The 139,900-nt window shown below is 50.2% G+C and overlaps 6 protein-coding genes and 1 long non-coding RNA gene across 12 annotated transcripts in view; all 7 read right to left on the bottom strand.

The window, feature by feature from the left end:
• MAP3K3 (mitogen-activated protein kinase kinase kinase 3) overlaps window positions 1-28,297 on the bottom strand; it is a 63,199-nt gene extending 34,902 nt beyond the window's left edge. Inside the window, exons 1-5 of one of the 2 annotated variants that reach the window (XM_082603258.1) lie at window positions 27,935-28,297; window positions 19,658-19,779; window positions 17,929-18,021; window positions 8,632-8,672; window positions 350-449 (exon numbers count right to left, since the gene is read on the bottom strand). In XM_082603258.1, the coding sequence (XP_082459384.1) occupies window positions 350-449; window positions 8,632-8,672; window positions 17,929-18,021; window positions 19,658-19,779; window positions 27,935-27,938 (360 nt within the window). In that variant the 5' untranslated portion in view covers window positions 27,939-28,297. The remainder of the gene's footprint in view (window positions 1-349; window positions 450-8,631; window positions 8,673-17,928; window positions 18,022-19,657; window positions 19,780-27,934) is intronic. The other variant, XM_082603259.1, reaches the window with a different exon arrangement.
• Window positions 28,298-36,328: 8,031 nt separating this feature from the next.
• TACO1 (translational activator of cytochrome c oxidase I) lies at window positions 36,329-40,359 on the bottom strand. Of its 2 annotated transcripts, XM_082602991.1 has the most exons (6): window positions 40,303-40,359; window positions 39,806-40,251; window positions 39,395-39,501; window positions 37,907-38,034; window positions 37,206-37,383; window positions 36,329-36,874 (listed from the first exon to the last, which is right to left on the bottom strand). In XM_082602991.1, the coding sequence occupies exons 2-6, from the start codon at window positions 40,083-40,085 to the stop codon at window positions 36,674-36,676; spliced, it is 894 nt and encodes a 297-aa protein (XP_082459117.1). In that variant the 5' UTR covers window positions 40,086-40,251; window positions 40,303-40,359; the 3' UTR covers window positions 36,329-36,673. The 2 variants fall into 2 exon arrangements, with proteins under 2 accessions (XP_082459117.1, XP_082459116.1); XM_082602990.1 differs by having other exon boundaries at window positions 39,806-40,311.
• A 7,475-nt stretch (window positions 40,360-47,834) lies between these two features.
• Window positions 47,835-74,750, bottom strand: DCAF7 (DDB1 and CUL4 associated factor 7). The gene is made up of 7 exons (XM_082604287.1): window positions 74,395-74,750; window positions 60,841-60,999; window positions 60,030-60,141; window positions 59,518-59,636; window positions 56,615-56,824; window positions 55,320-55,437; window positions 47,835-52,691 (listed from the first exon to the last, which is right to left on the bottom strand). Exons 1-7 carry the CDS (start codon window positions 74,530-74,532, stop codon window positions 52,519-52,521), a joined length of 1,029 nt encoding a protein of 342 aa, XP_082460413.1. The 5' UTR covers window positions 74,533-74,750; the 3' UTR covers window positions 47,835-52,518.
• A 3,081-nt stretch (window positions 74,751-77,831) lies between these two features.
• On the bottom strand, window positions 77,832-98,498 carry KCNH6 (potassium voltage-gated channel subfamily H member 6; the record flags this gene model as incomplete). Of its 3 annotated transcripts, none has more annotated exons than XM_082604582.1 (14): window positions 77,832-78,256; window positions 78,577-78,763; window positions 79,686-79,854; window positions 79,986-80,080; window positions 80,408-80,517; window positions 82,063-82,256; window positions 85,183-85,435; window positions 85,623-85,822; window positions 86,563-86,962; window positions 88,282-88,707; window positions 91,869-92,074; window positions 92,173-92,334; window positions 97,403-97,633; window positions 98,423-98,498. In XM_082604582.1, the coding sequence occupies 14 exons, from the start codon at window positions 98,496-98,498 to the stop codon at window positions 78,020-78,022; spliced, it is 2,946 nt and encodes a 981-aa protein (XP_082460708.1). In that variant the 3' UTR covers window positions 77,832-78,019. The 3 variants fall into 3 exon arrangements, with proteins under 3 accessions (XP_082460708.1, XP_082460710.1, XP_082460709.1); XM_082604584.1 differs by lacking the exon at window positions 79,986-80,080 and having other exon boundaries at window positions 80,433-80,517; window positions 86,563-86,648; window positions 86,808-86,962; XM_082604583.1 differs by lacking the exon at window positions 79,986-80,080 and having other exon boundaries at window positions 80,433-80,517.
• A 3,040-nt stretch (window positions 98,499-101,538) lies between these two features.
• On the bottom strand, window positions 101,539-110,298 carry LOC309793355 (angiotensin-converting enzyme-like protein Ace3; the record flags this gene model as incomplete). Its single annotated transcript, XM_082603832.1, is given in 9 exon segments — window positions 101,539-102,084; window positions 102,460-102,524; window positions 106,437-106,544; window positions 106,941-106,988; window positions 106,990-107,037; window positions 109,445-109,589; window positions 109,714-109,844; window positions 109,846-109,935; window positions 110,222-110,298. Coding segments are annotated over 9 exon segments (1,257 nt in total). The 3' UTR covers window position 101,539.
• Window positions 110,299-116,459: 6,161 nt separating this feature from the next.
• Window positions 116,460-136,153, bottom strand: ACE (angiotensin I converting enzyme). Of its 2 annotated transcripts, XM_082604877.1 has the most exons (25): window positions 135,798-136,153; window positions 135,008-135,175; window positions 134,298-134,391; window positions 133,446-133,589; window positions 132,839-133,030; window positions 132,163-132,260; window positions 131,612-131,784; window positions 131,068-131,291; window positions 130,575-130,719; window positions 130,192-130,290; window positions 129,814-129,936; window positions 129,267-129,478; window positions 128,501-128,637; window positions 127,476-127,634; window positions 127,138-127,225; window positions 125,073-125,216; window positions 124,725-124,916; window positions 123,300-123,397; window positions 122,937-123,109; window positions 120,643-120,866; window positions 120,199-120,343; window positions 119,841-119,939; window positions 117,502-117,624; window positions 117,079-117,266; window positions 116,460-116,930 (listed from the first exon to the last, which is right to left on the bottom strand). In XM_082604877.1, the coding sequence occupies exons 1-25, from the start codon at window positions 136,053-136,055 to the stop codon at window positions 116,707-116,709; spliced, it is 3,924 nt and encodes a 1,307-aa protein (XP_082461003.1). In that variant the 5' UTR covers window positions 136,056-136,153; the 3' UTR covers window positions 116,460-116,706. The 2 variants fall into 2 exon arrangements, with proteins under 2 accessions (XP_082461003.1, XP_082461004.1); XM_082604878.1 differs by lacking the exons at window positions 129,267-129,478; window positions 129,814-129,936; window positions 130,192-130,290; ... (7 more) ...; window positions 135,008-135,175; window positions 135,798-136,153 and adding an exon at window positions 128,731-129,225.
• Window positions 136,154-136,199: 46 nt separating this feature from the next.
• On the bottom strand, window positions 136,200-137,394 carry LOC309793965. Its single transcript, XR_014291962.1, has 3 exons — window positions 137,282-137,394; window positions 137,014-137,197; window positions 136,200-136,919 (listed from the first exon to the last, which is right to left on the bottom strand). It is a non-coding gene; the product is annotated as an uncharacterized lncRNA (long non-coding RNA).
• Between the last annotated feature and the right edge of the window lie 2,506 nt (window positions 137,395-139,900).

Raw genomic sequence — 139,900 nt, 5'->3', positions numbered from 1 at the left:
CCCAGCCCTACTGAACCCTCTGCTACTAAGGCTGTGCTGGAAGGAAGAAGATAACCTACACAATGTAAAGGAGACAGTATAAGCCCTGACCCTAATCCCGTACCTGATGCCACCATGGAGTATTAGAGTTACCAGCACTGAAGGAGCAGAGGGAGTGGACACAGCCAGGGAACCTCCCACGTAATACAAAAGGGAAATCGCAGAATTACTGGAATGAAGAAAAGAGGCTCCAGAAAATGAAAACCTCAAGATGACATTAAAGGAACAAACGAGGAAATCCTCAGTTAAACAGAGAGAAAAGGGTAGGCAGCTGTGCCTCCCTTGCCCGCACACCATCCATCTTTCGTACCTCATTGTTCATGTAATGTAGATCAAGAGGCTGCCCAAACACTGTCGTCACCTTGTGCTCCACATCTTCATATCTTACAGGCCGGCTGAATGCTATAATTCTGAAAAGGAACAGAAATCATGGTTAGCTGTATATTTTAAATGCAGGGTTTAGAAGCTACGGCTCCTGAGTGTTATCTGCCTTTTCTTTTCAACATAGAATTCTCTTTTTATTTTTCATGCAGCTTGCCTTTCTCTGTATTTTTTTCTTCTCTTACATCTAGCTTTATCTTTTCACCCTTCTTCTGAGCATCTCTCAGGTTTGTCAATAGTACCTATGAGCAGTACTTAACCTCAGCCATTGTTCTTCCACTTCATCTCAGCTCTTTCGGTCAATGACAGTGCAGTATCATAGGAGGATACCTGGATTTAAAAACTATGCTTCAAATATTCCTGTTAGGAAGAAAACCTGGGGATTGGAGCAGCAGTCCTGAAAACATGGTCTTAACCCCTAAACGACTCAACTCCAGGACTTGAAAGGTCTCTTCCATTGTTCATTTTTGAGATGCCACAGTAATCTCAATGCTGATTATCCTCAGAACTGACATTTCCGGCCATAGTCACAGGAATTCCCCTTGAGTTGGTTATATGCCTGATCAGTTTTCTTAACCAGTGACACATGTGTGCATGTAAGTAGTGTTGATATTGATGCTCTTCTAGAGAGACTCTCTAGGTCAGTTCAAAGAACAATTTCTATAAATAGATGGTAGAGTAAGAACATGTTCAAAGAGGTCTTAAAATGATTTGTCATTGAATGTCACAGCAAAATTTACAAGTGGGGATAGATGAAACAAGGTTGGCAAAATGTTGATAATGTTGAAGCTGGGTGACAGGTCCTTGGGGGTTGAGTATCATATTCTATGTTTGTGTGTGCTTGAAATTTTTTTAATAAAAAGCTTTAATTAATGCATTAGGTTTAACTATATGATACTGGAGGTAGTCAACAATTTTTGCATATAAAGTGGCAATTTTATATGGGACCAACCCAACACTGTAAAACTTAAATAATTAAAACAAAAATAAGCAAAGAGGGACTTCCCTGGTGGCGCAGTGGATAAGACTCCACACTCCCAATGCAGGGGGCCCGGGCTCGATCCCTGGTCAGGAAACTAGTTCTCACATGCCTTTCGCAACTAAGAGTTCGCATGCCACAACTAAGGAGTCCACGTGCTGCAACTAAGGAGCCCATGAGCCACAACTAAGGAGCCCGCCTGCCGCAACTAAGACCCCACGCAACCAAATAAATATTTTTTAAAAAAAGCAAAGATAAACAGAAGACAGTATCAGAAACCCATATATATTATATACATACATACACACATATATATATATATAAAGAAAATACAGGATTGAAAAAAATATTAGAGTAGGGAAGGTCTTCCTAAGCATTACATAAAATAGAGAAGACAAAAAGGAAGAAGACAAGTTTGACAACAAAAATTTAAACTTTTGATGGGAAAATAAACCATCAACAAAGTTAAAAAGAGGGCTTCCCTGATGGTGCAGTGGTTGAGAATCTGCCTGCTAATGCAGGGGACGTGGGTTCGAGCCCTGGTCTGGGAGGATCCCACCTGCCACGGAGCAACTAGGCCCGTGAGCCACAACTACTGAGCCTGCGCATCTGGAGCCTGTGCTCCGCAGCAAGAGAGGCCGCGATAGTGAGAGGCCCGCGCAACGCGATGAAGAGTGGCCCCCGCTTGCCACAACTAGAGAAAGCCCTTACACAGAAATGAAGACCCAACACAGCAAAAATAAATAAATTAATAAACTCCTACCCCCAACATCTTCTTTAAAAAAAAAAAAGTTAAAAAGAAATACCAAACTTGGAGAAAATACTTGCAAAAATCAATAAGAAAAAGACAATCCAATAGAAACACAAGCAAAGGATATGATGAATGGCTAATAAACACATGAAAAGATGCTTAATGTGATAGGGGAAAATGTATATTAAAACCACCTTAATCTGTTAGCATGTCTAGACTTAGATGAAATCTGACTAGTGTGTGGTGGACTAGCAGAACTCAGCCATCAGCCTCTATAGTTCTTGCCCTCCTCCATACTGACAGGAAGAAGTGTGTGGTTCTTTCATATACTCCCTGCTCCCCCAGAGTGGGAAGTGGTATAACCAGAGGAAGAAGCAATAAGCCACAGGAAAGAGGGATCTAAGCCATTTTTTAAAAAATTTATTTTATTGAAGTATAGTTGATTTTACAATGTTATATTAATTTCTCCTGTATAGCAAAGTGATTCAGTTATACATATACATGCATTCTTTTTCATATTCTTTTCCATTATGGTTTATCATAGGATACTGGATATAATTCCCTGTGCTATACAGTAGGATCTTGTTTATCCATTCTATATATAATAGTTTGCATCTGCTAATCCCAAACTCCCAATCCATCCCTCCCCCACCCCCTTCCCCGCTGGCAACCACAAGTCTGTTCTCTACGTCTGCGAGTCTGTTTCTGTTTCATAGACAAGTTCATTTGTGTCATATTTTAGATTCCACATATACGTGATATCATAAGGTATTTGTCTTTCTCTTTTTTAAAATAAATAAATTTATTTATTTACTTATTTTTGGTTGTGTTGGTTCTTCGTTGCCGCATGCGGGCTTCCTCTAGTTGCGGTGATCAGGGGCTACTCCTCCTTGCAGTGCACGGGCTTCTCATTACAGTGGCTTCTCTTGTTGCAGAGCATGGGCTCCAGGAGCGCAGGCTTCAGTAGTTGTGGCTTGCAGGCTCTAGAGCACAGGCTCAGTAGTTGTGGCGCATGGGCTTAGTTGCTCCACAGCATGTGGGATCTTCCCAGACCAGGGCTCAAACCCATGTCCCCTGCATTGGCAGGCGGATTCTTAACCACTGTGCCACCAGGGAAGTCCTATCTTTCTCTTTCTGACTTACTTCACTTAGTATGATAATCTTTAGTTCCATCCATGTTGCTGCAAATGGCATTATTTCGTTCTTTTTTATGGCTGAGTAGTATTCCATTGTATATATGTATCACATCCTCTTTATCCATTCATCTGTCAATGGACATTTAGGTTGTTTCCATGTCTTGGCTATTGTAAATAGTGCTGCTATGAACATAGGGGTGCATGTATCTTGTGAATTATAGTTTTGTCTGGATATATGCCCAGGAGTGGGACTGCTGGATCATATGGCAACTTTACTTTTAGTTTTTTGAGGAATCTCCATACTGTTTTCCATAGTGGCTGCACCAATTTCCATTCCCATCGACAGCGTAGGAGGGTTGCCTTTTCTCCACACCCTTTCCAGCATTAGTTATTTATAGACTTTGTAATGATGGCCATTCTGACCAGTGTGAGGTGATACCTCATTGTAGTTTTGATTTGCACTTCTCTAACAGTTAGCGATGCTGAGCATCTTTTCATGTGCCTGTTGGCAACCTGTATGTCTTCTATGGAGAAATGTCTATCTAGGTCTTCTGCCCATTTTTCGATTGGGCTGTTTGTTTCTTTGTTATTGAGTTGTATGAGCTGTTTGTATATTTTGGAAATTAAGCCCTTGTCAGTTGCATCAATTTGCAAATATTTTCTCCCAGTCCATAGGATGTCTTTTCGTTTTGTTTATGGTTTCTTTTGCTGTGCAAAAGCCTGTTAAGTTTGATTAGGTCTCATTTGTTTATTTTTGCTTTTATTTCTCTTGCCTTGGCAGACTGCCCTAAGAAAACAGTATGATTTATGTCAGAGAATGTTTTGCCTATGTTCTCTTCTAGGAGTTTTATGGTGTCATGTCTTATATTTAAGTCTTCAAGCCATTTTGAGTTTATTTTTGTGTATGGTGTAAGGATGTGTTCTAACTTCATTGATTTACACGTGGCTGTCCAGCTTTCCCAACATCACTTGCTGAAGAGACTGTCTTTTCTCCATTGTATATTCTTGCCTCCTTTGTCAAAGATTAATTGATGGCAGGTAATGTGGGTTTATTGCTGGGCTCTCTATTGTGTGTTCCATTGATCCAAATGTCTGGTTTTGTGCCAATACCACACTGTTTTGATTACTGTAGCTTTGTAGTATTGCCTGAAGTCTGGGAGGGGTATGCCTCTTGCTTTGTTCTTTTTCCTCAGGATTGCTTTGGCAATTCTTAGTCTTTTATGATTCCACATAAATTTTAGGATTATTTGTTCTAGTTCTGTGAAAAATGTCACGGGTAATTTGATAGGTAAGCCATTGGATTTTAATGAAATCTGGCTGGCTGAAATCAGTGGGCACCGTAAAAGCTGTTATCATCTAGAACTGCGCTGTTCAATATGGTAGCCACTAGCCACATGTGGCTATTTAAATTCAAATTAAATTTTAGAATTGGCTCTTTCAGTCCCACTAGCCACATTGCAAGTGCTCACTAGATACATGTGGCAAGTGCCTAGTATACTGGAGAACACCGCTATAAATCGGCCCTCCATATCCACAGGTCCATATCTGCAGATCAAAAATATCTGAAAAAAATTCCAGAAAGTTCCAAAAAGCAAAACTTGAATTTGCCACATGCTGGCAACTATTTACATGGCATTTACATTGTATTAGGTATTATAAGTAATCTAGAGATGATTTAAAGTATACACGAAGATGTACATAGGTTATATGCAAAGACTGCACCATTTTACATGAGACTTGACCATCCAAGGAGCAAACTCCACAGGGGGTCCTGGAACCAATTCCCTCGGCTACCAAGGGATTACTGTAGAACCTTTCCATTACAGCAGAAAGTTCTACTGAACAACATTGATAGGATATTACTGTAAACCATAATCTATCCTTCACACAAAGCATAACATCTCAGGAAGATAATTTCTCTATAACTTTTCCTTCATCCATCACTACCTTTCATTTTTGGAAATTATACTGCTGAATGTGTTAATTTATATCCACCAGGAAATCCATCCATATTGTAATCCTTATTTTTCCCTCAAATCAACTGTCCCAAGCAATAATTAGGTGCGATCTAGATATGGGTTATCTAGATACGAGTGTTTTCTGTTTTTTTTTTTTTTTTTTTTTTTTTGCGATACGCGGGCCTCTCACTGTTGTGGCCTCTCCCGTTGCGGAGCACAGGCTCCGGACGTGCAGGCTCAGCGGCCATGGCTCACGGGCCCAGCCGCTCCGCAGCATGTGGGATCTTCCCGGACCGGGGCACGAACCGTGTCCCCTGCATCGGCAGGCGGACTCTCAACCACTGCGCCACCAGGGAAGCCCCTGGATTCTTTTGAGAGAATACCTTTCTATTAATTCAAAAGGGGCCAGCCTTTTTTTTTTTTTAATCAATTTTTTAAATTAATTTTTTTGGCTGCGTTGGGTCTTCGCTGCTGCATGTGGGCTTTCTCTAGCTGTGGCAAGCAGGGGCTACTCTTCCTTGCAGTGCACAGGCTTCTCATTGTGGTGGCTTCTCTTACTGTGGAGCACAGCTCCAGACCTACGGGCTTCAGTAGTTGCAGCATGCGGGCTCAGCAGTTGTGGCTCGCAGGCTCAGCCGTTGTGGCTCACAGGCTCTAGAGCGCAGGCTCAGTAGTTGTGGCACACAGCCTTAGTTGCTCTGCAGCATGTGGGATCTTCCTGGACCAGGGATCGAACCCATGTCCCGTGCCTTGGCAGGCAGATTCTTAACCACTGCGCCACCAGGGAAGTTCCCGGGGCCAGCCTTTCTGAATAAAATACCAGGATGTCTCTAGCACAGTTAGAAAAACATCAGGCTCAGAGATAAATCTTCCTGCATTTGGCCTGGTGATGAGCCATTCAAAACCCCCCGAAGCAGCCCAGAAGTCTGGTCAGGACCAGAAACCAGCACTCCCAGGTTTGGTAAGATCTAAGCTGCTGCTGCCACCTTGAATAACAGACATGTTTAGGCCAGTACTTCAAAGAGGGGTCTAACACCCAGGACAACCATCCCCACCAGTGTTCAGACACGAAGGAAAGGAGATCCTCATCAACAGTCCTCTTCTGCCCTCCTGAGGCTAAGAGAGAGGACGGGTAGAAGTCTGATGCCCACCCTTCCAAAGCAAAGGGAAAGTCAGCCCACCAGAATGGATACCTGGCAATGACGAATGGGAAAAGTCACTACTTTCCTCTTTTCTGTAAATTCTTATTCTATAAGGGCCTACAACATTTAGGTAGATACTGTCCATATTCCCTGTAAAAAGTAAAGAAAGCCCACAATAACAGTTTCTACAAAATCCTAAGACATGAAATACACGAAACCAGAGCTGTCTGGCACAGAGCAGCTTGAACTTGGCTTCCCCGCACCAAAATTGAGGACTTTATAAAGTCCTCAATTCCACACACAGTACACAAACAGTGAAATGCCATGGCTCCCAAAAACAGCTCCATAAAAAGAGAATGCAGTTTTCAAAACCTTGATACCAACACTGCCGCTCAGGGCTTCAAAAGCCTGACCACCTTAAATATTTGTGGTTTCGATCTGGCAGCATCTCTGAAACTAAACACATACACTTTCTCAGTGTAAGTCTGCTCACTGTAACTGCATACCACTTAGGGAACAGAAATTCAGGAGAGCGTACTGTGTAATTAGGCTCCAACACAACTGAGCTTTTGATTTCCTATCTTCATACTTCTGAAAACCCTCTGCTGCTCCAAGTTTGGCAATCCATCCAAAACCCAGTCAGATCAGAAGTGTGAAAAGGAGCAACAATGAAGTGACAATTTAAGTTCCATGCTACTGGCAGGTCATAGGACAAACAGCTGGGGACAGAGCTCAGAAGACCTTCTTCCCTCCGGCCCTGGAACAGCCCTAGAATTCGCATGGCGGCAGCAGAACCCTGGCTCTGCAGACCACTCTTTGTACAATGTTTCCATCCGGCAACCTCTGACAAACTTGCAGGCTTCCGAATGTATTTTTTTAAGGGAAAACAGCAGCCAAAGATCTCCTCCAGAGCTAGTTTCAAAGTGGGCTGAAAGATGCCAGCAGTAGAGAACTACCAGTACAAGAGCATTTGAAGGCACTAAGGTCCTGGTGGGACTCCTAAAGTAGGTGGATCTTATCCTGATGGGTATGCTCTTTGCCCCTCCAAATGCTCAAAGCAAAGGAAAAAGGGCGGGGCAGTTATCAATGGGAGAGAAAGGCAAAGAGGGGGAAAACAGATATTGAAAAGCATGCTTGTGCCACATACATGCACACACAGGATCTCAAATATCCCCTGACCAGAGTACTGTATGCTTTCTTAAAGGTTTTCCTTAAAATAACTTGAGAAATTCGGTGGAGTCATTTTTCCCCACTGAGAACTTCTACCTTGACTTCCTACAAAAAACTAAATACTGACAATGGAGAAAAGGATACAAGGGTTTTGTAACATTACTTTCACTTCCCTAACAAGGTAAAATACAGAATGCAGACTGAAAACTCCCTTTCTATGTCCTCAAATGAACTGAAATCTTTCACAACTGAGGGACTTGATGCAGCTTCCCATGACCTAGAGACATTTTAAACTTTTTTTTTCTTTTTCCGCTGAGTTGGGTCTTCATTGCTGCGCACGGGCCTCCTCTCGTTGTAGCGAGCAGGGCTACTCTTCGTTGTGGTGTGCAGGCTTCTCATTGTGGTGGCTTCTCTTGTTGCAGAGCACGGGCTCTAGGTGCGCAGGCTTCAGTAGTTGCAGCTCGCAGGCTCTAGAGCACAGGCTCAGCAGTTGTGGCGCACGGGCTTAGTTGCTCCGCAGCATGTGGGATCTTCCCAGACCAGGGCTCAAACCCGTGTCCCCTGCACTGGCAGGTGGCTTCTTAACCACTGTGCCACCAGGGAAGTCCCAAGACATTTTAAAGAAAAACTTCCAATTCACCAACCTGACCCCTGATGTGGACAAAACCAGGAACACTCTACCAGGGATAGGAATGGCACCATGTTAACAGGAGAATCCTCATCTCCCTCTGATGCCCATGGCTGGCACAGTGTCAGTGTGTCTGGAAGCCATGACTCAGTAGAGCTGGGGTCCTGACTTCCTCCCCTAGCACAATGGTGGATCTCACAGTAGCAAAATAAGAGCAGAAGAGTAAAACATTAGCAGTTGAAATGGCTTCCAATTTTAAGACCAGAAACAAGGTTCAATCAGTAGGCCAAACCAAGGGTGAAACTTTCCCCTTTATGCCCTATCAACCCCATTCCCCAGCCAGTGACCCCACAGGAATCACTCCAGGGCAACGGCTTCCACAAGCTGAACGCTTTCTAAGAAATGCAGCAAACATGAACACAACCACTCATCAGAAGGCAGACTTACCGCCTCTCCCCGTTGTGCTCGAACTTGATTCTGACGTCACTCTGCCAAAGAAATGATAGACAGGTTAGCGGGTTCTCTGGCGTGTGTCACTCCTGCCCTTCCCAGGTAAGCCTCAGGCAGTCCTTTAGCAACCTTAGGCAGACATCCCTGATGGCTCCTGTTAGAGCTTCTCTACCCCGACAGGCATTCCTTTCAATGAGTTCTAACCTCAGCGGCAACAAAGCTCTTGGGACAAGATCCTTTGGTGGCTGCCCCAGCTCAGGTGCTCTGCTCTGACATAGCATTTCTAAGTTCACACACTCTCTATTTCCACAACAGGCTCTGGAGTTTCTCCCACTATATCACCACCTCCTGCCAGGACACCGTTCCTTCTGGGCTGATGTAACTAGACAGAAAAATAAATCTTAATACTGATACTTCCTAGCTCTACGACCACAACCAAGTTACTTATCCTCTATAAGTCTTAGTTTTTCCATCTGCAGAGTAGGGCTAAACATACCTAATTCACAGAGTTGCTATGAGAACTAAATGAGAAAATGTAAGTAAAATACCTAATACATAGTAGACATGCAATAAATGGTTGCTGCTGCTACTAATGATTTCCACGATCCTTCCAAGGCTGCCCTCAGTGGGCGTAAAGTGGCTCTCTGGACAAATACCTTATAATTGTCCCCAGCTCTAGCCTAAATGACCATCATGTGTACCCTATAAGCTCCAGGAAAACAGGGATCATGTCTCTTGTTTCTGTAGCTCCAGTGGCAAGCAAAGGTAATAGTATATATCTGTGCTTACAATATTTATTAAACGGATTAATTGACTGAAGAATAGAGTTGGGTGTAAGTATCAGAAATTAAGACGAGGTAGGAGTGTTAGAATGTTCAGAAACAAATCAAGGAGGACGAGAGATACTGTAAAGGGCAAACAAACAACTTGAGGGAGTTAAAAATGACAGGAAAAGGGAGAAGATATTATAGAAGAAAAGAACAGGTACAGGGCAAAAAGAAAACTAAGATAGTCAGGAAACCAACAACTAATAGAGGGGGAGGTAAGAAAGTTCATGGTCAGTGAATGAAAATTATACTGAGATTCACAAATTAAAAAACTGTGGCTTGGAAGAAAGAAGAGGGTTTCAGAGTATCTGAAGATGAAGAACACAGAGCAGACAGAAAAGATGACAGAAGAGGGAGAAAGCTGAAAGGTAGGGTGGGTGCACACAGGACTTCCTTTTCCCAAGAGACTGGGGGGCTAGAATTCCCTTCCAGTCAAATGAACTAGACTGGCGTTTCTAATTTACACTCTAAAAATTATTGAGGACCCCAAAAAGCTTTTGTTTATGTAGATTATATCTACTGATATTTGCCATGTTAGAAATTAAAACTGAGAACATTTAAATTTTATTCATTTAAAAATAATTAAAAACCGTTATGTGTTAACATAAATATATTTTAATTAAAAAAACTTTTAAAAAGTGAAGTGAGAGAATGCCAGTCTCTTTAATGCATGGCTTAATAGGAGACAGCTGGATTCTCATATCAGTTTTTGCTTTCAAACTGTTGTGATAATATGTATTGTGTAGCCTCTGGAAAACTCTACTGTACATTCTTTAGAGTATGAGGGTATAAAGGGCAAGGAACATCTTCGTACTATTATGAAAATAGTTTTGACCTGATGGACCCTCGAAAGGTTCTTGAGAACTTCCTAGGGGTCCTAGAACACACCTTGAGAGTCAATGAATTAAAATATAAGAATACAGCCTCTAACTCACTATTTTAAAGACAGGGAAATGGAGGCTCAAAAAGCTTCATGACCCTGAAAAGCTCACATACTAAACAGTGGACAGCAAAGCTCCCCTGAGGAGCAGGCCTGCAATGTGACAACTTTTCAAAATACAGCCCTGATAACAGCCCTTTCATCCTTTGATGTATGGGCCACTTGATCCCATTACTAATAATATGACAATAGTTAACATTTACTGAGGATTTACTATACACTAAGCCTTGTCCTAAGCATGTTACATATATCAATTAAACTAACCCTCACAACAGGTACTATTATTGTGTCTATTTTACAGGAGAACCTAATTTACAATGAAGTTAAACAAGTTCTCTCAAGATTATAATGCTTTAAAAGAAGCCCAGATATGCTACAACTTAAGTGTCACATAGGCAAGGGAGGTTTATTTTACTCACAGATGCAGGGCTTCAATGGGAGCACTGAAAGAAGGAAACTATCAAAGGATCTTTTGAGACCTTACTTTTCAGAACTCATGGAGGAAATGCAGTAATAATGGAGCCAGCATCAGGAGACCAGGGTAGTGATCATGCAGGAAGCTATGGGGCCTGGGGAACCAGTAGGGGAGGCTGGGGCTGAGGCTGTGCGTAGGTGGAGATGGAGGAGGCGGCATGGGAAGGCAGTGTGCCCCCTCTGGTGTGCATCCCAGGTGAGAGAGACTCTGTGTGTATGCGTGCACATGCGTGTGTGAACACGAGCGCACAAGCAGAAAGGTGAGGCACTGCTGCAGAGGAAGTTATCGTGGGGCTTCAAGGTTTGCACGAGTGACAGCAGTGTTCTCACTATCTTCTTTTTCTCCTTCCCCTGAACTACTAAGCAGCTCCCGTGGCAAGGCCTTCCGAAGCACGGTGCCTGCAACACGCTGCCGCATCTGATATGCTGTCTCCAGCTTCCCGTGTTGTCTGGTTCCACAACTAGCTCTGGAGTATCCCAGGTGCTCACCGCAGTTTGCAGCCCTGTCTGTCCCAGCAGCTGGGTTACCACCCCTTTCACCTCCTCCTGCTCACAGCCCAGCAAACCTTGGTGTAGCACTCATTATTATTATATTTTATTAATCGATTCTATTTTTAGAACAGCTTTAGAATTACAGAAAAATTGAGCAGACAGAGCAGAGAGTGTCCATATACCCTTCTCCCCACCCACCCCCAGTTTCCCCTATCAGTAACATTAGTATGGTACATTTCTTTTTGTTACAACTAATCAAACAATATTGATGTGTTAAATAAAGCCCATAGTTTATTCAGATTTCCCTTTTTTCCTGTTGATTAAAAAAAATTTATTCCTCTGTTGATTTTTATCTAATTTTTTATAGTAATAAAAAACACATAACATAAAAACACATAACAATAGCTCTCATTCTAAACTGGGACATTATACTTAGATGCACCTATGAAGAAATCCCCTCTGTCCCTTTGTGGTACTGAAGGAACTAAATTTATTTCATGATGGGCCACAATCCAAATACTATTCTACTTGAATTTAGTGAGAAAGGGAATTAAACTTTTGCCTCAAACTACAAATCACTCCTACTCAAGACTAACCTAGCCTGTGATTAGTAAGCAGTGTAAACAAAGACGCCTAGTCTTCTGAATCCCTTGTCTGATGTGGCTACAGCCTTTCCAGAGCAGGATGCAGGCCCATGACTGGCTTCCATGTACCACATGGTGTGCCCAAATCTGCCAAGTTCCTAAATCTGAGTGACCCCTGTCAGGCTGACTAGAATAAGCCATGGATAAGAAAGTTCAGGTGAAGCTAACCAGGTTCAATTCCTTCCTGCCCACCACCCTCCTTGCCCCTCCGAGGCATTTCGCACTGGTAGCGGCGTCCACTGGCATGAGGTTCTCTCCTCTTGCCTCTGTGACTCTATCCCAAGCCAGGGAACCTGCCACCACTCTAACCACTTCTGCTTCTTTGCTGGTTCCTCTTCCTCATGCCTTCTCACACCCCTCCCCCAACATGTAACCGTGCCTCAATGTTTGGACTTTTGGCCTCTGGATTTCTATCCCTCTTCTCACATCTTCTCCTCGGCAGGAATTAAAAAATCAGGCAACCTCTAAATAGAAGATTCCCAAATCTCTATGTCCAGCCCCAATTTCTCAAGCGAAACCTCATCTGTCTGCCACAGATATAAGGCAGATAAGTCATTGTTAGGAATGCGGCACTAGAGTCAAACTGTCTGGCTTCAAATTCTGGCTCTATAACCTCCTTGTTGTAACCTTGAACTAATCTCTCTGTGACTCAGTTTCCTCATCTGAAAAGCGAAAATAGTGACAGTATCTATCTCATGGAGTTATCAAAATAATTAAATGAAATAACTGGATAAAGATATGAGAAAAGTTCCTGACACATAATAAGTGCTCAAAAAATGGTAATACAGGTCCTTTATCCTTTAGCCAAAACCCTTGGGGCCGAAAGTGTCTCAGAAAGCACTTTTGGATTTAGAGAGGTAGTGGTACGTGTTCTGTATGTTAAGCGATGCCCTTCCAGGGGGCAGGTGTCTGGGCAGCACTCCATGGCAGAGCAGAACGCTCACAGGCATTCCGTGCACCCCTCTGCGCTGCTTAGCCTCTCCTGAAGTTAGTCTGGGATTTTGTAACTACTTCTGACCAGCAGCTGGGAACAAAGTTGAGTTCTACACTCTCTTCCCTGGCAGCCACGTGTGCCAGGTCAATGGAGCCACCTTCAATCAGGGTCCTTAAGTGACTGTGGGGAACACTGTCCCCCCTTCCCTGTGCTGGCCATATCTGTACAGTCACTAAGATTTAGGGTTTACCTGTTAAGAGCAAAAGCTAGTTTTTGTATTGAAAAGTATGAATATTCACAATTAGTCAAATAAATAAAGACTGTAAATAGCCCTGTGTCCATTCAGGCCAAGTTTTGTTGCCAAATGAATTTGCTGTAAATTTAAAAATAAATAAATAAAAATTTAAAAACGCCTTTTAGTTTGCAGTACTCTTTGGATTTTAGAGTTGCAGATAAGGGATTATGTACCTGCAAAAGCAACATACACACATACCTGCACACACTCTGAGTATTTCGCTGTAGTCCCAAACTCAACCTAGCCATGTGTGTCTGCATCAACTACCCTCCCGAACTAGTCCCCCTTCTCAGTGTTGCCATTTCTAATACTGGCTACAGGCTCAAACCTCTGAGTTCTGCTTGATTCTTTTCCCTTTCTCACAGCCAGACAGCAAGTTCCAATTCTCCCCTCCAGGGACTCCAGTATGAGACTCTGCTTCCCATCCTCTCAGTTGTCATTCTCGGAGCCCCTTTCCCCTCCTGAATTCCTGAAGCAGTCTCTGTACTTCTCAGCTCCCCCTTTCCAGCACATTCTACATTCCTCCAGTTTCAGTCATCTTAACCACCACTTTCACCACATCCCTTCTTTGTTCAAAAAGTAATCAGTTGGGCTTCCCTGGTGGCGCAGTGGTTGAGAGTCCGCCTGCTAATGCAGGGGACACGGGTTCGTGCCCTGGTCCGGGAAGATCCCACATGCCGCGGAGCGGCTGGGCCCGTGAGCCATGGCCGCTAAGCCTGTGCGTCCGGAGCCTGTGCTCCGCAATGGGAGAGGCCACAACAGTGAGAGGCCCGTGTACCATGAAAAAAAAAAAAAAACAGTAATCAGTGATACCCATGACCTACGGAATAAAGTCTAAGTTCTTTACTGTCATTCAAAGCCCTCTGGAATTTAAGCTCACTCAGTTTACCTAATCATCTCACACTGTTCTCAAAGGGAACCCTCTCTCCAGCCAGATCAATGCCCACCCTATTTCCTGAAATATGCCATATTCATTCCTTCCCCTAGGCCTTGAATAATTCAGCTTCCCAACCTGGAGTGCCATACTCCCTCCTTTCCACCTAACTAAACTCTTTTACATACTTCACTGCCTGGTTCCAGTGCCACCTCCTCCAGAAATGACTCCGTATCTCCTTCGGCCCAAGTTCACCTTTCACTTTCCTAGCCTCCTGTGGCTCTCAGTATCTGTACCATATATTTAGGCATAGTCACATAGTACCTTACTTTTTTTTTTTTTACATATTTCTCATTTCTCATAAGACTGCATGATTCCCAGGGTACAGGGAATATGACTTATATTTCTTTGTCTAAGAAGGTTGAGTATAGGCCCATGTTGAACTGAATGGAGAGGTGCCAAACCTGCTGAGAAAGAAGTGCCAGTACAAAAATTCAGATCTAGGCAGGTTCAAGTCCCCTGCCCACCAGAGCTAATTTGGTGAAAGGAAGAGTGAGAGCCATGCCCAGGAGAAGGACAGTGCAGGCCTCCAGGCTGAGCTACAGATTTGGGAACTCAGGGGGCAATAGGAGTAACCAACGATACCAAACTTAAGCAGACATGACCTTCTCAGAGTTTGAACTCAACAACTGGACATGTAACCCAAGAAGACTCCCAAGAATTCAAAAAAACCTTTATTAAACAAAGGTTTGTGAACCTCTGACCTGGCAAAGGCCCCAGCCAGCCCGTGTCTCCAGTGCCCTGTCTTGGACTCTGCAGTGCTCCCCCTCCCTGTAGTTGCCATATACCTTTGGCTCCCACATCTCTGGCACTGGAGTCCTTACTTTGCCAAAGAAAGTGAATAAATCAGAAGAAAAGAGCAACGAAAATAATTTTATTTGTGTGACTCAGGAAAGTCCTAAGAGATCAGTGGAAGAGGTGATTATAAAGCAACCTTCTTCCCTACGCTAATTCTTTCTGTATCCCCAGTCCCAGCATTGTGCCTGGCATGCAGCAGGGGCTCAGTGAGTATCTGAATAAATCAATGATGAAATAGTGTATTAGTTATTTATTGCTAGTTAATAAACTACCACACACAAAAAAGGAAGCTTCTTACAAAATAGAATATGAGGCTTGTATACTATATTATGTTTTATTTTCAAACTAGCCAGCCTATCTTATCAACAACCCATGAAAGAGAAAGGAAGTCCTGAAGAGTCAGGTCTATCACAGTAAAAGCAAAAGACAGTCTGCTCACTCACTGACCCTGTGGAGGAACAGCTCCTAGAATTCTCCTCCTCTGTAACTGACAGCCAAGGGCCTGCCCTTCTAGCGCCTGCTATGAAGAAAGCAACTTTTCCATTCTTAAGCACCCACTAGTGAACACTGGAGGGTCAGACCCAGACCCTGGGCTCTGTTCAAGCCTCTACCTACCACCGTGATAAGATTCAAGGGAAACAGAAATCCATGGTAATAAGGATTCTATTTTTTCTTCTACTGGGACTTTCATATATCAGGTTAGCTTCATAAGTCTGCAAAGGACCATCTGAAATATAGTAATGTCAATCCAATAAAGGTAGAAAACCTTAACCCTTTCAGTTCCATGACAATCTGCATACTTCTGGTTAGACGCTTTCACTAGCGCTCATACCCACAATGCCCGAACATAACAGAAGTGATGTAGTCACTACCACTTTACACCCGTACCTTGTTTTACAATGTATAAAATCTTTTATATTCTGTCTATGATCTTACAACAACTTTCAGAGGTAGACACTATGCCTGTATCTTCAGACGGAAAAACTGAGGTTTAAAAAGGTTATCAGACTTACACATGGTAAAATTACTGTGACCGGGAGTCGGAAGATCTGGGTTTGCTTCCTGGCTGTACTTAGTATCTTTGCACAAGCACTTTGTAAACTTTAAAGTATTATACACATGCTTATAGTTTAGCTTATAGTTGTTGTTATTGCTGTTAACCGTTGCTGCTGGAAGCACTCTCTAAACTGTAAAATCCCATGTTAATGGATTATTGACAACTCAGTGACTTCTGGGCCAGTGCTCCTCTCACTACACTAAGCTGTCGCCCTCACAGAGAAATAGCACCTGTTGATAAAGCACTGTTAGTTGATGACTGCTAAAGGGTCTGCCCTTCATGGCCTATAAAACCATCCACAGGCCCCAGCTGAGGATGTGCCACACATATCTAAGAACAGGCAGCCAGCTCTAACGGGCTGTAGGCTTCCAGGGACCTAATGTCCAGGTGGGAGAATACAGAGAACACAGATCCTAACTCTTAGCAAATAGTTGAATAACCAAGTACTTCATACCCCTGTACTTCCGTAGCTGCTCAGAATGCTTAGTTTTCCTCAAATGTATTCTCTTTTTCAATTAATTGCCTAGCTTGTTTACTCAGGGAAGAGGATATCTGAAGTCTTGCCAAGCAGAGGTATTAAATTACGATTTCCCGTTCTTCCAGGCCTCAGCCCCCAAACGATTCTGTCAGTGAACCCCCAGCTCCTGTGGCATTCCTTGCTGTGCCAAGCTTGAGCCCCATGAGGCTATGCCAATCTCAGCACTGCCATTCTCACTCTGAAGCGCTGCTTGCCTCTGTCAACATCATTCCATCCCTGAACAAACCACCTTTCCTGGTGGCCAAAACACTTGGGTACTTTCAACTGGGACTCTGCAATTTGAATCTTCAGCCCAATTTGACATTTCTTAGACCAATTTGGCATCTCTTAGCCATTTAAATTAGGTTTTGATCTTTCAGTCCTCTCTCCTCCTAAGCATGGACCTTCTGACAGAAGAATTGCTACTGGAGAAAACCATTTAATCCTATACTAGGCCCAAGCAAACAAAACCAAGAATTTTAAAAAAGGGAATTCACTGTGTAAACTGTAAAGTCCTACGTTAACAGATTATTAGCATCTCAAGACTCAGGCTGGGCTCTTTTCATTACATTGAGCTGTAAACACTTCTCCCCCTAAATGTTCCCACCATCCCCATCTCACCCCATCCTTCCTTGGAAATGCAATCACTGAGACTCTCTCTCCTTCTGCTTTCACGATTTTGCTGAAGACTATTTCTCCTGGTCAGAAGCTGAACATCTGCTATACTTCCCAGGAGAGACCATTCTCCAACCTTGACTTTATTAAGGGGAGAAGCTATTTTGACGTTTTCATTGCCCTTTTACCCAATATTAGCATAAAACTTTGAGCTTCAATTTCTAAACAGCCATGCTAGTTCCAAGCTTCATATTCCCCCCAGATCCCCATGCCCCCTGGAATAGACTCTTAGCTGGGATTCCCACTGATGAGCTTATCACAATGCATAGGAACTCATGACCTGTGTGGTGGAACGAACGTACCAAGGAGATGTGCACATCTCCAAGCATGTACTTAATTTCTTGCCCAACAAATCAATAGTCCCTTATAGAGTATATAAAGTTGTGCTATCCAAGACAATAGCCATTAGCCATATGTAGCTATTTAAATTTAAATTAATTTAAATTTTAAATTCAGTTCCTCCACTACACTGGGCAGTACAAATGTAGAACACTTCTATCATCACAGAAGTTTACTGGACAGCATTGATGGAGGTTGCTTATGAGTAACACTGTTGTGAGAAATGGTGACAGCACACAGGTAATGAGTAACCAGTGCTCCCTGCAAATCCACTAGAACAATTTGTCCAGGAAATGAATTCCACACTCTTCCAGCACTAGTAGATTTAAAAGCACAGTTTAGCTTTAACGGGTAATTTTGTTCCTTACCAAAAATTTCTTTTTCTCACTGGCCCCTGCACATGAGCTTGTTGTTACTGTGGGGCTGTTCAGAAGGGCTGAGCTGCTGCTGTTGTGTTTTTTCTTTAAAAGCAAAAAAACTGAGGTTAATAATTTGTATCCTTCATGCAACAGAAAAAGTTTGACGATATTCAAGTAAACTGTGGGTCCAAAGAGCTAGCACCGCTTGCTAAGATTATTTCCTCTATACTAGTCAATCCTTTTCACAGGCTTCTACCTTCATAACCACTGCCTTCACCCCAATAACACAGCAGCAGGCATGGTAAAAGATCAGGATTTTTCTTATAATAGCTTTTAGGCCTAAACAGGATTCCTAAAAGGTAATTAAACAGGGTTCCTAAAAGGTAATCTCCCTTCAAGGAATGATCAGAGACCACTCCACCCCTCCTCTTCTCGGCAGAGTCCCCTTAGGCCTTCCAACTCAAGAAAGCTTCCCCTTTTCACCTACTAACTGACATCCACGCTAATAGTCCCATTTGGAGAAAGATCAGCTGACTGGAGCAGCCTTAACAAGCACACTCTACATAGGAAGACAGGAAGGAAAGTGAGGTCATTAGGCTCAAGCCTGGGGGAGGGGATTCACTTCTGGTAAAATGCTCCTTCCAAAAGCAGCTTTGAATAAAAGTGTTACAGCAAGTGAGAACCCACACAATTAGAATAATGTATGAAAACAGTACAAGAATGGGCCCTATTCTGTTGTTCCCCTAGTTCTGTAAGGTAAACACAAAAAAATAAAAGCAGCTTTCTAAACTATTCCTTATGTTATAACTGAAACAAAAGGACTTGGGGTCCCTAGTTTTCCTAAAGGCAGGAAATACTCTGAGAGGCTGTATCTAGCCAACCTCAGACAGAAAAAGTTCTAGCCCCTTATACTTTCTCCAGGAACCAAGAGTACTTCTGAAGAATTGGTAGACAAGGTGCAGATGAGGAGAGAGAAGACTAGTTGATAACGAAGAGAACCACAAGGAAGGATATCATCAAACACACCAAACTCAGCCATCTGATACCCACTAGGAAGGAAAGCTCCCCGTCACTCACTCCTCTCTGTGGGCCAAAGGGCCTAGGCAACAGGGAGGTCAGTGACACTGGAGGCGAGAAGAAGGTTCTCAACAGCGCACAACTTTAAATGTTAACAAAATAGAAGCTGTTTTCCTAAAGAAGCACACACCTCTCAATAAAACAGGCACTCTCAACTACCTGAGTTAATGGGGGGAAACAACTGTAAACAACAATAACAAAATCACTCGTTACTTTCAGAATATATATGATGTTTTATTAAATAAATATCCCTTCCTAATTACATTTTAAATAAACCAATACTAAAATTAATTATTTTTTTCTGAGTATATACTGTAAGATAGCTAAAAAGTTTCTGAGTTAGGGATCGTGAATCTGGATAAAATATTTGCCAAATGATCAGTAAAGGAAAAAGTATATGAATACTGTCCCCATAATTAGTGAAGAAATTATTCTTACTCTCCACAGATGAAACACTATTTACAAGGTGAGATGCACAAGGCATTGGGACTCCAGATCACAACCCACACCTGGTTAGTACATATCACTTACCATTTAACAGACTTAAGGGAAGGGAGCAATAGCATTCAAGCCTGTATCAGAGTATCACTGGCTTCTCACATATTTCCCACCTGAAAACCCCTCCCCAACAAATTTAGTTAACAGCCATGGCCGCACACACCTGCCTATTTGGGTGACCCGTTTCTTTGTTCTTCATGGTCTCATATCCAGGCACCCGGGGACGTCGGCTCATCTGGAGGGCCACCAGATCCTTCATGATTGAGTTCAATGCCTCCTGTTCGTCTGCAAAGAAAGAGAGCACATGGGCTAAGGTACTTTAATACAGACCACAGAAGTACTTTCACAAATTATATGACTAATACTCAGGGAGTTCTGCCCAGGTGAAATGAGAGACCTTATAACTATAATCACATGAATTTGCTATCTGTGAAAAGTAGATAACTGAGGTCAGACTATGGCAATTTGAATTTTAATGGATCCTTAACAGCTCTCCAATCAGATTTCTGGCAGCAATATCTACCAATTCACTGGGGGCAAGGGAGGTGTTCAAACAGACCAATTCTTCCAGTGCCAGAGAAACTCAACCAGGAAAAATAGATGAAAAGTTGGAGTGAAGAACACCACAGCACAGTGTGGTAGGGTACTGAGTGAAAAGATGAATTCATGGAGAGCTGATTATGGGACAGAGTCAGTCAGACTTATTCCTAAACTATCGTACACAGGAGAGCATATTTAAAAGGTACCAAACAAGGACCTCAGGTCGCTGCTTTGAACAAAAGTTGTTTTATAAGCCTAGCCTCTGAATGCCCCCTCCCAACTCTTTACAATTTTATAGGCCTTCTGCTTCCCACAGGGAAGTCAAAAGGCAGTTCTATTGTTTTTCTTCCCTAACTGACCAAGCAATGCATTGTCTCTGCCTTACTGGTATTACTTTTAATCCCCCTTTCTTGACATAGCATAGAGCACTAGCGTTCTCATGCAATGAAGACAACTGGCCAAAACCCAGAACCTAAACAAGCCCAATTCCATGTTTTGCAAAATCCTCCTAGGTCCTTCAAGAGATCCTTGTCTACTCAAATAGCACTGGGGAGTTGAAAATAAATCTGCTGATCTGCAAAGAAACATGAGGAATGAGCTGTTACACTTGCTTTAGTGACAAATGAGTCACTTAGGGACTTGGGGCGCACCTTAAAAGAAGTACAAGACTGCACCCACAGAGTGTGCCTACCTCTGCGCTTTATCACCGTCCCTTGAAAATACTCTAATACCCTGTGGAAAGGAAAGAGCAGCATGGAGTATAGGAAGTAAAGCGGCGTTATTTGCTTCTCCCCTCTTCCTAAACCAAATCTGCTCGGGTGCCCTACACGCCCTCTGAGGAGATGCAGGAAAGGAAGGAGAAGGGTGCCCCTGAAGAGATTTTTGTCTGCTCAGAAAAGTAAAACTAGATTTAAGACTTGCAGGAAAAACACCAGTAGAGTAGCTTCCCAACTAATTCCACTTCAAAATATATACAAAAGTATGAGAGTGATATAGTTGTAGTATGAAAAGAATGAGGTAAATGAGATAACGAATGAGGAAGTGGGTGTATACAGAAAGACATCTGTCAAAACACATACATCCCATCAATTATTTTATACTTTCTCACAATTTACCTATAGGCTCTTTAAAAGGAACTTGCTTGGTTTTTGTTTTGTTTTTTAACCTCCCAACCAAGATTTTAAAACTAGAGCATAACATCTAAGCTAGGATGACTAGCTTATATACATGTATAACATATATATATAGGCTTATATATTAAATTGGCTTATATATCATTAAATATTATAGATGCATAAATTTATTGGGCCAACGGTAACAGTAAATTGGGGTCATTATGATTATGACTAGGTGGGTGTTTTCTGAGGAGCATCCAGTGATAGTCCTAACAGCAGAATGCATGTAGTTTTCAGTATCAAGGTAACCAGCCTTAGAATTGAGAATTTTAGTCATCTCAACTCAGACACTGAAACAAGATGGATGTGAATATACACACACAGACACACGCACATGCTTTTCAAGTCAGTCCATGACAAGTCTGACTAAAGAGATTGTTTCTAATTCTGTATATGATGATGCTATTATAAGAGCTGGTTTATCAGGTTGACAAATTCTGTTTCCAGGAAGCTAACCAATTCCTGGCATTACTTAATGGATAAGAACTTGTTTGGTAGTTCCAGTGGTGAGAACACACTAGAGGAATGGTTTGGTTCTATCTCTTGAAATCTGGGACAACTGACCCAAGTGAAACAAAGTAATAGAATCTGATTTTGTGTCAGAGTTGCATATATTTCTAGAGGCAAACGGGTTCTTTTTTTTTAAAATAAATTTATTTTATTTATTTATTTTTGGCTGTGTTGGCTCTTCGTTGTTGTGCGTGAGCTTTCTCTAGTTGCGGCAAGCGGGGGCTACTCTTCGTTGTGGTGCGCAGGCTTCTCACTGCGGTGGCTTCTCTTGTTGTGCAGCATGGGCTCTAGGTGCACAGGCTCAGGAGTTGTGGCGCACGGGCTTAGCATGTGGGATCTTCCCAGAACAGGGCTCGAACCCGTGTCCCCTGCGTTGGCAGGCGGATTCCTAACCACTGCACCACCAGGGAAGCCCTGGTTCTTAAACTGATACTTCAAACTGAGGACATGGATAAAGACAGGAAGCAAATCGAGTGGTTCTTTTAGGCATTTCTTCCTGGATTGGGATTTTAACTGAATTATGTGTGCTACCATACTCATTCCTTAAGAAATAAAAACAAACAAACACACCTTTTAAAAACAAATAGCAGCTTTCTTAGAGTGCAGTAGTCAGTTATATGGACTTTGGAGTCAGAAAGACCCGGCTTTAAGAGGCCTTAAACAAACTACTTATTCTCCCTAAACCTCAATTTCCTCATCTGTAAAATGGAGATAATAAAAGTATCATTAAACAGAGTTGCTGTGAAACTTAAGGGAAAAAACAAACCAACAAAAAACCTTACAAATTATTCCTCATGGTACCTAACACTTAGTAATGCTGAAAAAAATGCTGGCTATTATTTTTAGTAATGGAGAAAAGGTTAATGTTGAAAAAAATGCTGGCTATTATTATTAGCAATGGAGAAAAGGTTAATGGGAAAAGACTGAAGGCCACAATCTATCCTAATATTTAATTGTATTTCTGAATTTTTATTATTAATCATTAACAATAACCATTTACTGAATACCTATCATGTATTATACATTAGACAGTTTTGAAAGATACTTTAAGGTATTCAAACTCTAGGGGTAAAAAGACAAAACACACAAATACAAGGTTACACAAATAAAGAGACTGAATTAGACAAGAAACAAACCAGAATACATAAACACACATGTGTAAAAAAATTTTTTTTTTACAGTGTGAGTAGCAAGAGATTATATAGATGATTTTACAGAATAAAGAGTTTTCCAGAAAAGCAAGCTGTTGCAGCTATGCAAGAGAACTTTACAAATAAACTGAGGAGAAGGACCTGAAAGCAAGTGAGCGGTGAAGGAAAAGAAAAGGTCAGGGACTGATCCTCAGTGAATAGTAATGCTATCGAGTAGAGTAGGAAGAAGGTATGCTGGCACAGAAGCCTTTAAGAGGATTGGGAAAAAACAAGGGGGACACCACAGAAGCTCACACCAAAGAATAGCAGCGGCAGGCAGAGGCCAGGCAGGTCCAATAGGGTTGTAGAGGCAGAAACAATTTTACAGGGAATAGAGAAGCTGGAGATTAAACGAAAATTGGAAGGAATGGAAATCAACGATTCATTTATGAACTTTACACGTGAACAAGTTGAGGCAGAGGTAACAGTATGCTATGACCTTGAAAAGATTTCCGAAGGATGGAGGTGGGGGGGAGTCTGACACACTTAAAAGCTACCAGAAAGAAGCACAGAGGAAGAAGTTAACTCTAGAGATTAGGAGGTTAAGGATCTAGAGGTGAGGAATATTCATAGAAAAAGAAAAGAAGGGATCCATGAAACAAGGTTTACAGTTCAGTCTTAAAAAGCGGAAGCTCTTCAGCAGTCTCAAGCAGACAGCTATCCATAATTATGCAGCGGCCTGTACTGTTCCTTCTCCCCATACCCTGACCTAAGGCTTGGGGGCTGCCAGGCAACACACTCCTCTCTCATTAGTCCCAGCAGGAAGTCACTCTTCCAGACTGAGCTATTACTTCTATCTAAAAGCAGCGTCTTAAGGCACTCCCATTTACAAATTCCCTTGGCTAAAAACCCAGAAAAGTTTCCAGAAGCAACATGTCTGTCCTTCGATAAACGTTGTTGTTCTGCATGATGCCAGACACTCACTCTTTTCCATATATACAACTCCCAAATTTAATCTTTGTTTTCATTTAACAAACTGCTTCTTCACCTTGCTCTACCCAACTCTGCCAGATCATCTGATCACACTGCTCACTCAGGAGATCCTGTGCTTCAGAGTGTCTGTGAGTCAGATTTTACTGTCTTACTGTTCATGACATGTTACATACTCGCACTGCCTCCACCCTCTCCATACCTGGGCAAACATCATTTCATAGTAAGTATAAGCAAAAAGGTCTGATCCTCAATTCACAAGAAACATTTTTCCTTTTTCTTTCAAGGCCCTGGCTGAATCTTTGCTAGATCTCAAAGTCAAATTCTGCTGTTTATTTTTCTGTTTCTGGGACATACCTGCCCTTCAATATTAACTGATGACTTAAAGTTTAAACATACATATTACAAAGTAAGCTATTGCTTCCTCATAAAAATCAATACATCACCATCATATTTTATTTTAATGGTTAATGAAATTAACCTTAGAGGTCTGAGGACTATAGGATAATGTGTGTCAATCCCAAAACTACAGAATTGATCTCTCCCTCCTATGCACCTTTACAGTTTTGATGAAGTACCTATAACACCTCATTGCACTGATTTGTTTACATGTTTTTGGTTCACCTCACCTAACTGTAACTTCTTAAACACAGGATAAATGTATGTACAGGGCCTAACACTATATCTGACACATAAGAGATGCTCAATAAATGGGCAAAGAAAAAATGGATAGCTTACATAGTCAGAACCAAGAAAACTGCTTCTTCCTCTATGTATTCCCCTAAGTAATGCTAAGTTGGACTGATACTTACTTTTTACAAATGCCTAAAATTCAGTTTTAAAAACCAATCTTCATTTTGTAAAGTATCAGAAATCTAGTCGTGACATAGCCATGTTGATTCATTAAACTGTGATCCCAATTTCAATCAAAACAGTTACTATTTAGAGTATACACAGGTGGTCAGATTCCAGCCAAACTGAATTGAGATTGGTCTAATTGGGAGCTCCCAACAGCCTTGAAACCCTAGAGACACACAAGGCATCTGTGAATCACAATGATTCTGACTTCAAACCAAGTTATCAAACCAGAACCACAACATCCTAAATTCTATACTCAGTTCACGATCGTTTCCAGTAACATTTCCAAGTTGTTGCATATTTTTCAGTAATACTTCCCACTAAATTTTAGATTGCATTTACAGAGTCCAAATAAACACTAGTAAATTAATCTTAGGTGTTATTAACAGCATTTGCCATTATAATTACTAAAACTAGGAGAGAATTTTGGTGTGACCAAGAAAAAATGACCAGTCAAGCCCCAATTTTTTTTATAACCACATAGTATCAAAGCCAAAAAAAAAGACTATTTCCTATTATTTACAAGGATAAGTGTAATTTCCACTAGAAATTTACTGGGGCTAACAGCCAATACAAAATCTGACCTGTTTTCATTACCAACCCAAGTTGTCAAACAAGCTTGAGTCTGGGACTTAGAACAGCTCAGGAAAATATGACTATTAACCAAGGAACCTGCAGGGCAGGGACTCAAATTAGTTTTAGTCCTTTCCTCACTGGGCTGGAGTTTAACAAGTATAATAAAAATATTAATAAGTCTATGCTTCTCTCTTATTACCCCTTGAATTTATTTAGGACTGCATGCAGCAACTAAAGCATACTAACCTGGGAATTTGATTTTTCATCATTTATATCACCAAAATGGAAACTAGTATTTAAGAGAGACTCTGTGTGTGTGTTTGTACATATATGCTTGCTGAGCCCTATACAAAGCAAACTAAAGGCCAGGTTCTAAGAGAATTCAGTATCAGCTCTAATTGCATGTCAAGGTCATCTACTAAAAGGAAACTGAGAATGGTATGAGGGGAGAGTTCTGAAGAAAGCCAGGCTGTGGTTCTTAAATCAGCTTGCCTAATATACTGCAACCACCAGGCAAGTTAATTCTCCCCTCACTGTCTCACTTTCTTCATATAAAAACTGACATGGGGACAAATGAGAAGATACTCAGTTTTTGGTCCTTTTTCCTTTGGGGCTCTGGACCCTACCTATATAGTTCCTTTCCTCCTCATCATTGTCTCTCCATATACTCACACACTTAAACTTTTTGAAAATATCTTTTTTTTTTTTTTTTTTTTTTTTTTGCGGTACGCGGGCCTCTCACTGTTGTGGCCTCTCCCGTTGCGGAGCACAGGCTCCGGACGCACAGGCTCACGGGCCCAGCCGCTCCACGGCATGTGGGATCCTCCCGGGCCGGGGCACAAACCCGCATCCCCTGCATCAGCAGGCGGACTCTCAACCACTGCGCCACCAGGGAAGCCCCTGAAAATATCTTGAAATGTGAACACAGGCTGACATCTATTTTATTGTTAGGCATGCAATGTAGTCAACGCATCTGGACACTCTGATTTAGCAGTTGAGAAAGTGGGGAGCAGGAGGTCTGCATACCCTCAAGTATTTCACACTCCCCTTTGGGACTTAAGACTGTCCCCGCAGGACAAAAAGGAAAGACTTAGAAAGATTATCGCAAGTGTAGGCTCACAAATCAATTCAAAGATTTAGTTCAATCATCAAATTCCAGAACACAAAATAAATGTGTGAAACCTGGGGAGGACAAGAAGAATTATGTGCCCCATTTATGGTAAATGTTCAGTGAGTATTTGGTGAATTATGTATTTAAATATCAGGCCTCACTGGGTTCCTTTTCTGCTTACTGTCACAGACTTTTCCCAGAAAAGCAAGCACTTCTGAAGTAAAGCATGGGAAGGAAACAGTAAGCCCAACAAATGAACAAACCCATCTCTTACTGTATGAGGGGCAGTATGGAACAGAACAAGGTAATTCATTCAAAGCCAGAGTGTAAAGATGGGCTGCAAAAGAATATCTGCCCCATGTGACACAGCAAACCTCCTACAGAAACGACTTGACCTTGCTATAGGGCAAAGCAAACATTAATGTTCCCTCTTCACAGATGCAATCAATGGCTGTGCAAATGATCTTTTTACTGACATTTACCCCTTGATTATTTATGACAATACCAAATACCTTGCAAAACTTGCCATTGCAAACAACAGTATCAAAATAACTGATCCAACAAGAGAAGCAAAGTACATCTAAAATGTTATTTGCTACTTAATCTAGTCCAACAGTCATTTGGTAAATTACCAAAAAGGACATGAAATATAATTCAGTTCAAATGCTGCGTGTGGAAGACATTAAAAGCTTTCCTTAGATTACATCTTCACAACAGAAATTGCAAATATCGATTAAAAAGGAAATGATTTCATAGAGATTCTTTTGTGTAGTGAATGTTTCTCTCTTTCAAAAGTTACATAATTTCAGGGATACAGCTAGATTAAAATAATGGATGTAAAACACTGCAACAAGATTTTTCGAAAGGTAGGATGTGTATTATAACTGGCAGCCCGCGACCAGTTCCTAACCTCCAGCAATCTGCGTGCAGCTCGCATTTCTCAACCGCGCGGTTGATAACAGTGATTGCCGTTTTAATCACCTCCCAACCTATCTCCCTGCACGCCCTCCCCCCTGCGCTGGGGCGCGCACAGGGCTCGAGAGCAAGCCCCGGGAACTCTCACAGGCCAGCCTGTGTGAGCAAAGGGAAGGAAATGACACAGGCAGGAAAAAAAAGCAAATCAAGGAAAAGACACAACAGCAGCTGGGCCTGCACCAGCCTCCAGCCCGGGCCCCACACTGCGCTCGCGCTCCCCCGCCCTCCGGCTCGCGGTCCGGCTCGCTCGGCCCGGAGCGGGCTGCCCCGCCAAGCATGGGCCCTCGACCCGCCGCCGCTTCCTTGGGATGCGCCGGCCGCGCGGCCCGGAAGGAGGCTGCCGAGTGGGCTCCGTCGGCCAGGACCGCCCCGGCGGGCCGAGAAGTCAGAACCCCCGCCCGGGCCGCGGAGCCGCTAAGCCGCGAGCAGGGCGGGCGGGCGCCGGCGGTCCGCAGCCCCGGCCCGGCTGGCTGTCCATGCCTGTCAGGCGGCGGCCCAGGGTCCTCCTCCCCTCAGTCCGGGGCGGGGCAACGCGAAGCAGCGCGGGCACAGGCCGGGGCGGTGGCGACACTCACCCATGGTGGCGATGGCGGCGGCGGCGTCTTGGGCCCGAGTGTCACCTCCGCAGCCGGGGCTGCATGCCGGGGGCCCGGGCGGCGGGGACGGCAGCGGGCCTGGCTCCGCGCAGGGGGCGCGGGCTGCGCTCAGGGCCCCCGCCGCCTCCCCAGGCTCCGGCTCCGGCTCCGCCCGCAGCCGGGCGCTGTGGCATGGGCAGGGTGGCCCGCTACATCCCCGGCGCTCCTCGGCTCGGCCCAGCCCGGCCTCGGCGGCGCCGCTCGGCCCGCCCGACCGCCAGTCCCTCAGCCCCGCAGTCGCTCGGTCCGGCCGCCGTTCTCCACCTCAGGAACGCTCCGAAAAACAAACCGCTGGTCGCGCAGCTCGCCCCCTTGTCTGTCACTCACCCCAGCGCCCGCCAATCCTAGGCAGCCGCTGGACCTTGGTACCACCCCCCACTCACTTCACCAGCCAATACCAAGGAGGAAGTCGCTGCCCCCACCACCCCTCCGCCCCCCCCCGGCTCTCCCTCCAACATCCTAACTCTCAGCCGCCAGCTAATCATCAGCACCACTTGATGAACCAATCCCGCCTACTCTCTCAGAATGCCAATAGGCGAAGCCAAGGCAGTTTCCGAGGGCTGTCTACCGCCTGCCAATCACTGAAACAGCGCCCGGTTCACTCCACTGCTAGCCAATCACATAGAGGGCTCTGAGCACCCTCCTCTGCGCATCCCTCGCAGGCTTGCCCTCCCTCTCTCCCTGGGAGGTGTGGGTCGCTCCAATCACAGCTCGCGCTTGAGGCTCCGCCCACATTCCCACCTCCCGTCAGTCACCCAAGGCTCGGCGGGCGCGCGGGCTGGCGCGGTTCCCCGCCGGCTACTTTGGGGCTGGAGTTTGGGAAGGCGGCTGGAGGGGCCCCTTGGCCTCCCGCCCTCCCGGCTCTCGGCGGTCTCTGAGGCTGAGGTCCTGCCCCTCCCTGTGCCCACACCGGGCGCGTAATAAGCGGGGAGGGTTCTGGCTCTGAGCGCTTCCCGGCGTGTGGCCACCTCTGCCGCCGGATCCCCAGGCAAGTCCTCCGGTCCAGACGCTGCGCTTGCCGGGAGGCAGAAGCGGCTTACCACTGCCCGCCTTTTCCTGGGTCTCACACCTCCAGGGCCACACTCTCCAAGTCGCTGGGGTAGTGCCGGAAAGTGGGTCCTAGGAATCTGCTGGCCAGGGCCGAAACCGTTAAGTGCAAAGCCAGAGAGGTTCTTTCGGGAAGAAAACTTTTTTTTTTCCCCCCTGGTCATAAAAGCAATACAAGCTCTTTGTATTAAAATTGAAAAAAATAAAAATAAAACTTCCACCCCAGAGATAATTTTATCTTTCCTACCTAAATATACAACGTTTGATAAAAACGGCTTCACATTGTTTTGTAGTGTGCTTACATTTTATCCTAAGTGTTTTCCGGGGCCACTGAATATTGTTCCAAAACAATTGTCCTGGCAGCATGATATTTCAAAATAGAGATGACCATAATTAATTTTCCCAACCCCCATTGTTCAACATGTTATACACCCAGATCTTCAGATTCCAAGTCCTCCACAATCCGGGTTCCCTTCCTCTGGCCTCTGTTCTCCTGTAATATAAATCAGACGCCAGAATCATCTTCCTCTTGTTTTCAACTGTCAACTAAGAACCTTTAGTGGTGGCTTTGCCTTGGTATCAAATCTCTTAAGAATTACCTTAGATTTCTCTCTTCTCTCTTTCTTTACACGCCCCCCACCATTCAATCAGGCCCCTTGTCTGTTATTTTTTTCCTCCAACAAGCTTTTAAGTCTGTCATTTTCCCACTTGAGTAGATCCCTACCCAGTTTATTGTAGTTCCTTAACTATAATAACTTCTCTTTTCTGGGAAGGGGAGGTAAAGCAGAGAGAACTAATATTTATCAGTCATTTTCTATGTGCCAGGCACATCCTCAATCTTTTCAGTAACTTTGAGGTAAGTAGTAGTACTGGTGTTTGAATGATGAAGGTGAAGCTCAGAGAAGGTTAAGTATCATGTCCAAGTGGTAAAGCCAGGATCCACATCAGGGCTTTCTGACACCCAAAGGCCATGCTCTTGCACATTTCTCAACTGTTTTTTTCATTATCACCCCCCAAGGAGAAAATTTTTAATTACTTAAATTTAAATTCTCCCTAATGTGAGAAATTAAATATTAAGGGATAAGATTTTGTCAGGTAGGGCTGAGCTTTGAAGCCCATATACCATCATATTATCGAAGATTTTTTTCACCTCTTAAGAATCATTTTTCGTCCTGTTGGGGATATCACCCTGTTAAGAATGTGTGTAATAGGCCAGTGCGGGAGGTCACAATCTGCCAATCTGAGGCTCAGATCTGACCCTTAATTTTATTGAGCTGTGAAATAAGTATTAAAAATAAAAGACATTTATGACAATGGAAATGTAGGACCCACTCCTAGATTTAGGAATACTTGCCTGTATTCAAAGGTCCACTCAGCAGCTTCTCTTGGAATGTCTAAAACACCACTCCAATTTAATGTGTTTTACACTGAACTCTTGATTCTTTCCCCCCTCCCCCCACAAACCTTGCTCCTCTGTTTTCCCAACTGTTAAAATACAAACCTAGGAGGCGTCTTCCTTGATTTCACTCTTTCCCTAACATCCCTATATCCAGTCATCCAGCAAGTCTTTTCAGCTGTCCTTTCAAAATGTATCTGAATCCAACTACTACTCACCACTTCCACCCTAGTGCAAGCCACCACCCTCTCTACTGTAGAACTGCCCTAGCCTCCTAACTGGTTTCCCTGTTTCCTCTGTGGCCACCCAGCAAATGATTCTCCACACAGAAGCCAGAGTGATCCTTGTAAAATGTAATTCAGATCATGTCACTCCCCTGCGCTCAACCCTCTAATGGCTTCCCACCACACTTAGAATAGAATCTTCCAGGCCCAACAGGAGCTGGCTCCAGCCATCCTCTCCTACCTCAACTCTCCTGCTCCCTCAATCGCTCCAGCCACACTGGCATTCTCACCATACTTTGAACCTACCAAGCTCAGGACATTTGCACTTGCCATTTGTTCTGCCTAGAATGCTCTTCCCTAAGATGTTCCCACAGCTAATTCTTGCATTTCATTCAGGTCTCTGCTTAGATATCAACTATTAAGAGTGCCTAAACACACCATCCAAAATAGCCCCTCTCCCCTCCACCATTCTGTATTTCCATATTCTGCCTTATTTTTCTTCATAGTGCCTGGAATTATATACTTATTATCTTTCTTCCAACTATAATGAACATAAGCCGGGTAGGAAGAGGGATTTTGTCCTGTTCACTGCGCTATCACCAACACTTTGAACAGTGCCTCGTACACAGTAGCACATGCAATACAACTACATTAAGTCTTTAGCTGAAAAGAGCCTTCTGATTTTTCTTCTACTTTCCTACCAACTGCTTTCTTTGAGGGCTTCATTTCTGTTGCCAGCTGCTTAACCAGCCATCTCAGACATTCCCATGCTGCATTTACCATACTGGGCTTTCTTCTGAACTTCAGAGGCATCACCCATTGAGTATCCCACAGGCACCTCAAATTCTACAGGTCCAAATTGAACTGATCATTTTCCTCCATAGTTCTCTATATCCTCTCTCCATCTTCAGTTCCCCAAGTTGGATGCTTTTGAGTTATCTAACTTGGAGAGCTCTTCCTCTCCATTTCCCTTCCCCCACAGCTAATCTTGACCATGTCTCCAATCTGTCCGCTCCTCTCCCAGCCCCAGCTCCACCATACTAGTTCAAACCCCCAAAATCTCTCACTTGGATTACTTAGTTTAACAGCCTCTCAAGATCACTCCCATCACAGGGTGATCCTTTAAAACGGATACCTGATCCTGTCATGCTCTGCTTAAGAACTTTAGGGCTTCCCTCGTGGCGCAGTGGTTGAGAGTCCGCCTGCCGATGCAGGGGACGCAGGTTCGTGCCCCGGTCCGGGAAGATCCCACATGCCGTGGAGCGGCTGGGCCCGTGAGCCATGGCCACTGAGCCTGCGCGTCCGGAGCCTGTGCTCCGCAACGGGAGAGGCCACAACAGTGAGAGGCCCGCGTACAGCAAAAAAAAAAAAACAAAAAAACAATTATTTGTTGAATAAATAAGTGAACTTCAAATGGGTATGTTAGTAATTGAATGTAATTTCCACAAGTGTGCCCTTTTAGCTATGTATTTTATCTACTCTATGCTGTCTCTCTCCTCACTCTTCATTTTCCCCATGTGAAGCCTCCCAACTGGGCCAGGCCTTCTCAAGTCTATTCCCCTAGTTTTACACTGAGTAGATGCTCCTGGTTAAGCACGTGAGCCACTCCTGACCCCAAGACTCATTAGGCAGCCAATCACACACCAGCTGCACATTTTCCTTTTTTCTTCCAAGAGCATAGGACACGTGACAGGGAACAATAAATACAAATGAATAAATTTCCTTAAGGGATAGCTCAATGAATTTGGTGTAAAAAAGAAAACAAACCAAAAAACCTATCACCTAATTTGATGAAAATTCTTTTAATTCAGAGGTAAAGTGGAATATATTCAGATTACCAGTTCAACCAGTTAGTTTACCTGCATTGTTAAGGAGTGATGTACACAGAAGATTTTTACATCTTCTTTACATTTTTATATATTGACATTTACTTCTAAAGAAAAATTGCTTTTCGTTTTGAAATTCCACTTCTATAAATTTATCCTAAAGAATACTTTGCAAGAGAGCAAAGGTAAAGAATGTTCATCGTAGCATCTTCTGTAAGATAGACAACCCAAATGTCCATTGATAGAGACTAGTTAAATAAACTATGGCACATTAATTAATACAATAAAATACTATGTAGCTACTAAAAAGAATGAAGCAGACATCTCCATTCTAATACCAAAAGGAATCCAGGATATATCTGGGGGGAGGGGGCGCAGGAGACAGGTTATAAAGCAGATATATGTAGGGTGATCACATTTCAGTTTTTAAAAAAGTTCTTTCACACTTAGTGGGAAAAAAGGCCAACATACACTAACACTTCCTATTGCCAGGCACTGTTTTAAGTGCTTAGCATATATTAACTTATTTAATTCTCAAAACAACCTTATGATATAGATGCTATTATCCCCATTTTATAGATGAAGAAATAAGTACAAAGAGGTTAAGTTCTTCCCCAAGGTTGCTAGCAACTGACAAGAGTCAGAATTTGTTCCCCAGCAGATTGATACCAATGAGTAGAGCAGACTGTTAACGGTGGTGGTTATTTTAGGAGGTTAGGATTAGATGGGACTTTTATGTTTTTGCTGTATATTTCTATAAGGTTTGACTTTTTAAAAAACAATAAAGGTTACCTTTTTGGCACAAACCAAAGAAAGATAAAAAGAGGAAAAAGTAAGAACTTCCATCCCACTCACTGTCTGGGGATAGAATGATGAGAGAAAGTGATTTCAGTCAAGACGAGTGTAGTATCTATCAGGACACTCTCTTTTGTGAGATCTACTGGCTCATTTATTTTCTCTTCATAGAATGTCTTCAGAGGAGTCCTCAGGGATTCAAAAGTTGAGGACTCTTAGAGTGTGAAGCTTTATTGACAGCTGTGCTATATATTTCCGAGAGAGAAAAGTAGTAACTCAACCACACGACTGCATTTCCGTAGTTGGCTAGAGGCAGAGTCTTCATTGTTCCTGTCTGATTCAGCGGGGGCCCCTGGCAGAGGTGGGGCAGCCACATACCACACGAGCGCTTCTTGTAAGAGTCAAGGCTATGGACAGAGCCTGTCACTGATACTTCCATCCCACTGAAAGGAAACTTGAAAATGAGCCCGAGCCAGCTCAAGGCTCTAAGTGATTTTGTGTTGCTAATACAATGACCAAAGATAAGGCAAAGGCAAGCCAGGACCAGACCCTATTCTTTTTTTTTTTTTTTTTTTGTGGTACGCGGGCCTCTCACTGTCGTGGCCTCTCCCGTTGCGGAGCACAGGCTCCGGACGCGCAGGCTCAGCGGCCATGGCTCACGGGCCCAGCCGCTCCGTGGCACGTGGGATCTTCCCGGACCGGGGCACGAACCCGTGTCCCCTGCATCGGCAGGCGGACTCTCAACCACTGCGCCACCAGGGAAGCCCCAGACCCTATTCTTTTGACTTTAAGGTACACCTGAATCCCACCCTCTCACATGCTGTCTCCCTAACAGGACAATAATGTGACTAGTTTTCTTTTTAAAAAAATGCTTCCCTGATAAAAGTAAGACACGATTATTGAAAATAAAACTCAATTATAACATCACCACCCAGAGATAACCAGATTTGATATTTTGGTATACTTCCTTCTAGTCTTTTTGTAAAAGTTCATATATAAAGTATGATATATATTTTAAAATTTGGACCATACTATACATATAGTTTTGCATCTTTGTTTTTCACTTAACATTATATTGTAAACATTTTCTGACATAAAATATTCTTTGAAAAAGAATTTCTAGTGGCAGAATAACTCATACCCTCTTTACTTAACTATTCAGTTAAATAGTTAACTATTTAACCTATATAGCTAAGGGTCTCTTTACCAGATCTAGAGGCAGGGCTGGTCCAAGTAAGCTTTCATTTCTGCCTTTCCCATACTAACTGCAGGAAAGACTGCAGGGCACCACCAGGGGTCAGTGCAGAGCTGTTTAGTATGTCTTGATGCAAGAAAACTGGTTATACAAGAATTAACATTAACAAATCCTATCTATTAGATTAGAGGACTATTCACATCAGTAATCAAGTTCCCTTCTAGAGCAGGCTTCCTTAGTACAGATTTCTCAGATCAGAATGACCACATTCCTTAAATTAATTTATATTCAACATTTATAATAGACTTTGGTTTATTTTATACAGATGTAGTTCTCACCTGCTCGGTATGAGATCATCTGTGCATAAAATACTTGGCCTAACTATTTTATAGGTTTGTTTTGAAAATCAAATAAATAAAATATGAAAGTATCTTATAAGTTAGGAAGTGGCATTTAAACTTTACATTGCCCTATTTTAATGATGTGCTATTCAGATATTTAGATGAGTTATCTCCTATAAAAACTAAAGAATGCCAGGTAGTACCAAAATTATGAAATGAGGTATAACAGCATATGCTTTGGCACGGTAACAGATTATTTCATTGGTTTTCCTCCCTCTAGCCTTCACTCTCCAGCTGTTGAAGTCATCATGGAATTAATAATCTGTTTTTCCTAGAAGGTGAAGTTATCATTTATAGCCAATTTGGTTTTAGTTCTTTTCCATCCTCATTTACCTAAGAGTCCTTCAGGAAAATTACTCTGAGCTCAGAACTGGCTTAAACAACTTACAAGAAGGTGAATAATGGGATCAAAAAGCTGCTCCAGGGCTTCCCTGGTGGCACAGTGGTTGAGAGTCCACCTGCCGATGCAGGGGACACAGGTTCGTGTCCCAGTCCGGGAAGATCCCACATGCCGCGGAGCGGCTGGGCCTGTGAGCCATGGCCGCTGAGCCTGCGCGTCCGGAGCCTGTGCTCCGCAACGGGAGAGGCCACAACAGTGAGAGGGCCGTGTACCACAAAAAAAAAAAAAAAAAAAAAGCCACTCCAGGCCCGACACGCTTGACGGGCTCCAGCACAGGTGGTTGGCACTCCTTGTCTCTCTAAACCCAGAGGTGACTCAGGAACAAAAGGCACCAAGGCCCCTATTTTCCACCTGGCCAGGCTTCTGACTCAGCCTTCTTTCTGCTCTTATTTCCTTCCCAGTTCCCAGTGCCCCATCATCAGCATCAGGGATGAAGAGGAGCCAGGGTTGGGCATTCTGGGGATCAAGGAGCTTTCAAAACCAGCTTGGTATAGCCCTTCCTGAGTGCAGCCCACTGACAGGTCCACTCTGAGCAATCTCAGAACACAGAGGGACCCAGGCAAAGCAGGGCCTGGAGTCCCTTATCATTGGCACTTGATCTCCTTCGGGGCTACAGCCTTAAGCTCTCTGACAGAAGAAGGGTACAGAGGCCACACAAAGAGAACAAGGATGCAGGCACAGCACCTCACATTGCCCTGGGACAGCTCTGGTAGAGAGCAATCCTGTGTCTTCCCCCTGAGGTCCTATGTCTTAGAGTGGATCTAACGCAGGGCATCCATTGAACAGCTTGTAAGTGCAGTTCCTGGTACACAGTAGGTGTTTGATCGATATTAGTTATGTGAAAGAATGACAGGTTTAAGCCATTAGATGAGCACTAGAGCACAAAGTACCTGGAGGGACCTACATTTCTATGGTCAATCAAAAAAATTAAGTCTTGGGATTGGAGTAGTGGAACTAAGCCTATAGACTCGAAAGGAAGTCAAGAGGGTCCCAGCAACTGGACACAAACCCAGGAAAACTCAAGAGTCAAACAACAGCAGTGCAGCAAACCCAGATCAACCACTGTTATTGTTTAAGAGCAGTTTCTAGTACATGGGCCCTCAGCACCTACCATCCCCACAAGGGCCAACTTCCTGAGATCAGAATCTGACCAGCTGACTGGCCTCACTCTGCATCCAGAAGGATGTGGAGGGACCCACCTGGGAGGGCGCTGAGACACCAGCAGAGCTGACAAAGAGGCTCCGCAAAAGGGCAGGGATTCCGCTGACCACGAACTACAGGTCTTCTGCTTCCTAACCCGCTAGACCACCCGCCGCCCTGACCTGCTTGAGTCTCAGAGGACGCTGCAGAAGCTCGTGCTCCAGAGTAGGCTGCCGGGGGGCACGTGCAGCCTGGCTACTCAATGTTGTCATAGACGTGGATCACGTCATCGTGGTTGCCGAGGGCCTGGATGAGATGGGCAGCCTGCTCCAGGTCAGGGTCAGCCAGCCGCACCTTTGTGTTGGGGATGAACTCTAGCATACAGGACACAGAACACAGGCCCAGGGAGTCCAGCTTCTTCCTCACCTGATGCAGTGAAGAGGCATCACAAATAAACTAGGAACAAAGGAAAGTCAGGAGGTAAGTAGCCAGGAGATAACAGGACAAAGCTGGACAGAAGTTTGCAAAACCTGAATGGAATTATTGTATCACTGGGTTTAAGTCTTCACGGGCAGAAACAGAGTTTTCAATGTTCTGAATCCTTCTCATTGTCCTCAAGAGAGTAAGCCCTACCTGGTATTCTCTTAGTAAATGTCTGTGCAATATGTGAGCTCTTTATCTCACCTGTACCCCGGGCACAGGAAAGACGAGACTGACAGAAGCATGCCTTAACGTGTCAATCGGGGGCCTCTCAGAAGTCCACCAAACACTAAGGCTTTATACTCACTTTAAAAATGTTCGTTTCCTCTTCATCTTCAGTTTCCTTGACATCCTCAGCTCCTGCTTCTATTGCCAGCTCCAGGGCACGCTCCAGGTTCACAGCTTTCTTCTCTTTGTCCTCCACTCCAACCACGATCACCCCCTTTTTGTCAAAGGAGTGGCGAGCTCCTTCAGCCATCATTCCCCTAGTAGGAAAGGAAATGGGCCAGAATGAACGCCTTTGGACACTCAGTCTCCACACAGCACTGCCAAGCACTCACTCCCACCCTGCCCCTGGAGTATAAACAGACACGGAGCAGCTCTCTTCCTGAGGCAAATGCAGCTACCACTGGGCAAGGGAATAACCCAAACATAACCCCAACCCTCTATTTTCTGCCCTGTCTGGAGTTTGGAGGATGCAAAGACTTTGCTCATCAATTCCTGGGCAATTAAGATTCCATTCCTGGTTGTACATTTTAAGACCTGGACCATTATACAGACAGATGGGATAATGGGACAGAGAGTTCGTTCTACACCTGATGAACAAGTCTTTTGGATCCTGCCCAGTACAGAACACATTAAGGGAGAATAAATGACCCCATTTGGATTCTGCTAAGGATGAAGTGTGTGTAAAACCTGAAACGCCACCGGGAACAACAGTACTTTCCCTGCACAGAATCGGAACCTAAAGACTCTGTACCCTTCTACTCTCCCCAGACACACACCTACCCATTCTTGTTCAGGATACGTTTGATGTCCGAGTGGCACTTGGAGCTACTGTTAGATAACGCCTCAATGAGAAGAGAAGAGCCACCAGGGCCTCGGCCCTCATACAACAAATAAATGTCCTTGGTTTTCTGCAATAAACAACATAATCACATTTTCCGGTTTCCTAGTTCCCTCCTACATGCCAGCCCAGGCACCACAGGCACCACAAAGCTGACTCCATGGGATGGGCTCCCTGGGCTGGAGCCTAGGCTGTTAAGCTTCAATTTTGTCCTCACCTCTGAGAGGAGGCCCTTGGGACCAACTTTTGAGATAACTGGAAGTACTATCCCTTACTTGGAAGGCAGTCTGTTTCTCTTTTCCCTGAACAATCAATCTGCCATCTCCCAGCTTTGTTTTCGCCCCTCGCCAGCTGAATCCCACATCCACCCTGCCATAGCGCCTACTAAAACTCATTCTCGTACACCTTATCCCGCGTGAAACCCACCTGTGCTCCTACCCCAGGGCTGCTGAGTACTGCCACGTGAAATGGCACATCTGGGCCTTATCAAATAGCATAGCCTCAAAATTCAAACAATCAATCAAAAACTCTAATGACCAATCTCATCTGGATCTCCCACACTGCCTCTGCTCATTCTTTGCCCACGCATCCGACCTTCACCACTCTCTCCATCACCCTGCCCTGCCAGGAACTCTCAACTGAGGACTTCTCCCTTCCTCTTTCACAAAGGAAATTAAGGACACCAGGTGGGGGGAAATCATCTGCCTCCACCGCCTTATCTGCACCACACCTGACAGGAGGGCAGTATGTATGATGGTTAGGCATAGGCTCTGGAGTCTGTCTGGTTCCCAGTCTGTCATTTCCTGTGTGACGTGGTCAAGTCGCCTAATCTTTCAGTGCCTCAGTTTCCATTTAAGGTTGTTCTGAGGATTCAGTGAGGTAATGCATACAAAGTTCTTATCAAAGAACTTGGCCTGGAATAAGCACTCAATAACTGTTAGCAATTAAGATGACTACTGCTTCCTCAGATCCTTCCCCCTTGTCCTAGAGAAGAGGTGTCCCCTCAGCTGGGCTTGAAGACGATTCCCACACCTAAGGCTCTACATCCCAGCCCCTCCCGCTATCACTATCAACTGCACCCTCTCTCTTTCTACTGGCTTTTCTCCTTTAAGGCATAAATATCAGAAAAACAAACCCTTCCTCAAACTAACACTAGGGCTTTCCCCATACTGTGCCCCTTCTTTTTACCCCATCTCCTCAAAACAGCTCAGCAGTCCTAGGCTATATAGTTCTGTACACTGTCTAGGCATCCTATTCCTGACTGTGCTCCCATAACCAATGGCCGAGAGAAAAGTCACCGGAAGGCTCTGGGTTGAGGGTGTCAACATCACTACCCTTCTCTGATCATCTAAAGAGTGTGTGGTGGCCTTCCAGACACGTGCCCTGTAGGGGCTGTGATCAAAAACAAGGAAGTTAAACTGAGGACACACCTCCATTTTCAGTGCTGCCTCAATTGTTGCCTTGGGCATGTGCTTGCTGCGACACATCTCTAAGATGCTGGCCAGGTTGCTATTCAACTCGGGGTTGGGGCCTCCTTCTGAGATAGAAAAGAGTAAGCAGAGACATCTCATTATGACATGAGAGAAAAAAGGGATTTCCGCCTCCTACCCCCATCAGCCAAAAGAGCGACAAGTCAGCACTTAGATCTCAGTCTGTTGAGGACACTTTATCCAGTGTTTGAATGAGATCTGGGTAAGTATTTTGGAAAAGAAGTTTTCAATTCGTTCTGAATGAAAGGCCGAGGATCGGGGTGGGCCTGGCCCAACTCTAGGAGGCAAGCAAAGCCGTGGGCGTAGTGAGGGCAAGTGGCTACCACCGGTGGGTGACCGTCAAGTTCTCACCTTTAACCGCTAGGCGAATGCTCAAACTGAGCTTGGAGAAGATGCGACTCCTTTCGGTGTCCTTGGGACCCTTGATGTGCCGGACTTTGGACCACTTGTTGTGCCCGGCGAGGACTTCTGCCGTGAGGTGCAGCGTCCGGCCCCCACAGGGGCTACAGCCTCGGGGCTCAGGCTGGAAGGCCGGGGGGAAGCACGGAAGAGCCATCCGGACCCCGGAGCCTCGCGCCCACAAGCACTGGGCAGCGGCCCTGCTCGAGGTGACAGCGGCCCAAGCCGCCATCGGCTCCGACCCTGGGCCAAGGTCAGCAAGAGCAGCGGCCGAGGTCAGTCCGCCGAGTCCGCCACCGAAACAAGCAGGTCCAGAGCCTGCGGCCTCCTCCACCCGTCACTGGAGAGCCAAAGGCTCAGGCCCACCCCGGGCAGCCGGAACACGAAGTACGCCGCACCTTCCCCGCGGCAGCCCACCCCGGGCACCCGGAACACGAAGTACGCCGCACCTTCCCCGCGGCAGCCGAGAGTGGGTACATTCAGGGGTGTAGCACACTTCCTTTTCCTGGTCCGTTCCAAAAACGCGTCCCCACCGCCCACAAAAGCCGTTCCGTAGCGTGGTACTTGCTTTTCTGTTGCTTGCAGCTGCGCAGAGCCTGGGCGGAGGTGGGGCAACCCTGTGCTCAATCCGTCTTGGTTGCCTGGTGAGCGCCGGACTTTACTTCCCACAATGATCTAGTAGAGGTACATCTGAGTTATGAAACTGATTTTGCTTCAGAATGACTTCCCAACTCTAAGCAGGCCTAGAATGATAAATGTTTTGTTGTTGCAAAGAAATAGGTAGTTCAGTCACTTCACTTTAAGGTAGGGAAATCGTCTCCCAGAGATGTGATTTATCCAATCATTTAGTCTCTCTGAACTTCCTCTTCGATATCTGTAAATAAGGATGCTCCTACCTGCTTTACCAACGTACGAGGGTTGAAAAAAGCTCTTGGAGCTTTAAAGTAATAAAATCTTATGTAAATAGCAGCAGCAATCATAGTGATGAAGTCCCTAAATGTAAGAGATGCTTGCCATCCTGGAGAGGGAGGATGATCAGAATTTCCTGGAGCCTAATTCCCCTCTGCATTTTCCCTCTGCTCTCCCAGAAGAGAAAACCGATGCCATTAGGAGAAGGTATAGAAGAAACAAAGCAGCAACTGTGAACAACTTTCCAGTGGCTCCCCAGGCTGGTGAGATTAAATCCAAAAATTTGGTGTGTTAGATAGAGAGGTTAAGTTTGTGGCCTCTGGTCTGAACTGGTGGGTTCAAACCCCGGTTGTTACACTTCCTAGTGTAACCTTGGGCAAGTTCCTTTACTTTCCTATATTTCAGTTTTCTTACCTGTAGAATGGCCTTGCTATGATTAAATGGGATAACGGATAAAATACACAGGCGTAGGTTTTATGTTATTTTTTAGTTATTATTATGTAAGAAACTTCATAATCTCAGATCTACTCATTTTTCTGGTCTCATGTCCTGACACTACAGTCCAGTTGGAGGGAATTATACTCACTGTACTCTGAATACAAGTTCTTTATCACCTCTCTGCCCCTAACTGCTTGGAGTGAACTTCACTGTCTCGGTGATAAAATCTTCATCATGCTTCAAGACCCAGTTCAGCTGTCCCCTCCTTGGTTAAAGCCTTCCTAAGAGTCCTTCTTTGAGTTTTTAGCTGTAACTAATAGTGCACTTATGAATTGTTAATTTAGTATTTTTCTATTATCGAAGCTACTTGGGCTGGGCACTCTCCTCCTTGTACTTTGCACATTATGTAGAAACACCAGATTGTACCTACTGCTTCTCCCAATTCTTGTATTAAGCACAAACCTGTGTCTTTGCTGTTCTACCTCACTTCTGGCTAATTTTTGTTCTTCCTTCAAGATTCAGCTCAGGCATCATTTCCCACCAGAGGAAAACATCTCCAAATTCTCCGTTTGGGTTCAGATGCCCTACTCTGTGTGTTCATATAACCCCTCATACATGTCTGTACCATAACACTTACTTTTTTTTTTTTTTTTTTTTGCGGTACGTGGTCCTCTCACTGTTGTGGTCTCTCCCGTTGCGGAGCACAGGTTCCGGATGCGCAGGCTCAGCGGCCATGGCTCACGGGCCCAGCCGCTCCGCGGCATGTGGGATCTTCCCGGACCGGGGCACAAACCCGTGTCCCCTGCATCGGCAGGCAGACTCTCAACCACTGCGCCACCAGGGAAGCCCAACACTTACTTTTTAAATATAAAAATGTTTGTCTCTGCCATGATATTAAATACTTTGAGAGCAGGACTGTACCCCTGTGCCCAGTACAGCTTTTTTTTTTAACAAAAACTTTACTCACATGTAATTTAAATATCATACAAATCACCAATTTAAAGTGTACAATGTTTTTTAGTATATTGAGATTTGTGCAGCCATCACCAAAATTTTACATTTTCATCACTCCCTAAAAAAGTACCCATTAGCAGTTACTCCCCATTTTCCCCAGTTCCCCCAGTCCTAGGCAACCACCAATTTACTTCTGTCTCTATGGGTTTGCCTATTCTGGACATTTCATATGAATGGAATCATATAATATGTGGTTCTTTTGACTGGCTTCTTTCATTTAGCATAATGTTTTCAGGGTTCATCCATGTTGTTAACTAATGTTCCATTGCATGAATATACCACTTTTTATTTATCCATTCATCAGTTGATGGACATTTGGGTTTTTTCTACCTTTTGACCATTCTGAATAATGCTGTTATGAACGTTCACATACAGGTTTTTGCGTAGACATATTTTCATTTCTCTTGGATATATGCCTAGGAGTGGAATTGGTGAGTCATACAGTAACTGTTTGGTCTTTTGAGGAACTGCCAGAGTGTTTTCCAAAGTGGTTGCATTGTTTACATCCCTACCAGTAATGTATGAGGGTTCCAATTTCTCCACATCCTTGCCAAAACTTGTTATCATCTCTTTTTGACTCTAGCTGTTGTCATCCTAGTGGGTATGCAGTGGTATTTCATTGTGGTTTTGTTTGTTTGTTTTTTCTCATTGTGGTTTTGATTTCTATTTCCCAAATGACTAATGATGTTGATCATCTTTTCATGTGCTTGCTAGCTATTCATATAGAGTATTACTTTTTGTAATTTAAAAATATAGCTTAAAAATATAGCTTAGGGGCTTCCCTGGTGGCGCAGTGGTTAAGAATCCGCCTTCCAATGCAGGGGAGAGGGGCTCGAGCCCTGGTCAGGGAAGATCCCACATGTCGCGGAGCAACTAAGCCCGCAAGCCACAACTACTGAGCCCGCGTGCCACAACTACTGAAGCCCACGTGCCTAGAGCCCGTGCTCCATAACAAGAGAAGCCACCACAATGAGAAGCCCGCGCACCGCAATGAAGAGTAGCCCCTACTCGTGCAACTAGAGAAAGCCCGCACGCAGAAACAGACCCAACACAGCAAAAAAAAAAAAAAGTATTAAAAGTAATAATAAAAAATAAGAATATAGCTTAATATAAATGTTACTTCAAGTAGCAAAAAGCAAATGAAGGAAATCTATAATCACAAATAAGAGTAGAGGCCAAGGGCTTCCCTGGTGGTGCAGTGGTTGAGAATCTGCCTGCCAATGCAGGGGACATGGGTTCGAGCCCTGGTCTGAGGGATCCCACATGCCGCGGAGCAACTGGGCCCGTGAGCCACAACTACTGAGCCAGTGCGTCTGGAGCCTATGCTCCGCAACAAAAGAGGCTGTGACAGTGAGAGGCACGTGCACCGCGATGAGTGGCCTCCGCTCGCCACAACTAGAGAAAGCCCTCACACAGAAACGAAGACCCAACACAGCCAAAAATAAATAAATTAATTAAAAATTTAAAAAGAGTAGAGGCCAAAACAAAGTTTGAGATAGTCCTGGTCCAATCAGCCTAAACCCACCAGGGCAAAGCTGTAGTCCAACAATGTCAGGCTATCAACTCACTGCAACAAGGCAAACTGCACACCAGAGGGATGGTGGAGTGTCTCACTAAAGGAAAAGATCGCTATTATATAATTATGGAAATGAGTGGAGGTTAGGTGAAATTTCAATGAAACAGAGCTTGATATACTCAAAGGAATACAGAGGTATATGAAAAGAGAGTCAACATCAGCTCTGGACTGCAAAGTGGACCCAAGGTTCAGTTTCCTTGAAAACTACAATGTTAAATGTGGAAAGTTGTGTTCAGAAAGCCCTGAAGTTCTACACCTGGGTTGGAAATCAAGGCTGCTTTTCTGTCAAAGCAACTTAGATTCTCCAGGCAAGACTGTAAGGCTTCATTCTCACTGGACATAATTTCAAACAGCAAACTTCCCGACAGTCTATGATTTTATTTAATTTATTTATTTATTTTTGGCCACACCACGTGGCACGTGGGATCTTAGTTCCTCGACCAGGGATTGAACCCTGCAGTGGAAGCACGGACTCATCGCTGGACCACCAGGGAATTCCCAGTCTGATTTTAGAGAACAGTTTCTTAGTGAATTTTTAAAAGTCACCCAGAGAAGGGAATTATTATAAGTTGCAGTGTGTGCTTGGGAGAAATATTGTTTCCTGTTAATTTTGCACCTGGTTTTATCTGTGTCTGTTTATCTGTGATTAATGGCAGGGCAGATTTTTACTTTCTCAGTCTGAGCTAATATTCATGTCCCAAAATGAATTCACAGGTGACTGAACCATCCCTAGAGACCTGGCTGTCAAGATCATTGAAAAAAAAAATTTTTTGTTTTTGGCTGCTTTGGGTCTTTGTTGCTGCGTGCAGGTTTTCTCTAGTTGCTGTGAGCAGAGGCTACTCTTCGTTGCAGTGTGTGGGCTTCTCATTGCAGTGGCTTCTCTTGTTGCAGAGCACGGGTTCTAGACCACAGGCTCAGTAGTTGTGGCACAGGGGCTTAGTTGCTTCACGGCATGTGGGATCTTCCGGGACCAGGGCTCGAACTCGTGTCCCCTGAATTGGCAGGCGGATTCTCAACCACTGTACCACCAGGGAAGTCCCTGAAATTTTTAACTTACAATGAACCTTGGATTCTAAAGACTGGCTGAAGGCATCGTTCTACTAGGTTTGAACAGGTGTCATCTAGTACTAATGGCTCTCAATGAATAGAACCACACTCGTTACTATCCCAGATACTCTTGCTAATTTGATGGCGTGGTGGAGACATTACTTTATTTCCTCTTCCTAGGCACACAGGAAAAATACATTCCTTGCAGTTAGGTTGAATGACGTGACTAAAGTGGAAGGCACTTAGTAAATACTGGCTCACTGAACCAATCAAAATTTCGTTCTTCTTTTCCTTTGAAATGGCTCAACAAGAGCACAGAATGAAAATAAAAATAAACAGAGGGAGTATTCATCTAGGACTAACAGCATTTGAATAGCAGTGGGATAAAACTCCTCCATCCTATCACATTGGGGCACAGGCTCGGTAAAACAGCTTGGACTTGGAAATTCTAGTCAGCCATCAGAGCCTGATGTCCTCACCCAGGGGCCATGGGAGTTATCATTTCTTGGTTAGCCTTCACAGCCAACAGATTACTGAATCCTGATTAGCCTGTCCCTTAAATCTCTTCAGTTGTGCCCTGCCCTCTCCTTCCCTGCTGCTCCTGCCTTAGTTGAGGCTTTTGCTTTTTCTTATGTTGACTATTTTAATACGTGAGGTGACTCATCTCACCCCCACTCAGAGGCATGTTCTTCACTGCCTCCTAAAATGCAGGACGGAGCATGACTTCCCTCTGTGTAAATTTTCCAAAGTCTCGTACAGGAGTAAGGTCTAAACTTTCTACAAAGCACAAGACCACCCGCTCCTGCTCTCCTCTCTAGACCCACTTCCCACCACTCCCAATACAAAACCCCACATCACCTTATCATTCTCTGAATAGAACCATATTCTTCTTGCCTCTATAGATTTATACATGGATGTTCTCTCTGCCTTAAATATCTTTCTTTACTCCCAGAAAACTCCAACTAAGCCTTCAAAACCCAGTTCATACACTACAAAGCTACAGTAATCAAGACAGTATGGTACTGGCACAAAAACAGAAATATAGATCAATGGAACAGGATAGAAAGCCCAGAGATAAACCCACGCACATATGGTCACCTTATTTTTGATACAGGAGGCAAGAATATACAATGGAGAAAAGACAGCCTCTTCAATCAGTGGTGCTGGGAAAACTGGACAGCTCCATGTAAAAGAATGAAATTAGAAACTCCCTAACACCATACACAAAAATAAACTCAAAATGGATTAAAGACCTAAATGTAAGGCCAGACCCTATAAAACTCTTTAGAGGAAAACGTAGGCAGAACACTCTATGACATAAATCACAGCAAGATCCTTTTTGACCCACCTCCTAGAGCAAGTGAATTAAAAACAAAAATAAACAAAAGGGACCTAATGAAACTTAAAAGCTGTTGCACAGCAAAGGAAACCATAAACAAGACGAAAAGATAACCCTCAGAATGGGAGAAAATATTTGCAAAGGAAGCAGCTGACAAAGGATTAATCTCCAAAATATACAGGCAGCTCATACAGCTCAATATCAAAAAAACAAACAACCCAATCCAAAAATGGGCAGAAGACCTAAATAGACATTTCTCCAAAGAAGAGATACAGATTGCCAACAAACACATGAAAGGATGCTCAACATCACTAATCATTAAGAGAAATGCAAATCAAAACTACAATGAGGTATCACCTCACACCAGTCAGAATGGCCATTATCAAAAAATCTAGAAACAATAAATGCTGGAGAGGGTGTGGAGAAAAGGGAACCCTCTTGCACTGTTGGTGGGAATGTAAATTGATACAGTCACTATGGAGAACAGTATGGAGGTTCCTTAAAAAACTAAAAATAGAACTACCATATGACCCAGCAATCCCACTACTGGGCATATACCCTGAGAAAACCATAATTCAAAAAGAGTAATGTACCAAAATGTTCATAGCAGCCCTATTTACAATAGCCAGGACGTGGAAGCAACCTAAGTGTCCATCGACAGGTGAATGGATAAAGAAGATGTGGCACATGTATACAATGGAATATTACTCAGCCATAAAAAGAAACGAAATTGAGTTATTTGTAGTGAGGTGGATGGACCTAGAGTCTGTCATATAGAGTGAAGTAAGTCAGAAAGAGAAAAACAAATACCGTATGCTAACACATATATATGGAACCTAAAAAAGAAAAAAAAATGGTTCTGAAGAACCTAGGGGCAGGACAGGAATAAAGACGCAGATGTAGAGAATGGACTTGAGGACACAGGGAGGGGGAAGGGTAAGCTGGGACGAAGTGAGAGAGTGGCATGGACATATATACACTACCAAATGTAAAATAGATAGCTAGTGGGAAACAGCCTCATAGCACAGGGAGATCAGCTCAGTGCTTTGTGACGACCTAGAGGGGTGGGATAGGGAGGGAGGGAGGGAGATGCAAGAGGGAGGGGATATGGGGATATATGTATATGTATAGCTGATTCACTTTGTTATACAGCAGCAACTAACACACCATTGTAAGGCAATTATACTCCAATAAAAATGTTAAAAAACAACAAAAAAACACCCGTTCAAGCATCCTTCGTCTTGTGAAGTTTTCCCTGACCCTCTGTGGCTCCCATCCAGACACAGGTGATCACCTCCTCCTCAGGGCCACCAGAGAACCTGAACACACCCATCACTGCACAACACTGCCAGTGTTTCTTTGTGTAGATGTCTCTTCTGGTTAACTGTGAGCGACCTGAGGGTCATGGCCCCCAGCAGACAGTAGGTGGTCTGTATTTTGTTAAAGGTGATGAATTAGGCCATCAGATAGTGTGATGGGCTGGGCTGGAGGTCTAATTCCCCCAGCCAGTGTCTCTGGAACATGACCACAGTGGCAGAATGGGAAGAACTGAATTCATCACAGGAAGAAATTCAGTCAATCTATACATGTTCAAGTTTTATTACAAAGTATGATGGGCAGAAAATACGGTACTTCTTATACAGGAGGCTGAAACAGAATGAAAGGGTGAAAAATTAGGTTTAATATACTCAGAAAGCAAGAAATAAAATCATAGATATAACACTCCACTTTCAGGTGCCTTTGAAGTAGCCTTCAATGGAGATTTACCATCATGGTTTCACAGCACAGTGTTAAAAATTTTTTTACAAGCCCTGTGTATAATCAATCCTGTGAAAATAATGTTTTTTTAAAAAAATGGTTACAGTACAGTTCTGCAAGGGGCAGCTTCCTCTCCACCTGACCATGGGATGTCACAAAACCTATAATGTAGAGGAAAAGTTTAAATATATAACAGGAAATTAAGTTCAGGCACACTAGGCTAAAGGGGACAGAAATGGATTGGCTAGCGCTTAACACTTCAGAGAACAAGGAATCTCCATTTTCTCTACATAGAGATTTGTACAATCATGCTACAAATTCACGCTCGGGGGAGGAAGGATGGAAAGTCACTGAAAGGGGGGTCATCAAATACACAGGAACCATATCAAATGATCCATATTCGACTCAAGCAAGTCAAAGCTTTAGCTCCACAAGTTTCATAACACACTGTATTACCACAATCAACCCAAGGTGAGAACATTCTTTTAAATATCAGGTATCACAAGTTCTTATTCACTGGGTTTTCCCAAAGGCCAGTACTTGTAAGTTTTCCAGCTCTGACACAGACTGCCAGCATCCTCCTTCGTCTTGAGTTTATACTTTGATTAGCTTATCTGTTTCTGGCTTGATACACCAGTCCAAGCCTCTTGGGAAGGCACCTGCATGTTTCTATACTTAAAAAATCACACCCAGGAAGTAGCCTGAGAGGAGCTGGCCCATCCCATGTGGCCACACATTTGACTTTGACCACTAGCAGCAATGACAATGGTGGGAAAAGAGGGCGAGGCTCTGCAACACTGAGTAGCTGGCCCAGCCAGTGCAGGGATGGCAATTCTTGGAGAGCCTGGCCCAGGGTTCACAGTGACTGCTCAGCTCAGCTTTCCTCCCACGGAAAACCTAACTTCAGTGCCAAGCATGACCCTCCCTCCTCATCCTGGAGCACAGACAGGAAAGGGAAGAGGCTGCTTTGGGGCTTCTGCTTTAATGGTCTCCCTTCTCCCAAGTCAGGCAGTCAAAGGAGCTGGGGACGGTGGAGGGAAGTTACTAGGCTGGCCTCCCGTGGTTGGTAGACCCTGCAGCTCCTACATACCTTACAGCCTAGGAATTCAAGGCCCAGGTTGCAGCAGGGAGAAAGTTCTACAGTGGAAAGGCAGTGGGAAGGTAAAGAGGAAGAGAAAAGACAAAAGGGAGGGGGGAAAGTCAGCATGACTGTTTACAACCTCTGCTTCTGCTCTCTACAAACCTACAACCAAGAAGGGTCATGGTCTGGAATGATCAAGGGACTCCCACTCCTGCAAGTTTCTACCACCAAACGACACCAGGGCTGAACTGCAGCAGGAAAGGTTCCCCCTGTCACCCTGTCCCCAGTTACCCTGCATCACAGGCACCTGATGAACAGTCCAGGAAGGTTGACACAGGCCGAGAGCACAGTCTCACTCCACGGCCACATGACAGTCTGAATGCTTCCCCAGCTCAGACCTTTACTGCCCTCTAATATTTTCTCCTTTGCGACCACTGCTTTTCTCCCACATCCTAAATCTCCTTCTAAAATTTCAGCCACACCTGTCATCAAAAACTCATCGGAGTCTTAATGTTTTCTGTTTCTTACCCAGTTCTCTGAGAGCCGATCCTGGTTCTGATAAGAAATTCTCACCTGGTTATCAAGTATCTTCCCTCTTCAAGTCCTCATCTTTCAGCCTGGTTCCTCCCTGGAAAGAGAGGCTTCTGACTCCCCTGGCTGTAAACATCTCAAACTCTTGAAGGACTTGGATCCATTCACCAGCTCTCTGATGGGGAACCTGAGGCCTCATTTATTCAGCACCCCCTCCCCTCAGAGCAGACAAGGAAAACAAAGGCGGCTGCAGCTCAGGGGGCCAGAAGCATGTCAAAGGGCCACCGCCCAGAGAGCCAGAGCCCAGAGGTGCCGCTGCAGCCTTTCCAGTGCAGTCCCGGCAGTGGCTCTTCTCATGTTCAAGGACGGCAGAGACAGAGAGCCTCCCAACCTATTCTCGCTGGCTGGCAATCTGAGAACCTAAACAAATTAAACAAACACTTGCTTTTGAAACTACAACAGATCTCTGCTTCCTGTGGCGTGGCTGACTAAGAGGCTTTCTAAATCCTGAGACTACAGAAATCCCCTCCTCAGCCGTGAGGCCATCTGGCCCATGGCATAAAGGGAGGGTGAGGGAGCCGGGACTTCAAAATCCCAGCATGCCAACTACTGTGTGTCTGTGTCTGCTTGGGGGGACTGGGGAGTCTCACCTGGGCCCAGGTGGGATGTTGAAAGGAAGAGGACCAGACCACACTGCAGGGCCTAAGGAGGGTGACAGGGCTGGGAGTCTGCAGGGCAAGGAAAAAAAAACATTCAAAGTTGTTGGTTTCCACAGTAAATAGCAACTTTATCCAAATATATCCCTATTCTTATTAACAAATTTTTTTTCTCCAGATTATTTTCAAGTTAGAGTGGAAAAATCTTCTCACCACTCAGACCACGAAAGTGCAGATCAGGAAAGGAATCTTAACCCAGAACTCAGTGTGGTTAAGCCCTGCCCCAGCAGGACCAGCCCCCTCTACCACTAGACCTCCATTTCAGACCCTTTTCCACAGGAAGGAACTGACAGCCTCCTAGAGCAAGTGACATTCAATTTATACTTGCTCCCCTTGAGGGAAGGACCCTGGAACCATCAAACACAATAACAAGCAGAGGAGGGTTCTGACCAAGAACTGTTCGCTTTACATCTCCAAATGATGCAGTGCAAATCTGGTGGTAAGTGCAGGAGAGATGACCTCAAGCAGACGGCCAGCCAAAGAGCCTCCAAATCAGAACAAAGTATAACGGGAGAAGGGGAAATACCCTGACTAAAAAAAAGAGCCTTTTTCTTTGGGACAAGCCCCCGTGTATTAAAGCAAAGAGCTATGACTTTGGGGATACAAATACATCTGCTTCTGAAAAGGAAGACTCAACCAAGAGAGTTTAAGTGCCCAGAAGAACAAAGCTAACTGCTTTGTTTCTCAAAAGATGAGAACTGGACAAAACCATTGGCCTCAAGGTCTGCTTCTCTCCTACGCTTGGACGCTCAACTCAGAGGGTCTCAGAAACCTTCCAGCACGTGGCAGAGCGTGGCAAACTCCCCCCGCCACCCCCCGCCCTGACTCTGAGCATGTCCCCAACCCTGCCTGCCCAAGGATTCACCTACCACCGGAATCACACACAGGCCCCTCCATGGAACTCGCTCATATAACAGACACCCACAGCCTGCAATCCAGTACTGCTCAGAACGTAAGCTGGGGTCAGGGTGGCTGACAGGGGTTCGTGGAGTTCTGAACTGGCTGACCCTGGGTCTCTGAAGCTTTTCTTGCTCTCTATATAACTGATGGCCTGGGATCACCACAACCTATTGGTCCATCCTTTGCAAGAGCTGACCGTCTCCCACACTCTAAAGGAGATCCTGTTCAGGCTAGATGCTCAGATTGTGCACCTGTCAAGCCGGGCTCTCTCGCCTCAGAGCACCCTATCCAAAGAGTGGCCAATATCCTGCCAGTCACAGTACACTAAACAAACAGAGATACTGAAGTTCAGCTTACACTTCATTCTTGCCTATCATTCAGACATGAAAGAGATTGGCCGGGGGCTTATATCCGGAGGGAAAAAGAGACTCTTAAACTAGGTACAGGAAACATGCTCTAAGCTCAGCTTTCCTGCCACTGTTCCCCTCAGTCAGGCGCTCCAATCAGCCTGGCTAGCTTAGCGCTAACACGTGCCCGGGAGGTCCTGGGGGGCTGGACAGGGGTACTTCAGGGTCTAACAGAAGGAGTCACATGTCTGTTTCGGAGCCCAGAATGCCCTTGAGAAGAGCCAGGCTGAGCAGAGGTGTGAGAGCTGGCTGACTTCAGAGCACCGAGGCGGTTTGGGACTCCAGGTCAGGTATGTTCCGCTCAGGCAGTGATTCAAGAAGGCAAACTGCTCATGGGGTCAAGGGCCTGGGGCCAGATCCAGGCAGGGAGGGAAGAGAGGAAGGTGCTAACAGGGAGGGCTATGAAACAAAGGAAGAGACCAGGGAATAAAATTCTTTTCGTAAAAAAATTAGCCTGATAGATAAAAAATATACAAAGTTGAAGTTTGTTAAAGACATTGATAACAGGAAGAAAGACAACTTTGAACTGGCGTTTGTTCCCACCTAAGTGCTCACATGGACACGGACACAGATTGCTGCCCGGGGCAGCAGCAGACAGACGTCTGGGACAGATGAAGACAAACAGAGCCGGTGCCCACAATGCTCATTAACACAACGGCTGACAAACAAATATACAGAAATTTTTAATTGGGGAACCAAAGGAGATGAGGAAAAGAGAGAAAATCTTAAAACTCAGCCCTGGGCTGAGGAGGTGCCACACAGCACTGAGTCCGGCCCAGAGAGCAGTGGGGTGACTGGCCGGGAACTCATAGAGCAGCTTCTGGGAACAGTGGGTGCAAAGCAATGAAAGACGTACTGGCCACCGGAAACATGTTTCTTCTTACTTTGGGGGTGGGACAGAGGCGGGACACACACAAGCTCCTGCCTCGTGGGCACGCCGCCACCGACACTACACTCTGAGTATCTCCAGGCAGTTGTTGTAGCAGATGGCAATCCAGTCGGGCTGAGTCGACGCCCACTGCACGTTGTTGATCTCTCCCTCGGCTGTGTAGGCCAGGATAGGGTCCTCGATGGCCCGGGGCATTTGCTGGATGTCCCAGATGAGAGCCTGATGGTCATCCGCTAGGGATACAGAGAGCCAGCAAGCAAGGTTACAACTCAGGCAGTGAGGATCATGAGCCCTGCATCTGAGCGGGGATCGCAGTTTACAAAGCATTCACTCACCAAAACCCCAGTGAGGGAGGTTGTACTGCAAGCCCCCATTTTATAAATGAGGAAATGTTAAGGCACAAGCCCCAAACCACAGAGCTGTGCAGCAGTGAGAGGCAGAGCCCGGACGCAAAGCACGGCCGCTGCCTCTGACCCACTCACCACAGCAGAGCTAGGATGGCGGAAGGGACTTGGATGGGCACCTCATCGCATCTGGGGCAGGCATCAGGAAAGGAAGAGGGGATGGGATAAAAACGATCCCCAAACATGTCATTTTCAGCCACTTAAAGTACTTGAGTGATTAAAGATCCCTCTCTGACGATTCAATTATTTAATGGGATTCTTTTCCCTCCATCTTATGGACATTTATACATCAATGAGGTGTTACACAGATAATGAGATAAAGTGCTGTGGGGACATGTGCCCAAGAAAAGGACCCTGGGAAATACCAGAAAGAAGGAAAGCACCTTAAAAAGACAGATAAGCACATGAAAAGTGACTGGAAAGGAACATATCAAAATGAGACCAGTGGGGCTTCCCTGGTGGCGCAGTGGTTGAGAGTCCGCCTGCTGATGCAGGGGGACACGGGTTCGTGCCCCAGTCCGGGAAGATCCCACATGTCGCGGAGCGGCTGGGCCCGTGAGCCATGGCCGCTGCGCCTGCGCGTCCGGAGCCTGTGCTCCGCAACGGGAGAGGCCACAACAGTGAGAGGCCCACGTACCACACACACAAAAAAACAACATGAAAAAAAAAAAACAAAAAAACAAAAAACAGCAACAACATGAGACCAGTGGTACCATCAGGACTGCAAGGCTATGAGTTATACTTACTTTTCTCTAGTTCCTAAGTGACGTGTAATGTGGTGGTCATGTTACTTTTACGATCAAAATAGTAAGTTCTTAATTTAGGAGAGGAAAAGAAGGGCAATGACCTTCCCCACCACAGTGTCCCCTGGTCCCATCACCCATCCCGACGTGAAAGCCTGTCTCTCTCCTGAATAAACCAAACCCTCAGAGGCCGCATAACCTGGGCACGGGTGAGAGATGCCCTTCCCAGGATTATCTGCATCAAGAGATCTGGGAAGTTGTTTTAAACACTCGGCACCTCTAAAGCACTAAGTGCCTTTTCCTCAATGCTCAACTGAGTGCGCTCTTCAGCACCACCTCCCGCCATTGGAAGGACACAGGGTGGGTGCGGCACCCAGGGCAGCAGCAGGTCTGCAAAGGCAGCCATTGGGAGCCGAAGGTGGGCTTCTGCTGCGTGGGCTGACACTGTGCTCCTTTCTTTCTTTTTTCTCCTCCTGCCCTTCCATAGCCACACTCCTGGGGAAAAGTGGGCAAGAGTGAAGAAGTCAGGCCACAACATGAGGCACGCAGGACGGCGTCGGGCCTCAACTGCTTCACAAGGAGACGGACAGGCATGAGCAGAGGGCCCCAAACAGGAAGAGCTTCATGCCTTTCGAATTCATGCTAAAATGGCAGAAAACCACCGAACTACATCACTCCTCTGGCTCCATAATGAACAAGGAAATGAGGACGCTACTGATTTGTGAGGAGGGGAAAAGTATGTTAGGAGGAAACCCAAGGCTCTTCATATGGGAGGGACGTGTACACATGAATCCACCTAAAAAGGTCTGGAAGGAGACACACCGACCGTTGTGAGAGGTGCCACCTATACAAAGTGGGGCTGAAGTGGAAATGGGAAAGGAAGGCGAGAAGAGGATGTTCACCTTCCTTTTATTTTACATCTCTGTATTGCTGAATTTTTAATAGCAGGTATTGTTTCTAGAATACAAGCACACTGACGGCCAGCGTATTTTTTTTTTTTTTTTTTTTTTTTTTTTTTTGCTGTACTCGGGCCTCTCACTGCTGTGGCCTCTCCCGTTGCGGAGCACAGGCTCCAGACGCACAGGCTCAGTGGCCATGGCTCATGGACCCAGCCGCTCTGCGGCATGCGGGATCCTCCCGGACAGGGGCACGAACCTGTGTCCCCTGCATCGGCAGGCGGACTCTCAACCACTGTGCCACCAGTAAAGCCCCGGCCAGCGCATTTTTAAGGGGTACTCTTTTGGGTCTGGCAAATGGAGAAACGGGAACTACACGTCATACACCACTGACCCGGGCAGGCTGTGCAGGCCCTCCCATGCACCCAGAGCTCAGTGCAGGGGGCACGTGCTTTTGGCATCTCCCAGGTGACAGGCCCAAAGAGTCAGTTACATCCAAGAGAGACTGCCCCCTCCTTCATGCTCCTGGATGAGTCCTCTGTGCCGACCTAGATTTCAGAGGCGCACAGTAGTTGGCACAAGCCTATAACGGGTACACGATGTAAGCAGTATACAGATGCTCTGACATCACTGAGGGTACAAAATCATCTGGGAATCTGGACTGCTTCAACTTTACAAGCATAGGGAGGCTCTCAATGGAGTTACTCTGTGTAAACCTCTCAAACTATCCTTGGCATACAGGAAGGATTACAATTCTAAGGAGACAAAAGGAAGATCTCCTTACCACTCCCTCCCCATCGCCCCCTGCCAGTACTTACCTGCAGTACAGATGTGGCAGGATGAATGTGGGGCCCAAGCAATGCCATTGACACATGCTCGGTGGTTGTTTAACCTGGCGACAGGCGTGCAGGGAACTCGAACGTCCAGAATCACTACCTGCAGAAATAACAAGGAAGAGGCCCAGAAACTTCAGGGTGTGACAGAAAAAACAAGACACTACACAAGAGAGAAAAAAAAATTGTTGAACTTGTTCATTTGTAGATTTAATGACTCTTAGAGACAGAGGGCCTCGGTCCCCAAAGTAGCTACAGGATTGAGGAAAAAGAAAAAAAAGGCACAGCTAGTTTCTAGTCTGTGTCATAAGCAGCTCAGGGCCTTTAGGCTGCAGGGGAGAAGGCGGAGTAAGTAACATGAATCTGAATAATCCACCAAGTCCTATTAGGTGCGTGGGCTAAGGATTCCGTGCGTGCTCAGCTGGGCAGCACGGAAGCCCTCTCCCCCAACCCCTGAAGCAAAAGTTGAAAGGTAAGCAGCCCAGGGTACTGGTTTCATCAAAATAAAATTAATCACTGCATCATCTCCACCCACAATTTACTGCTTTTATCAAATAACAGGCTACAGAGTTGCCACTTCCACGTCTGTTCACTAAGGCTGGCAGAATCTGTCCAGACTACAGAGGGGAGAACGGCCTGTTCCTTTACTCGGCACCATACGCACGTATGATTTGGTTTACTCTTTATTTTATTTTATTTTTTATTTTTTTTGCGTTACACGGGCCTCTCACTGATGTGGCCTCTCCCGTTGTGGAGCACAGGCTCCGGACGCGCAGGCTCAGCGGCCATGGCTCACGGCGCCCAGCCGCTCCGCGGCATGTGGGATCCTCCCAGACCGGGGCACGAACCCGTGTCCCCTGCATCGGCAGGCGGACTCTCAACCACTGCGCCACCAGGGAGGCCCCGGTTTACTCTTTAGGTACTGCTTTTCTTGGCTCCGACTCCAACTCTCCAAGTAGTAAAAGTTCTTAACACACAGTCCTTGCTCTAGATCAGGTTTTCTCAGTTTCAGCACCCCTGACATTTCGGGTCGGATAATTCTGTGCTGTGAGGAGTGGTCCTGTGCACCACAGGACGTGCAGCAGCATCCCTGGCCTCCACCCGCTAGACACCAGTAGCACCGCCCCTCCCCCTCCCACCCCCGAAGGTCTCCAGATATTTCCAAAAATCCTCCGAGGAGACAATGGCGACCAGTTGAGAACCACTCTTCTAGATACAGTAAGTAAGCAGAGCCGGAGCTGAGTGGCAGGGCCTATGTTAGCCTCAAGCGGGGCTCTCACCTCCATTCCGTCCATGGCCATGGTGGCTAGGTAGTTGGGGTCCTGCTTGTTCCAGCAGAGGCGAAGCAGTGGGTGATGCTGTGGGTCTTCGTAAATGATGGTGCTGTGTTCTAGATGACGGAGGTCAAACATCCGCACCGAGCCATCAGCACCCACAGAGGCAAACATGTCCCTGCCACCCCCGGCCCGGCTAAATGCAATATCATAGACCTGTTGGTGAATAAGAAGCGTCAGTCAGATTCAGGTCCGTTACCACCCTTTCCTGTAACAGGGAAATCTGCTATCCCTAGTTCATCTAAACCCTTGCTCATGACCCAGAAGGACGTAGACAAAGCCAAACAGCGCCTGTGAGGACTGGGACCTGAGAGTGCTAACATGAGTGACTTTCCAAAGAGTGAAGGTCATTCTGCTCTGGAAACTGGCTGGCTTCTTCTCACTTCCTGCTTTCCAAGGATTCTTCCTCCACCTCCTGTGATAAAACAAAGAGCACATACCCTGCTGACCGGCAGAGCACATGTAGCTCTGAGCAAGTATTCTGTAGGCTTGGACAGGCTCAGTAAAGCCAGAGCCAGTGGCTGTCTCCTGCCACCGTTACAAGATGGAGACATTTATTTCCTGGGCCTTCGTGGCTTTCATTTGTGTGTGACCAGAGGTAAATCCATGAGCACATTAAGGCCAAGATCATCAATTTGCTAGGTGGAAGCAGCCACGGTTCTGCTGAGAAACCTGGACCTGAGACTAATTTGCGAGAAAGAGGTAAGAGCAGTTTTGAATCTCGGGAGGCTCAGGTGTTCCTATACTTACAAAGAGGCTTAATACCGCTCTCTTGTCCTAGGACACGCTATCTCTTCTCCTAGTTGGTTTGTGTTCATAAGTGAATCAATTTAGGTTTTGAATCATTGTTTTCTGCACTTATTACTTGCTGCAAACATTGCACTCTGCTAATGTCTATGAGAAAACAGAGGCAGAGAGCAACAGAGAAAGAAAGGGACAAAGAGAGACAGAAAAAGCCAGAGCCAGACAAGCGGAGAGAGAGAATCTGAAAAAGGAAAACAAAATGCCAAACGAAACCCATCTGCTGGGGCCAAGGACAATAACAGCTGACTTCTGGGGAGACATGACTGGAACCTCTCACTCAGTACCGTGACTCCAGCCTTCTGGAGGTTCTACCTACTAAGGGACACTGACAAACAAGCATCTGTTTCTATTCAACCTCATAACTTCCTTTTCCTCTGACTGACTATGAAGAAATTACACTTCTCTTTCTGTAGTAGGAATTAGGAGTGGTTCAGCGGGGAACTGGGCTGGTCGTCACAAGAAGGCCTGACAGATCAAGGCTCTGTCCAACACCGATCAGCTACCTTAGGGCTGGGGTGTGTTTATACATATGTGCACCCAGGGTTGGCTCCCAGTAACTCACAGGGACAGGGACACCACGGCGGCACCACTAAGCAGTAAGGTTCTCACAGGCAAGATGGCCGAGTGTGTAAAGCTCAGCTCTGTCTGCTTCTTCTTCTGTGCTCCACCAGCGTATTCTATCATAAGCCAAGGGGGGGAAACGACTCCCAGCTATATGCTACCCTCCTCTGCACCAACCCGCCAGTAGCAACGAGAACCTCCTGGCAAGTCTTTACTTCAACAGAGAGAGGTGGGCTGAGAAAAATCTAAGGTGCCAGGAGGCGTCATGTTCCTCTCAGAACAACCACCCTGGGATTCACTTCTTCGAGGCCGGGGTGCTGGTCCAGGGCCCGTTTGCTGTTGAGATCGCTGCTCCCACTGTCTACATTATCTCACTGCAGCTCTGGTGTGGCTTCTCAGCTTTACCATTGTCTGTGTAAGCAATCTCCTCATTAAATCCCCTCAGTTTAAATATTTAAAGTAGCTCTAGGTTTCTGAGTCGGACCCTGACAGAGCACAGCAGGCTAAGCTGTCACAGAACCAAAATGCAGCAACCTGTTCCACTTGATGCCAAGAGGGCTCCCAGAACCTCCTTATACCGATCTTCTCAGCAGGACAAACCCTTCCTTCGCCCCTTGGCTTACGGCAGCCAAGTCCAGCAGATCTGTAACAGATCTTACTGCTGGGAGCACAGAAAGCCAAAGAACAACCTCTCACTAAGAATGATAATCTGGTCACCAACTTTCCATTCTGGGGACAACCTCAAGTTTCTCACCTAATGTCAAGGCACCCTTTTTATCAGTACAGATATTAATAATCCTCACTGTGCAGGGTACGATAGAAAAGGAAACACTACCCACAGGAAACGTCCTGTAATTTTTCTGGTAGAGGAGCAGCATGCAGCGGCTCTGGCAGTTAAAGATTTATGACCATTTTACAAAATCACTCAGAAGAACGCTTTGTTAACACAATTACAGATAGCTTCCTTTGGCTCTTCCAATAAACACAGGAGAAACATCACCATCAAAATAAACCATATTCAATTCCAAATAGTATTAAAAGTATAAGCATTAAGTGAACATACTAGAATTTCATAAAACAAGTTTAGAGAAAAATTAACGATTTAGCCTTGTCTTCTAGGAAATTTTCCCTCTTCTTGCCTCCCTGCTCCCAAAAAAGTAAATATATTTCAAGATAAGTGTTACTCTAAGATTATTTTTTAATCACATCAAGTCCAAGTTTGTCTATAACAGATTTCATTATTAAAACCCAGCAATCTCTGGCACAAAAAGAAAAACAACAGACTACAGAATGTTTACACCAGCCAAAAAAAAATACACTCATTTATAACAGTGCTGTTTTCCACTGTTCTGACACACTACTATTTTCAATTTAGACAAGACGACGTCAGCATTATGATTTTCCATGTCATTTGCAAAATAGGGAGAGAACAGCCTGACTTCACATTGAAGGCACAGAAAGCAGCTGCGCACCAGCATCAGTACCTCTTTGTCGTGGGCAATCAGCTGGGTCTTCACATGGCCGGACACAAGATTCACTCGCCCCAACACCTGCCCGGTCTCCAGCCCCCATATGGTACACGTCGTGTCAATGCTGGAGGTACCTGGAAACAACCAGTGCAAGTCAGCGGCTGACGGGGGTGAAGTTCCCACGCCAGCTTCTCTCCTTGTGCCTATTCATCTGTTCAGCCCAGGGGACAATGCACTGCAAATACTTCTTGAGTACAGGGAGGGAGAGCCCAAAAGAATCACGTACTCCATCCTCACCCCAGGGCCTTGGACTCTGCCTGGAGAGACAAGACATGCACACATGGGAAGCTCAACTCCATGGGAGGAATTAATAACCACATTCCATATTTAGCCTCTTCCCCACTCGGCCCCCTTTTAGGATGTTGCACGGACCTCAGGGCCCTGGTTAAAAACTGGCCCAGTGTTATATCTGAGAAAATGTATCTTTGCTTCTTCACACTGGAATACACCCTCCCTCACTCCCTTACCTAAAAGATAAGGATCCACCTCATTCCAGTCAAAGGAGGTCAGAGGAGCACAGAAATCCGAGTTCTTGTTATTGTTTAGCAAACATTCCAGCCTGGTCTCTGTTTCACCAACCTGAAGGAACAATAATCTTTAAAAACTCAGCCAGTCTTATCTTCACAAAAAATCTTTAAAGCCTCTTTCAGTCGGTATTTTAGTAAATTTAAGACGTGGGGGACATTTTTATCATAGAGTAATAAAAACCAGAGGAACTACTTGAATGCTACTTCTTTCCAAGCTTTCTCCTCTGCCCAGCTTTGTTTCCCAAATTTTCACCCCCAGATCCTTCTAGACGAGAGGTCTTCTCACTCTGCCCAAACCGGAGCATCTGTACCCTGCCTGGCTGGACGCCACACCTCCAGCTACGGGAGAGGCCATGGTGACGGCTCGGCAGAGGGGAGGGGAGGCTCCAGGATCCACTCCCACGCTGCACTAGAAGCAGCGGCCTGGATTTTGTTTAATTTACTCAAAAATATCCTGACTGTAAATACAATAAGAGGCCGCCGGTGTCCCCACCCCTGCAGAGGGCCCTCGTGCTTACACCACGGTCACTGAGCCTTGAGCTTCCAGGCCGACTGCAGCCGGCAGCAGGACTTGAAGGAATCTTGGCTGGACTCACTAGGAAATCTGCTGAGCCAAACAAGCTCAGTCCAGATCCGCTCCCACCTGTTCTCCCGGCTGCAGGGATCTGGCCTCCAGCCCCGGCCTGTTCTCCGTGAGTCCACGCTGCTACAAGCAGCTGACTCTGCGGAGGCCCGTCAAGCACCTGCTTACCCTCCACACGCGGAGATAGTCGCCGCTCGTTGCCAGCAGGTCTGGATAGACGCCTTTTGTGTCAGGGATCCACATGAGCTTTGTGGTGGGGTACGGATGGTCGAAGGTGTTCCGGCAAATAAACTCCGAACTCTCTTCGTCTAAACCAACAAGCTGGACCTGTAACACAGCAGAATCCAGCCACATAAACATCTGCTTCTCAGGAGCAGCACCAAATACACCAGACCTCTGTCAGTGACAGCCGTCCTGACGCTGTACTACCCTTCACTGCAGAGGCAAGAACTAAGAGAGGGAGGGCGTCTAGTCCAACGGGCCTGCTGCTCAGACGAGGAAACCCAGCCTCGGAGGGGCTGAGTTACACTGAAGACTGCAGAGCTAGTCAGAGGAAGAGACAAAATCTGAATACAGGTTTTCTGACTCCAACTCCTGCCCTCTTGATCCAACACCCTAGAGCTGCGTTATCTGCCCAGCTGGTTACCTTCCCCCACAAGCCGAGGCACTTGACAACGTGCAGCAGTGGTTTTAGTGACCCCATGACTAGAAGTGCTGTGGACATTTAGTGACATCCAACAAAGGAACGTCTCACCTAAAAAGGCAATCGTAGGGGCTTCCCTGGTGGCGCAGTGGTTGGGAATCCACCTGCCAATGCAGGGGACACGGGTTCGAGCCCTGGTCCGGGAAGATCCCACATGCCATGGAACTAAGTCCGTGCACCACAACTACTGAGCCTGCGCTCTAGAGCCTGCGAGCCACAACTACTGAAGCCCACGCGTCTAGAGCCCATGCTCCGCAACGAGAAGCCACCGCAATGAGAAGCCCGCTCCCCTCAACCAGAGAAAGCCCACGTGCATCAACGAAGACCCAACACAGCCAAAAATAAAAATAAATAAATAAAATTTATTTTAATAAAAAAGGCAATCATACACAAACTGCCTCCTCCTCTAACCCCCCAACCTCGCCCCCACTGGCTAGTAATATGCTGACACAGAAGGGTGTGCCAAACAAGCATTCGAGAACCCAAACCACTGTAACTGGCAAAAAAGTGGGTACTGTTGATGAGAAAGTCCCAGGTGGTCTGGCCACCTTTTCTTTGAGTCAGTTTTGGACCAGTATTGACTTCCACCCTTTGCTATCTAACTCAATCTGGCTCAGTAGGAAATGCCACCTGCTATACATTTGCTCATGAACTTCCACCAGCTGGAAGATGGAATGGTAGGGAGGATAAATGAGAGGATAGGCACTAACCACACAGCAGAAAGAATTCCTTCCACTCCTGTCTTGCTGACTCCAGTCTCAGATACCAGTATCTTCCTATCTTTTCTTTGTTTAAACAATTTTATTGAGGTACAATTGCATACAATAAAATTCACTCACTTTAGGTGTACAGTTCCATGATTTGGAATGTATACACTTGCAAATGTATACAGCTGTTTAACTTCCCACAGCAATTAAGATATAGAATATTTCCATCACCCCCAAAAGTTCTCTTGTGCTCCTCTGCAGTCAGTCCTCACCCCCTAAGCAACCACTGGCTACGGTTTTGCCTCTTCTGTAACATCCCATATGGATGTGATGGAATCGTAGTGTTGAGTCTTTTGTGACTGGCTACTTTCAGCAAGATGCTCTTGAGATTCATCCATGTTAATGTATTGGTAGTGTCTTCTTTTTTTATCACTGAATAATATTACATTATGTGGATTTATTTATCCATTTACCAGTTGATGAACTTTTGGGTTACTTCTAGTTTAGGGCCATTATAAATATTGCTGCTGTGAACATTTATGTGTAAGGTTTTGTTCTGACAAGCTTCCATTTTTCTTGAGTAAACAACTAAGAGTAAAATTTCGGGATCATATTGTAGGCATATGTTTAACTTTATTTTAAAAAAAATAATAAACTGCCAACCTGTTTTCTAAAGTGGCTGCATCATTTTGCATTCCCACTAGCAATATACGAGTTTCATATATATTTCTTTGTCAGCACTTGGTATCACCAGCATTTTTTAAAAAGTCATTCTAGGGCTTCCCTGGTGACGCAGTGGTTGAGGGTCCGCCTGCCGATGCGCGGGACGCCGGTTCGTGCCCCAGTCTGGGAGGATCCCACATGCCACAGAGCGGCTGGGCCCGTGAGCCATGGCCGCTGAGCCTGTGCGTCCGGAGCCTGTGCTCCACAACGGGAGAGGCCACAACAGTGAGAGGCCCGCGTACCGAAAAAAAAAAAAAAAAAAGTCATTCTAATAGGTGTGTAGTAGTATTTTAATTTGCATTTCCCTAATAACTAATGATACTGAGCATCTTTTCATGTGCTTATTTGCCATGTGTATTTATTCTCTCGTAAAGTCTGTTCAAATATTTTGTCCTTTTAAAAAAAAAAACTTTGTTAGGGCTTTCCTAGTGGCGCAGTGGTTGAGAATCCGCCTGCCAATGCAGAGCACACGGGTTCGATCCCTGGTCCCGGAAGATTCCACATGCTGCGAAGCAACTAAGACGGTGCGCCACAACTATTAAGCCTGCGCTCTAGAGCCCACGTGCTGCAACTACCGAAGTCCACGCGCCTAGAGCCTGTGCTCCACAACGAGAAGCCACCGCAATGAGAAGCCCGCACACGACAACGAAGAGTAGCCCCTGCTCGCCGCAACTAGAGAAAGCTCGCACACAACAACGAAGACCAAACAGCCAAAAATAAATAAATAATATTAATTAATTAAAAAAAAAAACTTTGGGCTTCCCTGGTGGCGCAGTGGTTGAGAGCCCGCCTGCTGATGCGGGGACGCGGGTTCGTGCCCCGATCCGGGAGGATCCCGCATGCCGCAGAGCGGCTGGGCCCGTGAGCCATGGCCGCTGAGCATGCGCATCCGGAGCCTGTGCCCCGCAACGGGAAAGGCCGCAGCGGTGAGAGGTCCGCGTACCGCAAAAAAAAAAAAGTTGACATTCTGACCTTTGCAGAAAACAAAATGTAAAGGAAGATTCTAGATGGAACAGGGAAAATTGGCATCAGGCTTGGTGGGGGAGGGAGGAGAAAATAGATGAGAAGGTAAATTTTGTGGCTCACTGGTCAGAATAAAGCGTTAAGCCTCTCATATAGATTCTGAGCCAGATATTGCATTCATCTATTTATTCAAATATTTACCGAGTGGCCATTAGGTGCCAAGCCCTGTTCTAAGCGCTGGGGATGTGGCAGCAAGCACACAATCCCTCTTTCTAACCATGCAGGTAAGGCTAAACTAGAAGGGGAAAATGCTGCTCCTGCTAAAAGTTGCTTTCCAGCCATTGGAGGCTTCTCTGCAAACCTCCAAATATCAGCTCCCGTGAGCACGTGCCCCTTAGGATCCACTTAAGCAGGCATTCAAAGCTTTCCCTAGCCTACCTTATCTTCCACTCTCATTTATCTGGTCAGGGCTTTCCATCCCTCTCCTTACACTGCCCTCACTTGTAAAATCCTCATACCTCCTTCCGTCGATCCAAATCCTGCCCAGTATTAATAAAGAACAGTGGCCTCAGCCTTCCAGGCCTCCTTACTCACCACCACTTGCTAGTTGTATGACCTTGGACATGTTACTTAACTTTGCTAAACTTGCTTCCAATCTGTAAAGTGAGGATATTCACAGTACCTATACCTCACAGAAGTTGTATGTAACACCTTTTGTTTGTAAACTGTTCAGTATGATGCCTTCCTCAGTGTATGAGCTTTTAATATTCTTACACCTCACCTCCTTCATAAACCATCTGCGGTCTTCCTAGCACAGTGGTCTCTCAGTACTTATCTATTCCATCCGTTTGGTGACTAATCCCACACTGCCTCATGAAAGCACTGGCATGACTGTCTTATGCTATTTCTCTTAGTAAATGCCTTAAAAACAGGCCCTGTAGGGACTTCCCTGGTGGTCCAGTGGTTAAGAGTCCGCCTTCCAATGCGGGGGACGCAGGTTCGACCCCTGGTCAGGAATCTAAGATCCCACATGCCGCGGGGCAACTGAGCCCGTGTGCCGTGACCACTGAGCCTGCACGTTCTGGAGCCCACATACCACAACTAGAGGAGCCCATGACGAAGAGCCCGTGTGCCACAACCGGGACCCGACACAGCCAAATAAATAAACAAACATTAAAAAAATTAAAAATAAAAAAAAACAGGGCGTCTTACTCCTGCTTGTACTGCCAACAGCAATGGTTTTCAAACCTGGCTACCAGATTTACCTGGAGTGCTTTCCACATTCCTGGGCTCCCCACCGTTAGCCCAAGATTCTGATTCAACAAGTGTCAAGTGGGGCCCAGGAGTCTATATTCTTAAGACCCTCCCTGGTGATCTGATTCAGCAAGGTTGGACAACCTCTGCACAACAGTACCTAACCTAGGGAAGAAGCCAGGAAACGGCTGGGATCTTTCCTGATCTTCCCAAAGACTTCATGTGTTTGCACAGACTCGTGTTCCATCTTTGGCCTAACTCGCTTTAGCTCTTCGCTCCAAACTGCCAACCAAGTACTGAAAGGAATAACACTTTTGCTTTCACCGTTATTCAACTGTTGTTCATATACGCAGATGTTAAAAATTTAATGGAAGAGAATGTAAGTTCTCTTGAATATTCATATAATACAGAATGAAGTGGTAAAGTCTCCCATTAACTTCACCCTCAATTCTACTTAGTGACTCTCAAACCACTTTGATATGAACTACTTTCCAAATGGTTTTTCCAAACAAAACAAAACAAAAAAACCCCAGATAGGTTTGGACCATAAAATGTATTCTGTAACTGCTCTTAACAACATCTTGGAAGATCTCACGTCCGTACAAATAGCTCCACCTCATTCTTCCACAGCAGACTGTGGTAAACACGCCATAATTTAACTATTCATAGTCACTGTGGTTATAGCCCATTGTTTTGCTATTATAACAATACTCTGTACATATATGTGTAAAGGCTTTTATTGGTCAGATTGCTAAAAGTGTAACTGCTGCATCACATTGTAGATGTTAATACCACAGGAACTATGAGATAATAAATGTGTTGTTTTAAGTTAAAAAAAAAAAAGTCACAGATTCTGCCCAGCAGCCTTTGAAAAGGTTGCTTCCATTTACACTTTCATTAACAGTATATGAGAGTGCCAATTTCCCCATACCTTTGAAAACACTGAAAATAATCTTTAACATTTTTTTAAATCTGCGAGATGAAAAATGGCATTTTACTACTGAAGGTGAGCATATTTGTTTATTATTTTTACTTCTGAAGAATAATTTTTAATATGAGTGCTTATAATGGACCAAGTATAAGCATTACACTTACTGCTTTACATGCAATATCTCATTTAATCCTCTCAACATCTCCATGAGGTAGGTACTCTTATTCTTCCCACTTTCTTAAGAGATGGAGTAAAAGCGATGTTAAGTATCTTGCCCAGAATCACAAAGGTTATCACTTCCCCATACTATCAGCAACACTAGAAGCAGCAACTTAATTTTTATAAATTTGAAAGGGAAAAGTAACATCACAGGGTCAATTCTCGCCTCCCTTAACTACCTGAGGTTGAGTATCTTTTCCTGTTTATTGATCAATTGCATTTTCTCTTCTACAAACTGGCTATACTCTTTGTTCATTTTTCTATCACACTAAGTAAATTAGCTCCTACTGGCTGTCATGTTTTGAAAATATTTTTCGTTGTCCCATCATCTGTCTTTTGACTTTGTCCACAAGATATCTTTTCACATAGAAATGTTTTATTTGTATGTACAGTGGACCCTTGCACAAGGTGGGGGGTTAATGCACGTATAATTTAGTATCTGAATCCTCTGCATCTTTGGATTCAACCAACCATGGACCCTGTGTAGTACTTAATTGAAAAATATCCACTTATAAGTGGACCTGTGCAGTTTAAACCCATACTGCTCAAGGGTCAACTGCACTATAGCCTGTCAATCTTTTCCTTAGTTGACTCTGGATTTAATGATTGGCTTAAAGATCACCTTCTCTGCGCACCCTCCACTGCCCCAGTACAAATTTCATAGTCAATTTTCTTTTACTATGTTTGTGGGACTGTTCTTTACTTGATCTGGAATTGATTTTTATATATGATGTGAATTAGGGGGCTCTAAATTTTTCTGCCATACAATTAATTTTCCCCCCCAGTGAGTTAAAGTTCTATCTTATCAATAACTACATTTCTATATATACTTAGATCTGCTTTGGAACGTTCTGTGTGATTGCACCAACTATATGTAGTATTGGCTATAACTATACCAATTCCAGTATGTTTACTCTGATCTGGTAGGCAAGTGTTCCCCTCTCTGTTTTCAAAACATTTTTTCCCCCTTTTTTTTTTTCCGACATCAGTATATATTTATTTTTAAGACTCTGGAGACAAATAGTATTCCAGTTCTGGCCTCGCATTTACCTTCTATGTCACTTTGGGGAGTTACTTAGCACATCTGGGCCTCAGCTTCCTCATCTTCCCATAAGTTTTGATATGTATTATTTTTACCAATCAGCTGATTTCCCTTAAGAAAAATTTTTTTCTTAATACATGGTCAATTTTTATAAATATTTTTTAAAGTGCATTCTACTCCCCATATAAATCTTATATACTCAATTATATTTTCAGGTATTCATAGTAGCACAATCTGTAATAGTTGCCGATTTGCAGACACTGCTCCATGCCTTCTATCATCAACTGTGGCTAGCCTGACTTCTCCTTCCCCTCTTCAAGAGGATGTGATCATTTTGCCTGGATGTCCAAAGATTCTTTCTTCACCCTAGGAAAATGTAGACGCTTTCCTAGGAAAGTTTTCAGTGCCAATTGTTTTGTGTCCATTTCTCTTGAGATATAGTTTGAACTCATTGCTTCAAACCTTTATTCTATAAAGTCTTCTTTAACGACATAGTTGAGTTTTTGTGTTTCATCTCTTTGGTCTTCTTCAGAGACACCAGTTATACCTAAGTTAGACATTCTTTATTTTCTGCATCTATTTTAGTCTAATTGTTCCACTTCAGTTTCTCCATCTGTCTTCCCTTTCACTGCTTTCAGCAGTTTGTATTCATTTTAATTCTCTTTCTAATGTGGATTTTAGGTCTGTGAGAATTTTTGTTTTCTCTTCCACTTTTTTCCTGGGCTGCACCTGCTGGTGGTCCCATTTTCTCTTGTCACCATGCCTATTTTACCTGATCTCCTGTATCTCTGCCTGGAGTTCCTTATTTTCTTAACTTCTTTGAAGTCATGGTGGCAGGACTGGCCATTAATTTTCAACTAAGGTGAAAACATTTTTCTAGTGTAGATACTTTACCTTCCATTTGTTTCCCATTTTTCCCCCTCCTTTCTTATAGTATCTCTCTATTGCTACTACGCTGGTTCCTGAATGAGGCAAGTTCTTTCTAGATGATCTGAAGGAAGTTCCTATGGGAGAGAGGTCAGGGCCATGTTCCACGTTAGCATAAACACATGAGGCTTTTCCATCTTCCCAGCCAACGGAGATGAGGAGCTGTCAAGCTGCTCACAATTCAATCTCTTCCAACCTGCCTCATCTAGTGCTTCTAGAGACGATGGCATGTCTCTGTGTCTCCTTGTACAGCTTAGCTTCCCTCTCATCCAAGGTGTCAAGTACGGTCTAGAGAAGCTCCTGCTGCCAGCTGTGCACCCTCTTCTCACTGTCCCAAACAAAGGGTTGTTGATTTTGCCCATCAAAATCCTATTCTGGAGAACCGTGCTCTTCTGAGTTTGAATCTGCAGCCACAGACATCCTTTCTCAGCATCTTCCTATACCCATTTGATCTTCATTATACTGCCGTCCCTCCTCACTTATTGTGGGAGCGTAAGGAAAAAGGACGTCTTTAATCGTCTTGTCAACATGTAGGTTACCCCTCTGCCTTTTCTTTCCTCCATAGTCTTCCCTGTCCTCCTGCTGAACTTCTTCTATCTCCCACCTCCACTGCCTTTCTGCAACTATTGTTTCACAATGCTTTACCCCAACATATGAAACAAATGCCCCCTAAAAAGAAAAGACTGTGAAACAAGATCATTTTTACTTATTTTTAAACTGCGGATGTTACTATGTCAGATATCTCCTAAGGAGCCGATATAAAACATAAAATATTTATTCCTTGGAGGCAGGACCACATCTTCACTTTCAATTACCTTCATGAACAACAACATAAAGTACTGTTCACATTGCTCATACCTTGTATTTTTTAAACTTTAAAAGCTGCTGCGTTTATCTTGTTCCTATGCTCCTTGAGGGAGGAAACGGTGTATCCCTCGTTAACTACATGCAGAGCTAGTACCAGAACATGAAGGTGAATGCACATGAATATGTGTACACATACATGTAACTAATAAAAAAGAAAAAAACACGTTATCGAAACCAGTAAGACCACTCTTGACAGTGGAACATTTTCCCCACAATTATTAATATAACCAAAATCAGCTAAGGCAAAATTCTGACAGAATAAACCAGCTTTTCTTGGTTTTTACCATTTATCCTCCTTTCAAGCCTGTTCCTGACTGATTATTGTTGATCAACATCTGCAGAGAGGTCCTGCCTTGTCAAACTCGGAGATGAACTCTGGCACAGCACCCCTTCGGCTCCTGGCTCTGAGGCTAATCAATCAGCTCTGGCATCACAGCCCCAGGCAGGCCAGACTACCTACAGAACACAGATTCACTCCTTGTTCAAAATCACAGCATCTCCAGTAAGTCTGTGTGAACCAGGTCAGGGCAAAAAACAATATAGCAGCAGAAGTTTTATTCAGGGGTCTCATGGAGGAATGAGTCCCCTCACTGTCTAGAAAAAAGAAAGGAGGAAGTTAAAACCAGAAGAGTTTTATACTTTAAATTCCCCTGCTGACACTCTTGGCAAGGACTGATGGAGCACTGCAAAATTTTAAATATCTATCAAAAATACTTATGTGTACTAAAACACTTTCTCTTTATTGCTACCAATCTCAAATCTGCTAAGAAAGGATACAGAAGGTTACCAAGTATCATTGCTGTGCCTAAAACACAACAAATAAATATTTGTTGAATTAATGAACAAATGAATGAGAATCCTGAAAGGTTGCCAGAAATCTGAGAAATGAAAACTTATATGCCAGGGTCAAAACCATTATGTGCCAAATAGATAAAGTAATCCTACATTAAAGATCTCATAGGAATCAACACAGGCTGACAAGGCAAGCATTCATCCCATGTGCATTTCAAGTACAAGGCAGTCTTACTCAGATTCACTACCAGTATTCTTCAAAAAGCATCAGGTATACCTATGATTTCTCTCCTCAGAACCTCAAAAAATGTTTTCTAGATGCCAAATCTTAAAGCACAAATGGTCAGCTAGTTAAATATTAGGGCAAAATAAATCCTAATCACGCTGTCAATTCTATTCAAAACCAACCCTGAAACATGCAACTAAGTGGAATAGAAGCCCAGGAACTGCTACCCATCTTTCCCCATAAAACAAGGGAAATACCACTTGTCTAAAGATGACAGATATTGTCAAAACTCAGGAGAAATACCAGAGTTCTTTTTTTAAATTTTATTTTATTTTTAAATTTATTTATTTATTTTGCGCTGTCCTGGGTCTTCGTTTCTGTGCGAGGGCTTTCTCTAGTTGTGGCAAGCGGGGGCCACTCTTCATCGCGATGCGCAGGCCTCTCACTATCGTGGCCTCTCTTGTTGTGGAGCACAGGCTCCAGATGCGCAGGCTCAGTAGTTGTGGCTCACGGGCCTAGATGCTCCGTGGCATGTGGGATCTTCCCAGACCAGGGCTCGAACCCGTGTCCCCTGCATTAGCAGGCAGATTCTCAACCACTGCGCCACCAGGGAAGCCCCAGAGTTCTTATATCAGAGTTACTGTGTCTAATCCAGGTAGAACAAGAAAAAATGGGCTTAAACTAGCATATTACAGTACTTGGAGTCCGACAACAAGAAGCTTCTACACCACAAAATGGGTTTGGTTGAAAGAAACCAAGAGAATTTTTTCCCCTGGGTCTTTAAAAGGCAAAGGAATGAACATAATGACGTTTTGAGGTACCTTTCTGACCTAAGGTCCTGATTTTTCTCTGGAAAATACAAAAGTCAAATTTACCTAACACCCATATAATTCTCCTTGATTATATTTTAATTACAGATAGAGTTGTGATGACGTTTAAGTAATAATAGCTAACATTTCTAAATTGCTTACTATGTGCCAGGCAGAGTTCCTAACTCCATTACATATATTAACTCATTTAACCTTTCTTATACTCTCATTTTACAGATGAGGAAACTGAGGCACAGAGTTAACTTGCCTAAGGCCACACAAAACGGGTAAGTGGCAGGGCTGAGATCTCAACCCAGACTACCTCTAAGAGGCTATCTGGTAATTGAGCTTTTTTCATGGGATGGAATCAGTGTTTAGGCACCTGCAGATGCAAAAAGAAGGATTCCTGTCTCTGGCCAGGAGATGCCAAGGTAACTCCAGGGTAATGGTCTTAGAGCGCCACCTGGACCACCTGTGTCTGAATCACCTGGGTGTCTGTTAACTAGTGAAGCCTGAGAATATATAAGTCCCTCAAAGGATTCTTATACACAAGCTAAAATTTAGAAAACCATTCTCCAACACCAGTGTTGCTCTATCCCCCAGCAGAGACCACAAAAAAACAACATCAAACACAATTACCAATAGTAGGGCTCTTTATTCCAGGTGCAGTTGATAGAATCTAGTTTACTCCACAACAATTCCCAAATTTATTCAGATGATGGAACACCTGGAAGTCAAGTTGTTCTTGAAATGCTAAGAGATTTAATTCTACCGAACAACAAATAATTTTACTACAGGAAAACGTGATGACATGAATACAAAATTTTTCTTAAATTATAATCACGTTTTCTTAATGTCTCACAGTAAAAAAAGATGACCGTTTCTGGGCTTTTTCATCCATGTTAATTTGCTGTGTCAATTTACTTTGTCCTCTCCTGGCAATTACTATTGACAGCAAACAGGAACCAAAGGTCTGAGAATTTCAACCAATAATTTTAAAATTCCTCTAAAATATGAAGTCTGGCATCTCCATGTCCAGGTTTCTCCGAAACTGAGCCTGATAATCACTGTGTTAAAGTGAGATTTACTGCCCGCCAGCCCCTAGGCACAGATACTCTACAGCAGGGTTTCTTACCTTGAGGTCCCTGAACTTGTGGTGGAAAATCACATTTACATTTTCACAAACCTCTAGCTAAAATTTATCATTTCCTTCCATTACAAATGAAGGCAGCTACTCACCATGGCATCAAGGTCTGTGATTTGTTACCAAAAAAAAATCACTGATTTCTTTCATATCACATCACAGTGAACATCTTGAAATGCTGTTTACCCTCATCCCTACTTCAAGATTAATGATTATAATGGGTGACGTAATTTAATGAGTTAACTTAAAAGTACAGATTACCACTTTTTAAAAAATGTTTTTAATAACTATAGCTCAATATGACTGGTTTCCTTTGTAATCCTATGTATTTTATGCATTTGAAAAAAGAATTATGAACAGAGATCTACTGGCTTCAAACTGCCAAAGGTGTCCATGACACACACACACACACACACACACACACACACACTCTCTCCCTCTCTCCCTCTCTCTCTCTCTCTCTCTCACTCTCTCTCTCAAGAACTCTGACCTAGATAGGTGAGGGCACAAAAACAGTAGGCAGGACACTGCACTGCCTACATCATGCAAGTGAACTGAGACAGAGGTAACTGCTTAACCTATTACCCCTGGGATCATCAGACCACGCTGCCTGTGCGCCTGTGACACAAAGAAGGGGCTCCACATGGTTACTAAATGAAAGGACAAACTTTGGGGTAGAGTCCCTGCAACGGAGGTTTGACACCGATTACTCCACTGATTCCACCAGCAGCCTAACTGTGGCTCAGTTTCTCCTCTTAGAAATGGGACTACTGCTTACCCAAATCGACCCTGGAAGAACTTGCAAGGAAAAAAAATCTATCTGTGTGAAAAGATTCAAGCCCTTTGAAAGATACATTTTACTTTTTTTCCCCCTTTTAAACATGTATCCTTAAACAACAGTTCTAATGTTCCCAATTTTACTAGTTCAGTTTACACATCAGGGCCTTGAATTCCATCCCCACCTCTGCCGTCCACCATGGGCCATAAAGAAGAAAGAGGCACCAGAGAAAATAAAATAAAGCTATGTCTTGTCAGGACTCTCTGCTTTCTGTGGGCAATGGGTAGACTCCAAGATCAGTGCATACTCCCCGAGATTTGTTTGTAAATTGTGTATGTGTGATGTCTGGGTAATGAAAGTCCATCGTTTTCATCACCTTCTCAAAGGGGATTCCAAAATAGTTAAGACCTAACTCTAGAGAAACAGATGTGCTCCTGAAAAACTGTAAACAAAATTACAATGTTCAAATGTTTTTTACAGGACCTTTATGTGTAAAAAAGAACTTTCCTCCAACAAACTGTGGGTCAGAAATAAAAAAACTGACCTGTGTAGTGCCCCACAGCTGGTCAGTGGACCAGACAGGACCCAACCCTAGAGCACCTGGCTTTCTTCCCTGCCCCATGCCTGTCACCATCCAACACTTTATTCTTCTTAAGTCACGGTGTTCATGGTGTTAAGCAGGTGGACAGGCTTTCAACACCGCTAGGCATGGCTCTCCGTTGCTCTGATCACTATCAATCACGTTTACTCTAATACAATAAATGGAAGAGATTAAGGGGTAAAGGAAAGAAAACTCTTCCCACTAACTTATTCAACAACTTTCAAAAATAAATTTATGCTGCGCTGTCAGCTTAAAGCTTCCTCCTACTACCCGTGCTTCTATGAAGGATTCTCAAATTGTGGATGTCCAGGAAGACTTACTACTCAAGATTACATATCTATCTATATTAGCACGAAAGATGCCAAGAAAAAAATACGTTAAGTATCATCCTTCTCTGTTCGGAAAACAAAGGCGGGATTACAGCCATTGGCCAAGATTTCCAAAAAGGGGGTCTCTTTGAAGAGGACGAATATAAGGCAGCAGTAGCAATGGCAATCCCGGCAAAGGGCTGGGGGATCCAGGAAGAGCACCTGGGGGTGGGTGTAGGGGGCTGGGAAGCCTGCGCACTAAACAGTCCTAATGGAGATCTAGCGTTGCCAGGAGTGACCACCGAAGCGCCAGCATTTTCTTCACAGCCATCATTCCCTCATCCTTCTTCCACCCCCTAATTGAAGCAATGCGGCAGGAGCGGAGCGGATAGGAGTGATAAATGGCATAGCTTTGGGGTGTAAACCTGGGTTTGAGACCTGTTTCCGTCACGAAATAGCTGTGTGACTCGGGCAAGTCACAACACAGTGCCTCAGTTTTCCCATCAGTAAAATGAGAGTAACTACACTCCTGACCACCCAGGAATGCTGCAAGGATTAAATGCGATAACGAGAGCCAAACTGTCTGCACAGGGCCAGACACAGAGGAACCGCTCCGTGGCGCTAGGGCAAGTCCGCGGGAGGGTCCTGGGGTCTGGGCTCCGGCCCGGAAAGGGCGCCCCCGGGGCCCGCTCCCCGCCAGCCGGGTTCCGAGCCCCTGCCCGGCCCACCTTGTTGTTGTACTCCTCCACGAAGCTGCCCAGCGCCAGGCGAAAGCGCTTGTCGGGCCGCACGCTCCAGTTCATGGCGTAGACGGTCCAGGGCGCTTCATACTTGTAGATCTCCTTCCGTTTGCCGTGCAGGGACATGGTGGCGGCGGCGGGGCCGCAGTGCGGACCGGGACGGCAGCGGGCTGCGGAGGGCGGGGGCGCGAATCGGGAAAGGAGCCTGGCCTGGAACCCAGGGGTCCGAAGAGAGGCGGGGCGGGGGCGGGCAGGCACGGCCTAGCCCGGAAGAGGGCCCGCAGCGACAGACAACGAAGGCCGAGCCCAACCCCCAGTTTCAAACCTGCTTCGGCTCGGACGACAACCACCTTCCGTTTGAGACACTGCCCCGCCCACCCGGAACGGAAGCTACGCAACCCTCGCAGCGGCGCCGGCCGTTGGCTGCCTGACACGTCCTTTCGAACGAGTCCTTCTCCTCATTGGCTATTGTACACTGGGCTTCTGAAACCTCCTTGCTATTGATGTGTTTGTCATTCCAATTACTTGCCCCGCCCAACTCCAGGGGGCCAGGCGCTTTCACAGCCCCAAAGGTCATTGGCTGACAAAGATGTCAGTCAGAGAGATAAGAGGGCAGTGTGGGCGAATGGGGGCGTGGGTACATAGAATCTAGCGCGCTGGTTTGCAGGCCTCCAAGTTCTAGGTCAAGTCTCTAAGCGTGAAAGCTCTTGTGTGACGTGCTCTGACTTCCCCACAGCAGCTGCTGTTTCCAACGGCTCCTCCACTCTGTCGAGTGAAAAAGAAAATTCTGCCTTACCGGAGGGCCTGCTGCATTCCGCGGCACTGAGCTCCGCGGCCAGGCTGCCTGGCCTGCGCCAAACGGGAACCACCGTAATTCCCCGTCATGCCAACGCCCCCGTTACGCCGGAATGTTGTTCTCCCAGCGCCCCAAGGCGAACACACCGTTGCACACGCCGATGTACTCAGGGCCAAGCCAGCTTCAGTGAGGCTTTCCTGCGCTATCCTGGCCACTGTAGAAATGCTCTGAATTCTAGGGTTGGTCTTCAGCAGGCAGCAGCCCGACCAGTGTGGTTCTCACTTTTTATTAGTTCCCATTCCATCTTTTCCTCACCGAGGGTCCCAAGGCAAATGCTAATCTAGCCCTAAGTACTATATCTGTGTCTTGAGTTTGAAATGGAGAAGGGTCCGAACCTAGGTAACATCTCTTTATAATTTAAATGGTTTCCCATAATTTGCTTTCAACAAAACTAAAGGAGGACTGAATTGTTAGATATCATTAAATATAGTTTTTAATGATAAATGTGATTGTTAACACAGCTCAGAAAGAATTTAAAGAATTGAGTGACACTGTTATATATAACAAACCCCTTATAGTACTATGTACTTCCTTATGTGAACAAGTTTCCTCTGTGCTTCTGTTTTACTCTAATAAAAAATTAATATTCATCCACACACATGAACTAATTGAGAGGAAAATTCCCTCTTGTAAGAGATGTATATCCAATAAAATTTTAGTTTCTATAAAAATTTAAAGAGATACTTATGCTGTTTTGAAAAACCTAGTACTAATAAATGTAACCCTTAAAGCGTTCGTAAGGTTACAATTACTTTAAAAAAATTATTTATTATTTTTTATAAATTTATTTATTTATTTTTGGCTGTGTTGGGTCTTCATTGCTGCGTGCAGGCTTTCTCTATTTGCAGCGAGCGTGTTTTCCAAACAGATATGATGAGGTTATTAATAACAGACTTTCAAGCATGGAAATAAATTACATGTCAGATAAACTGTGGATGGATTAGAGTGGAATTATGAGCAGAGAAAAAGGAACTATGTTAAAGAAGAGCTTTCTCTCCTGTTTTTAAAATGAATGATATCGGCTTCTGAATCACTGCTATTTGGATTGAAATAGATTGATATGAATGCAACAGTTTATAAAGTGTCAATATTTACAACACACTGGAAATTATGTCCTCTGCAACTATTTATTTTAAAAATTTATTCATTCATTGTTTTGGCTGCGTTGGGTCTCTCTAGTTGTGGCGAGTCGGGGGCTACTCTTCGTTGCAGTGTGTGGGCTTCTCAATGCAGCGGCTTCTCTTCTTGCAGAGCACGGGCTCTAGAGCGCAGGCTCAGTAATTGTGGCACATGTGCTTAGTTGCTCCGTGGCATGTGGGATCTTCCTAGACCAGGGCTCAAACCCATGTCCCCTGCATTGGCAGGCAGATTCTTAACCACTGCGCCACCAGGGAAATCCTGTCCTCTTCAACTATTTAAATTTATCATGAAATACTTCAGATGTCAACTAAAAATGTGAGGGGGAAATACATTTTCAAAATTCTTTTAGGGAGTACTGCAAAAGGACAGGACCAGTGACTTTTTTGGACAACAGCCCATTTCAGTGGAGTAGTTGACTGCACATATTCTCAAACCAGACCATCTAGGTTGAAATTATGTCCTCCTTTTGATATGTTTTTGGGAAATATTCTTTTTTTTAATCAAAGTATAGTTTACACATAGAAGTGCACATGTTTTTACAACCTGAAACACATTCATGCAATCAGCACTTAGATCAGGAAATAGAAGAGTACCAGCACCCCAGAAGTTCCCCTCTTGCTTGGGTAAATTTCTTAGTGTCTCTCTGCTTCTGATCCCTCATCTTTAAAATGGGGATAATAATACTGACCTCATACAGTTGTTGTAGAGAGTTGATGAACTAATATCTGCAGGGCAGTCAGCACGGTGTCCCCCAACACAGGGTGAGTGCTATGGGAGTGGTGGCTGTCGTCGTGATTCCCTGTGGCCACCAAGCCAGCGCCTCTCTGCTTCCCTTCACCACAGCCTGGCTAAAAGCCCCTGTTCGGGGGACTCCTGAACATGCTGAATCCACCTTCAGGTCCCCAACACACAGCTCCTCGGGAGAGGGACTTGGAGAAGATCACAGCTGTCAGTTACAGCACAATCAAGGACCTGATGACCCTACGTAAGTTACACACCCAGCCCAACATGAAGTGTGCAGACTTTATTAGCTCTGAGACACTCCATTGTCCACTAGGGTCCCAAAGGTCATCACAGAACCTTTGGGGGCAGGGTGGCTGAGGGCTGGAGTTCTGTCCCTGATGTGTCCACTACAGAGGACACTTTCATCTCCAGCTGGTTCACAAGCTCTCGGCGGGAGGTCTTGACCAACCTTGGGGGCTGGCTGGGTGGTGGGGGAGAGTTCCGAGCTGGGAGGTGATCGTACTTGGCACAGAGCAAGGCTCTCACGCAGGAGATCAGAAAGGTCTCTGTTCTTCACTGAGCCCTCTGTGCCATAAGCTACCTCTACACCTGAGGCTCGCCCACCCTCCACCAGGCCTGCTGTCCAAACAGAGAGCTGCGGGAGGCTGGGAGAAGTCCTGAGCCTCTTCGCCCAAGCCATCTTGGGTCACCTGGATTGGCAGTTTGTAGCTACTCTAGGTAAATGGTTTTCAGTTTACAGGCTGTCTGCCTCCCCCAAATCCTTAACTGTCACCTCACCCACCTTCAGTTCCTTCCTGGTGTCTCTTATCTTGGGGTACAGTGGCTCTAGCTCCTCACAAATCCAGGATCTGAGCCATGTCTCTGGAACTCCAGCTATTTGGGGACAGAGCTGAGGTGTTCAGGGAGGGAGGGAAAGCGAGGACCACAGACAAGTCCCTGTACCTCCAGGGGATGCAGAGGTGAGGCCAGGGGTGACAGGAGACCCTCAGGCTGCTTCTGTTCCGAGGACAGTGTTGCAGTTTTGTCCATTTCTGTGGCTGGGGCCAGCATCCTGGAGGAGGAATTCCCGAGCTTCGGCCTCCATTCGTCCAGGTCACCATAACTGGGGGCCTGGGAGGGGCAAGAAAGAGGGAGGCATCAGGACGGGCAGCCTCCCCAGGCCACCCCGACTTCAGCGATGGGAAGTGGCAGGAGCTGTGTCCTGCTGCCCTTGCCCCAGATGTGGCATCCCTGGTCACAATCTGGGCTCCGTCACCGCCTGTCCAGCCTGCCTGTCGTGACTCAGACCATAAAGGAGGACAGCAAAAGTCATAGCTGCTCTCGGACCACAAAGGCCCTGGGCTGGATGCCCACTGAGACCAAGTTAAGGGCGGGGGAAGACACGCAGCTGCCTCCAGGCAAGCCCCCTGGGGATCTCCTCCGCAGCTTACCTGTGCAGGGGGCAGATCGCCCTGGGGTAGTCTAGTTCCTGGACTCTGAGTCGCTGAGGTTGCAGGAGACAAGGTCAGGTCATTGGAGGCAGGGGCTCCCAGAATGTAGCCAGTGTGGTCCTGGGGCGGGGGCTGCTGAAGGAGCTGTAGGATGAGGCTGAGGTCTGAGGACATGCGTGATTCCAGCCTGCCAGGCAGAACCCCACAGCCAGAGTCAGGGTCAGGGCTGGGGCTGGCAAAAGCAGTTGAGGTCCTGAGGGCAGCTCTCGATTTTGTAGCCTGCATGCTGTCCCTGCTATTTCCCTGCTATAATCCACAGCCCCTGCCCAAATTCCCCTTAGCACATCCCTGACTCTGATAATAACAGTGATCAGGCACGGATCATTTAGTCCTCATAATGAAGTTTTTTTTGGCAGGGGGGTGGGTAACCAAATTACTTTATTTGACGGGATGGTACTATGGAAAGAACTTAAGTAGATGTTTTGGTGCACCTTAGGAAAGGTGAAGGTAACCCAAACGTGCATGCACTGCCTTGGTGACCAGGGAAGTCACCCCCGTGGCTACAAGAAGCCAGCCTAAGGCTTAGCTCTCCTTAACACTGTTTCCCAGAGGGTGCCTGTCAAAGAGATACTCTGGCCTCATAATGAAGCTTGACGTGGGTATTCTGGTTATCCCCATTTCACAAAAGGGAAAACTGAGGCTCAGAGTGGTTAAGTAACTTGTCCACAGTATTGCTGGTAAGTTGCAGAGACAGAATTTGAACCCAGGACTATAGTGCCCCTAAGCCCTCCCTCTGCCACCACAGCCCTGCCATCCACAGGTCACACCCCCTTTCCAAGAGCCCGCGGAATTTGTTTCTGCATGAGGTTATGCCCCTCTCCCCAGAAGTCCTCCTTGGCATGCTCCAGGGTTTGCTGGGACAAGCCATCCAAGGAATTGCACTTAGCGACAGGGATGGGGAGGTCTGCAGCTAAATGGGGCTGGCCATTCTCAAACCCATGGGGCACCCAGCGATGTCCCTGAGGCACCAGGAGGGGGCACCCGTGCCTAGCCTGCCACTGGGCCTGCCCTCTGTGGCTGCCCCCATCCGTGGCCCACAGGTCACTCACCTGTTCATCTGGGCCTGGAGCTGCTCTAGCCTGGAGCCTAGCTCCCGAGGCCAGCAGTCTGGGTCTCCCTGAGGGTTTGGGGGGCTCTGACTTGGCCTGGGGGGCACTTGCTGCAGCAACTCAGGCCAGCGGCCAGATGCATCTGAGATGCTCAGGGAAGGGGCTGCACCTGCACAGGGGGAAAGGGAAACTTGAGCTTCGGTTCAGCCGGTTCCATGGGCCTGACCTTCTTGAGCTGAGCCCGGGCCCCTCCCCCTACCTGCCATGGGAACACAGGGTGGGAGGAGTGGATCTCCTTACCTGGGTGCCCTGAAGTACGAGGTCCTGCCCCCATAGAGGTCTGGCTTCTGGGACCCAGAAGGCTGTAGCCCTGGGAGGGGGGCTGGGGCCCCAGCCTGGCGGGGGTGGGTGGCTGGCTGGGTGGGAACGTCCAGCCCTGGCCTCACTGTCCAGGGAGCTGCCGCCCAGAAGTGCCCTTGGTGCCTTGATGTGGAGCCCCAGGGGGCTGGCCGGTATCTACCCCTGAGGGCAGCCCTCACTCAGGCTCTGAGGACACAGGGGGAGGAAGGGTACAAGGGCCTCCCGGCACTGAGCCTAGGGAGGGAGCCCCTCTCCACTCACTGAGGGGACTGGGGAGGCCTCTCCCAGGGGAGGCAGGTTGGGGAGGATCTGAGAAGGGGTTAGGAGGCTGGGCAGGGGCTTCGGGCTGGGGAGGGGCAGACACTGGTGGGGGCTGGCTTTGCTCACCTGACTGGTTGTCACGGAGGAAGAAGCCTCGGTGGTCCTGGCTGCCTGGGGCCTGTTGGGGTGATGACTGGAGACCCCCGCCTGCCTTGTGGAGAACGAGAGCATCAAGTAACAGGGACCAAAGCCAGGACAGGGCCTCTTTGCCCTCCCCTCCCCCTCCGCCTGTGGCCCTGTGGCCACTGGGTGAGAAAGTGGTGACAGGTGGCTGGGCTCCCTGACTGTGCTCCGGCAGCTCCTCTCCTGTGTGTGTGGGTAGGAGATGCACAGGGGCTTGGAGACGTGCAGACCCCCCCCGAGTCTCGCGAGAGGCCGCCTTGAGCAGCAAGGCTGGGGTCGAGGGAGACAGGGGGACTGTTCTTCTCCCTTTTTCCCCCAACGCTCTGGTGTCCCCGCCTTCAGCGTGGGCCAATGGGGCGATTTCCTCTGAGGAGATGGGGTCTGGAAGTCTCAGTCCATTCAGGGGGTGCCTTCAGCAGCACCCCTGGCAGCCCACCTTCCTGGCACCATGAGACTTGGGGGTACCCAGGGGCTACAGATATCCCAGGCCATGGGGACCGCATCCCTCTTGCCCTGGAGTCCAGCCACTGAGCACTTGGGCAACCTGATGGCTCCTGGCTGCTGGACCTCCCCCAAGGCAGGGTCTTTACAAGGTGTCCCCTAGACAGACCAGGTGGGAAGGGGGGGACAGCAGAGGGCAGAGGGTGGGCAGGGCCGTCCAGAGCATGTAAACCTGCCTCAGCACCACCTCCAGAAGCTGGGTGTGGGGCTGGGCCAGCAGGACCCCTCCTCCTGACACCGGGGGTGGGGGGCTCAGCATCGGGGCCTCAGCTGCTGCTGCCCCTGCTGGGTGTGCCTGCCCCCGCCTTCCCACTAGCTGGTTCCAGACCCGCTCCTCCATACAGACCCTTCCGGGCACTTCCACTCCACACTGGCTGCCCCACGCCTTGGCAACCCTGAGCTCCACAAATATTTGGTCTCCCCGCACACCCTTGAGACTTCCTTGGTTATTTAACTATGCAGCTCTTTCTTTTTCCTGAGTTATTATAATTTCCTCCACTGAGTGATAAGCTTGAGAGGAGGGACTGCTCTATTACTGCTTATACCACTGGGACCTGGCACCGTGAGTTCTTGGATGGCAGACACCACCGCCCCCGCCCTGCACCACGCCCCCCCTTGCAGCTTGGTAGGATGTGGTGGGAAAAGCCCGGGCTATGGAGATGCACAAACTTGAGTCCCATTTTGGCTGCGCCATTGACTATAGGGCTTACTGTATGGCTGTGTGGCTTTGGTCATTTGTCTGCTATGACCGTCAGTTTCCTCATCTGGAAAATGGGGATAATAACACCACTTGCAAGAAGACTAAATGAGACCATGTAAAAGGAGCCCAGCGCTTACCACATAGTTGGTGCTCGATAATTGGTAGCTACTTTCATATTTAGCATGATGTTGGCCATGGTAGGCACAGAAGAAATTATGGCAAAGGATGCAGGAGGGGGTTGAAAGGAAGGCAAGTGGCCAGATGGGTCCCTTTAGGCCAGGCAGGCCAAGCTCTCAGCCGGCTGACTGGCCACTGCCCATTACCAGCTGGCCGAGGGCCACCCCCCACCCAGCCTATCCAGCCCGGACTCACATCCCGCAGGTTGAAGGTGACTTCCAGCTTACTCCAGAAGCTGTCTGCGAAGGCGGGGTACATGTCCAGCACCTCCAGCAGGTCTGCCCGCTGGATCTTGTGCAGGTCACAGTAGGTCAGGGCCCGTACGTCTGCACTGGACTTGCCCGGCCGGGCATGGAGGCTAACGGGCTCCCCAAAGATGTCATTCTTTCCTGCCAGCCAGAGGGGCGGGGTCGTTCTAGGGCCTGGCTCCAAGCTCTCTTCTGAGGAGCCTCCCTGAGGACCTCTTAACCATGACCTCACCCCACTTCAGGGATCCTTCTGGGCTGGGGCCTGGGAACAAGGTTGGATGTGCTGGCTGAGGGGTGCTGCAGAGACCCCTCCCACCCCAGCATGTGGGGCCCCTGGCTATCTCCAGGCCCCTCGGGACCATCCTCTATTAGACTCCCCACTCCTGTTTCCCACTTTCTTTGGAACTGCCCCTACCACCCCCACCCAGGGGACAGTGGGCTGTAGGGACCCTAGAGGCTCCCTGCTTAATCTCTTCTCCGGGCTGCCACAGTGCTGCAGAGTGGACGGGACCCAGGGTCAGGAGTAGTACCCAGCTCCCCAGGGGAGGGCCTGAGGCTTCTCTCTCTTCGTGTTCCCGCTCCCTTTGTGGGGCCAAGTGACCAGCATGGGCCCAGCAGAGGAAGCCTGGGGAAGTCACTTCCTCTCTCTGGACCCCAGTGTCCTCATCTCTAAAATGGGTATAACCATATCTGCCTTGTCTACCCCCCTGGGCTGTCCAGAGAAGCAGATGTGATGCTTGAGGAAGCGGCTCGAATAGCAAGACGCACCAGACAGGTGGATGCAAGGCCCTGGGAGGGACGGATGTCACAGGGTGGACAGGGGCTGGATACAGGGGCACGTGGTGAGGGTGTCGGGCCCTTCTGGTGCCAGATACCGTGCTAGCCACAGCACGTAAACATGAATAAGACGCTGTCCCATGCACAAGGAGCCCCCCAAAATCCAGAGAGACAGATTACAAAGTGATCTCTAGAGCCTTAGAACAGGGAAGAGCCAAGAGCAATGGGGCTACGGGGGAGGGAGAGGCTCGTTCCACCAGGAGTGGCTGGGAGCAGGGAAGAGGGGGGCATACAGAGCAAGTGAAGTCCGGGGGGGCTGTGTTGTGAGACTCTAGGAGGACTGGAAAAGGGCAATGGGGTGGAGGAAGCAGCATGTGGTCCGTGCGGCACAGTCAGGGCTGCGGGCAGAAAGCCCAGGGCCAGGGTGCCAGGGACCATGATTACTTGGATGGCCACTCCCCACAGGAAAGTCCAGCCCCCCAGCCTGGCCACACCACACAAGAGGTGCTAATCGCTTGCACAATGATGGACAGAGGCCAAGACATATGCCCCAAGAGAACCGGATAAAAGGTCATTTACAGAGGAAGGGACTGAGACTTGGAGAAGGAAGGGACCCTCCAGGGTCACAATGAAACCCAAGAAGCTGGAAATCTGGGCAACATTATAAAGTGATGGTTTTCCAGTAGATGAAGGATTACGACCTAATGTCCATTTCCACTCAGGACAAAATGAGAGGAGTTCATGTCTCTAAATAAAACTTAAATTGGACTGGCTTCTTAATTATTAATAAAAATTATTCTCTCTCCCACATGGATGGCACTTCTAAGCTTGGCTGAGACTGAGGGAAGGGCTCATAGAGGAGCCCGTGCTTGAGCTCAGCATTAAGGATGACTGGGGTCTGCCAGGCAGGGGTGCAGGACAGGTGCTCTGAGCAGAGTGGCAGCAAGTGCAAAGGCCCAGCGGTGTGACAGATGGGCAGGTTTCGAGAACTAACTAGTTTGTATGGCTGGAGCGTGAACGACTAGCGGGGAGGCTGGCAGGACTTAAGGTGGCCAGAATGGGGAGGGCTGTGCATGCCATGCACAGGGGTTTACATTTGTCCCATGGGTCATGGGACCCATGGAAGGATTCTGAGCCAAAGAGGAGTATGCCAGATGTGAATTTCAGGTCACTGGCAGAAGGTGGAAGATGGAGTATGGCAGTAGACCAGATTCAGGGCCACGGGAAAGGAGCTCCTGACACCTGCCCAGGAAGGATACAATCAGGGGTGGACCCAGGCAGGGACAAGTAGACAGGTATGGGACAGAGAGAGATTAATGAGGGGAACAGACAGGGCTCCATGGCTGCCTGGATGGTGGCAGTGGGGCAGAAAGGAGGAGGGTGCTTCCTTGGTTGACTCCCAGGTCTCTGGCCCAGGCAACGGAAGGTTCACACTGATGGGGATGCCGACGGAGCTGCCTTTGAGGGCAGATGATTTCAGACTGAGATATGCTGTTTGGTCTGCCTATGGAATATAAGGGTGGCCATGCCCAAGAACACATGGAGTAGTCCAGTCTAAGGAGAGATTGGGGCCCGGACACAGTTCTGGGGGTCCTTGTGGCATAGGTGAGGCTGAGATCACGGGAGCAAGGAGCTGGCCCAGGTGAGGATGCAATGGGAGAAGAGAGTGAGCACCACACTTGGAGAACACCGGCCGAGGGCAGGCCAGAGGGAGAGGGCTGGGTGGAGGCGTTGGAGTGGAGCCCGGCCATGGCGAGCAGGGGAGGGTGAGGCTGACGGCCTGGGCAGGGACTTGGGGTGGGCTGAAGTCAGGGGGAAGGCAAGGAAGATGAGCACCATCTCAGACAGCTGCAGTGACCTGCCCAACGTAAGCGGCAGGGGCTGTGTGTGCCCCAAATCTGTCCCGTCCAATGCTCGTATCCTTCCTCCGAAGTGTCCAGCTGTCCCTGCAGCTGCACCGAGACTGGGGACCCCCCTCCATCCGAGGCTTCCCAAGGGTGGGAGAAGGTCAGAAGCCGCCTGGACTTCCAAGTCAGCCCCGTAGCCCTGGAATCCCTGCTTGTCCACCCACCAGACGTCTCTGAGCATCAACTTCCCTATCAGGAAAATGGGGCCTGGGGCCTGCGGCAGAGGTTAGTTTTAAGGCTCGAGTGAGCTGGGTGTAAAGCTCCCCCGTGGCACACGCTCTGCACATGGCAGGTCAGCAGAAGGGGCCACCGTCATCATTGGGAATGGCCTGGTCCAGGCAGGGCACCCCACACGCCGGCCTAGCCCTCCCCGCCAGACGCACCGAGGATGGCCACCACTACGTCGTCGCGCAGGATCTCGATGGAGCCGCGGGAGATGAAGTAGAGCGTGGAGAGCACGTCGCCGAGGTGCACCAGCGTGTCCCCGGGCGGCGCATGCGTCATCTTGAACTTGACGGCGAGCGCGCGCAGGCAGCCCTTGCTGGCGCCGTGGAAAGCCGGGCAGCGCTGCAGCAGCGCGCGGTGCAGGTGCAGGCAGATGTCGGCCTGCAGGCACTCGGGGAAGCCCTTCAGCACCTGCGAGAAGGGCGGTCGCGTCCAGCGGAGCACGGCTGGGGCGGGGGTGGGGCTGGGGGAACGGGTTGGGAGGGCTCTGGGGACGCCCTGCGCCCGCGGGCCTTTGGCCTCCCTCGGGGAGTTAGCCAGAGCTGGGACTTGGGCTAGGTTGCCCGCCCCGCCCCAGGCAGAGCGGCTGGGGGCTCACCGCGTTCATGTCGATGCCGTTGGTGTAGGACCAGGCGTGCTGGAAGTACTCCTCGAGGCGCTGCCGCAGCGGGTTGGGAATCTGGTGGAAGCGGATGAACTCCTTGACTCGCAGCATCTGCGTGTGGTAGCGCGCCGTGCCCGAGTACAGGCGCTGGATGATGGCCGACACGTTGCCGAAGATGCTGGCATACATGAGGGCTGGGGCAGGGAGCGGGGGATATGGGCCGGGGGTGGGGTGAGGGGTGAGCTCCTGAGCATCCCCACCAGGCCCAACACCTCAGGGCCTGCTCCAGGACTCTCTCCCTCTCCCTGGGATCCCCCAGCCAGGGACCCCTCTGTCCAGGGCAAAGTCACAAGTGCCCAGGACGGCACCAGGGCATATGGGGGACAAAGACCCCTGGGCTTCCTGCCCTCCTCCCTCTGCCCTCCCTCTTGGCAGCTTCCTGGGCCCAGAGACCAAACTCCTGAGAAGAAGAAACTAGGGCAATGAATTTTTTTAGTTCAGATTTGTTTTCTCTTTCAAGTTGTAAAAATATAATAAAGGGAAAACTCTTGGTCTCTTGTTTTCACCCACTTCCCCCTTGTTTTTGTTTTTCTGGGCTTTAACATCTCTAAATACTTCATGGGCGTGGACCTGTGCTAAGAAGGGCCCTGGGCTTGGTTTAATGCTCTGCTATCCCCGTCTTGAAATTCTTAATAATTTTAACAGAGGGCTCCACATTTTCATTCTGCACTGGGCCCTGAAAATGATGTAGCTTGTCCTGATCCCTGGTATACATCAAGGGCTACATGGGTGTTAAATTTGGTGTATAGTTGGTGTACACATATGCAAAAGTTCATTGTGCTGCAAACTTAGGATTTGCCTATCATACACACTCTGTTACATCTCATTACAAAACTGAAACTGGGACTCTATGAGTAAGGCCCGGGACACTCACAGCCGATGAGCATGACGCAGATGGAGAAGACCTTTTCAGAGTTGGTGTTGGGTGAGACGTTGCCGAAGCCCACGCTGGTGAGGCTGCTGAAGGTGAAGTACAGGGCCGTGACATACTTGTCCTGCACCGAGGGGCCCGAGGCTGGGTCGCTGCCATTGTAGTGCTTGCCGAGCTGCGCTCCCAGGCTGTCCAGCCAGCCGATCTTGGGCTCCAGATAGGGCCGCTCCACATTGCCGATGGCGTACCAGATGCAGGCCAGCCAGTGTGCGATGAGCGCAAAGGTGCACATGAGCAGGAAGAGCACGGCTGCCCCGTACTCAGAGTAGCGGTCCAGCTTGCGAGCCACACGTACCAGCCGTAGCAGCCGAGCCGTCTTCAGCAGCCCGATCAGGGTTGTGGTCTGGAGAGGCAGGGAGGGGGCCATGGAGTTGGGGGTCCGCCCTTGAAAGGCTGTGCGTAAGACCACGTTCATTCACTTGCGAATGTGGTCACAGAGTCATTCAACAAGCACTTACGGAGAGCCTGCTTTGGGCCAGGCTCTTCGCAGTGGGGCACAGTGCAGGGCCTCAGGAGCTCTCAGTGTAGAGTTCAAAATAGCCTTATGTTTGCTCGCACAAAAGTCTACGGGGAGCACAGAGAAAGGGGAGGTCAAGTCTGCAGCGGCAGGGCAGGGAAGGCTTCCTAGAGGAGGTGACACAGGAGCTGAGTCTTGAGAGAGGAGGCTGGGTCTCCAGGCAGACAGGAGGGAGAGGTAAAGGGCACTCCAGGCACAGGGAGCAGCATGAGCAAAGGCATGGAGGTGTGAGAGGGCACAGTCCACGTGGAAAACCAAGGGTGATGCTGCAGCTGGGAGCACAGAGTAGAAGATGGTGGAGGAGTGAGGAGTGAGCCTGGAAGGTGGGCAGGGGCTGCTGCTGCTGTGGCCGCACAGAGAGCTCGGCTTTTATTCCAAGTCACTGGGGAGCCACTGAAAGTTCCGAAGACTGGGTCAGGTAAGGGACAGGGTCAGACAAGTGATTTGAAACTCGCTCTGGCCTCTGTGTGCAGGGGCTGAGGCCGGCAGGTGTGGGGCTGGGGCAGAGGTGGGTAAGAAGGCCACATAGTGTGCAGGCAGGGGCAGTGTGGGTGGAAAGTGGGAGGGAGGACTTGGGGATAGATTTGCTGGGAGTGGGTGGTCATGGGAGCAGGTAGTCACGATGGACACCCCGTGCTGGACAGGCTGGGTGACTGGGGCTTGACTGGAACACAAGAGGCAGAGCTGATCTGAGTGGAAAGCTGATCCCAAGAAGGTGGGTCAAAAGGACATAGTGGGACTGGAAGCCACGAGAAGAGAATGAAAATGCCCTCACATCAGCTATGAGAAGCAGAGTGGGCATAGTGGAGGGGCTAGGGCTTAGGAGGGGGTCGGGCTGCATGGAGGGACAGCCTGTGGATTCCTTTTCTATGCCGGGGTAAGTGTGGTTTAGAAGTCAGCACGAGGGGCTGGGGCACAGGAGTGCCCGTCCCAGAAGGGGCAGGATTCTGGAGCCCAGGGAGGACGCCCAGGCCTGGGGTGCTCAGCTGCGCCTTCTCCAGGGCTGGGAGATGACAGATGTCTGAGGCCCCCCCTTTCCACCACCACTTGCTTTGGCAAAGGCGCCCAATGCCAGGTACTCTCTGCACCCAGGGCTGGGGCGCAGGGGACGGCCACAGCGGCTGGCCTGAACGGGGTTTGCTCACCTCATCAGAGCCAGTACGGAAGATGAGCAGGTCGAAGGGGATGGCAGCCACCATGTCGATGAGGAACCAGCCCTTGAAGTAGTGGACGGCAATGCGGCGTGGGTGGCTGACCACCTCGTCGTTGGCATTGACGTAGGTGGTGCGGAAGTTGATGACGATGTCCACGACGAACATGATGTCCACGATGAGGTCCACCGTGGTGAGCGGGCTGCACGTGTAGCCACAGTCCGTGCGCTGAGGCTCGTCCTGGTCGCCGAGCAGGAAGGCGGCCGAGTAGGGCGTGAAGACGGCCGTGTAGATGACCAGCAGCAGGATGAGCCAGTCCCACACGGCCTTGAAGGGGCTGTAGTGCAGGAGGGTCCCGCGGTGGATGCGTGGTGCCTGCAGCTGGTACTCCGGCAGCACGTCCGCACCCAGGGACAGCACCTGGGGGTGGGGACCGTGGGGCGGTCAGCAGGGTGGCCGCCGCTGGTAAGACGGGTCTGGGAGGGGTGCAGATGCAGGGCTGAGGCCTAGGAAGGGAGATGTGGGAGAGGGTGGGCGATCGGGGCTGTGCCGGGGAGAGGAGACGACCCAAAGATGGGGTGTGCACATACGACAGGGTAGGTCCTTAAGGGGACAGGTGTGCTGGAAGTGCAGAGAGAACGGGGGCTCCAGGTGAGGGGTGCGGCTCTGTCCCACAGTGACCCCAGGTTTGAAGCTCACAAACTCCCTCCCAAACAGGCCAGCCTGGAGCGGGTGGAGGCTGGGGGAGGGGAGAGGGGAGGGCCAGGCTCAGGCAGATTGAGAGGGTGGTGGGGCGGGGGGCGGGGCATCAGTCCTCTCTGGTGGGTTTGGGAAGTTTCCAGTGGTCAGGTTCCCGATGGGAACAAGTCATCCCCAAAATACCCTCTTCACTCCTGAGGGCCCTGTGGAGCCTGGACCAGTGAGGGCCCTGCCTGGGGCCAACCCTCAGAGCCTCCGTGGAAAGAACCAAATTTGGGGGTGAGTAGCTCATCTGAGCCCTCGACAGGTGCTGTGTGCCGGAAGCCTTGACGACCCCACACGTCCGAGGGGTTCTGATGATTACATTCAGCCAAACGCCCTTCTGCGCTGCCCCTCTGACCCCCGCCTCCGAGCCTATGGCCAACACAGGATCACCGGGGCCCAGCCCAACATACCCAGGCTCTGCCCAGCTGCCCAGCACAACAAACAGCTGGGGCAGCGGGAAGGCGTGCGTTTTGAAGCCAGACCTCCCAGGTTGATCCTGGGTCGGACATTGCTGTGTGTCTGTCTTGGGGCAAGTTTTTTAACCTCTGTGAGCCTCTGTTCCCTCACTGGCAGAAGGGGATGACACAGGACAAGACTCCACGGGGCTGTTGTGAGTAAATGAGCTGGTGCGTCTCAATGGCACATGCCGCTCTACACGATAATTCCTCCTCCCCACTCAACCCACGTCAGACACTGCCCCGACAAGGATGGGGCCTGAGGGGTGTCTCACAGACCACGCCCCATCCCCTGCCTAGCACTACCAGAAAGGGCCCTGCCGGTGGTCCTGGTTTAAGAAAATCTACCATGTAAGGTTCTGACCTTGCAAACCAGGTCCATTAGCAGATGGGAATCACAGTAAGGAAGATCCACCCAAAGGCTGGTTCCAACCAGACGGTCCCCCATCTACCACCCAAGGCCCTAGGAGGGGCCACAGTGTCCCCACCCTGTGGTGACCTCCAGCTCAGCCTTGGCCTCGGCTCCTCTTTTGCCTCCCCAGGACGTTTCCTCTAACCCTGCACAGACTCAAACCATCTTTTTCAATTTTCTCCCTTCTCCTTGTAAGCACCCTGGCCACACAGCTGTCCCCCACTGACTTAGAGCTGCAGATCCCTTGTCCCGCACGTCCGTCTCATATGCCCCGCACTTAGTCCACACGGGGGTTCAACTAAAAGGGGCCAAACGAGCACTGAAGGCCTGGCTGTCATGGCCACCTCCACCCCTGCCTGCTCAAGACCAGCCAGGATGAAATAGCAGAGCACGGGGAGTGGGAGGGAGGCAGTCAGACTTTGGGGGGGTGGGGTCCGAGGAAGTGTACATCCTCAGGGCTTCCAGACAGGGGTGCCATCTCCCCCACCACAGACCTCCATAGTCTCCCATCGCCTCTGAGGCCAGCACGAGGCCCTTCCCAGTGGGCCCTCAGGATGTAGGAACTCAGGTGTGGGATCACAGCCCTCTAGGCCCTTTGAGTTCTGGCTGAGGCTGGTGTGACTTCCGTGCTCTGGGCCATGCCAGCCTGAGCTCTGTCAGGCTCCTCCCCACCTTAGGGCCCACAGGCAGTGGGTTAGTAAAGCCAAGAGGGGCTGGGGCAGGGGGAAGGGAGCAGGACAGGTTGGGTACGGGCAGGGACCACGGGCCCCAGCCAGCTCTGTCGGGCTTCACGGGCAACTCTCCAGTCCAACAGCCTCCATGGCCCCTACCACCAACCTGAGGGCCCCAGGGTGTGCAGCTAGATGGGCTTCCCAGGCCATTGGGCCACCCTGCCTGACCTCCAGGCGCCCAGCCCTCAAGCTGGGGTCCTCTCCCAGGGTTCCTGTGCTTGGTGAGAGGCTGGATCACAGGGAGTCTCTACTCCATCTGCTCCGGCACAGACAATGCTTCAGGTGAAGGGGGCAGGGAGGCCAAAGAGCTGCTCCCAGCCGCCTGTGAAGCAAAGCCCCAGGGGAAGCTGCCGCAGGCGCCTACCTCGCCCTGCAGCCCCTTGCCCAGCCCTGGCCTAGGCAGCCCTCAGTGCTCCGTGGGGCCAGCACACTCAGCGTCAGGTGAGTCCTCAGAGACGGTGCGGTCCAACTCATTCCTCCGGATGGGAGCCCTGGGGCCCAGTAAGGGCATAAGGCCTCTTGCCCAAGGTCACAGAGCGGGCTAGTGGCAGGGAACCTGAACCTTGGGCACGGCCCTCTGCATTTCCCTCTGGATGGTCAGCTGGGGACTGGGGCATCAGGCCCCAGGAGGAGGGACACTGGGGTCAGCTGGAACAGAGGACCCAGGGGGGTTCGCCTTGGCCTGGCCAAGGTGGGGTGGTGGGGAGGGAGGCATTTCGGGCCTGATCCCCAGGGACCTGAAGATGCCAGGGCCACCTCCCCTCTGCCTGGATTGCAGAAGGATCCTGCCATGGGGGCTGGCCGTCGCCTCAAAGGCAAGGGCCAGAAGCAGGGCTGGGGTTTCCCCATCCACTTCTCAGTATGGCCCTGACACCTCTTCTCTCTGCTTCTCCTTCTCCGGGACCGGCAGAGCCTTGGATGGGCCCCCATGGTGACCTGCGGGTTCCCCCCTCCCAGCTCCTCCAGGCCTAGGATGTGGCACTAGTCACAGGCTCTGCTGACCCCACCCTCCCCTGGTTCTGGGAGCTGAGCATCAGGGTGGTGGCCTTGGGGTAGGTCTTTAGGTCTAAAGAATCAGACTCCAGCAGGACAAGAGGCCTGGAGCTCAGACCAGACAGTAGGGGGCTGGGTAGGCCGGCTCCCTCTGCTAGCCCAGACCCAGAGGAGTCTAGTCCAGGGCCTGAGAAGGGACCCTCGAGGCCCAGCAGAGCCCCGTCCACCCTGTCCTGCAGGCCGCACCTGGGTGACCTTCTCGGTGACGTTCTGGGTCCGCTCTACCACCTTGTGGGGTGCGATGATCTCAATCTCTGTGGTGGAGCCCGAGCGGTGCTTCTCCAGGTTGAATTCCACAAAGTTGAGTGTGAACTGCGGGATCTGGCTGATGGTCCTGTACTTGACCCTGCCCGTGCCAGGTCCCTGCGCACCCGGCCTGCCACGAGAGCCCTCTGAAACCAGGGCTGGGGTCAGAGCAGCCAGGGCTGGGGGACCCACTGCTCTACCTGGTGCTCCCCACCCCTCCCCTGCCACCTGCTCCCCGCCTCACCGGAGCCCAGGAAGCTCTGGGAGAGCAGGCGCTGCGACAGGCTGCGGCTCCCTCGCTTGGCCAAGAGCTGGGCCAGGTCCTCAAAGTTGAGGATGAACATAATGACGGCCCCATCCTCATTCTTCACGGGCACCACGTCCACGAGGCAGCGGAAGCTGGAGGCTGCAAACACCGCAGGGAGAGGGTGTCACTGGAGGGGTCCTCTCCTGCAGAAACCTGGCCTGGGGAAGCTAGGGAGTGAGCTGGGTTAAGGTCAAGTTAAGAGCAGCCGTGGGGGGTGAGGAGGCCTGCAGGGTGACCAGAGCTATTGGGCAGAGGGTTGGTGACACTGCCCAGCAGGTGCCCCACTCACAGGGCAGAGGTGGAGAGAGCAGCTAAGCTTCTCATTAGAAGATAATGTAGCATCGGGCCCAAGTCCACACTCAGCCCTCAGCTCAGGGCTTAACCTTGAGGTTCGCTTCTGCTGTAATTAAAGCCGAGCAGATGGGGGTGGATTAAGTGGGGAGGTGAGGTCGGGCATTCTACCCCCATGTAGCTCTGGCTGGCCCTGGGTTCAGCTCCCATATTCCCGTCTCACAAAGATGTCCTGCTCCCCTGATGCTGGAAGGAACTCACTGTTGAGAACATACTAAATGCTGGGCACTGAGCCAGTTGGCACATGAGGCCTCAAGCTCCGTGGTGGCACCCAGTGGATCCCTGGAGGGCACACACGGACCCCTGTTCCGCTGAGCCTGGGGTTCTGAGGAACTGACTTGCTGGGGCTGGCTGGGGCCCTGGAGCGGGGAGCCCTGGGTTCTCAGTTTGGAGAGGGGAGGGGACTTGTCTGGGGCGAGGATACTGGAATGAAGGCCAGGCTGCTGCTCCAGGCCTGGAAGGGGCCCATGGTCTCAAGGCAGAGGTGCTGGTGCTGGGACTGGGGGTGGAGGCGGGGCAGGCAGGGCAGTGGCCTGGGGTCTGGAGAGGGAGAGGGAGATAGATGGCAGGGTGGGGGCAGGACGGGCCCTCCAGCCACTCTCCCCACTCTCTCAGGAAGCCCAGACCCAGCCATTGACCCCACTCTTCCTCTTTCTCTGCTCCAGGGTCTCACTCCCCCTACCATAGGTGAGTGGAACAAAACAAGCTAAAACTCCCCTGTACCCCAGAGTCCAGCCTGTGGGCTGGCTGGATGCCCCGTGAGCCCCCCTCCATGGTACCTGGTCATCCCATGTCCCTCAGTTCAAAGTGTTGGTGGGTGTCAGGCCCAGGGGTCAGGATGCTAAGGGCAGGGGCCTCAGGTAAAATGACTATCAGAAGGCAGGTTTGTGTCTATCTCATTTGCCAGCTGCCAGCACCTGTTCCAGGTGTTGTTAACCGAGTGAATGGAAGAATGTGTGTAAATGTGAGTGGGTGAGAGGCTAGCTCACAGGATTATTACTACTTTGGGTTCCACTAGAGTCACGCTTCCCCCAGCTGCCCCTCTGGGGTGCTTCCTCACACCATCAGTGTTGGGGTGCAGCCAAGCTGCCCCCATCCTCCCTCCCACTTTCCTTCCTGGGAGCAGGAATCTCCAGGATCAGATTCCTGGACTCCCAGGCACCAGGCGTCAGGCAGCCATCTGCCAGCTGCTGCACTGGGCCCCATGGGAGACATCCACCCCGAGGAGAGGTGACCCGCTTGCCTCTGTGACCCACTCCTGGGCTCGCAGCACTGTAGGCCTGCCTCCCAGGCCAGAGCCTGGTACTCTCGTCAGCCTGGGGCATGGCGAGGCTTGGGTACTGGGACCCACCCAGGAAGCCTCCTTGGCCAGTGACCTGAGACACCGCCCCCAAGGCCAGACTATCTCCTCACTCTCTCTGGCACTGCAGAAATCTGTCCTGGGAGCAGGTGGGGAGAGGGCAGAGCTGGGCAGAGGGCAGGGCCTCCAGGCTCTGTGCTGCTAGGGGTTGCCAAGGCCCAGTCTGTACCCACTGATGCTATCTTTGGAAAACTGAGGCTGGGAATGGACCAAAGACCAGCCCATCAGAGCAGTGAGGGCTGGAAGGGGGCCATGCGTGACACCCTATGCCTGACCTTCATGCTTGCTGCCTGTGGGGTGGTGGAGACAGGAGGCTATGAGGATTTGGACGAGTTCAGAGCATTCTTTTCCTGATCCCTAAGCTGTCCTTGCTCATGAGCTCCTGTGTCCAGGTGACCGGAAGTGGGTGAGTGTGGTCACCCTAGGTTGTGCCCAGGAGTGGCAGTGTTCCTGTGCCCTTGCCCACTCCCTGGACGGGGGGCCACAGGCTGTGCTCATTCTCCCTTCCAGGGACTCCTCCCAGTCACCTCTCTGACCAAGGGCAGCAGGAGCATCTGCCCCCTGGGACACCTCACTGCTCTCCGCTCTTCTCTGTGTCTTGGAGGTGTCCCTTCCTTCAATTTCCCCTCCCCTGTGAGCCTCCCTGTTGTCTATTGCCCCCATCTCTTTACACACCCCCATCCAGCATGTGGTGAGCCCTCAGGGAGGAGCTGGTGCCACAAAAGCTGCCACTAAGAGGGCGGCTCCATACCACCTCCCGACTTGGTCTTTCTGACACTCAAGGGTGGGTGTAAAGAAAACACTGGGACCTCAGAGCTCAGCCCTTGCCCTATCCTCCTGATCTGGAGCTGAGGACTAGAGGAGCCCCAGGCTTGGGGATGAAGGGACTCTCTGGTTTGGGGTCATCAGAGAAGAGGATCTGGCCAAGGTAGGCAGGGATGGGCCCCTCTGGCAGGTCCCCAGTAGGGGCGCGGGTCGGCGGGGAGATCTGAGGGCTCTCCATCCCTCCCTGCATACCTTTGTTCATTCTAGTCTTATGGCCATCCCCATGCCTTCCAGCTGTTAGGTTCTTACTTGTCCCAGTGAAGGCAGATGGCGGCAGAGCCCAGTTTCTCAGGGGTCTCTGAGCCCTGTCTCATGGGGTAATTTTTGTCAAATGCCCTGGCCTCTTTGAGCCCAACTTTACACAGCCGCACAGTGTGGAGATATATGGACATAGACCTTCTACTTTGGCTTGGAGAACTGTCAGCGGATTACCCCTTTAGGGGAAAAGAGGACTCTAAATCAGCTAGAATTCTGTCCAGGACCCCTTCCCTTCTCACCTCCCTGGAGTCAGAGGGGGGAAAGAGCAGGGAGAAGAAGTATCCTGAGGAGGGAAGAAATCGCCATTAGGATGCCCTCCGGCAGGACTGTAAGATGTATGTGAATATGATAAAGAACAATCATGCAGTCAGAGTGGGCCATAAGGTGAACATAAGTTATCTGAGCATTACATCCTTCCCTTAGGAGAATGCAGGCCAGGAGGTTCCCCTTTCTGGGTTTCAGGCCAATTTTGGGCAGGTCCAGGTGGTCAAAGTCTTGGACTATAGGACAGGGAAGGGCTTCGGGTGGGGGTGGGAGTAGACTGGGATTTATGGGGCACCAAGTATTTGGGTAATTTTTCATTTTCACCCAGGGACAACCTCCAAGACTAGGTCTCTAGGGCCCCTCTGATTGCTAGAGGACCCCAGCAGGGTTCTGAAGACCTGAGTCCTGATCTGAGGGTCAAGGCTTGGCCTTGACCTCTACCCCCTGCCCAGGCACATGCAGGGTGCTGAGGAGACCCTAAGAGCTCTGATTTGACATCACTAGGAGTCTGTGGTCAGTCCTCACCCCTCTGGGGCCCAGGTAGCGCTCTGGGGTCAAGGGGAGGGACAGAGAAGGACTTGTTGTCCACTATCATTTCCTGCTGGCCCACCCTGTTCCCCTGGGACCCTTCTCACTCCTTTGACTGTCACCTCCTCTCTGCAATGAGGTGAGGAGGTGAGGTCACAGCTTTTCAAAATATTCTGACTTCATTAACCCTGTGAGCGCTGCCAAGCTAAGCCAGGTTCTTCCTAGTCCCCTAATTGCTACCCCATTCACATGGGTAGCAGCAGCAGGGGACAGCCAGAAGGACAGCCAGGACCTGCCCAAGAAGCACCCGGAAGCCCTTAAACACACACACACATGCTCAGGTTCACACTTACACTCATGCTCCACACACACACACACACACGAGGCCCCTGCTACCTGGCTGTCAGCACCCCTCAGCCCCAGGGCCTGCCCTTTACCTGCACTCCCGTGATCCTCATGCCTTCTTCCCCAGGGGGGGCCCTCTTCTGAGGCTTCCTTCCCCCATAGTCCTGCCTCCGAACACAGAGGCTGTTGGGTTCCTTTCTCCCCTCTTGGGATTATTCAGACCAGATATCTCTGAGGGAATAATGCAGAGATTTGGGGTCCAGTCCCAGTTTGGACCTAAGCAGTAGAATCTTGGCCAAGTCCCTTCTTTTTCTTGGGCCTTGGTTTCTTCATCCATGAAAGGAAGGGATTTATCTAAGCCAGTGGCTCCTAAACTTGGCAGAACACCCAAACTGCCAGGAAGATTTTTACAAATACACCTGCTTTGTCCTCACTCCACACCTCTGAGTCAGCCTCTCTCTAGGGAAGGTGTGTTTTGGAAAACAAGCTCCAGGTAATTCTGATGAAGAACCAGGCTGGGGGCCCATTGATCCAGGTGATTTCAAAGGGACTTTCAGGATCCTAATTCCCACTCCTCTCTTCCCTCCCCTCACGGATCCAGGGAAGCACTGGGGGGAGGGTCTTAAAGGGCTCCATAATTTTTCATCCTCAGCCCCTGACCTATGCTTTTGTTCTGTTTGCAGTAAGCTTGGGCTGGCAATAACATCCCAAACAGGATGAGCCTCCAGGTCATGGCAAACTCCAGACCCTATCTCCCCAGGGAGCTAGGGCTTGGTGAGCCAGGCCCAGCACTCTTTTCAAGTCAGCTGCCCCATGCCTTGCCTGGCCACAGAGGCCTTGAGAGGGTGACTTCTCCCCTAATCCCCAGAGCAGATGGAGATGAGTAAAGGTTAATTTCCATCCCAGCTGCCTGACAGCTGGGGCTGACAGTGACAGAGTGGATAGCCAGGAGACCAGGGACATGGGGGAAGGAGGGTGGTGCGGGAGGCCCTGCATGGGGCCAGGACCAGTTGGTGGCTCAGCCTGATCCCTGGCCTCTGAAAGGGACCTCAGAAGGCATTTCATCCAGTGTCCATCACTTCACCCTACAGATGAGGAAACAGAGGCCCAGAGAGGAGACAAGATTTATCCAGACCCTTTGGTCCCCTGGGTCAGTGCCCTTCCCATGGCCACTCTGCCTGCACAAGAGAGGGGCCAAGCCTGCCTTGCAGAACCTGTGGCCTGAGGGCACCTCACCATCCTTGCGGTAGTAGAGGATGTCCACCTTGCACTCCTCGGCCCCCAGCAGGGCCTGCGCCAGGCGGGACATGGCACTGCGTGGGGTGTTGGGGCCTGTGAGGAAGTCGCAGGTGCACGGTCTCTGCATCACTTCCACGCGGGAGTAGCCGAAGAGTTCACAGAAGCCATCGTTGCAGTAAATGATGGCGCAGTTCTCCATCTGAGCATTGGCGATCAGGAACTTACGACCTGGGGTGGGAGGTGGGAAGCCCATGGCAACCAGGATCAAGCAGCAGAGAGGGAAAGATCACAGGGACTCTTGGGAGCCGTCAGGGCAGGATCTGGGTGGGGGAGCAGAGTGGTGATCAGAATGGGGTGGGGGGAGGTCAGGTCTGGGGAGGGTGGGAAGGCCAAGGAGGCCAGAGCCATGGGGGAAGGTCAGGGGACTCCTGAGAGTAATGAGGGGGTGGTCAGGAGGGGGAAGCAGGAGAGTGACTAGAGAAGTGAGGGAAGGGGAGTCAGGGCTGGGGATTGTGGGAAGACCAGGGCAGGAATGAGTGGGGTCGTGAAGAGGGAGGGAGGCCCAAGGCTTCCTGGAGGCAGGGAAAGGGGTGTGCCCAGACCGGGGCCAGGCCTGGGTGAGCTCCTGGAAAGACCAGAGTGGCTATAGGGTTAGGAGGTGAAAAGGAGGGCGAAAAGGAAACCTCTGAAGGAATTTGGGGGGGTAGGGGGCGGTTCAAGAGGGAATTGGTACAGTGATAGAAGGGGAGGCCAGGGCTTGGAAAGGGAAAAAACAGCTCCGGGGTGCAGGGGAGCACTGCGCTCTGCCCACCGTGCTGTAGAAGAGAGGGCGGCATTGGAGGTAAGCGGGGGCTCCCTGGGGGAGGTGGTGTTTCGGGGACATTAAAGAGAAGGGTTTTGCGTTCAGCCTCAGGTACCCCCCCACCCTGCTCTATCTGAAGTTAGTAAAGGGTTCCGGCCACTCCGGCCACCGAACCAGGGCTCCACATCATGCCCCCACCCGACGCACACACTCACTCTGGCCCTCGAACTTGCGGATGATGGTGTCCAGGTAAGTGTTTTGGGGCGCGACGTGACCCCTGCGGACCGGCATCTTTCAGCTGCGGCCTCTGCCTGGAGCCACCAGCGGCCCGGCTCCCTGCGTCTCCGTCTGTCCTCTGGCTCCGCAGCGTCCGGCTCCGGGCGGGCGCCGCCCCCGGGGAGGGCCGCGGGGCTTCGTGCCCCGCCCGCCCGCCTGCGTCTACCCTCTGCTGCCCTCCCCAGCCCTCCCCCGCCCTCCCCGGCCGGCCGCTCGCCGCGCCTCCTCCCCTCCGCTGCCGCCCGGGAGCTGTCCGCGCCGCGGTGCTGAAAGAAGCCGCGCAGCGGCGGCTGGGCGGGGGCAACTTCTCCGGGACTCAACGGGGCAGGGGCGGGGCCCCGACTCCTAGGGGGCGGGGCTGGGCGGGAGTCCCGCTCCAGGACTTCTTGGAGGAGCTTCTGCTCTGTCCCAATGGCCTGTGGCCTCGGCCCCTCTCAGACCCGCTCCGGGTACCAGAGGGCAGTCCAGACGTTGCCAGGCGGTCTCTCTCAGGCCATGGGGGGTCGGGGGGTGGTGGCGCAGAAGGGGTTGTTAGAGGCCTCAGGTGGTTTTCTGCTGAAGGTCTCTTTCCTGATCTGACCGTTGGGCTGGACTCCGGCAATGGTACGGTTAGACCTCTTGCCCATCCTTACCAGGTGCCCTCCAGCTGAACCCCAGTGCCCATGTAGAACTCCTAGTGGCAAGCCCATCCAGGACCTGGTCCTGGCAGAGTGATGTACGAGAAATAGGCAGTGAGGTGCTTTCTTGAGCTCTTAGCATACAGGAACTGCTTGGGAAGAGAACAGATTTAAAACCACCTATTAGCAAGTGACCACTGATAAAAGTGTCTGAGTACAGATTGAAAATGAATACAATAGAATAAGCAGATGGGGATGGGGTGAGGTTTATTGAAAGAGGCTTCTTGGAGAGGAGAGAGAGAAGGGGACCACAGTTTACTGAGCATCTTGGTGGGCTTGGAGCTTTGCAGAGGGTCCAATGGCCAGTTTCAAGCCAGGCCTTGGAGGGCAGGCCTTAGGCAAAGGCTGATGGTGGAATCAGTGCAGGGGGCTGAGCTGGGGGGTGGGAGAGGTCAGGTGGGAGAAGAAGGGAATGATAAAGACCCTCAGATGCCATTTTGAACATCTAGATTTAACTGATGGACAACCAAGTTGTTAAGCAGTTAGACATGAAGGAAATAGTCCAGTGAAAGAAATTTTACAATGGCGGGTGGGGGAGGGAAGATGGACAAGGAGAGGCTCAGTGAGACTTTTGCTGGTGTCCAGGTGAGAGGCTCAGAGTCCTGGGTTGGATGTACCTTTGCCACGCAGAGCCACAATGCCTGATGGGGGCCTCATTGGCCACTGTGGCTGGGGGATGGGAGGGCTGCAAGTGTGGCCTCCTGCTGGCGGCAGAGTTGCCCTGGCTGACCCTGTGTGTGGGGGGATAAGCTGTCTGTGGAGGAAAGGTGGGGCTGTTTTTCATGGGCTCAGTGTGTGGGGTGCTGAGCTCTGAGGAGGGATCTGGGCAGTGGGACACTCATTCATTCACTTACTCAAGTCCCCACAGGCCATTTTCCAAGTCCCCACTATGTGCCATGGCCTGTGCTGGCTACAGGTGTTACATAGTGTCCTGCCCTTACAGAGCTGACAGCTAGTAATGGGGACAAATAAGGACACTGCAGCACAGCAAAGAGCAGTGACAGAGACATCAAATGAGGAGCCTGTGGAGCCTGCGGTCAGAACAGGAAGTGCTTGGGCTCAGCCAGAACTCAAGAAGACCTCTTGAAACCTGGGCAGAGGTAGGATCCATGGAGGTCTCAGCCTATGGGTACAGTCCTTCTGTACCCTGAACCCCTGACTTCTGGGCTCAGATCCTCTCTCTCAGATCTAGAGAGAGCCAGTTCCATCTTTTGGCCACCTTCCCACTAGCTCAACTGGAGCTCCTGTGCCTCCTCTCTGTGGTTACTGGCTGTGATGCTACTTCTCCTCAAGGTTTCCCTAATCTCTGACAGGCATTGATTCTCAGCCTCCCCAGCACCCACTGGGGCCTCAGTCCAAACTCAGTAAGTTCCCATATATTGGGTGTGGCATCCTTGGGTTAGACAGACAACACAAGAAAGAAAGGGTGAGAAGAGCAGAGGCCTTCCCTCTCTCTTCCTAGGTTTGCCCCTAGAGTACTCATTCCCCAACGTCCTCCTAAAGCTCTCCCTCCCCATCCTCCCCTCCCCCACTGAGCCTGGAAAGGTGCTGTTTGCCCTGTGCTCAGTCCCCAGGGCAACAGCCCAGGCAGCAGGTGTGTGTGCTGAACAAGGCCATCTCTGGAGCGCAGTGGCTGGAGATGAGCTTTGTTTAAATATTAAAGAAGTCAATCATTAATCAAGCTTCTCTTGATGCCCAGCTACCCACTCTCTCCATTTGGGAGGGCCTGGACTGGGGCAGGGAGGGCCATGGGGCAGTTTGTAAGGCTACTTGCATCTCAGACAGCTAACAAGCAGCTTTTGGGAGCTGGATCATGCAGCCCAACACAGGGCAGCCAGAGGATCAGCAGAAAGAGGTGGCGGCCAGCATACAGAGCATCGTGCCCATGAACTGGGCGCTGATGATCTGTACAGGAGTGTCTGGCTCTACTTGAACACATTTTATAAGGGGACTGAAGCAGTGTCCAGTTTCTAACCAGAGCAGATTCTCCTTGGGTACTGCAGTCCCTGTCCAGCCCCACAGCTGGGCTCCTGAAGAAAGCAAGACTATGACGAACACGTTTTGGGCATGAATTGGGGCTGGGGGCTGGCTTGGAGGGACATAGCCCCTGAGTCACTAAAACCATGGTTCCTGAGCCCCCAGGGAAGGAGGTTGGCCCAGAACCCAGGGCGTACATGGAATCACACAGTCACATGGCCTCACATACATGAGTTCATAAACACACAGTTACAAGTCCGCGTGTACCCAGATCTGCCACAGCTGCACCCAATCACAGCTGGGCACTATGCGTGCAAGCGGTCCCCTCCTCAACCTCCCCAGCATCCTCTCTGGCTTGGCCACCCTCCTCCTGCCCCCCAGCCTCACCAGTCACACCGGTGTCTAGTCCCAGCTCCACCATTCAGCTCTCATCCACGGAGGCTTCCTGTTGTGCTGTGTGAAAATCCGAATGGTCAGGCCGATTGAGCACAGCATCAGGATGAGACAGAGGCCCAGCAGCAGCCACTGTTTTTTGACAACTTGGTGGGGCTCCATGGCTATGCCTAGAAAGTAGGCTTTGGGTGGTGACTTGAGTGCACTGGTGTCCTGTGCACTGGTGTCCTGTGTACTGGTGTCCCGTGCACTGGTGTCTTGGGCCAGTGAGCTTTTTTCCAGGATGTACAGCCTGTAGGCCAGCAGCAGGACCACCAGTAACATGACAAAGCTCAGGGCCAGCAACACCCACTGCCTAGATTTGGCCTGGGCGGGGTACAGCTCCAGACCCAGAAATGCCACCCTGTTTCTTTCTCTATGGAAGACATAGGAATCTTGCCGAGTAGGTGGAACTGTGGAGGGTACCTCATGGTGATCAGAGAGGATCTGACTGCCACGGGCCTTCTCCCTCAGCCTCTGGCACCCACCTTCCAAGCCAAAGTTGAGGGCCTTGCCTAGGAAGGAGGGTGAGAAAGAGAGCAAAAGGAAGAGAAGGAAGGGATGGTACAGATAGGGCTGTGTACCACATGGTGCCCAGCAGTGGCTCCGTGCAAGGGTCAGGAGGCAAGATGCCCACCCCGTGCTCAGAAGCCAGCCTGGCAGTCTAGCTGGAGAGTGGGAAAGGAAGCGTCCGAGTGAGCTAGTGGCCTGGGGCGTGGGCTGTGGTCTTGGCCGAGGCTGCATCAGGTGCAGACAGGGCTCCACAGCAGAAAGCCAGGTCATAGATGGGCGAGGGGTGAAGGCTGGGTTGGGGTAGGGGCTGGCCCAGGGCAGGCTAGGGTAAGGCTTGGGGCTAGAACAGTAGTGGGATTAGGGTCAGATTACCAAACCTTCAAAGGAGCAGCTGAAGTGTGGCCAGCCCAGGATCTCCCCATGCCGCACATTCTCAGTGACCAGTCAGTTCAGCGGGGGCTCGAAGTAGGTCATGAGGGCCTTTGTAGACACCTTGGTCTCCCCGGTTATCTTCCGCAGGACCTCTGGCCAGGGCTTGCTCGAGCCAGCTTTAGGACATCCCTGGGAGAGTGGGTACAGCTGTGAGGCTGTGTGGGAGAATCAGCTGATGCTGCTGGGACCCCTCAGTATGCCCAGCCCCGCCTTTAGGGCTTTGATACCCACACTCTTCCAACAGAGCTCAGCACAGTGGATAAAATCACAAGCTTTGAAATAACACCAACCTGTGTCTGAGTCCTCTGTGGCTCAGCTGTGGGGCCTCGGGCAAGTACTTAACCTTTCTGAACTACAATTTCCATATCCATAAAATGGAGAAAATAACAGTACCTATCTCCTAGGGTTGTTGTGCTGGCCAAATAAACACAATTCTGGGAGCATACTAGGTAGGCAATAAATGTTTGCCGAATATTATTATTATTATTATTATTACTACTGTGATGATTATTGTTCTCCTGGACTCAAATAAGCCTAAAGTCAAGAGGGAAACCTCATGTTTCCCATGAGGTGCTCAGTGTTAGTAGAGAGAGGTCACTCTTCAGTCCCTTCCGGTCTCTCAGGGAGCATTTGGGATGATTGGAGAGGTAATAAGCATGGGATGTGTCCTGTGCACTGCCTGCAGAGCTGCAGAAATGTCAGCTGTCTCAAGGCACACCCAGTGCTTGGTGGCAGGGGGTCTAGCCTTAGGCTTGGCCCCTGCACTCATGGTGGGGTTACAGAGTGTGCTGCAGCCAGGGCTCTGGGCTCCTCCACCCCAGGGCCACCCGCAGAGGCAGCAGGAGGCGTATGTTGATGCTTCTCAACCTGTTTCCCCTGATCCGACCAGGAGAGAGGTGGGGCTGAGAGGCCCAGAAGTCAGAGTGTGGAATCTAGACTAACAGGACCCAGGTTCAGTGCTAGCTATGGGCTGCACAACCACAGACAATCAATTTAACCCCTCTTAGCCTCGGCTTCCTCATCAGTAAAACCGGGTTCCATTAATACTTGCATTTCACTGTGGTGAGGATTAAGTCACATAATGGCAGCAAAGAGAGCTTTGTTGCTCGCGAAGACTTACACACATCGCTTAATAAACAGCTGGGAAAGAATGAGGTGACGAAACTAAAGGTCAGTGGATCCTTGGAAGAAACCACTGGGGGAAAATGTAGTTATGAGCCTAGAGAAATGGAGGAGAAAAGTCATCAAGATAGAAAGAAAAAAACAAAACTAACTTTAAGTTAGAGGATTTTTATCAGATGCCAGGTCCTGGGAAAAAGGAAGGACGTGGTGGGGGAAAAGTTTCAACCACTGAGAGTCTGCCTACTCAGAAATAGTCTTTCAGGCTGGGCAGGACAAGAGGTTTGATGTGGGCAGCACATGAGACTTGCAAGGGTGACAACTGGGCACTGCCTGGAGCCCTCAACTCCAACGTGGCAGCAACGGGCCCCATGGACAGGGTCAGGTCCTCATGGCTGGCTGGGTGACTTTGGGAATTTGGACCAAGTCCACTTTGACCCTCTCTTCCCAGGAGAACCAACCCAGAGGCTGTCCCACGGCAATCACATTTAGGAGAATGAGTCAAAAATAGCAAAATCAAGTTTTAAGCTGTGGTAGGCAAAAGAGCAGCCAAGAGTCTTGCCCCTCCCCCTCTCCCCTGCAAGCACGTGCCTACCCCATCCCTCCACAATATGCCTAGTGGTGACCGGCAAGGCTTCTACATGCTTGGTGTCAAGTCAGACCCTGGGAGCCTTGTGTGCCCTGTGTGGAGTGGGGGAGGGAAGTGATGAGAATGACTGAGCTCAAAAGTCCCAGCGATCAAGTGGGATGAAGGCTCAGAGTCAAAAGTGAGTAGATGTTGGGAATTCCCTGACGGTCGAATGGTTAAGACTCCAGGCTTCCACTGCAGGGGGTGCGGGTTCGATTCCTGGTCGGGGAACTAAGATCCCACATGCCACACGGTGCGGCCAAAACAAGAAAACAATACAAAACAAAAGTGAGTTGATGTATAGAAAATGGATGTCTGCTATTTTTTGTGCTCCTGCGTTGGGGGTCAGAGATCCCTCCTTGATCCCCTGGCATGACCTCCTCACTCTCTTTGCATGTTCACCAAAGCCCTTTCCTACTGCACCAGCTCCTTTCTTGGATTACGGTTATTGATTTATCCTGTGGCCCATTGCCCCCTGCTGGACGCAGGGCAGGCTGGTCGGCACGTGCACAAGTAAATGTTTGCTGAATGAATAAATGATAGGCAGTCAGAGACATGAATGCAGGGAGCAGAGAGGCCTCTTATTTTTCACACATTCAGAGAAGCTCAAACCTGGGCAGTCGACTAGAATAAACTGCTGTAGTATGAAAAGACAGAAAAGCAAATAGACTAGGCAGACAAGAAGGCATGCAAGGTGTAGCCCTCCTGCAAGCAAAGGCAGGGATCAGTCCTGCAACTCCATCTGGCCTTGTGGTTACTGATGAATGGCATGGTGGAATCACAGATGTGCTCATTAAATTTGCAAAGGATACTAAATTATTGTGGATAATTAATAGGATACTAAAAAGAGGATTTGGGGCTTCCCTGGTGGCGCAGTGGTTGAGAGTCCGCCTGCCAATGCAGGGGATGTGGGTTCGTGCCCCGGTCTGGGAAGACCCCACATGCCGCAGAGTGGCTGGGCCCGTGAGCCATAGCCGCTGAGCCTGCGCGTCCGGAGCCTGTGTTCCGCAACGGGAAAGGCCGCAACAGTGAGCGACCCGCATACCGCCAAAAAAAAAAAAGAGGCTTTGTTCATCCTCTGGGAAACCAGGAATAAAACTCAACATGACCTTGACAGGTTAGGGTAATGGACCTACTGAAATCGGTTGAAACTCAATGGGGAAAAGACCATGTCACTGGGTGGGCTTCATGTCTCAGTGGTTGGAGCGCTGATCTTGGGACCAGTGGACTAGGTCAGCTTCACCAGACCAGTATCGTTTGACTTATGGAAGCAACAGGGTGAAAGACATTGTGTTCTGGAGTCAGTTTGGGCCTCAAAGCATGACTCTGCCACTTCCTAGTTGAGCGATGTGCAATCACATTACCTCCCTTGGCTTTGGTTTCATCATTTATGAAATGTGGATAATAATATCCATTTTGCAAAGTTATGAGCTGCTAATGTGAAACACTGTAAGAGCGCTTGTTAGAGAGCCCAGCCTGTAGCAGTAAATGCTTCCCACCATCAGGTCAGCCTCTCGCCCCACTCCATGTTTGCTTCAGGACCAGAAAGCAGTGCCACAGAGGCAGGGATGGAAAGGATGGGCTAGATACCAAGTGCAGGAAAAAAGACTGCAGGTAGGGGGTCAAAGTAGACCACAGCTGATCAGAGTGTGCCAAGAGGCTGGTGTGAAAGCCACCTGGATCGGCCTGGGAACTGGGTTCAGACACTTCCAAGAAAAGATGGAAAAAGCAGAGTGCACCTTATCAAATGCTGCTGAGAGGCTAGGCAAGCGACTTGCCAGGAAAGAATAAGGAGATTCAGATGGAAGATAGAGGCAGAGGCAGGACTCCAACACTGGGTTCTGATCTGGGACAGTTTGGTTTATTGGCTGAGTGAGTGAGTGTGTGTGTGTGTGTGTGTGTGTGTTAACAGGAGGGGCTAAACAGTCTCTCTGACCACAGGGGGCTACACAAGAGAAAATGAACTTTGATTAACATAGGAGAGACTGCAGTCTGACAGAAGGAAGAACTTCCACTAGAACACAAGCTCTGCTCAGGGGGCCTAGGGTGGCCAGGTGAGAAGAGGGGCCCTGGGGCAGGCTTCTTGCAAGGTGGGGAAGGGGAGCCAAGGACAGGGGAGGGAGGAAGGCACTCACTCCAGGAGCTTCCCAGCCGGCTTGGAGTTATAGATGTCGCATCGGCTTGGAGTTATAGATGTCGCATCGGTGCAGGGGCCCCACGTGGCCTGAGGCCTTGCAGAGTGCTTCGTGGAACTGGAACTGGAGCAGGAGGCTGAGGAAGTACCTGGGGAGAGAAGGCGAGGCTGGCTAGGGAGGGGTGGCAGAGGTGGGCCTGGGTCAGCAGTCACAGTGGGGTAGGCTGGCCCTGGAACACTGCGAGGGCTCTCCTTCCTGGCCTTCTGAATCCAACCTATGCTGGCCTCCCGCTTTCCTTCCTTCCTCTCAGGGACATCAGACACGCTTTCCCATCAGCTCTGCCCTCCACACGGGAGCTGATGTAAAAGCCCAGTGGATTCAGGGCATGGCCCTCAGAAGGTTGTGCCATCTGATGGGAGGAGGTGGGGAGGGGTGCAGGGGGACATTTGGATCTGGTGCCTTCCTGGAAATCCTCAGCCTGGGTCCTATGCCCTCGACTCCCAACTCGAAGTGCCGGTTCTGCTGGCAGGGCCCAGACCTTTACCGAATGTAGGGCAAGCTGGCAGAGATGTGGAACTTGGCGCCCCGATCAGTCATCCTCTGTCCGAGGGACAGGGGGGCACAGGCCCTGGTACTTCAACCTGGGGGCGGGGGGTAAATTGGGGGCTTGATAGTGCCATCCGGTAGAGTTCCCAGAGCCTTTTCCTTTTGAAACATTTGCACAGCTATCAAAGCGACTTGGCGTGCAGAGGACACTGAATGCATTTTTACTGATTAAATAAATGAGTTGAAAACACATGGGATTGGGAATCAGAATCAAATAATAACAATAGTTAACACTGAGCACTTCCTCTCTGCAGGAACCGTGCCAAGCTCTTCACGCAGACTCACTCAACATTGTCCTGGTTCTGGGGGCACAGGAGGGAATGAGCTAGGCAAGGTCACTGCTTTCATCCTAATGATGGGGGACGGTTGTAGACCAACCAAGGTCGTTTCATCTGATAAAAAGTGCCAGGGCTTCCCTGGTGGCACAGTGGTTGAGAATCTGCCTGCAAATGCAGGGCACAAGGGTTCGAGCCCTGGTTTGGGAAGATCCCACATGCCGTAGAGCAACTAGGCCCGTGAGCCACAACTACTGAGCCTGCGCGTCTGGAGCCTGTGCTCCGCAACAAGAGAGGCCGCGATAGTGAGAGGCCCGCACACCGCGATGAAGAGTGGCCCCCGCTTGCCGCAACTAGAGAAAGCCCTCGCACAGAAACGAAGACCCAACACATGAACAAACAAACAAATAATTTTTTTTTTTTTAAAAAAGGTGCCAAGAGGATACCGGGGATAAGAGGGGGTGGGATAAATTGGGAGATTGGGACTGACATATACACACTACTATATATAAAATAGATAACTTCTGAGAACCTGCTGTATAGCACAGGGAACTCTACTCAATACTCTGTAATGGCCTATATGGAAAGGAATCTTAAAAAAAAAAGAGTGGATATATGTATAACTGATTCACTTTACTGTCCATCGGAAACTAACACAACATTTAAGTCAACTATACTCCAATTAAAAAAAAAAAAAAAAGAAGTGCCAAGAAGAAAACAGAGTAACATCCCTGTGGTGTAGTACTACTACTATTCCCATTCTACAGATGAAGAAAACCGAGGCTTAGGGATCAGGGAATTGGTAGCAGGACACAGAACGGTCATGGGCAGACCCTAATAACTTTCATGTTCAGGTCTGGTTTTGCCCCTCTGAGCTGTGTGACTATGGGAAAGTTATTGTCACTGAGCCTTGTTGTAAAATGTTGTCTGTGAGATGGGGATAAAATGACCCATCTTTGGGATGAGACAAAGTCTATGAACAAGCTCATCATTTCACTGTTGGCCCACTGGAGACTTGAACCATCCTCTCAGGGAAGTTCCTCTCTCACTGACAGGGTTCTGCTCAAGGACCAGGGAGTTCCCGTCCCTCCCCCTCAACCCCAGGTTTCCATCACTCAGGTAGTGGTGGGCATGGCCGAGAGAGGAAGGAAAAAATGTCCTGGGCAGGCACTTCAGATGGCTGGTGGGGGTGCCCTTGGAGGGGGCACAAAGTCAAGACTCTGCCAGTCCGTCCAGTGAGGCCTGGCCCTGTATTCGGGGCGGGGGTGTGAGGGTGAGAGGACGAAGGGAGGGGCCCCCAGCTCTGCCATCCCTGGATGGCGGTGTGACCGCAGGGTGGTCACACGTTCTTCTGTGAATGGCCAACGTAAGGGCCTGGTGCAGAGCTAGCAGGCCCATCAGGGTCGTCTGTAGCAAGCAGACCTGAGCTGGCCAGTCTGAGGCCTAGTGGAGATGGAGAAGCCATAGTCATGGGCAGTTATTATCCAAGCAAACAGCCAGGGGTCAGTGACGGGATGGACACAGGTGCCCCTCACTCAAGACTGATGCTGCCCGACTGCTGGTGGTGCTCCTTCTGCTGCCAGCTCTGCCCGCAGACAGGTCTGGGGATGCTAAGTCAGAGGCAGGTGTGTGTGTGTGTCCGGGTAGCAGGAAAGGGAGCACTGGGCCTGCCCCTGTCCCATGAGGACTCTTTCCACAGGAGGGAAAGATCTCAGCCCCCCAAACCCCCCTTCTGCTGGTCTCACTGGTGGGGACAGAAAGGGAGGGGAGGAGGAGGAAGGCCTGCCCGGCAGGCAGTGTCCTGTTCTCGGAGGAGCCCAGGCGCAACAACTGTGCGAGCGTCCCGGCCTCCCAGGATCCCCCGAGCGGCTAAGGGGCCTGCTCAGTGCTGGTGCTGGATTCGACATGATCCCCCATGACTGCATGCTCGGGCCCTACCCACTTCAGCAGGAACGCTTTTGTCCGGTGACAACAAACAGCCAACGCCACCCCAGGGCCTCCCCACGGCCCCAGGTCAGCAGCATCTCACGCCCAGCTCTGCCCTCACAGGAGAGGCGGCAGCGCTCTTTGGTAGCAGGCGGTACCCTTGAGGCTGCCCTGAAAGCCCTGGGAAAGCCCACACCAGGGCTGGGCCTGGGCAGCGGGCCCGACCAGTGGTCCTCCCCACCTGAGGCTCCACCACTCCTGGTTGTACATGGCCTTCTCGATGGTGCCGTCAAAGACCTTCCAGCGAAACAGGTCCACCAGGTAGGCAAAGGGGATGAAGGCGATCTTCTCCAGGGCAACGTTCATCAGGAAACTGACCTCCTCTTCTGGGGAAAGTGGGGCCGTTAGGAGGCTGCTCCCAGTTCCCCCTCCCCTCAGCTTTGCCTGGAGAGCCCCAGCTGCAGCCCCAGGCCCAGGCTGGCCTCCTATGATCCCCTTGGTCCCCATCACCTTTGTCCTGGTGCTGGTGGCTGAGCAGGCCTCTGTTGAGCAGGTGTTTATGGGAGGAGGCCGAGAGGGTGATCACCGACCCCATGGCCTCTTCAATGGCTGGGTTGGCGCCTGTGCGGAAGATCACAGAGGTTCTTGTACTGCGGGAAGTACTGGATATGGCCCATCTGGTGGAAGGTGGAGAGCAGGTCTTCTATGGTCACTTCGGTGCACTTCATTATCCTAGGATTAAAGGGCAGGGGTCAAGGAGCATGGGGATGCCCTGGGAGAAGGAGAGATTTCTCCATTCAGGCTCTGTTAAGGGACGGGGGTGGTCGAGCCAGAGACCAGCAGGGCCTTATGCTGTTACTCCAGGCCTCACATCCAAGCAGCGGCCAAGCCCTTTGCTCTCACCCACCTGGCCCACGTGGCTGGCTCACCCCCCGCCCCCGCTGTCCTCCTGAGCCAGGCAGACAGGTGGAGAACGGAAGCAGAGGCAGGGGGGTGATGCTGGCTGCAGGCTGAGCACCTGAAGTCCTTCCCCTTGTAGAAGTCCCAGGTGGATGCGTGGCACTGCACCTCCCGCCCGTCCGTTGGCCTTTCCATCATGGAATTTTTCCAGAACTCAGGAGGGGTGGAAAGCAGGGAAGTGATGAATTTTTCAGCCTCTTGGAACATTTTCTCAGACTTCCACTGCTGTGAGGAAGAGGAAGTGCATGGGGCCCCACTCAGGGCTGCAGAGTGGGAGGATGGATGGATGGAAGGAAATGACATCTCTGGGTCTCTGGACTCTAGAAGCACAGCTGTCTCTCCGTGTTCTTCTGACTTGACCTCCTATGTTCATATTTTTGGCCTTTTTCTCTCGTGGGATGTATGACCATCCCAGGGCTGTGCAGGACCCTTCCTCCCTTTCCCTGTTCTTACACCTGCTTCCCCAGGGAGAGACTGATACTATGAGTTTGCTGTCAGAAGGAGGCATGGAAGGTAGAGGACCATCTACTATGATAAAAATAGTACTTTTTGGTTGTTGTTAACAATTGTCATCATGCTATACATTACATCCTCAGGACTTATCTTGTAACTAGAAGTTTACACTTTTTGACTGCCTTCACCCATTTCACCCACCCTCCCACCCTTGCCTCTGGCAATCACCAATCTATAAGTTCAGTTCAGTTTTGTTTTGTTCTGGGGTCTTTTTTTGTTTTTGTTTTTTAGATTCCACATATAAGTGAGATCATACAGTATTTGTCTTTCTCTGACCTCTTTCACTTAGCATAATGTTCTGAAGTTCCATTCATGTTGTTGTAAATGGCGAGATTGCCTTCTTTTACATGGCTAAATAGTATTCCCGTGTGTGTGTGTGTGTGTGTATTACATTTTCAGTGTCCATCAATGGACACTCAGGTTGTTTCCGTATCTTGGCTATTGTAAATAATGCTGCAATGAACATGGGGGTACAGATGTCAAGATACTGGTTTCATTTCCTTTGGATACATACCCGAAGTGGAATTGCTTTATCATATGGTAATTCTGTTTTTAATTTTTTGAGGAACCTCCATACTGTTTTCCAAGTGGCTGCACCAATTTACATTCCCACCAACAGTGCACAAGGGTTTCTTTTTCTTCATATCCTTCCCCACACTTATTTCTTGTCTTTTTGATAATAGCCATTCTCAGAGGTGTGAGGTGTTATCTCATTGTGGTTTTGATTTGCATTTTCATGATTAGTGATTAGTGATGTTGTGCACATTTTCATGTACTTTTGGCCATCCATATGTCTTCTTTGGAAAAAAAAAAAGTCTATTCAGATCCTTGCCCACTTTTTAATCCAATTGTTTTTGTTGTTGTTATTGAGCTGTATTAGTTCTTTATACATGTTGAATATTTAACCCCTTATCAGATATATGATTTGCAAATATTTTCTGCAAGTCTGGGGGTTGCCTTTTCATTTTGTTCATGGCTTCTTTTGCTGTGCATGAGCTTTTTAGTTTGATGTAGATCCACTTGTTCATTTCTGCTTTTGTTGCCTTTGCTTTTGGTGTCAAATCCAAAAAAATTCATTACCAAGACTGATATCTAGGAGCTTACCTCCTATATTTTCTTCTAAGAGTTTTATGGTTTCAGGCTTTACATTCAAGTCTTTAATCCTTTTGAGTTAATTTTTGTCTATGGTGTAAGATAGGGTTCCAGTTTCATTCTTTTGCATGTGGCTGTCCAGCTTTCCCAACACCATTTATTGAAGACACTATCCTTTCCCCATTGTATATTCTTGACTTTTGTCATAAATATATTGACCATATATGCATGGGTTTATTTCTGGGCTCTCTATTCTGTTCTATTGATCTATGTGTCTGTTTTTATGCCAATACCATAACGTTCTGATTACTATAGCTTTGTAATAAAGTCTGAAATCTGGAAGTGTGATGCCTCCAGCTTTGTTCTTCTTTCTCAAGATTGCTTTGTCTATTTGGGGTCAAAACATAGTATTTTTAAAAATGCAGAATACAGAGCTGAGATGGAAAGCAAGAAAAGGGACTCTTCAGATGCCTGGGAGACAAGGAGGGCTCATGCAGCAGTGAGTGGGGGCCCATGTGGTAAATCAAAGTTCATCCATGCCCAGAGGGCTGCAGCATTGGTGCCTGCCTGGGGATAGCCAGTCATAGTGGAAGTACTGCCTACATCAAGGGAGCCAGCAGATGGCTTCTTTTCTAAGGGAGCCCTGCAGGAAGCAACCATGAAACCGACCCGGAGGACATCTTCACAACCTGGTGTTGCATGGTAAGGGTCCCCCTGCAGAAGGCTGTCCCACTGAAGATGGCTCATAGGTCAAGATTTCCACGTAAAAGAGGAAGTCCAATGCAGTCGGTGTTAATAATGATCGCCAGCCCCCACTGAGCATTTTCCATGGGCGAGGGACCCTTTGAGGGCTTTCAGGACATGAATCCTCACAACAAACCCATGAGGTAGGTACTGCGATCAACTCCCCCAGTTTACAGACAAGGAAAATGGGCACAAAGAGGTTGAGAAACTTGCAAATAGTGCAGGTGGGGCTCAAATCCACATAGTGTGACTCCAGAGTCTGTGCTAAACTACAGACACAGGCATGGATTAGACCACACCTGAGGAAGGGCAGGTGTTAGAGCAATCTGAAAGGGACTTAATGTCTGGGTTTTACACCATCTACAAAAATTAACTCAAAATGGATTACAGACCTAAACAGAAGAACTAAGACTATAAAACTCTGAAGAAATCACAGGGGAAAACTTCATGACATTGGATTTGGCAAAGATTTCTTGGATATGATACCAAAAGCTCAGGCAACAAAAGAAAAAAACAGACAAGTTGGACCTCATTAAAGTTGAGTTTTTGCACATCAAAGGACACTAACAACAGAGTAAAAAGGCAAGCTACAGAACTGGAGAAAATATTTGCGAATCACAGATCTGATAAGTGATTAATATCCAGAATATATGACGAGCTCCCCAAACTCAGCAGTGAACAAACAAACAACCCAGTTCAAACATGGGCAAAGGACTCGAATGGACATCTCTCTAAAGATGATATATAAATGGATAATAAGCATTTGAAAAGATGCTCAATATCACTAATCATTAGGGAAATACACATCAAAACCATGAGATACCACTAGGATGGATATTACAAAGAAACAAACAAAAAACCCCAGAAAACATCAAGTGATGGTCAACACATACAGAAACTGGAACCCTGGTGCACTGCTGGTGGGACTACAAAATGGCCCAGGCACTGTGGAAAACGGCGTAGAATTACCATATGATCCAGGAATTTCAATTTGGGGTGTATACCCAAAAGACGTCAAAGCAGAGACTTGAACAGATATGGTGATGGTTGCACAACAACTGAATATACTCAATGCCATTTTTAACTGTACACTTAAATATAGTTAATGGGACTTCCCTGGTGGCACAGTGGTTAAGAATCCGCCTGCCAGTGCAGGCGACGTGGGTTCGAGCCCGGGTCGAGGAAGATCCCACATACTGTGGAGCAACTAAGCCTGTGCGCCACAACTACTGAAGCCCGCGTGCCTAGAGCCCGTGCTCTGCAACAAAGAGTAGCCCCCACTCGCCACAACTAGAGAAAGCCTGCACAGCACAACAACGAAGACCCAATGCAGCCAAAAATAAAATTTAAAAAAAAAGGTTAAAATGGTAAATGTTATGTATATGTTACAACAGTTTAAAAAAAGGTCTTTAAAGGGATGAGAGAAGGAACAGGATCTGTGAAGCAAGGATAGACTTTAGTGGAAACACAGTAGGTTTGAAAGTAATAGAGATGCAAAAATAAAAAATATAGTTATTAAATTGGAAAAACAGTAATCTCGATGCACAGGCTAAGACACAGCTGAGGAAAATCGCTTGGAGCACAGGACAGAAAAAGAGATGAGAAATACGAGTGGGAACGAGGAGACACAGAGGACAAAGTAGGAAGCTCCAAGCTGGGTCTGGCAGGAGGCCCGAGGAGGAGACCGAAAAGGACGAGGAGATGATGGCTGAGCATCTCGAGAACTGATGGAAGCCGAGTCCCTGAGGTGAACAAGCTCACTGCACTCCCAGGGAGACAGCGTCCGATGGGGCACGGAGGAATCATGAGAAATGTCTATCCAGCTGGCAGTGAGCTGCTCTGGAAGACTTTCTCTGTCTCTCTAGTGAGGGGCTTGCCCTTCCAGCTCTCCAGTTTGCGACTCGAGGGGACGTTGGAAGTGGGAGGCAGGTATGAAGCAATCTTCATCAGGAGATGACGCAGTCATTACAAAGAGAGGAAACCAGGCACCGGGAATTTGTATTATCTCATTCGATCAACTGCAGCAATCATGAGGCAGTGTCCTAAGAACCATTATAAGCATTATAATGATAAGCAGCATCATAAGAACCACCTCACACATGTGAAAATGGAGGCTCAGAAAATGGAAGTAAATCACTCAAGGTCACATAGGTGGTAAGTGCAGAGGTGGGATTTGACTCAGGCCTAATCCAAAGCCACTGGACTCACTCATGAGAGCCAGAGTGAGCAGCTGGGGGCAGGGTGGAGAGATCAGAGAAACCACCATCACCCCTGGCCTCTGTGCGTCAGAGCTGTCACTGAGAAATGACTGCTTGACGGGCAGCGCAGGGCAGGGCTCAGCCTTCAGGCCACTGGGAGGAAATGTTGGAATGGCCCCTCTTCCTGCTCTCACCACCTCCCCTTCCCTAGGCCACCTCCCAGGTAGACATGGCCCCTCCTCGCTCATCCAAGGTGGCAGAAACAGGAGTCTGAACAGTTTTAATATCTCAAAAGGCCTAGTGGATAAGGCTGTTAAGTTTTCTTTGCACCTCAGACCTTTGGGTGCTGAATGCTGCTGCTCTCACGCCGCCCACAGCTCTGACAGGCAGCAGGAACCTATGTCGTTCATAAAGATAGGAAAGGGGGTGACGTGACAGTGACCTTCATCTAGCAAACAGCTTTTGAAACATCAGGCTGGGGAGGGGGTAATTACAGAAGTCTTTGGTGGTAGAAGGCTTGGAACTATTTAGAGGCTATGTTTATAGATTCCATTGTTTAAGTAATCATAAACTTCCACCCTCTTGCAAATCCAAAATACCTCAACTCCACGTCCTGCCCCATGCAACAGGCCTACAATTAAGCCTATGTACAACATACACACACAGACAATCACAAACACATACACACACACAGACACAATGGCAGCTGGAGACTGCGGGGGTGGGCAAAGGCTGTGGATTAAAGGATGTTGGGGGACAGATACTAGGGGCTGGGCCAAGTCATCAGCAAAGCCGAGAAGAGGCTCAAAGCCGAGGGTCTTCACAGAGGCGGCCAGGCGTTGGCCAATTTCTAGGTTTGGCATTTAAATATCTAAAAAAAATAGGTCTAGTCATGTTAACTGGAAAAAAGATTACACAGCTGTAAATACAGTGTGACCCCACTTAAAATACGTGCTGAGAAAAAAAAGCTTGGAAAGACATACACCAAATGTCAACAGTGCTTATCTCTGTGTTGACATAAAGGGCTTTTATTTTCTTTATACTATTCTGTGTTTTCTAGATTTTCTACAATAAACATGTAGATAAGAGATTTTAAAATGTCTCTCAAAATGATACTCCCTCAAACCCATGGTGGCCTTCCAAGAAAGGCTCAGGGTGAGGGCATGTGCTGGGGGGACGGGCAGGGGTGTCCCCCAGCAGTCAGTCCCTGCGTGGGCACCAGCTACTGCCTAGCTGGGGTGAAGGGTCCTGACCCCGGGCCCTGTGGGCAACACTCTGGTGGCTCTGTCCACTGTTTCGAGTGGAAATGGAACTGGGGCAGGCAGGCGCCTGAGGTCACGCCGGGGCCAGTTGTCCAGTTCTACAGCCTCAGCATGCAAGGCGCCCTCCCCAGGGAACCAGAGGGTAGCCAGGAGCCTTCCATCTGGGGGACTTGGCCATTTATGGGAACAGCTAGCGCAGGGCTCCGGAAGCCCAGAATGTCTGCTTCCCCTTTGCTGCCCAGAGCCCTCCTGGGTTGGTGTCCAGGCCTGGCAGGGGCTGCCTGCCATGGCAGGACAGGGGCCAGCGGCCCTGGCTGAAGGGGAGACTGGTACGGGCACTGGGGGGTGCTGGGGCCAGAGCTCTGGGTGTTTTCCAGCCTCTTCTTGGAGGAGGATGAAGACCCCCGAGAAGTGACCCCTTGACTATCAGGAGGCGAGAGGGCTTCCCCCGTCCCTGGCTTCCCTGTGAGGGACATGGACACAGACGGGGAGGGCAGGATCTTTAATTGAATTCAGAGAGAGGTGGGGAGGGGGTTCCATGTTAGGTGGCCTGGTCCCCAGGGGCCAGGGGGCAGGGGCCAAGGTGGTTCTTGGTACAGAGGGCTGGAGGAGGGGGGAGGAGGGCTGGGGTGAGCCGTGAGAGCAGTGGCGGGTCCTCAGCCCACCTCCGGGCCCTTCCCGGTCCCTGGGTCTCCCGGTGGCGCATTCCCCCACAGGCCCGCCCAGCCCTCATCTCAGGAGTGTCTGAGCTCCACCTCGGAGCCAAACTGGGGCCCGCGGTGGCGCTGGTGGAGGCGGCGGATGCTGAAGAGCCGCAGGGTGAGGCCCAGGGTGGCCACCAGCAGGGCGACGCCCAGGAAGAGCAGCACCCACTGGCCCACGCGGGCCTGCTGCTCCTCGAGGTTCAGGCCCAGGAAGCTGACACGGCCGGAGCCCGGGAAGGAGACTGCCAAGCGAGCTGCGCAGGGAGGAAGGAGAGCGGGCGCTGGGCCGGTCCCGGGCCGCCCCCGCCCGGAAGTCGGCCTCCCACCTGCCTTAACCTGGGGGGGCCTGGCCCTGAGCGAGCCCAGGGGCGGCCTGGGGCCGAGGCGGGTGGGTGGCGGTACCCGAGTTTGGCGTCCAGTTGTACTGAGGCCAGCCCAGCTTCTCTCCGTTCCGCGTGTTCTCGGTCACGAGCCAGTCCAGCAGCGGCTTGAAGTAGGTCATCATGGCAGCGGCCGACATGTTGGGCTGGCCCGTGATGAGCCGCATGGCTTCGGGCCACGGCCGACTGAAGCCCAGCTTCATGGCGTCCCTGGGGGAGCCCCGGGAAGCGGACCGAGTCAGAGGGACAGGCCGCGAGGCTCCCTGCCCGTCTGCCCCAGCCTCGTACCTGCTCTCTCTGTACCCCACCTCCCCGCGCCAGCTTCCCTCGGCCTGAGAGGCCCGCGCAGGGCAGGTCGGGGGCGGGCTGGGGGAGGGGCTCCTCAGGCCCTGGGAAGTAGGTCAGAGGGTGGACAGCAGGCCGGGGAACGCCAGAGGAGACTCACGCCAGGCGCTTCCCGGCCTCCTGGGACTGGTAGATGTCGCACTTGTGCACGGGGCCCTTGTGGCCCGCCGCCTTACACAGCGCCTCGTGGAACTGGAACTGGATGATGAAGCTGACGAAATACCTGAGGAAAGGCAGGTGAGGCCTGGGGCCGGGGCGGAGGGGCGGAGTCACCGAGCCCCCCCCCACCCCACCTCCGACCCGGCCCCTCCCGCCCACGCCCACGCCCACGCCCACGCGGCTGCCTGCACTTCTCAGGAGGGCCTACTCTGAGCTGCTCCGGGCCTCCCTCATGGGCGAGGAGGGGCAGGGGCAGGGCCCTTCACGGACAGTCGTGGCAGGCTGCTCTGGACGCAGCGAGGTCTCCGTCCCTGGGCTACGTGCATGGAGAGGCCGGGTGTTGCCCAAGGGGTCACCCCTCTGACGAGGCAGGGAAGCCAGCCCGAAGGGCCTCCTTTATCCCAAATTTGGCAGCAGGAATTCCCTGCAGAAGTCTGCTGGTCAAGGTGGGGGTCGCCTCTCCGAGCCTGGGGAGGTTGTGAATGTCCTGAACCAGCAGGGCGGGCCTCCCGCTTTGAAGGCTGGGCACAAGCCATGTGTCACTGACTTTCCTGGCATTTCCTAAAGTGCTTCGCCAAGGCTGCTGGTCACAATTTGGAGTGCATCCCCTTTGCCCACCCCCGCCTAGAGAATTATCTGTGCTAAGCTCGGAAGCTAACCATCACATGGGCCTGGCTTCTGTGTGAAAGTGAGTGCCAGCTTGGAAGCTCAGAAATCCTTCGGGAAGGCGGGCGGAGGCCCTCCCTGCAGGTCATCCTGGCGCACTGGCCGGGTCAGGCCTGCGCTGAGGTGCCCTTGAGTCTCCTTGGCTCCCTGCCCACCTATGCTCTCTGGAGCATCTGAGCAGGCTTTCTCTTTCTTCCTGGACTCGGGGACAGAATTCACCCACCCCATGCTTATTTATTAGGTCTTGACTATGTGCTGACGTTGTGCCAGGTGCTGGGGTGGAGGACTGGGCACAGTGGGCATAAGCCTTCCCTCACTGCCTTCCAGGGAGCACAGGAGGCAAGGGCTGGGGTGCCCTCTACGTCCTGCCTCACGGGTGGCCCGGGCTACTTGCAGCCCAGGGGCCCCCAGCCCTCTACCCTGAGGTGTCCCCAGATCCCTACCTCTGGAAAGGGCTCCAGATCCTCTAATCACCCTTCCTAGTCCCCAGCAAGTGCTCCCCTGCAGCACATAGAGGGAAAGGGGCTGCACTGGGCCCATTCACGCTATGGCATGACTCACAATGCAGCTATGTTTCTGTATTCCATTTAAGACAGTGAGTTAGGGACTTCCCTGGTGGTGCAGTGGTTAAGAATCCTCCTGCCAATGCAGGGGACACGGGTTCGAGCCCTGGTCCGGGAGGATCCCACATGCCGCGGAGCAACTAAGCCTGTGCGCCACAACTACTGAGCCTGCGCTCTAGAGCCCGCGAGCCACAACTACTGAGCCCATGTGCCACAACCACTGAAGCCCGTGCGCCTAGAGGCCATGCTCTGCAGCAAGAGAAGCCACCGCAGTGAGAAGCCCGTGTACTGCAACTCGAGAAAGCCCGCGTGCATCAACAAAAACCCAACCTAACCAAAAATAAATAAATAAATAAATTTTTTAAAAAAGAAAAGATAAAAAGACAGTAACTTAATAATGGTGGGTTATGGCCACCAGTTCCCAAACATGCTATGTATTAGACAGTGTGATAAGAAGTTAGCTCTTGCAATGATCCTGTGAAATAGGATTCCACAGCTGAGGAAACTGATGCTTACAGAGACTGAGGAATTTACTCAAGGAAACAGAGTTGTGGAGACGAGATTTGAACCCACTTCTGTCTGGGCCCCAGCCTATGACCCCATGCCCCTAATAATATAGACTCCCAATCTAGCTGGGTCTCTAATCCTAGTTCTAGTGGATAGAGGTATTCCAGGTACAACTTAAGTTATATCAGAGGAAATACGTTCAGTATAGAGTAAAGGAATCACAATCTTGTAAAAATAAAAAAACAGTGCTCAGGTCATGATCTGGCCGTGGGTTATGGTTAATGTTACTAACCAAGGTCTTATAAGCATTAGCCAGTTATAGTGAAGTTTCTGTTTTCAGCTGTCAGGAGGGTGCGGGCTCTCGTCACATCACAAGAGTGAAACAACGGTCAGCCTTGGTCACGGGTGAGTGGCCCAGACACAGTGGGCCATGCAGCCGGGTGCCCAGGTCGCCCTGATGGTAGCTGCCGGGGGGCAGCAAGGGCAGCCTGAACGCTGAGCGGAGGCGCTGCCCCTCATGGCGCCCTCCTCCCTTTCCTGTTACCTGATATATGGCACGCTTGAAGGAATGTGGAACTTGGCCCCTGGGTCAAAGTCGCCTTGAGACCTGGCCACTGGAGGACAGAGGCCCTGGTACTTCAGCCTGTCGAGGAGGAAGACACGTCAGAGGGAGGGTTTGGGAAGAATCAAGCCGGGAGGGTTGGTGTTTTTGATTTGAAGTATGGCGCCTGCACTGGGCGCTCCAGACACCTGCGTGCTGTGCCTCTGTGCGTCACGGCACTTACACACACACACCCCCCTAGACGCCACAGACGCAGACACACCACGTGCACACAGATGCAGGTGCATACACCTCCCCCCATGGAGGCCCCCCACCCCGGCCCACAGCAGTATTCTAGAACCTGAGGCTCCACCACTCCTGGTTGTAGTTCTCCTTGGTGATGCTTCCGTCAAATACCCGCCAGCGCCACTGGTCCACAAGATAGCTGAAGGGAACAAAGGCGATCTTGTCGAGCGCCATCTTCATCAGAAAGTTGATGTCCTCCTCTGCCAAGGGAAGGGGGCCCTGGCATCAGATCCAGGCCTGCCTCCTAGCAGTGGGGCTGTGATGGGCGCGCGATGGGGGGAACGGGTGGGGCGAGCTGTATCTCTCTGGGTCCCGCGACCTGCCTCTTGGGGTGGTATGGGTTCCATCCGCCCACTCTCCCTGCTGGTTGCCCCTCTTGTTCCCCACTGCTCTGGCCCAGCTCTGCCTGTGGGCTATGAAGTCTCCTCTCTCCACCTCCCAGGCTTGCTGCCCGTTCTTGGCCCCTCTGCCCACTAGGATCTCCCCGTTCCTCTCTCACCACGGCTGCCGTCCCCACTACTCAGCAGGTTGATCTTGTGCAGGTGCTTGGGGGTAGACACTGAGAGGGCCAGCACATCCCCAATGGCCTCGTGAAAACCAGGGTTGGCGCCCTCCCGGAAGGTCACAGGCAAGTCCTTGTACTGCATGAAATACTGTATGTGGCCCATTTCGTGGTGGGCCACGACCAGGTCCTCCATGTTCACAGTGGTGCACTGCTTGATCCTGGGAACACGGGGGTGGGGAGAGGGTGTGGAAGGGGGCAGTGAGGATCCCTGGGGCAAAGGGACCTGCTGTCCTTACTGGATGCAGAGCATACCCCCAGGACTGCTTTACGCAAGGCACACAGCATTATGGGAAGGAAAGCCAAAAGGGGAAATAGAGGGAATCTGGGGGTTAGAAGCCCCTAATGTCTGGTCCTCCAGGCCATTCCTCTGCCCCCAACTTCCCTGAACAACTAACTTCAGCCCACACTGCCGTGTGGCTTTCTAACTGTACAAAGTACGTGCTCTAAAGGCATGGGGACCCTCAGTCAAGGTCAGTGTAGGGCTTGGGTCATGTGAGTCATGTGGTTCCTCATTACATGTTTTGTCTCTCCCAACACTTAGGCTTCCTGAAGGAAACAACAGTGTCTGAGCTCTTCTGCATCCTTGTGCCCAATGCCAGCAAGCATATTCATCCCAGGATTTCTCAGGGCTAGGACTGAAGGGACATCTGCAGAGCAGTCCAAGCCAGAGGCTGCACCTCACTTTCCGTCTTTTGTGAGCCAGAGAAATTCTCCCTTGGATCTAAGCAGAGCTCTTCAGCTCAGTTGACCCCCTTTGTCCGTCATTCTAGGGGGAGGGGAAAGAGCTGCCCAGCACCCCGGTGACAATGAGGTTGGGATCTGTCCACCTCCTGCTATGACTCCCCATACGGGGAAGATCCCCAAAGAACCCTCACCCCCTTGATTCTGTCTGCGCCCAGCCCTACAGCTCTGGTCCTTGTGCCTTTGAAGGAAGGGCCCAAGGCCAGGTGAGCCATTGAAACTGACTGCTTTGTTCCAGGATCTCTGTGCCCACTCTTCTCATAAGAGACACTTCATCAGCTGTGGCAGGTCATCTCTGCCACTTCTCCCAAGAGGTGGAATCTTCTTTTTTTTTTTTTTTTTTTTTGTGGTACGCGGGCCTCTCACTGTCGTGGCCTCTCCCGCTGCGGAGCACAGGCTCCAGACGCGCAGGCCCAGTGGCCATGGCCCACGGGCCCAGCCGCTCCGCGGCATGTGGGATCCTCCCGGACCGGGGCACGAACCCGTGTCTCCTGCATCGGCAGGCAGACTCTCAACCACTGCGCCACCAGGGAAGCCCGAGGTGGAATCTTCTTTACCTTCTCTTGAAACTGGGTTGGCCTTGTGACTTGCTTTAGCCAATAAAATGTGGTAGAAGTGACCTGTCCCAATTCTGGACTTAGTCTTTAAGAGATCTGGCTACTTCTACTTTTGCTCTGGGGATGCCAGCCTCCAGGTAAAAAATCTGACCGCCTAAGGCTGCCATACTGTGAGGAAGTCCAAGCTTTCCTGGAGAGAGATGTCCCACCAAACCCCAGCTGCTCCAGCCATGCCAGCCCAGGCACCCAGCACGTGAGTGAAGGAGCCCAACATGAACATCCCTGCCCCAGCACGTGCCACACAGAGAAAAACTGAGGAACCGAACAGACAGCCAGAAGCACAGCCACAGATAGATGGCCCCACTGAGCCATGCCAGCCCTCTCTAGCCCTGTGGAGGTCTCCACCACTGCAGAGCAGGACAAGCCATTTCCACTGTGCCTGAATTCTTGGCCCATAAAATCATGAGCATAAACAAATGGTTGTTTTACACCACTAGGTTTTGGGCTGGTTTGTTACGCAGCAGTAGGTAACTGAAACGCTCTCCTCCAATGAAGACAGCTTCTGAGCCCATCAGTGGTGAGAGTGGATCTGTGCAAAGCCCCCACGTCCCCATGTGCCTCCGTGTCAAGGCACAGGCACCCAGGGAGAGGGCCAGCTGTACACAGGGGCCGCCTGAGAGGGAGGGAAGGCTGGCAGCTCACGTGGGGCTCACCCCCAGGACTGGAACCTTGAATGCTGGGCTGACAGAGCTGGTCAGCGCTCGAGGAGACCCTGCCACAAGCCAGTGGCCAAGCTGTGGCCAGGCCCAACTCTCTTAACCCTCCGTCCCACGTTCTGGCCGAGGAGACGGCAGCGGAGCCTCTACTTGACTCGTCTCCTTGTCCTCTGGGCTCAGGACCAGGTCCCCCTGTCCTGTAGCCCAGACATACCTGAAGTCCTTGCCGTTGAAGAAGTCCCAGGCGGAGGCGTGGCACACCACCTCCCGCCCGTCGGTCGGCTTCTCCAGCATAGACTTTTTCCAGAACTCGGGGGGCACGGGCAGCAGCCCCAGGGAGGTGAAGAAATTGTCTGCTTCCTTAAACATCCTTTGGGGTGTCCAGCCCTGCAAGCAGAGGGAGCTCTGGCAAAGCTGGGGATTGTGGGGATGGACTGTGTGCCGCAGTGGGAGGGCCCTGGGAGAGGGCCAAGCTGGAAAGGGAGTCCTGAATCAGAGGGCCCTCTCCCACCTGGGCAGGGTCCCCCTCCCCTGTGCCCTGGAGAAGCAGGGGTGCAAGGAGGGGGCCGGTGCGGACCTGCTTTATCATGGCCTCTGTGGCATCCATCCTGGGGGCTGAAGGGAAGGGTATTACCAAGTCATAGATGTTGGACCAGCTCTGTGCCCACATGTTTCCTGGACGCGGGTAGAGGAAGAGATGGCGGAGAGAGGAGAGACAGGTGTTAGATCTTAGGCTCAGCACCCTCACGCAGGGGGAGGGGACACTGATCATAATCTGACCAGCCACTGCTCTGTCCCCTCCATGTCGCCTGGGGTCAGTTTACGAGGTCAGCTGGCAAGAACCACCCTCCTTTTGGAGAGGCTGATGCCTCTGCATTTACCGCAAGACAAGAGTGGAGATAAGGAAGCTATTCAGAATGAGTGGAAAGGTGCAGAAATACATTTGGAGAGGCTTTGACAGCCAAAGGAGACTAAGCTGGAGCTGACCTCAAGTGGAGCCGACAGTGCAAACCAGTGAGACTCAGAGTGAGTGAGAAGCAAGAATGGGAGTGGGGAGCGAGCCCGGGCCTGGCTGCTCTGCTTGTCCTGGGGGCTCAGCTCTAAGCCCCAGCTCCCAGGGCCAGCCGGGCACCTGCATTCCCTCCCGGGGTCTGTGTTTCTCTGCCATGGAGCTGATATTCTCTGGTCTCACTACAGAGGGACCAAATATGGCTGGTCTCTTGGGCTGCAAAGACCCTCTAGGCTGAGCAGAGCTAGACCCAAAGCTGGACCGGGGGGGGTGTCTCTCTCATGATTTGTAAATGGTCCATGGCCCTGCCTGGCCTCTCTGTTCACAGTAAGAAGCCCCCAGAAACATGTTCCTGACGGCCCGACAGAGACAGGAACCCAGTAGCCTCTACTTTGCCCCAGTCCCTACCATCCCTTATTGTCTTCCACTGCCTACTTCATGTGTTCAGGGCATTTGAGTTTACAACCCCTGGAGAAGGAGGCTCCTAAAGTTGAGGGGGATCTACGCTCTCACAGCTCCCTTGGCCTGAATGTCGTGTCTGCCCTTCTCTTCCCACGACTACCTTCTCCATCTGTCAGAACCTCTCATCTTTCAAGGCTCTGCTCACGTGCCACCTCCTGGGGAGGCCTTCTCGGCTCCCACTCACGGCCCCCTCCTCCCCCTCATGCTGCCTGGAGCTGTGACGGGTGATGTGGTCTCCCTAGGACAGGCCTATGAACTCTGCCCACTGCCCCATCCCTGATGACCTGTGTAACGTGGATCTGTAGCAAACGTGGCACCAAATGCAGGGAGGGGGCTCTTCTCCCCACCCCCAGCCCCGACCCCACTCCAGCCCTGGCAACATTCCCCCAGGCTCCAGTTGTTTCACTTCCCCAGCCTCAGGTGTCATCTGCAGACCCTTCCCAGTCTGCCCTCTGCCCTCTGCCCTCTGGCCTCTGGCCAGCCCTGGGCCGCCCCCTCCCTCATACTGTTGACTGTCTCACTTGCCCTCACCCAGCAGATGGGCTGGAATGGGGCCCTCCAGGTTGATGAGCTCGGACCCGTAGAAGCGATACAGGGCCCGGCGCACGTAGGCGTGCAGGTTCAGGTAGAGCGGCTGCAGCTCCTCGAAGAGCTGCTCCAGGTCGTCCTCCAGGAATGGCATCTCGTACATAGATCTCCAGGAGTCCCCTCCGTCCTCATAGCCTGCAGAGAGGACACAGCCAGGCTCTCTGAACACCTGACCATCCCCTGAGCACCCTGCCTCCTCCCCCCTCACCTCTTGGGTTTCAGAGGACCTTTCTGAGGGCCTCGTGGGGGGCTGGGACCCGACAGCCAGTGACACTGGCAGAGAGGACTCACCATTGAGCCTGGCAGCCTTGTTGGTGAGCTCCACATATTTGGGGAAATTCGGGAGGATGGCTCTCCCCACCTTGTCTCGCCAGCCCTTCCATGCCCACAGCAGGTCTTCATAGTTCCGGGATGTGGCCATCAGATTTGTCAGATCTGGGTGGGAGGGGTTGGATGGCTTTAAGCCTCCAGCTCTTGGCTCACCTCCCACCTCCTTCAGAGGTGGAATAAAACTGCAAAGGGACCGCACAGGCAGCAAGTCGAGGGAAACTGGAGACAGGCTGGCGCCCTTTCCGTGGGGCTTACAGGGCGCCAGGCCTGGGGCTCAGAGCTTCACAGACACAATCTCAGGCAACTGCGGGGCTGCAACAGCCCTGTGAGGGATGCCCTTGACTCTCTTTCCACACAAGAGGTTTGGTGACACGGCTGCGCCCCCCAGCCAGCAAGTGGCTGAGCTGGGGCACAAACCAAGGGCCCAGACCCCAGAGCCGCTGCTCCCCACTCGTTCCCTGCCCACCACCTCCCTGGGAGAAATGGCTTGGAGGTCAAAAGACCCGAGTTCTTGTTCGGTTTCCTCCTGACCTTGAAATCACCTTGGGTGAGTACGGGACCCCTCCTTCCCTGACTATGAAATGGGGATTATGCCGGCCCAGGGGCAGGAGGGGTCCCCACAGGGCCCAGGGTGTCTTTCCCACATTGTGACTGAACTGATTAAATAAAAGAACAGCTGTGAAGGCAAAGTACAGAGATCCATTCCAGCATCATCAGGGAGCCAGAAATCTTGCGTTTGTGTCCTGTCCAAGCCATGACTCTATGAGCGGCCTCCTGGCTTACGGATTACACGGAGCTCACAACTACCTCACAGAGCTGGGAAGAGGACGGTGTGAGCTCACGTGTCAGCTCTGAAGGTGGCTCGCCTTCCTGCCCGGCCTGGCCTGAGACGGAGGCCTGCGGGCATCCACACCTCACGGACTTGTGCTCTATCCTGAAACATGCCATGTGCTCTCTACTCTTCATGGAGAAAGTACATTCAAGTTAATTTTATTTGGAGAAAAAACATATCTTGAGAATTTTGTCCTCTGCTGATGTGAGCGTTCTGTTATTGTGGGCGCTGCTTATTTTTACTACTGGCAGTCACCCGATGGCCCAGCCCTGGATTAAGGGGCTGACCAAGGGAGGGTGAAGGCCGTACTCCCTTGAATGCTCTTCTCCATAAATGCACACAAATGCAAGTCCCCTTCCCCCCACTTTGCGTGTTTACCCACATACACAACCCTCAGGCCAAACTCTGTCCCAGGAAAATGGTTTCTCTCTCCTGTTTATTTTCCATTTCCCCTTCTATTTGTCATTGTTCTAATGTGGGAGTTGGGCGGAGGGCCAGGAAGAGACTGTTTCTGGGTGGAGATTCCTCAGGAAAAATGTTTATGCCTCTCACTCCTCGACCCTGGGAAGCATGGGTCAGAGAGGGGAGGGGGTGTATCTGTGTGCAGGTACTGGGGTGTCGGGGCTGAGCTCCTTCCAAGAGGAGACGGTAAGAAGGAGCAGCCAGTCTCCTGCGAGAGGAAGAGGACACGCCAGAGCTGGCCCACTCCTTCCAGTGGGAAGTGGTGCCAGAGGGAGTGAAGTGGGAATGGCGTGGACGTGGCTTCTGCGGGCTGAGGCTTCCACTTCTGGGTGGGGGAGGGGGCCAGGGAAGGGCCAGGGACGATGGGGAAGGTGGATGGGATCAAGGAAAGGGCGCAGAGGGGAGATGCCTCGAGTTACTCTCCCTACTGGGGAGTCCAAGCCCCTGAGAGACAAATTTGAGATACACCTGCTCTGAAGGGCGGAGTGGAGGGAGGAACAGTGGGGACCCAGAGGGAGTGGACGGGCGGAGCCAAGGGCAGGGCGGGGGGACCACGGCAGCGATGAAGTAGGTGTCGGTTCTAAGCAGTGGCAGAGGAGCACCACGGGTGGAAGACAGGGAAGTGAGTCTCCCGGGCGTGCGGACCCCGTGAGTCAGAAGTGACCTCCGCCCTTCCACGGCCAGCACCCCTAGCCTCCCCAGGCCTCCCCCTCGCTCCCCACGTGTGCTCACCAGGCTCGAGCTGCAGACAAGTGCCGTTGCTGTGGCACACAGAGGCCACGCTGTAAGTGGTTTCCATGTTCAGCAGGATCTGGTTGTACTGCAGGGGGAAGAAGAGGGGCGGAGAGCTTGAGCCCTGGGCTCCCTGCTCCGCCCCCGGCGCCATCTCGGACCCGGGCTCTGCAGCTGGGGCGGGTGCTCCCAAAGCTCTGCCTTCTCAGTAAGTCTGTAGGTGTGTGTTGACGTGCCAGATGTCACGACATGGCAAATCGAGGAAGGGGAAGCATGAAGGCCAGACGCTGTCCCCCAAGCTAGGATCCTCCACCCCCTGCTCCCCGCGAGGTACACACCTCCTCCAGCTCCCTGACAGGCAGTGCCGCCCGCTCTAGATCCTGAATCTTCTTTATCATCCGCTTCATGGTGGCGTTCTGGAAGTTGGTCACATCAAACTTCCTGGCCCAGGTGCCATACTTGACAGTGTGGTTGGCCATCTGTATGTTCTTCTCCAGCTGAAAGCACGGGGGAACTGTATCATGAGGCCCAGGAGCTCTAGAAAGGCCTCCTAGGAGGAGGTGCCTTGAGGGGAGCCAAGGGGACTGAGGGTGTCAGGGTGGGGGCGGTTTTACCAAATTGCTGCCTTTGCCTATAAAGACCCTCTTCAACCCGGACTGTCTATAACATCCTGTGCGCAGTACCTGCCCCTCAACAGATGGCCATTTCGAGCAAGACATCTGATGGCAGCGGCAGAGAAGGAAACCCCACCCCGTGTCCTAAAGGCTGTTAGGATAGATGCAGCCTGGTATTTGCTCTGCGGCCTCTCTGAGCCTCAGGGTCCCAGCTGTAAAATGGGAATAAGGTCACTGGTTTTGCAAGGCTGTTGAGGAATAAATGAGGCAGCAGATGTCAAGTGCCAAGGAACAGTGGCCAGCACACAGTGGGTCTTCAAGAAATGTTAGTCCTCTGCGGCTCACCTTGGTTATAATCAGCGCTCAGCCATACAGGCGGGGAGGGGGGTTGGAGGGGACGTATAGCCTTCTCTATGGTGGCAAACAGGAGCTTTCAATCTTTTTAAAAACTGACTTTAGCATCACTTATTTCTGTACAGATTATTCCGTTACCAACAACAGATTGATTGTTAATGATAAGACAACTTGTTTAGGCACTGGTGTGTGCCTGAAATTGGACACTTTTCAATATGCCGTTGGGATTTTTCACAAATTCTGACAGCCTGTTCCCACCGAGGTGACGTCGGGGGCGGAAGGGCGGCCTGCAGTGCCTTGGGTTTCAGAGGGTGGGCCCCCGGGGGAGGAGCATACGTGTGCTGAGTCTGTGAGCGAGCTCCGGGGGTGGGGAGGGGGCATGCAGGGGCCCCTACCAGTATCTTGCTGCCCTCCTTGGTGATGTTGGTATTGTAGTCCCAGCTGGCCTCGACATACTCGTTCCACACCACCTGGGATCTCCAGTCATATTCCTCGACAAACTTGCTGGCCTCCGCCTCGTCGGACACCAGGTCTGTGGGACAGAGCGGAGAGACACAGACAGGCCTCCCCCCTGCCCTTCCGCTGCTGCCCCGGCCTCCCCGCCCCGGCCCCCAGCTGGTCCCACTTGGGATCTGGGTTTTCTGGCTGCTGGTTGTTGAGTGGCGGGTAGTCGTCTGGCTGCTGGTTGTTGCCTGGCTGGTTGTTCCCTGGTTGACTGACACCTGGCCGGTGGTTCCCTGGCCAGGGGCCAGAAGGGGGTGCCCACAGCAGAGCAGGAGGAGGAGGAGGAGGCGGGACAGTCCTGGAGCAGCCCAACCTTGGCCCATGGCAGCAGGAGAGCAGAGTCCTGCAGCCCCTGCCCCCTGGCCAATAAGAGTGGAGCCTGCAGTGTGACCTCATAGAGCAGTGTGCCTGCCAGCCAGCACCCCCCGGCCGGGGCCTCAGATCTGGGCATACCCTGCCCAGGATGCTGGGAAAGATGTGCCCACCCCACCCCAGGGCCCTGCCAACCAGCTCAGGGGACCACCTGGCCCTCCAGGCAGGGCGCCAGGGCCCGGCTGGGAGAAGCTGATCGGGAACCACGAACCGGGGGGCCTGGTCCCCGAGCCTGGAACTGAGAACCTGCTGTAGCGCCCCGCCCCAGGCTCCCTCGGGCTTTACCAATGCCCTCTGGGTAATTGTCGGGCATCGGTGGGCGCCACTGATATTCTGGCCAGCCCAAGACCTCGCCATTCTGCTGGTTCTGCTCTTGTAGCCACTGTGTGACCGGCTGGAAGTAGTTGAGCAGCGGCTGAGCGTCCAGGGAATCTGAGCCGACCATGTCCTTCAGCAGCTCCTGCCAGGGCCGTGAGGAGCCTGCCTGCAGCAGTGCCCTGTCAGGCAGAGTGGGCACAGTGGGCACAGGGCTCTTGGGCCAGGGGCCACTACCGCTGCCCTGGCCCACCTGCCCCATCTCCGGCCACTTCTGCCCCCACTGGATGGCAAGACGGCAGCATTAAGACTCAGGGCCTAGGAGCTCTGTGAGGGGAACATATGCTGTGCCCCATGCCAGCCAAGAGGCCCACTCAATAAACATTCCATGAGAGAAAGAAAGGGAGGGGGAGGGGAGAAAGGTCCCCTCCACTGGTCTGGTGGTGGTGCCCCCACTGGCATGCCCTTCACCGCTCGCTCCCCTCACTCCCCACTGCCCTCCCTCTGCTCCACACACCGGAGCTTGGCCCCTGCCTGGGTGGACTGGTAGATGTCACACTGGTGCAGTGGGCCCTGGTGGCCCGCCTCCTTGCACAGGGCTTGGTGGAACTGGAACTGCAGGACAAAACTCACGAAGTACCTGCAGGCACAGGATGGGCATGAGGCGGATGGTGGAGGCCCCTTGCCCAGGTCCCAGCCAGCTTCCGCCAGGCAGAGCCCAGACCAGGGGCTGTCTGGGGGAGAAGGGAGAACCGAGTGTGGCTCAGGAGAGAGGCCCCCTCAAATTCCAGGCCGTTGAGGGGTCCAGAAGGGTGTGGGAACAAGCCCTGGGAATGGGGGTCCCAGAGTAGGGGGAAGGGGACTAAAGGTGTGCTGGAACGGGGGGCAACAGTACCTGATGTATGGCGTCACACTTGGGACATGAAACTTGGCTCCAGCGTCAAAGTGGGTTTCGTTTCGGACAACTGGAGGACAGATCCCCTGATACTTGGTTCTGGAAGAGGAGGTGGTTAAATTGTCTTAGGACCCAAGGGTTGTACGCAGGCTGATGTTACCTTTGCAGAAAAGTCTGCTAAGTAGACATTCCCACCGGCCATCCCTTCCCCATCCTGGAGAACGGGGAGAGACTGCCTGACGGAGGAAGTTTTAGGCAGGAAATAATGCCTCGCGGAAGAGGATGGAGGCATCATTAGAGAGGAGGGAGGCAGGAGGCAGGTTGCCCGGGAGCCAGGGGAGGGCTGTTTGGGATTAGGCCCTTCCCGGTCCCGCTTTGCTCACCGAAGATACCACCAGTCATAGTTGTAGAGGGAAGGGGGGGTACGCCCACTAAAGACCCCCCAACGCCACTGGTCCACCAAGTAGCCAAAGGGCAGGAAGGCAATTTTTTCCAGTGCCATCTTTAACAAGTAATTGATGTCGCTTTCTGTCGGGAGATGAGATGAAAAGAGAGAGGTCAGAGGGAGAGGGGAGTCCAGCTGGGACAGGGTGGGCCTGGGGAGAAGCCAGCAGGAGGTGAGCCTGGGCAGACGCAGAGAAGGGAGCGCCAGCCTTTGGGACCCTGGGGGCCCACTTGGAAGAGGGCGCTTGGGCAGTGGAGTTGGGACTCAGGGTGGGCTGTGAGGCTCTGGGTGGATCCCCAAACCTGTCTGACGTGGGGCAGTGAGGCAGAAACAAGAAGGGCGGAGGGGAGCGGGGACAAGTGCGGGCCTGCTGTGGGATCCAGCGGGGTTGGGGCGGGGCTGCGCTGGGGTCTCTCCACCCACCCCCATACCCGTGTCGTTGGTGACATGGTCCAGCAGGCCAATTTTGTACAGATGTGCAGGAGTGGAGACAGAGAGCGCCAGCACATCCCCGATGGCCTCGTGGAAGCCGGGGTTGGCGCCTTGGCGCAGGGAGACGTGTTGGTCCTTGTACTGCAGGTAATACTGCACGTGGCCCATCTCGTGGTGCACCGTGGACAGCTGGTCCATGGTGACCTGCGTGCACTGCTTGATCCTGGGGCGGGGAGAGGGCGTGGGTGAGGGTCAAGGACGGGCGGGGCAGGGACCAGAGAACGTGGGGCTGGCGCCTGAGGGAAAGGAGCCAGGCGGGCACTGCCCTGGGGCTCGAAGGAGCTGGCAGAAACAGGCAAACCCTTTCCCCTGCCCCAGCCCAACTCTGGCCTTTTCCCTCCGTTCCAAGGTACGGAGCTGACTGCCTGTCAAAGCTGCCCAGGGAAGGGACCCCGCCGCCCAGCCAGTGCTGGGGCTGGATTAGACGCGAGCATGGGAACTGGCTTCTCTGTGCCCAGGCTGCCTGCCCTCCCGAATTGAGACCTGAAGTCTTTCCTGTTGTAGAAGTCCCAGGCGGAGGCGTGGCACACCACCTCACGCCCATCGCTTGGTTTCTCCAACATGGACTCTGCCCAGAACTCAGGAGGCATGGGCAAGAGCCCTAGGGAGGTGAAGAATTCCTCTGCCACCCGGAACATGTGCGTAGCATTCCATCCCTGGTAGGAGTGTTCACACGGGTCAGGGGCCAGCCGCTGGAGCCCGCCATGGCTGCCCCAGGGGCACGTCTGTGGTCCCCCACCCAGCTCAGCTCCCTGCTCATGAAGAGCACCTCTGCTCTGTGGCCTCCCTTCCCAGACGTCCGGCCCCTGCTGGCTAGAGCGGATGGACCACTGCTCACACCCCCTGCCCCCGAGGGGCCCCGGAAGGAGGGATGGGCACCTCAGCGAGGACAAGGACACAGGGCCCAGCTCATGGCTTGGACACACACTCCAGGCTGCTGCTCTGTAGAAAGGGAGGGACTGAGGTCCCTTCCCGTCCCTCTCCTCACGTCTGATTCACTCCTGTGGCCCCACCTGGCCTGACTCCGAGCTTACCTTCTGCACCATGGTACTGGTAACGTCAAGATTGGGCTTGTCAGAGAAAGGCACCACCATGTCGTAGATTTTGTCCCAACTCTGGGCCCACATGTCCCCTAGACAGAGGAGGGGAGCCAGACAGCTTGGCTCCCAGCCCAGCCGGTGCCTGCTTCCCCACGTGTGTCACTGAACAGCACCCTGGGCGCCTGGTGTCTGGACCCAGGGCGCTGCAGGGCCACAGCCCTCTCAGCTGGCTCACACATCAGTCCCACCCACACTCCCGAGTGCTCCACGTTCCCTGGGGCTGGCAGAGGCCAAGTGTGAGCCCAGGTGATGCTGCTGGGTCCTTTCTGACGGTGCCAGGGTCCCTGCCTCCCAACCCTGATGCAGGGCCACAGGGCTGGCTTCCTGGGGTGTAAACTAGGCTTATTTTTCTTCCTCCACTGGACCTGGAGCTAAAGCCTTCAGTGTGACTCCTGGCTCTGCCTTTTAATAGTTTTCTGCCCTCTGCCAAGTCACTTGCGCACCCTAAGCCTCAGGGTCCCCTTGTGAAAAGTAGGAACAGTAGTGACCATGAGAAGGATCACCTGCTTTATGGGCTCATATGCAGGGGATCGAGCAGTGCGGTGCTCTGAAATGTGACACACGATGAGGAGGACCCTGGACATGTGTGGTGGCAAGGCCAGGTCCTTACCCAGCAGGTGAGCAGGGATGGGTCCCCTGAGGTTGATGAATCTGTCCCCGTATCGGCGGTGCAGTGCGCGTCGGACGTAGGCGTGGAGGTTCAGGTAGAGGGGCTCTAACTGATGGTAGAGGTGCTCCAGATCCTCCGTGAAGGTGCGGGACTCGTACCAGGAGCGCCAGTAGGCCCCCGTGTCTGAGAAGCCTAGCCGGAGGGTGGCGTTGGGGTGCAGCTCAGGCCCCAGGCTCTGGCACCTCCTCCTCCCAGCTACCACCTGGCCGTTCTCCCAGCTCAGGGCCAGTGTATCTGCCTGCTAGCTGGGAGAGCTTGGGGGTTGCTGCTCTACAATCTTCTAACTAGGGGTTGCTCCAACTCCAGCTAAACAGATCCTAGAGGGCAGAAGAGGCAAAGTTGAGCCCTAGGGCTGGGAGGAGTGCCAGGAGTGCGGCATGAGGGCGATGGGGCTAATGCCCATTCCGCCATCCGCTATCTGTGTGACCTTGGACCAATGTATGGAGTCATTGTAATAGCCGCTCTGCTTGCCTCAGGGGGCGGGGCTCAGTGGAGACAGAAGATGAGAGGGAAACGCCCACAAAAGGGACAGGGTGGCCATGCTCACCATCCTGCTTGTAGGCCGCATTGCTGAGGGCAGTGAAGTTCTGGTACAGGGGTTTCAGCGGGATGCCCACAGCGTTGTGCCAGCCCTCCCAGGCATATAGTAGCAGGGCGTAGCTTCGCGACGCAGCCAGGATGTTGGTGAGCTCTGAGACACAGGTGAGCACGGTCAGTTCGGAGACTTCTGCGTTGAAGTCAGCAATAGCCTTCACCAGAGCTCCCACACTGGTCCTCACCATCTCCACCTACTTCCTCAGCATCATGATACCCTCAAAGCCAAGGGCAACCTACAAGCTGGACAGGATGGGACTGGGAGCTATACAAAGTAAGCAGCCAGGCAGGGTCCTGGTTCCCAGGAATTGATTATCTAAGGTGGCTGACACAAAGAGGACACCCAGAAGTTGAAACCCAGGCAGACCCTTCATGGCTCCTTGGACGGAGTGGCTGACCTCAAGGATGCCTGGTACGTGGTGGGGGGGGGGCGCTGTGGGGGGAGAGGAGGAGGTTTGCAAGGGAAGCCATGAGGGGTCTAAGGCCTGTGGAGGGCACTTGTGGGGAATGAGAGGACCCATGAAAGGGAAAACCAGGCAGCCAGGAGGAAAGCCGGTTGTGATGGGAGAGGAAAAAGCACACATGTGGGTGGGGGTGGAGCAGGGACTGGAGGCTGGAGATTCCAGAAATCAGTTTGCCTGGAGGAGCAGGGGTCTGGGGGCCTCTGACAGTGCAGTCCCAGTTGGAGGTTAATGCCTTTGGGTTTACCCACTCTCTCTGCAAAAACATGCCACCCTCCTGAGTGCAGCAGGTCAGTGGGGAAGGGTAGGAAGCCCCCGAAGACAGGGTAGACACAGGGCCGTACCTGGGTCCAGGGACCAGCAGGTGGCAGTCTTGTTGGGGAAGCAGACCTTGGCCGTGGAGTAAATCCTGGACATGTTGCTTAGCAGAGAGTTGTACTGGGGAGTTAAGAGTTGAGAAAATGTTAGCGATGAACAGCCCTTGGAGGTAATCTGGCCCCCTCTCCTCTTTCCGCTGGGAGGAAAAGGGGAGATGCCTGGAGAGGGGGACGTGGCTAGGGCAAGGCCACGCTGTGGCACCCAGAGCACAGCTGAGCATGCATGCACGGATTCCCCTTCCAGTGGAGGCAGCCTGGGAAACTAGTGTCCTGAGAATTAGGGATCAGGGTTCAATTCTGAGCCCAGCCACCACCTTGAGCGAGGGCAAATCCCTCTCATTCTCTGACCTTGATGCCTTCTCAGCCCTTCCCAATCTTTCTGAGGAAGCCCATAAACCAAACCACCTATGGAGAAAGTCTGAAAACCCCTGTTTCATCCTTTACTCTTGACTTGAATTTTGCTTTCTGCTCCATAATACTTGCTTTGATAGATATGAACTTCTCTCACTCCAGGTCCAAGGAAAATCAGTACTTCAGGAATCCGTTCTGTGCTTGCGGGGCTTCCCCTACAGTCGGGGCCGGTAGAGATCCCAGGGTCCCTCCCTGCCAGGCCCCACCCCCCCGGGGCAATGGGGGCACCCGGGCCACTTCTGCCTCCACCCCTCCACCGGGCCCACCTGCTGCCGCTCCTTCAGGGGCAGGTTGGCAGGGCCCAGGGTGCGCACGGCACTGATGATGCGTCGCAGCTTGGGGTCGGTGAAGTTCTGCCAGATTGGGTCGAACAGAGCCTTGGCCTTCTGGCCCCAGACCTCTGAAAACTCCTGGCTGAGCAGGGCTGCCTCCTCCTGTGGGTACCAGGAGAGCACGAGAGGGTAAATAGGGGAAGCCGTGGCGCGGGGGAGGGGAGGAAGGCCAGGGCTTCAGGAGGCTGGGGCTTGTGGGAGCACGACTCCCTCCTCCTGGGCCCTCGGGGTGAAGAACTGGGGGAGCCTGCCTCAGGGAGGCGGGGGAGCAGAAACTGGGGCCAGAAGAGAGGCGGAGGAAGAGAGTGTGAACGGTGACGAGCGGTGACAGGCACAGTGAGAGAGGGGTAGGTTGCAGTAGGAGAGGATGAGAACCCAGAGCAGAGCGGGCACCTTCAGCGAAGACTGCCGCGGACCCAGCCCGTCGTCATCCCCAGGCGCTGCCACCTGGGAGGACTCGGGGTCAGAGGGGCCAGCCTCATCCATTCGGTCCCGTACTGGGCAGGAGCATGCGCCCAGCACCGTGCTAGGGAACCGACCGCCTGTCTCCTGGGACGGCGTTGGGGTGGGGGGTTAGCGGGGAGGCCGGCTGGCCCAGCCCGGTCCCCACCGCTCAGGGGCCGGGGGCGCGCGCGGGGCGGTGACTCCCCGCCCCCCAGCGCCCGGCCGCCCGCCTGTGATTGGGTGTCCGGGCCCCGCCCCCGCCCCGGGCCCGCGCGCCCACCTGGCGCCGCGCGTTTTCCTCGTTGATGTTGGTGTCGTACGCCCAGCTGGCGGCCGTGCTGTGGAACAGCACCTGCTCGGCGCTCGAATTGAAGCGCTTTGCGAAGACCTGCGCCCCGGCCTCGTCGGCGGAAAAGTTCCCCGGCTGCAACTTGGGGTCGAGCGCCAGGACCACAGGCGGCGGTGGCGGCAGCAGCAGCAGCAGCAGCAACGGCAGCAGAGGCGGCCGCGGCCACCGGCGGCCCGACGCGGCCCCCATGGCGCGGTGCGCGGTGCAGCCCCTTCTCCCGCGCCGCGCCCGCCCTGCGGGTTATAAAACCCGGCCGCCGCCGCCGCCGCCTTCCGACACACCCTCACCTCCCCGCCCCGCCGCGCTTCCTCCTCGGCTTCAAAGTCCCCCGGCCGTTGCGCGGGCCTAAAGGAGCGGGGCGGGGACCGAGGCTTCCTGGCCCGCCCCAGGCAGGGGCGCCGGCCCGAGGAGGGGCCGAGGCGGCCCCCTGCGAGATGCAGCCCAGGGGTGGCGGATGGGCCTTAGGTCAGGTTCTCACAAGGGAGGCTAGAAAGAAGCCCCCCAACGCACACACACGCCTCTGAAGCTGAGGGACCCAGCAGTTTGCTGGAACACCCCAGCCTGCCAGCGTGCCCTCCCCTTCCATCCCACAGCCTCGGCGCAGGGACGCGAGGCCCAGCGGTCTCTGACGCTCAATCTCCCGGCCTCGCCGCCCCAGGGCTCTCTGGACTCGGGAGTGACAAGGTGGGGGAGCTGTCCGCAGTGCCGCAGGATAGGGTTAAGGATGGTCGCCCGGTCTAGCTTCTTCACGAGGCCCTGGGGGGAGAGGGTGTGGCCTGCGCGGGTAGGGGAGAGTTTAGCTTCCGCAGGCGCCTGGGGCGGTGCTCAGAGCCCCCGGCTCACCTGCGGACTGGGGAAGGGGGGCTGTCAGAAGTGGGGGGAAAGAATGGAGGGGCTGTTCTGGGAGGAGGGGGCGGGTAATAGAGCCACAGGAGCACTGGCACACCTGCTTTCTTCACACGAGCTGTCATTCGCTCAGGCAGAAACAGTCGCAGACTTGCCGGCTTTGAGAGCTAGCTACAAAGATGAGCGCAGAGATGGCAGCACTCTCTCCTTCAACAGGGGAAGACATTAAGACTCAGGTTGAATGGCTTGCTCCAAGTCACTCCAGGTCTCCACACTCCCCATCAGTCTTTCCCTGTCTCACCACGCGTTCCTCCAAGTGACAAGCACGGGGGAGGAAGGAGAGTGACATCCTCTTGAGGCGGCTGGGGAGGCTGAGGGCTCGCCCCTAACTCCTCAGCGTCATGGTGTCTGTCCCCAGAGGCGGGAGGACCAACCCTCAGCAGACGCCGACAAAGGTGTGGGCAGGGCGACGGAGGAAGCACAGGCTGGGCAGAGGGAGCAGGGAAGGAGTCAGTGACAGCTGCTCAGGAGACCCAACCCGTCCGCAGCTTGGGTCCCTTGGGAATCACCTGGGCTCCTGGGTATCTGCGTGCGGGATGGCGCCTGGGGCTCTGACGGACACGTGGGCTCGCTGTGCCCTCTGGAGTGTGTGCAGGAGGCTGTGTGGCCCGAGGCCGTGCTGAGTTGCCAGCTGACATGGTGCCAGGGCGGTGTGTGGAGGGGGGAGAGTGAGGGAGGAGGGGGAGGAGAGGAGGAGGGTGGCTGCCCCGGCCTAGGAGGGGGAGCAGGGCATCGTCAGCGCTGTTGTTCAACGGTGCGGGGGAAGGCGGGAGGCGGGGGAAGAGGAGGCCTGGGCCCCCGGCTTTCCTTCGCTCCAGCGGACACTTCAGGGCTGGCGAAGCGGACACCTGTGATCAGAGCAGCCCCATCGAGGGCAGCGGCCCGGCTGAGGGCGGCGCAGTGAGCCTGGCCTCTCTTGCTCAGAGCTCGCCAGCTCTAGAGTGGCTCTAACAACTATGCTCTCCAGGCTTTGAGGGCAGTGGGCCGTGTGTGCACAGTGAGCTGCTGTCTGCTGGGAGAGAGCAGTCTCTCCACCAGCTAAGGCATGGGTGGGGGGGATTTTGTGAGTGGCACCCCTTCAGGCCCCAAAGAAGGGGTCCTGGAGCGGAAGGATGGGCAGAGGGGGTAGAGAGCCTGGCGCTTAGCGTGTGACCAGGGAGCCCTTCTCTTCTACCAGGAAAGAAACAGTGTGGAAAGCTGAAGGGTTTGAGCAGGTCTGAGCAGGGCCTTGTCTCTGAAGAGCTCTTGAGCACCGTGTCTGGGAGGCTGGTAGGGCAGGGGTTTGGTTCCGTGGCCCATCCTCAGCTCTAACGTGGCCTCGTGACGATGTCTATAGAACATCTGGGTTCAGCATGGAACAGCTTTGGCCTCATTGAAAAACCATAAAAGCAAAGGCTAAATGGGGTTGGAAAATAAAAGTAAATACAACTTACATTTGGATAGCATTTTAGACCTTTCTAAATTCTTTTGAGTAAATGATCTTATTTGATATTTATAATAACCTTGAGAGGTAGTAAAGAGATAAGGTCCTTTGTTCAGTCAGCTACCTCCCAGCTTCCATCAAAACAATGGAGACAGCTCTGAAACCTGCAGGAGGATGTAATTATGACCCCCCGGAGGGCTGACCCACCAAGGAAATGCAGTCTGCTTGGGAGAGCTCCCATCTCTCCACCTCTCTTCCAGGGGAGGACAGGTCACACGTCACCACAGTTTGAGAAAAATATTCCTTAGAAAATATGCCCAACAATGGAATAAAATTGAGACCTGACCAATAAACACATGAAAAGATGCTCAACTCCATCAGTCATCGCGGAAATGCAAATCAAACCACAATGAGATACCACTTCATACCCACCAAGCGGCCTCAAATCAAAAAGATAAGACGATAACAAATGTTGAGGATACGGAGAAATTGGAGACCTTATACGTTGCTGGTGGGATTGTAAAATGGTACAGCCACTTTGGAAAAAACATCGGCAGTTCCTCAAAACTTTAAACAGAGATGCCATGTGACCCTGCAATTCCATTCCTAAGCATGATAGCCCAAAATGGGAAATAACCTAAATGTCCACCAACTGATGAATAGATAATCAAAATGTGGTATATTCATACCACAGAATATTATTCAGCCATAAAAGAAATGAAGAATTGATTACTTGCTACAGCATGGATGAGACTTTAAAACATGATGCTAAGTGAAAGGCCACATGTTGTATAAATCCATTTACATGAACTGTCTGGAACAGGCAAATCCATAGAGACAGAAAGTAGATGAGTGGTTGCCAGAGGCTTGGGGGAGAGGGAATGGGAGTGACTGCCAATGCTATGGAGTTTCTTTACGAGATGATGAAAATGTTTTGAAATTAGTAGTTGCACAACTCTGAATATACCAAATATACTAAAAACCACCAAATCATACAATTTAAAAGGGGGAATGTTATAGCACATGAATTATATCTCAATAAAGCTGTTATTAAAAAATACGCCCAGTGTTGACTTTTGTCATTCTATGTTCATCAGGAATCTCACGATTATTGATTGGTTTTCAGAGGAGCCGTGGTTCTCTCACTGGATACCCACCTGCTCTTCTTTGTTTAGCCAAAACCTACCCATTTCTCAAAGACCAGATCAAGTCCTGCCTCTAACATGAACAGCTCTAGCTCCTCAACCAATGATCATCTCGCCTTTCGATATTTATTCAGCATTAACTCACATGGACTCCAAAAGCCAGGTGTAGGGGAAATAGCACTGGATCAGGAGCCAGAAAAATCTGGGCCACACTTAAAAGCCTTATGACCTGAGCAAAATAACCTCTTTGAGCCTCAGTTTCCTCATGTGTAAAACAGCTATAGACATTTTTACCCATTCTCCCTCTAAGGGTTGCTCCCTGAGTTGAGGAACAGCTAAGGGACCAGTGCGGCTGGGGCATGGAGAGACAAGAATAGGCTGAGTGTGGACAGGTGGCCAGAGCAGGAACCCGGTTATCTTGAGATGAGAACCCAGTGCACTTGCTGGGTATTGGTGACAGGCTTTCATTTTTTAAAGTGTCTTCTTATAATGTAATATATGTTACATAGAATATAAGTAGTATGTATATATGATATCTAATGTATATGTAAGTTATGAAG

Source organism: Mesoplodon mirus, assembly GCF_964341445.2.
Source record: "Mesoplodon mirus genome assembly, chromosome: 18".
NCBI classification, from domain to species: Eukaryota; Metazoa; Chordata; class Mammalia; order Artiodactyla; family Ziphiidae; genus Mesoplodon; species Mesoplodon mirus.
This window is presented reverse-complemented; position numbering and strand designations above follow the sequence as displayed.

Coding starts and splice junctions, on each gene's coding strand:
- TACO1 (XM_082602991.1), bottom strand. CDS start 40,085: ATGGCGGCTTGGGCCGCTGTCACCTCGAGCAGGGCCGCTGCCCAGTGC. Junction 38,035..39,394: donor AGGCAGCACTGAAAATGGAG/GTGTGTCCTCAG, acceptor TGTTTATTGCAG/AAAACCAAGGACATTTATTT. Junction 37,384..37,906: donor CGTATCCTGAACAAGAATGG/GTAGGTGTGTGT, acceptor CTTTCCTACTAG/GGGAATGATGGCTGAAGGAG.
- ACE (XM_082604877.1), bottom strand. CDS start 136,055: ATGGGGGCCGCGTCGGGCCGCCGGTGGCCGCGGCCGCCTCTGCTGCCG. Junction 127,635..128,500: donor AGGAGGGCAGCAAGATACTG/GTAGGGGCCCCT, acceptor CCGTGCTTTCAG/CTGGAGAAGAACATACAGAT. Junction 120,867..122,936: donor TTCAACGGCAAGGACTTCAG/GTATGTCTGGGC, acceptor CCGTGTTCCCAG/GATCAAGCAGTGCACCACTG.
- DCAF7 (XM_082604287.1), bottom strand. CDS start 74,532: ATGTCCCTGCACGGCAAACGGAAGGAGATCTACAAGTATGAAGCGCCC. Junction 60,142..60,840: donor ACTATCTCCGCGTGTGGAGG/GTAAGCAGGTGC, acceptor TTGTTCCTTCAG/GTTGGTGAAACAGAGACCAG. Junction 56,825..59,517: donor TGATTGCCCACGACAAAGAG/GTACTGATGCTG, acceptor ATTCACCAACAG/GTCTATGATATTGCATTTAG.